Genomic DNA, 136,133 nt, shown 5'->3' with positions numbered 1-136,133 from the left:
GCCTCCCCAAGTGCTGGGATTATAGGCGTGAATTACCATGCCTGGCTGGCCCATTAGTTCTTGTGATCTTCCAGCTGATGGGAAGTGGGGAAAGGGAGACAGGGAAGCAGTCACATAATTAAGAGAACAGGAATCACTTCTGCTTACATCCCACTGGCCACATAGTCACATGACCATGCCTAGCTGCAAGGGAGGCTGGGAAATGTAGTCTTTAGCTGGGAACCCATGTTTCCATCTAAAAGTCTATTATTATGGAAGAAGGGAAGAAGGGATAGTGGAGAATGACCTGTAGGCTCTGCCACTGCAAGGTTATAAAGCCTGGTGAGATCAGAGAGTCTGTGTGTCTGCTGCAGCTGCTGGTAGTATCCTAGGTGAGGTCAGTGCTGAGGCTCTCCTGGCCTCATACACAGTCTGTTTATGCCATCAGCCACTCAGCAAGCCTAGTCCATGCTCCAGTGAAACCTGAAATTGCAAAAGGAGGAAAAGAAAAAGCCAGTTTTCAAATAATAATCACATGAACAAGAGCAGAAAATCCACAGCCATTTGTGAGGTGCCTTCTACTTAGAAGGCTCACTGACTTCAGTGCTACCAAAAAAAATGTGGCTCCATACTGGTCTAGGAAGTATTTGTCACCAGTTGCCCATAAGAAAGTAAAGAGACTGAGAATGAGCATTTAGAAATGTTTATAGCTATTTGACAGAATGATTTTATATTAGTTGAATATAATAATAAAATATTGGAGCTGGTATTTTGCATATCTTTTTAAATTTTCTAGTAATTCATTTTTATTATATTTTACACAAGTACTGGTCTATGACAGATAAGAAAAACAAACAAAACTGTTTCTTCTTCACAGATATTAATAGTTTGAGAAGTGCTGGTCTAAGCCTTGGGAACTCTGTTAACTGTCACATTATTTCATGTAGCCTTGAGGGAGGCATTATTAACCCCATTTTGTCAATGAGAAAATGGCAGTTGAGAGCTTCAATGATGAGCCCCAGAGGTAGAGATAGCAGAGCTGGTCTGTGCAGTCCTGTCAGCTGAAGGCCAGAGTCCTCCCAGGGCTCACGATGATTGAGGGACCCAAGCTGCCTGTGCAGTTGCAGCCAAACTCAGTACTTTCCAGAACACAGCCCGAGAGCACAGAGACAGGGCCAGGCAGAGAGATACATTCCCATGTATAATAAAAGGCTACCCATCATGCATGGCAGAGCCCCTTAGAGAAGTGAATTCCGGTTAGAAACAGGACAGTGTCCTGCAGGAGCTCAGCTGAGGACCAGAGGAGCAGGAGCCTGTGGCTCAGGGAAGGGAGACACAGAACCCTACTTCGCCTCTGGCCTTGGCTTCTGGAACGGAGGAAAGTGCAGTTTAGGACCACTAGGGAGGACTGGGAAGCAGGTCACCGTGCATACCTCCAATGGCCACTGCCCTCTTTCTGGCAGCCACTGTGATTTTGCTCCAGGGGAATTCACCCCGCCTCCTCCCGCACTGTGCTTTGTTGGGGCATGTGGCTAAGGCCTGGCCAGCCAAAGGACATCATTTCCCTGGAGGCAGGATTTGCTCAGAGAGGAGTAAATGACCCAACCAGAGCCAAGGAGACACCATGAGGGTCATGCTGAGGCTACTGAGAGAAGCACGCTCTTTGGATTCAAACACGGGAGGGTGTGAGGCTGGAGCTGGCGTGGCCAACTTGTCCCCCAACAGAAGAGCCATCTGAGACTGGCATGAAGCCAGAGAAGTGGAGCTAAGAGCTGGGAAAAAGGGATCCTAGGCTCTAACGCTATCATTTGAGAGCCTAGGTCTAGGGTGAAGTGAAGCGAGTGCATGAATGAAGTGAGATGGGGCAGATGAGTCTTTTTGTGTCTGTGATTTTCCAGCAGCTCACAAGTGTTGTCTCTGTGATGTTCCAGAAGTTCACCAGTGGTCCCCCTCCCCTGCCAGTTCATGCCCTACACAAGCCAGTCTCACCAAGGCACATCTCTTTTGAAAATCTTTCAGTGGCTCCTCCATGGCCCTCAAGATGAAGTCCAAATGTTGTAATCCCACTGCTTACAACTTGTGTGTTTTTGTCATTCTGGAACCTTTTTATTTACCCAAGCTGCATGGAACCACTTTTAGTTTCCCAAATGTGTCTTGCTTTCTGCCACCTACAGCTGGACATGAACATGCCATTCCTCCTGCTGGCTTCTTTCCCCAGGATCCCCCTTTCTCTTGAGCCTTCCAGATTGGATTTGCTGCCCCCCTTGGGTGCTCCCTTGGGTCCCTTATCCAAACAGCCTCTGGAACTCCAGCCTCTTGTGTTTACCTTCCCCAGTGGATTGTCTCCACTTGGAGGCCCCACAGGCACCTGAAACCCAAGTTCCAAATGGGATCTTCACACCCTTTTGCTCAAGCCTGCTTCCCTCTGGGATCCCTGCTAGTAGCCTTACCATCCATTTGCCCAGGAGCCCAAGCCAGGAACCTGGGAGTCGTTACTTTTCTCTCCCTCAGCTCCTCTCCACCACCCAGTACCCCCTACAATCTCTATTGCCATCGCCTTGGTCCCAGCCACCACCGCCTGGCACCTGCACTCCTGCAGCAGCTCCTGGCTGTCCCTCCTGCTTGTGCAGCCTCATCCTCCCCTCCATTCTTCACTCTGCAGCTAGATGTTGCTTCTAAAATGTTGATTCAATGACGTTTCCTTTGTAGAACACCCCAGTGGTTCCCCACTGATTTGCTCTCCAGTGTCCTCTCTTATTGGCCTGTATCGTGAATTCCTTGCAGGTCTTTTTTTTTTTTTTTTTTGAGACGGAGTCTCGCTCTGTCACCCAAGCTGGAGTGCAGTGGCACGATCTTGGCTCACTGCAACCTCTGCCTCCTGGGTTCATGCCATTCTCCTGCCTCAGCCTCCCGAGTAGCTGGGACTACAGGCTCCCACCACCACACCCGGCTAATTTTTTTTTTTTTTTTTTTGAGACGGAGTCTCACTGTCGCCCAGGCTGGAGTGCAGTGGCGTGATCTCTGCTCACTGCAGGCTCCGCCCCCTCGGGTTCATGCCATTCTCCTGCCTCAGCCTCTAGAGCAGCTGGAACTACAGGCGCCCCCCACCTCGCCTGGCTAATTTTTTGTATTTTTAGTAGAGACGGGGTTTCACTGTGTTAACCAGGATGGTCTCAATCTCCTGACCTTGTGGTCTACCCACCTCGGCCTCCCAAAGTGCTGGGATTACAGGTGTGAGCCACCGCGCCCGGCCTCCTTGCAGGTCTTTAAAGCAACGCCAGGCTGTCTCTAGCATCCTCCTTGCTGCACTCTGTGCTTTACCCCTAGGTACTGCCCATGTTTGCCTGCTGAAGCTCTAGGATTGAGCTCTCTGATGCTGCCTTCAGGAAGCCCTCTCTGGGCACCCATAAGTGGGCAGATCCCCTTCCTATGTACTCCTCCTGAACTCTCTGCTCCTGTGAATGTGGGGAACACATGAATTGCATGTTCCTGTGTCTGTCTCTTAACTTAAACAGGGAGCTCCTTAGGGCCTAAGGCTGGGTCTTGTTAGCTGTTGTGTTTAGGGTTTAATGCTCAGAGGAAGTGCTTCACAAATGGTTTGTTGAATTAATTAATTAATGACTACCTTAACGCCTGGCTTCCCAAACTGTGCAGCCACCTGAGGGTGCTGTGGAATGAGGTTTGGGGATCTCTACTGTAACCCTTTACTGCTCCTCTTCACAGCCCGGGCCAGCCTTACATTAGGATTGGGTTTCACCTTGGTGGCGGCAGGACCTCCAGAGTCCTTGGTCAGGAGGGTAGGGGGCAGGTGCAGACCCAGGCAGCAGGAAAGGTGCGGCTCATGGAGCGGGCAGCAGGTAAAGAGCAGCCCTGGGAGTGCTGGGTGGAGGGAAACTGAGGTACTTGGGCTGGGTTGGAGGAGCAGGCAAGCTCAGCTCAGACTCCCTTTGGGGCTCACAAAGCAGGGGCATCATTTCTCAAACACGGGACAAGGCAGAGCCTTGGCAGCAAGGAAGATGTCCTGGAGAGCAGGCACAAGGCCAGCGCAGGCTTCTCCACGAGGCTGATGGGGTCCTTGTAGTTCTTTGTCCGGGAGCCATCTGGGTTCCCAAGCCTGATTGGAGCAGACTCTGCCCTGGAGGTAAGGGCCTTGGTCACCAGCACTGTAGATCAGCACGTCAGGGAGCCAGCAGCGCATTCCGAGTGGATCTGAAATCCACTTGCCTGCCTTCCCCCTGAGCCTTAGCCCATCTCTCAGGACTCAGCTGCCACACCACTTCCTGCTCTTCTTCACGCAGAGCTCCAGGATAGCAATTAGGCAGGCCATGAAGCAGGCACTGTGCAAGCACTCACCTTGGCTTCCCTCTGTCATACAGAGTATGTATGATCTCATTTCATCAAGATGTGGCAGGCAATGTCACAGGAACTGTGACTCTGCTCTGAGTGGGAGGCAATGTGGCCCATCTGCACTGCACATCTGGGCTATAGTTGGTCACACATCTGGACTGTGTTAGGTCTGTCTGGCCCACAGTGCACGCTGTTCCCACTGCCCAGTGCTGCCTTCTCTAGCTCTAACCTTTCCCTGAAATTAGAGACTCTCAATTAAATCTGGGGCTGTCCCTTTCCTTTCCTCCGACTCTTGGAGCTCCACAACCCCCCATCTTTGGCTTTTGCCAGGACAGAGCTCTTGTCCATCCTGTCCCGTGTCTGTCTAAGCACTGGGCATGGGGAGCTGCACCCAGCATTGGAAACCTCACCCCATTTTCCTCTTCTTGCGGCCCCTCAGAAAAGGGTAAGGATGGACAGACTAGCCAGCCCCAGTCAAAGCCTTGGCTGAGGCCACTGGCTCTGGCTCTGTCATCATCCTATCGCTCATCATAACCGTGGTCCTGGCCCTGCTACACCAGAAGAGAGAGGTTTCCCTGGAGATTCCAGCCTTGCCCTTTTCTGCAAAGGCTACACATTTACCCAGAGCAGCAGGAGCCCTCTGCTGTGAGAACTCCCTAAAGCGAGAGCTGGGCTTCTTCTTTCCCAGGGAAGATAGAGGAAGCTGATGCTTAGCCCCAGGCCTCGTTATTAAGAGGCTTCTACTTTTCTTTTTTTTTCTTTTTTTTTTTTTTTTTTGAGACAGGATCTTGCTTTGTTGCCCAGGCTGGAGTGCAGTAGTGCGATCTTGGCTCACTGAAACCCCCGCCTCCTGGGCTGAAGTGATCCTCCCATCTCAGCCTCCCAAGCAGCTGGGACTACAGCCACACACAACCACACCCAGTTAATTTTTGCATTTTTTGTAGAGACGGGGTTTTGCTGTGTTGCTCAGGTTGGTCTTGAACTCCTGAGCTCAAGTGATCCTCGTGCCTCAGCCTCCCAAAGTGCTGGGATTGCAGGCGTGCACCTCTGCACCTGGCCAGGTTTCAACTCTTGTTAGCTCACTGGCTGTGTGACCTTGGGCAGGTGACTCAATCTCTCTGAGTCTGAGTTTGTATAGTTCTAAAGACGGTAGAACTTAAGTCATGGGGCTGTGTGAGGGTTCGAAGAGGCTATCTATAGGAAGCACGTGTATAGTCCTGGCAGTTAGTGGATGTTCAGTCCACGGCAGCTCTCGTGGTTAGAATTGTTACTGACTTCACTCCCCACTCTACTTCTTGAGATTTCCATGTTCCTGGCACAGGCCGAGTCAGCTCCCCCCTTGGCATCTCTCTCCTTTCCCTTTTTAAGGGCATTTCTGCTGCTCCCGGCTGCACAGTCAACTCCAGTTCAGACCCTCTTGGAGTCTTGAGGTGCTGCCAGCAATCACAGCCTCAACCAACCCGAGGCCTGCAGTAACATTCCTGCTCACTGGAGTCAGGGATCTGCCCCGCCATGCGGTGCGTCTGGGCTGGGGAGTGAGGGGGCGGAGGGAGGGGAGCCACAGCTGCTCCTTTGTCAACCAGTCACGATGAGGGTGAGGCCAGGGCACAGGCCCGTCCAGGCCAAGAACAGGAACCAGGTGGACTTTGCTGAGGCCCAGACAGGGTGGGGCATCGGGGAGGCCCACGTCTGCACGTTAGGAGGTGCGTGGTGGAATGAAAAAGGGGGATGATCGGGCAGACTCACTTCTGATTTCCCAGGCTGCTGAGTCCAGAGGCCCTTAGCTGGGTTTCAGGTTGCTTTGAGGCCAGGCAATCAACAGACTCATACAATGACACATTAACAATTGCTCAGTCACCATCGGGCTCTCTGTTAGGGTGCAGGATACGCTGCTATAACAAAAAGACCCCAAAGACAATAGTGTGAAAAAGGCAGGACCTTCATTCTCCCTCACATAACACCCTGGCTGCTCCAGGCCAGCAGGGTGGCTCTGCCTCATGCGGTTTTGGGGAATGCAGTTTTCCTCCACCCTGTGGTTCTGCCATCCCCAAAGGCAGATGTCCTCAACAGACCTGGCCAGGATTCAGGAGCTCTCTGACCCTTCATGGGGAAAAAATTACATCTTGATTTCCACCAAGTTCTACCTTAAAATTAGCATTTTCTTTCATTATGACTGCAGGCCAGAAACACAGGAGTATTGGTGGTACCTGTGATCTTATTTCTTGTTTCCAACAGAAATCACAGATACTTTATTATCACATTCAGTTGGTAAAGATATTGTGAGATATCCTTTATGCTTTGAAAAGGACTTTGACTTTACCTTTGACTATACCAAGACTTTGAAAGCAGAGTGTTTATTAGATCCATTGCTAGATGGTTCTTTAATGCATTAATAAGGAAGTATATATTTTATTAGACTGTAATTCTTTACTATTTTGATATTTCAATATATTTGTTTTTCTTTGTAATCTTATTATTTTATTCCACGAATTTAAGAACAGTCTTCTGAGAAGCATCCATGGTCTTCATCAGACAGCCAGGTGGTCCAAGGCACAAAAATGGCAAGGAGCCCTGCCCCGTGCGTTGCTTCATCGGTTGAACCTGGGCCACCGCGTGTCACCCTTCATGCAAGAGGGAAAGGTGCAGGTGTGGGACTAACAAATTCCTTGCAGGCCAGGGATGTGGAACCTGTACATTTCACTTCTGTCCCCTTCCACTGCCAGAACTCAGCCACAAGGCTATACTCAGTTGCAAGGGAAGCTGGGAAGTATGGTCTTCACCTGGGCAGGAATGTGCTCAGCAAGACCCTATTATGGGGCCGGGCGAGCTGGCTTACAGCTGTAATCCCAGCACTTTGGGAGGCCGAGGTGGGCAGATCAGCTGAGGTCAGGAGTTTAAGACCAGCCTGGCCAACACGGCGAAACCCTTTCTCTACTAAAAATACAAAAATTAGCTGGGTGTGGCGGTGGGCACCTGTAACCCCAGCTACTCAGGAGGCTGGGAAGGGAGAGTCATTTGAACCCAGGAGGCAGAGGTTGCAGTGAGCCGAGATTACACCACTGCACTCCAGCTTGGGAGACAGAGTGAGACTCTGTCTCAAAAAAGAAAAAAAAAAAAAAAGACCCTATTGTTACGGATGAAGGGGAGAAAGGATATTGGGGTCCAACTAGCAGTGTGGCTACAATCTCCAACACTTCCACTTCCCCACCAGGACCAAGGATCCTTCGAGCCCACCCTCTTTTTCCTGTCCTTCCCCCACCTCATGGCTTCCCGTCTCACCCAGCTTAGCCCTGGTGTAAGAAACCTTCTCTTGGCCTTCCACCCATGCCACTCCATGGAAGTTCTACTGACAAGCTCACCAAAGCTCTTCTTGTGGTCCATCCAAATATCACTTCTCCCATCAGCAACACCGGACCCAGGTGAACACCTCTTCCTCCTTGAAGCACTGGCTTTTCCTGGCTTCCAGGACACCAGGTGCTCCTAGTTGCTCCTTCTCAGCTTCATCTCCCTGATCTCTAAGCACTGACAAGCCCCAGAGGTCAGATCTGGGACCTCTTCTCTGTGCACAGTGCCTTGGTGGTGATCTCATTCAGTCTCAGGCCTCGAATTCCTATGTGAATGAGTTCCCATTTTATTTCTCTAGCCTGGGCCTCTCTCCTGAAGTCCAGCCTAATGTATCCAGTTGCATGTTTGACTACAAGAAACATCTCAAGCTTAACATATCCAAACTCAAAATCCTGATCTCACTCCAAGGATCTCCTCCTCCCGTAGGCATTCCCATCGTTCCAGCTGCTTAGGCCAGGAACCTCTGAGCCATCCTTACTCCATTCTTTCACATCTAACATCCCACCATCTTGGGCTTCAAAGCCATCCAGGAATGAACTGCTTCTCCGTAGCCACCAGACTTGTCTATGTGGCAATGATCTCCCACCTGGATTCTTGAAATACTCCCTAACTGGTCTCCCTGACTCCTTCTTTGTTCTCTACTTGGCAGATGGAGGGTTCCTTTCAACCATCCTCCTGTGGCTTGGCTCCCGTCTCTCAGAGGAAGGTGCAGATTCTCCACAGTGGCCTTCAGAGCCTGTGTGGCCTGTCCCCTGTCACTTGGCTGACCCTGGCCTCACTCACAATAGGCCTTCTTGCTGCTCCTCCCACTCATCAGGCATGGTCCCACCTCCTGCCTGGAAGGATCTTCCCCAGATGGCCACACGGCTCCCTCCACTTCCTTCAGATCTCATATTCCCCATGAGGCTCTCCCACACACCCCACTTCACCCAGCAGACCCGGTCCTCCTTTTCTGCTTTGTTTTCCCCACAGTACTGCCACCATCTGTCAGGCTGCTATCTTATTATTTATTGTGTTTTGGTCTGTTTCCCCTCAGTAGTGTGCAGGCTGCTTAGGGGCAGGGATATTTGTCTGTTTTGTTCATTTCTGGTTCCTAGTACTTAGAATGGTACCCAAGAAACATTTGTTGAATGTATGAATTGACGATTTTGTTCTGCAGTCTTATTCAGGTCTCATAGGAAGGCTTCTTTTTCTCTTTCCCCTCTGCACCCTGGAAACTTTCTCCAAAATATTAGGCCAAGGCTGGGAGCTCATCAGCAGGCGCATGAAACAGGTGGAGACCAAGGGTACAAAAAGGTGAAGGTGGAGTGTGTACGTTCATCCAATAGGCATTTATTGAGCACCTTCTCTGGGCCACCCAGATGCAAAGATAAAGGCCTGTCCCAGGGCCTGAGAGAAACCGACATGCAGTAGAGTGGCATGGGCAAGCAAATAACTGCAGTGCCATGCTTTCACATGAGAAGTCCTGCAATGGAGGCACTAGCCAGGTAACAGGCGCTGCCTGTCAGGGTCAGCGGGGAACACCAGGTAGTGCCGAGGTGAAGAGCACAATTTGGGCTGGTGCAGTGGCTCATGCCTCTCATCCTAGCACTTTGGGAGTCCAAGGCAAGCAAATTGCTTTAGCCCAGGAGTTTAAGACCAGCCTGGGCAATATGGTGAAACACCGTCTCTACTAAAAATACACAAAATTAGCCAGGTGTGGTGGTGTGTGCCTGTAGTCTCAGCTACTCAGGAGGCTAAGATGGGAGAATCACCCGAGCCCAGGAGTTTGAGGCTGCAGTGAGCTGTGATCATGCCACTGCACTCCAGACTGGGTGACGGGAGTGAGACCTTGTCTCAGAATAACAAAAAAGCACAATTTGGGGCAAGTTACTTCTTATGTCTGAGTCTCACTCTTCACATCTATAAAATGGGGCAATAGTTACCAACTTCACTGGGCCATGTTGGAGACTGCTTGAGACCAGAGATGGATTTACCACAAAGCTGATGAAGCTTAAGTGTCAAGGCCCATCACTTGCTCAGGTGCCTTCCAAGGCCCTAGCTATGTGCTCACAAGGTCATTTTTTTTCGAGACAGGATCTTGCTCTGTTGCCCAGGCTGGAGTGCAGTGATGTGATCATAGCTCACTGTAACCTCCAACTTCTGGACTCAAGCAGACCTCTGGCCTCAGCCTCCTGAATAACTGGAACTACAGGTTCAGCCACCATGCCCAGCTAAAGGAGGTCATTTTTGTTTTAGAAACCTGAGAAATACAATCAGATGTCGTGTGTGTGTGTGTGTGTGTGTGTGTGTGTGTGTGTGTATGTATGTTTTAAGAAGGCCTCCTAAATTGTATAAGTTTCAGGCCTCACAAAACCTGAATCTGTCCCTGCATGGACATATGTGAAGTGCTCAGTACAGATCCTGACATAAAGAAATCATTTAATAGTTCAGTGGCATGAAAAACGGGCTTCACAGAGGAGGTGTCATTTGAGCTGGGTCTTTTTGGACAAGTAGAAGTTCACCAGATTCCAAATGGAGTACTAGGAACATAAATATCTCCCTGATTTCACAGGAATGTTTCAATGAGCTTCATTACAGACTGCAAGGGATGAAAGGATGTTTCTGGTAGGGTAATTCTACCATTTGTCCAGCACTTGTGATGTGCTGCTCTAAACGCTTCTCCTGTAATAATTTATTAGATCTAAGTATCAGCTGAAGGTCTCACAGCTACACAAGGGCATAGCAGGGATCTGCCTCTTGTGTGTGGCTTTGGAAGTTTCATCTGTGAACAATGGCTCTTGCTTTTCCTCCATGCACCCAGGATGGATAGTTCCCTGGTGGCCCCACTTTTCCAGGGCCCTAATTCATTGTCATGCACCAGCCGGGGAGACTGGGCTCCCTAGCCCGACACAGCCTGACCCAACCCGACCTGAGTCCCAGGCACGGCTGATCCGCACACAGGGAAGGAGCCAGCACCGCCTTCACCCACGGAGCCACAGGGTGTTCTTTTTTTAAATAAAGGCTCTGATGTGACAGCATGGTGGCAGGATTCTTCTCTGGTCTCATTTCCCAGCTCCCATAACCACCCAGCCCCCAGAGAACCTGGCCTTGAGCAGCTCAGAGCACCAGTCTGCAACATCTGAAAATGAGAATGAAATGCCCAGGGGCTGAGCTGAGCACAGCATGTGCAAAATGAAAGCAGCAGTGTCCCCCAGGCCTGTGGCTTCTCCCACTGCCCCTCCTAAATCTGCAGGACACCCAGATCTCAGTGCTGCCAGAACAACCTGAGTAACTGTCCAAACCTCCTTCCAAAGTGGTAATTGTTTGAATAAGTCACAATTGCTTTGGGTTTTATTTAACAGATGTTGTCCATTATGCTACACATTGGGACAAACATGTTTTCCCTCATTTCCTACACCCTAACCCCATAGGGACCCAGCTGAGTGAAGCAGAAAACAAAAAGAAACTCAAAATAACCAGAACTCCTTGCATTTGGACAGCATCCTAGAATGTACCATGGACCCATTAAGCCTATTTTGTAGATGAGACCTTGCAGGGGTTTAGAGAGATTCGTGACTTCTCAAGCCCAGTGAACTGATAAGTGGCAGAGCTAAGACTGAAACTCCGCTTCTGGCCTGGATCCAGCTCTCTCCTGTGGAGCTGTGCACGTGGAGACAGTCTCAGAGAAGGAAGGCAGGGCCCATGAGGTGGCACAGTCAGACAATTGCTAGGTTTCATGTGGCAATTTGCTGTAAACTGGGGCTATTGCCTAGTCCATTTTTAGACTGGAGCCGTGCATTCCGTATGATCCAACAGGCCTCTCATGGGAGACTGTGGGCCCGGAGGGGATGCCTGGGCCCCATAAAGGGTCCCATTCAGCAGGGATCCAGAGCCTGATGTCTCACGGCTGCAGCTGTGTTATATCTGCCTCTACCTCCAAATGCCCTTTAAAACGTGAATATTTTTGCTAACATTTAAAACTTAGTAGGATTTACATAAGAATGGGTATTTCTGGCATCTCTTAACAATGTGAGGATTGGCTGGTACCAGGCTTGCCGTCCCTGGAGCTGAGCAGTGCTGTTCCCTCTAGAAGGAGCGTTTGCTGTCCAGGGCACTGAGCCTGTGGCCATGCCCTCATCTGACCTCTGTGATGTCACCCATCTGGCCCCTATAGGCATTGGGGCTTTTGACTGTTGCTACAGAACAGAAGTTCTTTACATTTTGAAGGTCGGGGGTCCAAGAACTTGGATGGGTAAAAATTACATCTTTATTTTCACTGACCTCTACCTAAAACTGAGCATTTCCTTCCATTATGAGTGTAGGCAGCAACCACGGTCGTAATGGGATCTGTGACTGTCACCAGAAGAAATCACCAACAGTTTCGTATCACGTGAGAGTTTTGCAGGTACCTCCAAATGCCATCCATGCTCATCAACACTGTGACATCAGCTGCGGTTCTTTAATGCATGTGATAAAGAAGCACATATATTAGAAGTTTGGGTTTTAAAATGTATTTTGAGAAGTGTTTTTCCATGCATTTGGCTCCTTTGGTAATCCTAGGTATTTTATTTTATGGCTTTATTCTAAGAAAAGGCCCATAGCTTCATGAGCCTGTCAGAGGGATCCAAGCACAGCACTGGACTCTTCAAAATACAGTTGTCAGCATCCTTGGGGAAGGGGAGGCAGTTCTAGAACCTTTGGGAGAAGCGAGGCAGGAGACGAGCTGCACCCCTCCATCCAGACCCTCCACGGTGGCTTCACACTGGACTCCAGACCCAGGGCTTGGGGTCCTCTGAGGTCTCCTAGAAAGGGGGCTTTCTAGGAAAGGGGTGCAGGGCGAAAGCTGTGCTGTGGATCTGCATTCAGAGCCTGAGTCCCCGCCTCCAGCCTCCACGGTCATTCTCCCTTCTCCAAACCAACCCCAGCGTGAATATGGAGGGAGAAAGTTTAGCTCTCAGCCCGAGCCACGGTGCCGGTGCCGCCTCCCCATCTCTCACTGACTGAAGCGCTGAGCGCTGACTCATCATCGGACTCTCCTGCCCAGCCTGGTGCACGCCCACGACGTGCCCTCCTTCTTGCTTCTCCACTGTTTCCTCCCCGGCTCTTCCCGGGCGCCTGCAAACCCACGCGCGTCTCCCCATGTCCTGGCTGCCCCCTCCCAGCAACCATCCTCTTCTTTCCCTGCCAAATCCGGAAATGTGTGGTCTCGTTGCGTTTCCTCCTGAATCCTTGAAGCACCCACTCAGCCTCGCTTCGTCCTCCACCTCCCATTGCAGTTTACTGAAACCGCCCTGCTGAGGGTCAGCAGGGTTGATCTTCCCAGCAGGACAGGTGGCCCTGGGCCCCCCACCTCCCCCTCCCGCTCCCGACCCACAGCCCTGGTGCTCCCACAGCCCAGCCACCTCTTCCTGGATGGAGGGATGGATGGACCGACCTACTCCCTCCCCTGGTTTCCATGACACTGCACTTTCCCACATCTCCAGGTTTGTGACAGCTCATTTCCTCCTCACTGGCATCGCCTTCTCCCAGCTTCTCACCGTGGGTGTGCCCAAGGCACTGCCCTTCGCGTTCTTTTCCTGTGTGTGTGCCCACCACCTCCCCTGGAGGGCTTATCCTCCTGGCGGCCTCATATCACCTCCCACCACTGCTGCCTCTCCAGCCTCTGACACCCACTATCCCAGTCCCACATTGCCAGGGTTTCCAGAACCTCCCTCCCAAACCCCCACCTCATGAAATGTGTCTTAAATCACAGGTTTTTAGACTGTTGGGCCCTGGAGGTATTAAAGGGTAGGTCGGCCAGGCAACCCTAAACCTGGTGGGATCCTGCAGGGGAGACTTAAATATGTGCCCCCCCCGAGCCTGAGCTGCTGCAGATCTGTGAGAGGCAGTCTAGTGTATGGCTAAGAGGAGAGGACTCTGCAAGCTCACTGCCCACGTTCAAATCCTGCCTCTGCTACCTGCTGCTGTGACCTTAGGCAAGTTCATTGATTTGTTTGTCCATTTATCTAGCTAATGTTAATTGAGCCCCTACTCTGCCAGACTCTACCCTACACTGAAAATACAAATGGAAAAACCAAGTGGCTTGGGGAGTTTAATTAGTCATGGCATTACCCAAACAAATGTTAAATTGTGACTATGAAAGCAATGAGAGGTAGAAGATGCTGTGAGAGCCCATCACGAGACAGCCTTATCAGGGAGGTCAGGGACAGGTTTCTTGAGGACATGGCCTTTAAGCTCAAAACTGAAGAATGGGAGGAGTCACCATGTGTGACAGGCTGAATCATGTCTCTCAAAGATGTCTGCATCCTAATTCCCAGAATCTATGAATGTGCTACCTTGCAAAGAAGATGTGATGAAGTTAAAGATCTTGAGATGGGAGATTATCTTGGATTAGCTGGGTGGACCCAATGTACCACAAGGGTCCTTGTGAGAAGGAGTTAGAAGGGTCAGAGTAGAAAGAGATGGAAGCTGAAGCTGGAGTGGTGTCATTGCTGGAAGGGGGCCATAACCAAGGAAGCCTCTAGTAGCTAGAAAAGGCAAAGAAATGGATTCTCCCCTAGACCTTCCAGAAACAACACAGCCCTGCTGACCCATTTTGGCCTTTTGTCCTCCAGAACAGTAAGATAGTAAATTTGTGTTGCTTTAAGCCACTGAGTTTGCAGTAACTTGTTACAGCAGCGATAGGGAATTAGCACACTGGGAGAAGAATGGAGAAGCATGTGAGGCAGGTGACAAGGCTGGGGTGACAGATGGGCATTGGAGATCGTGTGTGTGTGTGTGTGTGTGTGTGTGTGTTTGTGAAGAGGGGAGTGATGAGGCTGGACAGGTGGGCACGGGCCAGACCATGGGGAGCAACTTTATTTCTAATTTATCCACAGTGGTAAATCTGTTACCAAAATGCCAGGGGTTCAATCTAGGTTCTGCAGCTTGCCACACAGAAAGCCAATCACTGAGACAATGGGTAGTTCCAGGGAAGAAGGCTTTAATCGGGTGTTGCAGCTGAGCAGATGGGAGATCAGCCTCAAACCCATCTCCCTGACCAACTAAAATTAGGGGTTTATATAGCAGGGAAGATATGTGACCATGTGTGGGGAAATAGGAATTAGGGAGGGGTAAGGAAGAGGAGTTGGTCAACAGGAAGCAGGTGGTGGGTTAGGGAATCATGAGGGGTGAGGGGTCTGGCATATCATTGTCCAGATGAGGTGATCTGGTGAATTTCAGCTCTTTGGTACTGTCTGGGAGGCCTGATGGTTGGTTTCCTGAGAAAAGAACTCAGATAAGACAAATGTAACTTTCTCAAGCGTCAAGACTGGATCAATTTCTATACCTATTCAAAGAAACTAGAAATATTAGTTCTGTGAGACAATTGGGCCCATTTCAAAACAATCAACAAGTTTTAAGCAGTTATTTATTTACATTATTAATCCCTCTAAGCCTCAGATTCTTCATTGATAAAATGATGACTTTGTAAAGTTGTTGGGAAGATTAAATGGGATAACGTAACGACTGTAGCTCTTAGTTAGTGCTCATTTATTACCATTATTATGATCCAGTGGCTTTCCAGCTGGACTCCACATAGCCCTAGAAATTCTGAGTCTCTGGGCTGCTATGAAGTGGAGGGAGACGGGGAACAGTGGGGCAGTTCTCTCCTCAATCAGAGCAGCTGAGTGTGTACTTTTTGGCACATTGGACTTGACATTTGCTTAAGATCATGTTTGTTTGTCTGTTCTCAAGACAAAGTCTTGCTCTGTTGCCCAGGCTGGAGTGCAGTTGCATGGGCATAGCTCAATGCAGACTTGAACTCCTGGGCTCAAGTGATCCTCCTGCCTCAGCCTCCCTAATAGCTATGACTGCCAGTGCATGCCATCATGACTGGCTAATTTGATTTCTTTAGAGGTGTGTTTCCAGGGCTGGTCACGAACTCCTGGGCTCAAGCAATCCTCCTTCCTTGGCCTCACAAAGCACTGGGATTACAGGAGTGAGCCACTATGCCTGGCCTTTAAGATCATGTTTGAATAAAAGATTCCTCAGCTACAATGTAGTTAGAAAACCAAATCTCTTGCCTACCCCTGCTTTTTCCTGTAAGAAAACCCTGGCCTAGAGGTGCCACCATGACATTGGAACCAGCCTGGAGAACTCAGGCTCCAAACCAACAGTGCCTCCCTCCTTTATGGCCCAGTGGCCTAGGCCTGGGGTCAGAGTGGGGGCTTCATGGCAAGGAGTCCATTTTCCTTCTTGTCACTCTGTATGATTTGTGTGATATTTTTTCTTCCATTTCTGTTTCGTGTCAGTCTCCCTTGTGGGACACTCTAAGGTCCACAGGGGCAGGAATCACATATGTTTTCTTATCCACAGTGTCTCCAGGGCCTGCCACTGTGGCTGGTACACGATAATAACAGGAAACACTTGGAAGATGCTCACTGTGTCCCAGGCTCTGTTCCACATCCTGCACACACATTCACACATTTAATATGGAACCCTAACTCAACATGTGTGCAGAATTAAAGGCTTCACGTCACTTCTGCATCTGGGTTTCTTCATCTCTTTGAACCACAGCGTCGTCATCTGTAAAATGGGGAATAGCAACACCTGCAGTGGTGATGGTGAGGGTGAAATGACATGATGACGTCTGCAAGCCTCCTGGCTTGGGGTCTGGTCACAGCAGGCGTTCAGGAAAGGACAGCCATTGTTATTATTTCATTGCACTGGCTGCCAGATCACTCTGATTCCAGTGCCCAGTCTTGATGGGGTCACTGCCATAATCCCTGGACTGGGACGAATTCCTTCCCTCCATCAGCCAAGTCACTTCCTGCGAGCTTTCTTTCTTCCACTCACTCCTCCTCCTCCTCTTCTTTCTCCCTTGGGCCTAGACCAGCCCCCCTGCCCCTCTGGGCTCCAGCTGCCTTCATTCTAATCAACCATGCAGGCCACTGCCTGTGCTTCCACCTGCACCCACTTCCATTGCCTCCTTCCCTCCCAGGGCCCCAGGGAAACTCCTACAGCCTCTATCATCAAATGTGATCACTGAGGGGATCCTGAGCACCAGTGTAAATCCACTCCCTGCTCAACTACTCCCAGGCTGCCACTGACACCCCCAGCACCTGGCCCAAAATTTTAAAAATAAGCATTTATCACTTTAACCAAAAAAAAAAAAATGCTTTTAGTTGTGGTAGATGTTGTTAAAGTACAAAATTAACAACACAAGCTATAGAAGTGAGAAAAAGAAAAGATGAACTCTAGGGTGTCTAGGGCAAACTAGAAAAGCTTTCAACAAGAATAATGCTATAATTTTTGGTTCCTGAAAAAATTCATCATAGAAATAGCCAAGAAGATATTCTAAAACCAATGCCATAGTAACTAGAAATTTCCACAATTATTCACAAGAGTAAAATTATTTTCTAGGCCCTAGAAAATATACATATCACATTGATTACATAAGGGCCTGCAGTGAACTTTTAAGTATATGTATTGCATATTAAAACACAATTTTATAACACACCAAAGCATAGTCAATACTACAAGGTTGGCTACAATAAACAATACACATCCACGCTGGGCGCGGTGGCTCATGCCTGTAACCCTAGCACTTTGGGAGGCCCAGGTGGGTGGATTGCTAGAGTCCAGGAGTTCAAGATCAGCCTGGGGAGCATGGCAAAACCCCGCCTCTACAAAAAATATGGAAATTAGCCAGGTGTGGCAGGTACTTGTAGTCCCAGCTACCAGGGAGGCCGAGGCAGAAGAATCGCTTGGCTCCAGGAGGTTGAGGCTGCAGTGAGCTGTGGCGGCGCCGCTGCATTCCAGCCTGGGTGAAAGTGAGACCCTGTTTCAAACAACAACAAACAAAACACATGTAATTGACAATTGTTTTGTTCTTCTTCCACTTTAGAAGTGGCGGAATGCTTGATGTAATACCTCCCTTTTCTGTGAGCAAGGGGGGATGTCTGAAGTCACTCCTTGGAACTCAGTGCTGAGCTAATCGAGGACGAGTACGATTTAAATGTCTGGGTGCTGATGCTAACGATGCCCTTCTTTTAACTGAAAATTGTTTTATTAGGTTGGTGCAAAAGTAATTGTGGGTTTTGCCATTATTTTCAATGGCAAATACCGCAATTACTTTTGCACCAGTGTAATAAGTATCCGGAAGGGCTGGCCTAGCATTCTCCTTCCTCCATACCTGTGTGCATGCAGAGCTCAGGGGCCAGGTTAACACGGGTTCTAGGAGGGCTTCTGCAGTCTCTGAAGACAGCCCTCCCACCGTTCCCTCCCTGTGGACCACCAGGCACTGTTACTGACAGCCATCAGAGCTCAGAACCATGCTGCTGCTCCTACTGCTGCTGCTGCTTGGCTGTTTTCCTCTGGGCCGGTGGAATGTAAGGGAGAGATGGCAATTGAGGTGCAAAAGCTCATCAAACACGATCTGTGGAGGCACAGAATTAAAGTATGTCGAGAGTGGAAAGGATCTTTGCTATGAGCTGCTCCAACCTCTAAGAGCCGCCACCACCACCACCACCACTGACAAGACAGAGCACACGCTCTGTGCCTGGAATTATGACAGAGATGGTTTAATTTCATGTAATTGTCAGAACTGTGTGAGGTAAGTAAAATCATCCCCATTTTACAGATGAGAAGGCAGAGGCTCAGTGAGTCTAAGAACTTAACAAGTATATTAGTTTGCTAGACTGCCATAAGGAAGTGCCACAGACTGGGTGGCTTAGAACATCAGAAATGTTCTGGAGGCTGGAAGTCCAAGACTGAGGTGTCAGCAGGGTTGGTTCTTGGGGTCGTGAGACAGAATCTGTCCCATGCCTCTCCCCTAGCTTCTGGCGGTTTGCTGCAATCTTTAGCCCGTCTTAGCATGTAGACGTATCACACCATCCTCCCCTCATCTTCATATGGTGTTCTCCTGGAGTGTATGTCTCCATGTGCACACTTCCCCTTTTTATAAGGACATCAGTCATATTGGATTAGGGGCCATTTGCACCTTTATTCTTTTCTCCTTTTTTTTTTTTTTTTTTTGAGACAGAGTGTCACTCTGTCACCAGGCTGGAGTACAGTGGCGTGATCTCAGCTCACTGCAACCCCCGCCTCTGGGGTTCAAGCGATTCTCCTGCCTCAGCCTCTGTAGTAGCTGGGACTACAGGCACACACCACCACGCCCAGCTAATTTTTGTATTTTTAGTAGAGACGGGGTTTCACCATGTTGGCCCAGGATGGTCTTGATCTCTTGACCTCGTGATCCTCCTGCCTCGGCCTCCCAAAGTGCTGGGACTACAGGCATGAGCCACCACACCTGGCCTACTTTTTTAAATTCAGAAAGCACTGTTGCTACTTGTCTAAATTAGGTTTTGTCTTGGTTCCCTTCCAGGAGCTGGTCAGCTCTGACCTGGAGTGGGTCTACCCTGACTGTGTGACACCGGGATCAAGACCCTCTCCTGGGGTCTTGAGGACGCCACATGTGGGTGAGGCAGCCATTGAGCAAGGCAGACCCTGCTGAGGGTCTTGTGGTGGGCATGGCCGTGTGCCACTCAGATCCCCCTTCAAGGCGGGCCTGGATGCCGCAGCTGTGGGGAGTGCCTCACCTGCAAGGGCCTCACCCCACCCCAGACCAGGCCAACCTTCACAGACTGATTGAGGCTGGTACATAAAGGCCTGGGGTTTCAGCCTATGTGGGACAATTCTGAGGGGCTGTTTTAGCCCTAGAGGTCACCGCGGAGTTGGCCGAGGTTGTCCTTGGGCCTAAATCCCAGCTTGACTTCTCAGTCCACCCCTGCCTCCTTCTCCTCCCTTCCTCAGGCGTTGCTCTAAGGAGCGCTTGCTCCTAAGCCTCCTGCACATGGAACTCCACCATGGAATCTGCTTCCCAGGAACTCACCCTGGGACTAGCCCCTCTGAGACTCAAGTCAACATTTGGTCCTAGGGCTGCAAAGAGGAGGTGCTAAGAGGCCAAAGGCTACTTCCACCTGGAGAACGGGCCCCGCCTGCCAGCTCCCCCAAGGCCTGGCCAGGATGCTCTGCTCGGAGGCCTGTCCTGACTTCCTCTGCTCATCGCCACCTGAAATTACCTAACCAACACCTTTCTTCCTCCCACCCTTCCACAAATACTTATTGAGCATCTGCTAGGTGCCAGTTACTGTTCTGCACAATGGCAATACAGCCATGAAAGAAATAAAACAGAAACATTCCTGTTCTCATGAAGCTTCCATTCTAGCAGGGGAGCAGACAAATATCAAATCAATAATCAAAATAATGTCACTTGGTGATAGTACTGTGGGGAGGAAAAAGCAGGGAGTGGAGAGGGTTAGGGAGCAGGATGGAGGAGACACAGTGAACAGGAAAGGGCTCACTGAAAAGGTGACTTTCGAGAAAAACCTGAAGGAGGTGAGGGACTGGGTCACAAAGCTATTTTGGGAAAAAGCCTCAAACAGCAGGACCAGCAAATGCAAAGACCCTGAGGCCAGAGCTTGCTGTGTGTGTTCAAGGAAGAGCAAGGCTGCTCCAGTTGCAGTCGAGGGAGTAAGCAGTAAGAAGTGACCTCAGGGACCGTGGGAGGGATCATGGGACTGCAGGTTGCGCAGGCCTCCTAGGCCACTGTAGGGACTTTGGCTTGGACTCAGAATGCGATGAGTCACCAGAGGGCTCTGAGCACAGGAGAAATGAATATTTTAAAGAATCACTATAGGCTGGGAGTGGAGGCTCATGCCTGTAATCCCAGCACTTTGGGAGGCGGAGGTGGGAGGATCACTTAAGTCCAGGAGTTCAAGACCAGCCTGGGCAATGTGGTGAAACCCTGTCTCTACCGAAACACAGAAACACAGACACACACACACACACAGACACAGACACAGACACACACACACACACACACAGACACAGACACACACACACACACACACACACACACACAAATTAGCTGGGCATGGTGGTGCACGTCTGTGGTCCCAGCTACTCAAGAGGCTAAGGTGGGAGGATGGCTTGAGCCCAGGGGACAGAGGCTGCAGTAAGCGAAGATCACACCACTGCACTCCAGCCTAGGTGACAAAGCGAGATCCTGTCTCAATAATAATAATAATAATAATAATAATAATAATAATAATAAATAATCACTATGGCTGCTATGTGGAGAATGACCGAAGGGGTAAGGGCAGGAACGGGAGGCCCCTTAGACTGTTCCAGTGAGTCCAGGTGGGAGGTGGTTGTGGCTTGGGTGAGGGTTGGGGTCAGATTCTGGGGATATTTTGAAGGTGGAGCTAATGGGATTTGCTGTTGATCCTTCCAGGGGAGACAGCTGTGTAGCCGGCAGCGTTGTGCACATGCGTGCAGCCGGCAGCATTTATCAATGAGGCAAACACCGTGCAGTGGCCTTGGAGCCACACACACCTGGAGCCACGCACACCTGGGTCTGGATCTCAACTCCACGCATCCTAGTTGCTCATCTCCAGCAGGCTACGTCTAACTCTCCCAGCCTCCATTTCTTATAAACTGGGGATAACGATTTTTATGTTATGAGATTACTGCGAAAATTAAGTGAGATAATGTAAAAGAAGGTCTGGCACAAAGTTAATTATGATGAGTTTAAATAATGTGGTTTCCTGTGAGTCCTGGATATAGAGCAGAGATCAGTGGGGGGAGGGACGAATGAGCGAAGGGTCCCTGCAGGGGAGGCTGGGATCCTGCAGGAGGCACTTGCCAGAGCTGGGGGCAGTCAAGACGACCCAGGAGGGCAGTGGTGGGGAGACGGTGAGAGTCCAGGGCCCACTTGCCTTCCCAAGTGAGGATGGGGAATTCCAAAGCCCAGGAAGATGGGGGTGGGGCGACCTTTAGAGAAAAGACAGTCAGAAGGGAATTCCTTGGATAAAGGCGGAGATGTGGAAAATGGGAACGCCACCAAAATCTAGAGAGGATGAGGTCATCCCAGCTGAAGCCAATCAAAACTCTCCCTGGAGCAGGCAAAAAATAAATAAATAAATAAATGGAAGGGTTTTAGTAGGCCAGAAACTGGAGATTTCTAGCAGCTGCCAAGAAAGGAAGCAAGCCCTGGGCCCAGAGCCCATAAGCCCTGGGAGGCCCCACCCTGGCTAGAAAAAGAGACTGGTGGGTGCTGGGGCGCAGCCCAGAAGACAAAAGGGGAGGGGAAGCCATCTGAGTCGTCTGGGGGTGGTGATGGGGCGCGCTCCTGGAAAAGCCATTAGATCCTCGTCGGAGGCGGCCAGCAGAGCTCTGTGTCTCACTGCTCTGTAGGCGTTTTTCCTTAAGAAAGACAAGAAACAAGATTAGTATTCCTTCAATCAGAACTGTTCTACTCATTTATACTTAGGATGCTTTCCCAATAAACCAGGGCCTAGCCAGGAGTTTAAACCGAGGGTCTGCCCTTCTTACCTAATTAGAGAGAGTGCTGGGATTGAATAAATGTGGGTTCAAATCCCGCTTGATTGTGGGCAGGGGGCTTGACCCCGGAGTGCTATGACATGGAGATCACACTTGATTGTGGGCAGGGGGCTTGACCCCAGAGTGCTGTGACATGGGGATCACACTTGATTGTGGGCAGGGGGTTTGACCCCTGAATGCTGTGACATGGAGATCGCACTTGATTGTGGGCAGGGGGCTTGACCCCTGAATGCTGTGACATGGAGATCGCACTTGATTGTGGGCAGGGGGCTTGACCTCGGAGTGCTGTGACATGGAGATCGCACTCACTCGCATGTGTTTGGGGGTGGCTGGCTTCTCCCCTCCACCCCCAGGGTGTTAGAGAATTGAAGGAGACATAACGACCGTGAGAGTGGACACTTGGGCACACTGACCATTCTTTCCCGTGTCAGGAAAGTCACAGGCGCTGGCTTCCAGGAGTAGGAGTGGAGGGTCTGGAATAGTGCCCCTGGTCCCAAGGCAGGGGTGTGACCCTTCTTCAGTGTCCTGCAGTTCAGACTCCCTCCCCCTGTGGTTCCACCATCTGTTCCCACTTCTCCAAGGCCCCAAATAAATGGCATAGAGCCCTCAGGAGGGGAGGCATCCTTTTCCCAGACTCCCAGACCCCATGTGGTCCAGGGTGCCGACGTCGGCCAGAAGCAGCCGCGGCGGAGCTTTTCTGGTAACCTCTTCCTAGAAGCATCCACCTCCGGGAAGGACAACAGCGGGACTGGGGCCAAGTCCAGCAGCTGCTCCACGCCTGCCTGGCCTGGGAGGTTTCCTGTGTGTCTACTCAGCCTGTCCAGATCCAGGGCAGTCGGGGCAGGCGATGGCTGGCTTGCCACTCCCCTCCCCTCCTTGTCACCACCCTCTCCAGGAAGCCAAACCACTTTAACTGCTGACCCCCAGCACCACGGATGCCCTGAGCCTGCTTCTCCAGGCAAGAAGGGAATGGGAGTGCCTCCCCTCCCCGCCCCACTCACCTGCTCTAACAGTGCTTCCTCTATGTATCACAGGCTTCAAAGCCATCTGAGTCTTGTTTCTAAGTAATTTAGCAGAGGACAGACGCTCCCTCCCCTGGTCCCCTCTCAGAGTTTTTGAGGCCAACGTGTCATAGAATTTTAGAGCAGACACAGGGATCTTCCAACCCAGCCTAGCACCTCTTAATGAGTGGTTTTGGGGGCCAGGAACTGTGCTCAGTGCTTCACAGGCATTAATTCCAACAACTGCATGGGGAGACAGTATTATTTAGCTTTATTTTCCAGATGTGACATGGACATAAGCAACTCACCTAAAGTCACACAGCTACTAGGAGCAGAGCCTGTGCAGGAAGTCAGGTCTTGTGACTTCAGAACCCACCTCTTGGCCACCATCTTCCACTTCTCAAAGCACATTCCATGGGTCATTCATTCCTCAAGGTCTGTAGCAATGAAACAGACCTGTGGTCAAGCACGCTCGGGAAGAACTCTGTCTTCAGTCTCACCCTTGAAGAGTCTTGGAGCATACCGACAGTTTAAAAACTCTGCGAAGTCCTGCAGTGAGTCAATGTTTCATTTTCTTTAACCCAGTGTTTCCTGACTTGTGTTTCCTGAACTTATTTTCACTTGGACCCCCTGCCCCCAACCCATCCTTTTAAAATAATATACTGTGAATATCCCAGAATGTGCTTTGGGAAACACCACGCAAGATTGCATTACTGTCTTGTTCGGCTGGTGTCTGACACATATTAGAACTCGATAAACATTGGTTCCATAAAACTAACAACATCGTCTGCATTTTAGGTGATCCTAACCCATTCCCCAGTGTTCCTTTTCTTAAGGAGTTCTTTAGTGGTGGAAGATACCCCAGATCCTGCAGATAACCCAACCCTGATGTCACCTCCCCACTGGAGGGAGTCTTCTTTTCTATGCTGGTCACATGGGAAGAAAATTCCATCTAAACACTTCCTCAGGGCACCCCTATTTCAGACTCCCAGAGGTTTCTATTCCAAGGACAAAGGGAAGTTTCCAAGACAATTCCGTTCAGTATGGCTGCAGGAATATGGGTGTGGAAGAGGCTGTGAAAACCTCCGTACCTGTTCACCTTCTCCCAACCTGCCAAGCCTTCCCAGCAGGACAGCGCCAGACCCCTGAGCATCCCTCACCTCTGCCAGCACTCACCCCTACTTTTACCTTCCTTGGAGCCCTGCCCTATCATCCCTTCACTGTCCTCCTTTGATTTTGTATAACCCATCTAGCAGCCCCTCTTACTCCCGACCTCCCAGCGTGACTTGAACTCCATGCTAGTTGGATTCAGAGCTCCTCCACCCTGGCCTCCACCTCAGGGTCATCACGGGGACTGTGAGCACAGAGCAGAGCCAGGCCCCTGGAGACTCAGGTTCCACTGTTGTGGAGTGGGGCTCAGCCCTCCTGTGCTTTCAAATGCAACTTGGGTTAAGAAGCACTGATGCTCCCCATCACCCACTGCCCTGGTTCCCAGCTGTGCAGGCTCCAGCAGGCCTCTCCTCCCCACTCCTGGCTCCTGAGCACCACTGGAGAGGTCCTCGCACCTCACAGGACCAGCACCACTGTGAATCCAGTCTTCCCTCTCAGCATCACTGTGGCTGCCAGCGCGTGTACCACACTTGGTCTCATCGCCTCTGCCACTCACTGCTCTGGGCCTTCCTCTCTCTCCCCACACTCCCTTCCTACCCGGGCCTAATGCTTGGCACCTAGTCTCCTACTTCTTGAAAAAAAAAAACATCAAGGCCATTGGGATCACATGATCTCCATCAAATTCCTGCTCCCTGCTGATTCTCCTCTCCCGACCCTCCCCCAACCCCTACTGCTTTCCTGTTAATTTTAGAAGCAGGCCAAAATCCAGGCCAAATCCCCCCAGCCGATGGAGTCAGGCTGCCAGGGTTCAAATCCCATTTCTATCACTTTCTGGCTATGTGATCTTGGGCAGATCTCTCTGGTTTTTGGTTTGTTTTTGTTTTTCTGAGACAGAATTTTGCCCTTGTCACCCAGGCTGGAGTGCAATGGTGAGATCTTGGCTCACTGCAACCTCCGCCTTCTGGATTCAAGCGATTCTCCTGCCTCAGCCTCCCAAGTAGCTGGGATTACAGGTGCCTGCCACCATGCCCAGCTGATTTTTGTATTTTTAGTAGAGACGGAGTTTCACCTTGTTGGCCAGGCTAGTCTTGAACTCCTGATCTCAGGTGACACACCCGCCTTGGCCTCCCAAAGTGCTGGGATTACAGACATGAGCCACTGTGCCCAGCCAGATCTCTGTTTCTCTCAGTTTCCTCATCAGTGAAATGGGATAATGCTTGCCTTTATCACATGTTGCTGATGGAAGGATTAAATGGAGTAGCCATGTGGAGAGTTTGGCATAAACCTGAAACACAGCAAATGCCAACAAGGTTTGTTACTGCTGTGCCTGGTTCTGTCATGATGAAACCTCTCCTCATGTGGAATGTGCTTCTGGCCCATTCCTCCAGCCAATAAAAACACACAGTCCCTCCTGTCCTCATAACCTCTTGAATCTACAATCCCAATTTCTCTTGTTCCTTCTCCTCCAAACTTCTCAAAAGTGTCTTTTATCTGAGAGCTCCTTTATCTCCCTGTCTCTCCTCAGTTCACTGAGATCTGGCTTCCGGCCCTACCATAGTTCAGCTTTGTCATGGTCACCAAGGTCCTTGCCAAGATCAAGAGGTGGACGTGGACCCTTCTCTGTTCCTGGCTTTCTGCCTGCTGCCTTTGTTGATCTTTTCCTCCTTTTTGAAATGGCGATGGCTTGGCTTCAATGTTCCGCATCATTTGCCTGGCTTTCCTTGTGCTCCCCCCACCTTTCCTTCTCTGTCTCCTGACAGGGCTTCCCCAGGACTGCCACTGCTTCCCTGAGGTTGTCCTTAGCTCACGGGTCTCCACTGCCCTCACTCTTTTTCACGTGGTCTTAGCAGGTCTCATGGTTTCCACTTGAGGATTGATACCTGTTATGGACTGAACTGCACCCCTCCCAAATTCATATGTTGAAGCTCTAACCCCCAATGTGATTGTATTTGGAGACAGGGCCTTTAAGGAGGTAATTAAGGTTAAATGAAGTCACAAGATAGGGCCCTAATCCAATAAGTCTGGTATTCTTATAAGAAGACAAAGAGACACCAGAGATCTGTCTCTCTCTGTGTGCACACAGAGAAATGGTCATGTGAGGACACAGAGAGAATGAGGCTGTCTGCAAGCCAGGAAGAAAGGCCTCACCAGAATCAAACTTGATGGCATTTTGATCTTGGACTTCTAGTCTATGGAACTGTGAGAAAATAAATTTATGTTGTTTAAGCCACTCAGTGTGTGGTATCCTGTTACGGCAGCTCATGCTCATGAATACACTACCCGAGTATATTAGTTAGCTTTTGCTGTATTATAAAAACCATTCTAAAATTTAGTGGCTGAAAAGAACAACAATTTGGTCAGCCACTATGGCTCACCATCTGTAATCCCAACACCGAGAGACGGAGGCAGGAGGATCACTTGAGCCCAGGAGTTCAAGACCAGCCTAGGCATCATGGAGAGACCCCATCTCTACAAAAAATGAAGAAATTATCTGGGTATGGTGGTGCACACTTGTAGTCCCAGCTACTCAAGAGGCTGAGGTAGGAGGATCACTCAAGCCTGGGAGGTCGAGGCTGTAGTGAGCCATGATTATGCCACTGCACTCCAGCCTGGACAACAGAGCAAGACCCCATTTCAAAAAAAAAGGAAGGAAGACAGAAAGAAAGAAAGAAAGAAAAGAAAGAGAGAGATAGGGAGAAAGAGAGAGAAAGCAAGCAAGCAAGTAAGAAAAAAAGAAAGAAAGAAAGAAAAAATAACAACCATTTATTTATTTAATTTTTTTTTAAGAGATGAAGTCTCACTTTGTCACCAAGGCTGGATTGAAGTTGCAGGATCACTACCACCTTGAATTCCTGAGTTTGAGCTATCCTCCCACCTCTGCCTCCCCAAGCAGCTGAGACTATAGGCCTATGCCATCATGCTAGCTAATTTTTAAATTCTTGTGTAGAGATAAGGTCTTGCCATCTTGTTCAGGCTAGTATTGAACTTCTAGGCTTAACAATTCTCCCACCTCTGCCTCCTCAAGCAGCTGAGACTATAGGCATGTGCTATCATGCTAGCTAATTTTTAAATTTTTGTGTAGAGATAAGGTCTTGCTATCTTGTTCAGGCTGGTCTTGAACTTCTAGGCTCAAGCAATTCTCCCGTCTCAGCCTCCCAAAGTGTTGGGATTACAGGTGTGAGCCACTGTGCCTGATCCAACCATTTATTTAGCTCACCTTTGTGCAGATTAGCAATTTGGGCTAGGCTCAGCTGGGTGGTTCTTCTGGCCTTGGCCAGGCTTACTTATGTGTCTGTGGTCAGCTGCTAGGTTGTCTGGACACTGATACTGGTTGGTCATAGTGGCCTCAGCTGGGATGGCTCACTTCTGCTTCCTATAGTCTCTCATTCTCCCAAGGGCAGGCTGGGGCTTGTTTTCATGGCTGGGGAGGAAGGTTCTAAAACATCAAGCAGAATGGGGATTTAAAAAGAAAAGCCTCAAACTAAAGGCAGAGACCTAGTCCTTTCCATTCACATCTGGGATTCTGGTAGTTGACTTGTCAATATTAAGACACCTTGGAAAATGAACTAGGAATATATAATAATAATTAAATAAGTAAACTCTGAGAAGGCACCTACTGTTTTAAGGCATAGTGGACAGGACTTGATGGATATAGAAGGAAGAATAAGGGAAATAGGCCTCCTTCTGGGTATCTGGTTTGGTAGACCGGGTGGAGAGTGGAAATAATTTGCTGAGCAAATTATTTGCTCAAGCCTGGGCTCCCCAAGCTTGACCAGATTTGGATACCCTTCCAAGTCACTTCCCCAGGCATAGGGTCTTATATGCTTGATACTGTTCAAGGAACTTTGCACACACAGAACACTGAGATGCTTAAGAGGATGCCACTGGAGCCAGACTTCCTGAATTTGAACTCTGATTCCGCCACTAACACAGAGAATGTCAGTGCATTCTGCATCTCAGGGTTGCTCACCTGTAAAAGAGGAAGAATAATGGCCCTTACTCCAGTGGGTTGTTGTGAAGATTAAACGAAATAATACATGAAAGCCACATAGAAGTGCTTGGCTCAGAAAGTGCCCTATAAATATCTGCTATTGTCATTATTGTCTCATTAATTCTCACAACCCACCCATGAGGTAGGCACTTCTATCTCCATTTTCCAGTTGAGGAAACTGAGGCTTGGAAGGGTTAAATAATTACTATGCATGGCTAGTAGGTGGATAAGCTGGACTTTGGACCCTGGCAATCATAACTCCAGAACCTATCATCTTACCTGACACTTCCTCCATATTCCCTCATTTGCCAGTCTCCAAAAGGAAGAGAGCACAGTTGGGGTTGAAAAGAATGAGTCAGGTTTTAGGAGTAGATTTGAACTTGCCTCTAGGACATCCAAGTAGAGACTTCTGGGCAGCAGTTGCACTTGTTCTTGGAGTATAGAAATCAAGACATTGTACTCATAGTATAGGCAGGGAGTCCTCAGCAGACAGAGGGAGATTTAATCTATGGATGGATAAGATCACTCGGGGAGGCCAGGCGCGATGGCTCATGCCTGTAATCTCAGTACTTTGGGAGGCCAAGGTGGGCAGATTGCTTGAGGTCAGGAGTTCGAGACCAGCCTGACCAACATGGAGAAACCCCATCTCTACTAAAAATACAGAATTAGCCGGGCGTGGTGGCGCATGCCTGTAATCCCAGCTACTCGGGAGGCTGAGACAGGAGAATTGCTTGAACCTGGGAGGCGGAGGTCGTGGTGAGCTGAGATCACGCCATTGCACTCCAGCCTGGGCAACAAGAGCAAAACTCCGTCTCAAAAAAAAAGATCACTCAGGGAGATGGTGTAGCATGAGAGAAGGGGAGAGCCCAGGGCACTTTTAAGGAGTGGACAGTGGATGGAGGAAGGAGGAAAGGGATCCCATGAAGGAGTATGAGGAGGCTGAGCAGCCCAGGGAAGGGAAAGCAGGTTTTGCAGGGAGGGTGACCACACGTCTGAGTGTGCCTGGGAGTCTTGGCTTATGACAGTGAGCCTGGCATAATTATTCATTAGTGCCCCCTTTCACTTTAAACAGTGACCCAGTTTGGGAGATTAATCATATATTCCCTACTTAGAGGGTCAAGGAGGGGAAAGCTTCAGGGAGGAGGAAATATAAGCATAAAATCCCACTGAGAAAACAAGCAAGGTAAGAATGGAAACTGGTCCATTAGAATTAGATTTGGCAAACTGATGACCTTGAAGAGAGAAGTTTCAGTAGAAAAAGGTGGAAAACAGATTGGATCAAGCTGAAGTCTGACTAAGAGATAAGTAGAGATAACAAATGTTCATAAATCTTTTCAGAAGCCAGGCTGGGAGAAGAGAGGCAAGTGGACAGCTGCAGGGAAAGAAAGCCACTTCCCAGACGCCACCCAATGTGGAAGGGATTTTTGAGCATGTCCAGACCTGACAGGGAGGAAGCTACTGTATAGAGAAATTGACAGGCATTAAGCAGGGAATACTGACAGCTGAAAGTTCCTGGAGAGCCAGAAAGTACAGCCCAATTAGACGGAGAAGAGCTTTGAAGAAATAAAGTTGGAAATTTAAGAAATGTTGGGAAAAATCATCCCAAGAAGGTCAGTTTCTGGTCATGGAGGTGGCATCATCTTACAAATAGTTCCACCCAGGCCGGGATAGAACTTGGTCAACAATGCCTGGTCTTCCTCGTTTACCTCAGTGAGACTACTTACCCCTGAAAAATGCACATACCTACGTATGCATGATTTCCACACACTTGTAGGAGGTTCACAACTCCCTGAAGTCCAGAAAGCAGTCTCAAGCACAGTGAGGAAGCCCTGCCCTTTGGAGCACTTTTCTGCTCCTTGAGTGTCCCCACCCCAAAATCCATTCTCTCCAGCTCCTCAAGCTGATTGGTAACTCTTACAGTAGCCATTAAGGTGGCCCTGTCTTCGTTAAAAAAATTTTTTTTAATCTTATTTTTTTAAGCCATCTCCTACCAAAAAGACCCTTCTTCATTTTAAAAGACTTTCATAACTTGCTACAAATTCCACATTTGCAGATTACATTTTACCAATTGCATTCAAAATCAGCTTCTTCCAGATCCTTCAAGGGAGAGTTGAATACGATTAATTTGGTTTCTTAGTCCCGTTAGTGTGATTTCTCAAAGGTTCTTCCTGGGGTGGGGTGGGGTCCTGCTGGGGGTTTCCAGGAACCCCACAAGCTCCTGCTTGGGGTCTGGGCTCCCCAAGCTTGACTAGAAATGGACTCCCTTTCAAGCCACTGGCCTGGGCATAGGGCCTTACACACTTGGGGCTCTGAGCTGCTTGATGAGGGCCTGTTTTTAGGATGCTCCTTTCACCTCCCAGCTGTGTAGAGATTATCTGGTAAGAATTCTTTTCACTCTTTTTTTTTTTTTTTTTTGAGACAGAGTCTTGCTCTGTCACCCAGGCTGAAGTGCAGTGGCACGATCTCAGCTCATTGCAACCTCCGCCTCCCTAGTTTGAGCCATTCTCCTGCTTCAGCCTCCTGAATTGCTGAAACTACAGGTGCCCGCCACCATGCCTGGCTAATTTTTGTGTTTTTATTAGAGATGGGATTTTGCCACATTGGCCAGTCTGGTCTCGAACTCCTGGGCTCAAGCGATCCACCCACCTCAGCCTCCCAAAGTGCCGGGATTACAGGCGTGAGCCGTTGCAACCGGCTTCTCTTCACTTCTTACACTTTATCACTTAATGCATATTAATGAGATAGAACATGGCCTTCATTTATTTATTCAACAAATGTTTGTCAAGCCCAGGTACAGGGCCGGATACTGGAAAGGGAGAGGGGCTGACGCCTGCTCCCTGAGCTCAAGGCGTCTCTCAGAGGCAAAGCCCATCAGCAAAACAGATGGAAAAAAAAAAAAAAAAAAAAACCCTCACCTAAATAATTTTGAGGAGTTGATGACATTTAGAAGCATTATCATTGGAATCTCCACAGAATTTTGGATTAAGACAGTGAAAAGCCTTTACAGCCTCCAAACAGTAGCTTCATTTCTGTAGCAATGGAGGCCTGTGTGAAGGCAGTGTGAGCGGGGGAGGGGGAGGTCTTCTGAGGCCTGTTCCACAGATGAGGAATCACAGACAGAGACAGAGGCTGAGAGCCACCTTGAAGGCCAGCTCAGATCCTCTGCCTTCCAAACTGGAGGATGAAGAATCCAGGAGGAGATAGGAGAGTACAGGGAGAGAAAAAATAGCCTGGAGAAGAGTTGGAGAAATGGGGAAATAGTAGATGAAGTGACGTGGGTGGAATAGGCACCAGGCAGAGATGGAGCAGAATATTTGAATGAATGAAGACAGCCAGAGTGCCACTGACAAGATGAGAGAGAGTTCCCAGCTCTCGTAATTCTCAGTGCATGGGTGCCATGGCCCACAGGCAGATTCGAGGCCCTTGCCTGAAGGGCAGCCCCCGACAGCCCCACCAAGATCCCATCCTGACTCCTTTCCTTGACATCCCCCCACTTTCAGCACGTGTTTCAGTGAATCCTCCCACTCACCCAGGACTCATAGCCCTGACCTCTCTATGACCTGCATTCCCAGGGGACACCTCCGCCAGGGCTCCCAGCCACCTTATTCATTTATTCAAAAATGTTCTTTCAACATCTATTACGTACTAGTAACTGCTGTGCCAGTCCCAGAGAGGACAATCAACAGCAAATGACATGGTCCCTGCCCTAGTGGGGTGGGAGACAACTAAAATAACTTGATCACAGTAAGGTATGAGGATGTCTTCCACTCTATGCCTGGGATAATAGCACCATCATCAATTGCAGTAGACCCAGCCAGAGTCCTGGGTCCCCTTGACCCCTCCTCTCCTACGTGACCACATGTCCAGGTGCTAAGAGTGCCTTGGATGTGTCCCCCTGCTTCTTTCTCCATGACCTCTGCCTGGACTCCTGGTCTGCACTCCCAAGCCCTCCTCCACATTACTGCCTGAGTTTCCTTCTAAAATGCAAACATAATCATGGTATTCTCAAGATTAAGAACTTCCCCAGGTCAGGCACAGTGGCTCACGTCTGTAACCCTAGCACTTTGGGAGGCTGAGTTAGGCAGATTGCTTGAGCCCAGGAGTTTGAGACCAGCCTGGGCAACATGGTGAAACCCCATCTCTAGTGAAAATACAAAAATTAGCCAGGCGTGGTGGTGTGCACCTGTGATCCCAGCTACTCGGGAGACTGAGGCAGAAGAATTGCTTGAGCCCAGGAGGTGGAGGTTGCAGTGAGCCGAGATGACCATCACAGCTCACTGCACCCTGGACCTTCTAGGCTCAAGCAATCTTCCTGCCTCAGCCTTCTGAGTAGCTGGAACCATAGGCATACACCATCATGCCTGGCTAATTTTTTAATTTTTTGTAGAGACGGGGTTTCACTGTGTTGCCCAAGCTCGTCCCGAACTCCTGGGCCCAAACTATCCTGCATAAGTGCTGGGATTACAGGCTTGTGCCACCACACCTGGCCTGACCTATTTTACTAAAGAAGTTGAAGCCACACAGTGACTTGATCCAGCTTCCTCCTCAAAACAGACTCTCCCAGCTCCCTTGTATTTCTTCTTCCTGTCTATGTGGACTCAGAGATTTATCCTCCCCTTGTACTCTCTTTTGTTTTGTTTGTGTCTGTTTGCTTGTTTTGAGACAGAGTCTCACTCTGTTGCCCAGGCTGGAGTACAGTGGCATGATCATAGCTCACTGCAGCCTTTATCTCCTGGGCTCAAGTGATCCTCCCACCTTAGCCTCCTGAGTATCTGGGACCATAGGTGTGCACCACAATGCCCGGCTAATTTTTTAAAAAAATTTTATAGAGATGGGGCTCTCACCATGTTGCCCAGGCTGGTCTTGAATTCCTGGGCTCAAGCGATCCTCCTGCCTCAGCCTCCCAAAGTGCTGGGGTTATAGCCGTGAGCCACTGTGCCTGGCCCCCCATGTACTCTGAATGCTGTCTATTTCCTTGCTCCATTCATCTCCTTATTCATTTCTTTCTCTTTCCTCACATGTCATTCCTACTTATCTTAGTTTGGATTCCTCTAGGAGCAGACTCTGAGCCAAGGCCTTTATTGGGAGATAGGTGTAAGGGACAGAATGGTGTGCAGGGGGAGAGTGGGAAGGGAGTGATACAAGGAAGGAAAAGTCACTGAGAACAGGTACAGTTAGATGCCAGGCACTATGGTGAGCTACTGGAGCTGAATCCTGCAGAGCAAACTGGAAAACAACACCAAGCACATTCCCAGAAGTGTTCCCATGAAGGGTGAGGAGCCAGGGTATTCCTCTGTATTAGTCCGTGTTCCTCAGAGAAACAGACCAAAAGGAGATATGAGAGAGAGAGAGGGAATTGTTAGAGGAATTGGCTTATGTGATTATGGGGGCTGAGAAGTCCCACCATCTGCCATTTGCAAGCTGGAGAGCCAGGGGAGCTAGAGACATAATTCAGTCTGAGTCCAAAGGCCTGAGAATCAAGAGTGCCAACATCTGAGGGCAGGAGAAGATGGAGGTCCCAGCTTCAGAAGAGTGAGCTAATTTGCCCTTCCTCTGCCTATTTGTTCTATTGGGGGCCTCAGTGGATTGGATGGTGCCTGCCCACACTGGTGAGGGTGGAGCTTCTTCACCCAGTTTGCAGATTCAAATGTTAATCTCTTCCACAACCCCCTCACAGACACACCTAGAAATCATGTTTCACCAGCTATCTGGGCACCCCTTAGTCCAATCAAGTTGACATATATAATTAATCATTACATCCTCCTCCACACCCTCCAGGCATCGGAGAAGGGCTGCAGGGGACGGGGGGGTGTTAATTCCCAGCCACTCCCAGTCCTCCAGCTGCTTGCCAAAGTGGCTTCCATACCCTTAAACCAGTAGTTCTCGACTGGGGGTGATTTTGCTGTCCAGGGGACACTTGGCAATGTCTGGAGACATTTTTGTTGTCATAACTCAGTGTGTGTGGAGGCTGCTACTAGCATCTAGTGGGTAGAAGCCAGGGATGCTGCTAAACATCTTACAATGCATAAGACAGACTCCACCCCCACCTTTGGCCCAAGAATTATCTTTTTTTTCCCCCTTATCTTACTGCTCCATTCCAGTTGTAACCAAGAATTATCCTGTCCCAAATGTCAATAAAGCCAAGGTTGAGAAACCCCACCTTCAACAACATTGCAGGTGCTGGCAGCTGGCAGTCACTGACATGCCAGAAACCATAAGGGGATCCAGGAGAGTAAGGACAGCATCCGCTAGGGTGCTCAAGATTCTGGCCTAAAACCAGCGACAAAATTCTCTCCACCTCACTACCCCTCGAGCCCTCTCTTTCCTTCTACTCTCACATGACTAAAGAGCCCCCAACCCTCTGCCTCCATGTCTTAGCCACTCAATCCTAGCCACTGCAATCTGGCCTCCCTCATTGTGCCTCTGAACCCCACCCTTCCCCTGCCAAGATCACTAGTGAAGTCATCACTGCTAAATTGAATAAACACTTCTCAGAACCTGTTTTGCTTCACCACTAGTCTTTGAAACTCACCTTGCTGGCTTTGGGACACCCCACGGTGATTGCTCCGATAAGTGAAGACTAGCCACTGGCACCAGGGCCAGGGGAACTGGCAAGCATTTGGAAACTGTGGAACCTGAGCCCATGTAAATGCAGGGAATTAAGGCAGCCTCCATAAGTCAGAAGCTGACAAGCAATTCTAGAAAACATGTCCTGGAGGCAAAGCCAGGAGGCATTCCAGGGGCAAGCAGCAGCCTGGTGATGCCCCCAGGAGTGTGAGGTGTGCTACACCAGAGCTGAACCTGCCCAGTGCTACAGGCGTCTGGGACCTGACCAACAGGAGAGCTGCCCGGCTGAGGAAGTAGAACTGGTGCTGGTTCCAGAGTGTTCATGATGTGCTAGACACCGGTGCTGCAGAGATGAGCCTCACGGAGTGACAGTTGAGTAGAGAAAGCATTGAAGAAGGCAAGTGATGCGATTGTGTGAATGGGATGACAAAAGCATGTGGCACTAGGGCGGCAGAGGGAAGTCAAATAAAGCTTCCTGGAGTCGGTCACATAGGGACTGGGTTTTTTGGTTTTTATTTTTTTTTTTAAGACAGAGACTCGCTCTGTCGACCAGGCTGGAGAGCAGTGACGTGAGCTCAGCTCACTACAACCTCTGCCTCCTGGGTTCAAGCGATTCTCCTGTATCAGCTTCCTGAGTAGCTGGGACTACAGATGTGCACCACCACGCCCATTTAATTTTTTTGTATTCTGTTTTTTTTTTCTTTTTTGTTGAGACAGAGTCTCGCTCTGTCACCCAGGCAGGAGTGCAGTGGTACGATCATGGCTCACTGCAATCTCTGCCTCCCAGATTGAAGCGATTCTCGTGCCTCAGCCTCCCGAGCAGCTGAGATTACAGATGTGCGCCACCATGCTTGGCTAATTTTTTGTATTTTTAGTAGAGATGGGGTTTCACCATGTTGGCCAGGCTGGTCTTGAACTCCTGGCCTCAAGCAATCCACCCACCTCAGCCTCCCAAAGTGCTGGGATTACAGGCGTGAACCACCGTGCCTGGCAATTTTTTTTTGTATTCTTAGTAGAGACGGGGTTTCACCATGTTGGCCAGGCTGGTCTCGAACTCCTGACCTCAGGTGATCCACCCTCTTCAGCCTCCCAAACTGCTGGGATTATAGGCGTGAGCCACTGTGTGCAGCCAGGAACTGGGTTTTGAATGAAGAAACAGACCCCAAGCTGAAAGAAGAGCAAGCCATCAGAAGAGAGGACACCAGGTGCAAAGACTCAGCGCAAAGGCCATGGGAGAGTCCTTAGGTGTGACCAGAGGGATAGCTTGAGGAAGCATCTGGGGTGGGCTGGGTAGCACCACAGGGGCAGGTCACCGAGGGCCTGGGATGCCCAGGCAAGGAGCCAGGAAGAGCTTGTGGAAACTGGTCATGATTTTTAAGCCCAGTGTGATCAGATGTGACCGGAGGCAGGTAAAAGGTAGCTTTGTCTGAACAGGTGAAGAAAATAAAGGCAGTCATGAAAGTATCAATCGTTTCTTCAGTAGATTTGTATTAAATGCTTACTCTGTGCTAGTCTGATTTAGACACTAGCAATACAGAGGTGGTAAACTAGATGAGGCTCTCTGCCCTCATGGAGCTTGTTGTGTGTGTGTGTGTGTGTGTGTGTGTGTGTGTGTGAATAAGATGAGAACAAATCTATAAAAAAATAAACAGGAAGATACCAGATGTTATGAAGGACTAGGGGAAGAACAAACAGAGTGACACGGTGGAGTCACCGGGGCTTCTGGAGGGCCAGTAGGGAGGGAAGCCCTCTTGTAGGCAGTGGTAGCTGAGCTGAGAACTCTGAAGAGAGTGAGCCACTCGTGAGGCTTGAGGGACAGAACCTTCCAGAGAGGAGGAAGAGTTCATGCAAAGGCCCTGGAAGGAGCTTGAGGAGGAGAAAGAAAGCCATGGAGGGTTGCCGTGGAAATCAAAGAGGGTGCTCTTGAGAGCAATTAGGAGTTCATTGACAGCCTTCGGTGACTGACTGGATATGAGGTGGAGGGACTTCCCATGTCCACTTCGGGAATGTGGGTGCCCCCACCCAGACAAGAGACAGCAGGATGAGCCCATCTGGGTAGAAGGGAATGGACTACGCAGTGGGCTGAACAGCAGTTTGTCCAGTTGGATAGGAGAAGACAAGTCCAAGACCTAACCTTCAGAAACTTGTGAATGTGACGTTATGTGGGAAAAGGGTCTTTGCAGATCTAATTAGCTTAAGGACCTTGAGATGAGGTCATCTTGGATTTAGGGTGGGCCCTAAATCCAATGACAGGTGTTCTTATGAGAGAAAGGCAGAGAGGGAGACTGGAGACACAGAGACACACAGGGGAGCCGACTGTGTGAAGATGGAGGCAGAGATGGGAGTTGTGCTGCCACAAGCCAAGGACAACTGCAATACCAGAGGCTGGGAAAGGCAAGGAGACATTCACCCCAAGAGCCTTCGGAGGCAGTGCAGCCCTGCTGACATCTTGATTTCAGCCTTAGGAGAATAAATTACTGTTGTTTTAAGTCACCAAGTTTGTGTTGATTTGTTACGGCAGCCACAGGATGCTAAAACAGACCACTCCATGATGAGTCTAGAGAGCCAGAAAAAGGAGTTAACTAGGCAAGTGGATGCATAGAAGTCCTCTTGGGAGAGCAGCCAGGGCAGGAGACAAAGTTCAGAAGCCATTTGAGCTTGCAGGTGGCCGTCTAAACCAGGGTCATTTTTGAGGGAGCACGATGCTAGTCAGAAAACCACCCTAGAAGCTCTCTCTCAGAAGCACAAAACAGAAAGCTTTCCAGATTCTTCTTTTAACAGATTTCACTCACTTATAGAACCAAACACCCACACTATCTAATCAATAAGATACAATGTTCATATCAGAGAATATGCTTATTTACATTTTAACGCCTCCTGATAAATTATATCTTGTCAGATTCTTTTCTTTTCTTTCTTTCTTTTTTTTTTTTTCAGGCAGTCTTGCTCTGTTCCCCAGGCTAGAGTACAGTGGTGTGATCTCGGCTGACTACAACCTCTGCCTCCTGGGTTCAAGTGATTCTCCTGTCTCAGCCTCCCAGATAGCTGGGATTTACAGACACACGCCACCACACCTGGCTAATTTTTGTATTTTTAGTAGAAATGGGGTTTCACCATGTTGGCCAGGCTGGTCTCGAATTCCTGACCTTAGGTGATCCACCAATCTTGGCCTCACAAAGTGCTGGGATTACAGGCGTGAGCCATCAGGCCTGGCTTCCCCTTCTCTTTTGAAGATTATTTTCTTAAGTCAGTAGTGATTGCACCTCCTTGCAACTCCGGCCTTATGTAAGGCCAGCCCATTTTATATCCAGCACAACTGAGAACGCGTAAAGAGAAAGGCTGGAGGAGAGGAAGTGCCAGAAACGATCTTTATTAGTTGACGGCATTGTGCGTTGTAAGTTTCTCCTGATGCCTCAGAGTGGGCTGAGGAAATGCTTCTGTTGCTCAGGCTGTATTTGCACCTCCTCTTTACAACTACTTTCAAAATGTGTCCACTCACAGATAGTGCGAGAGTGCCACCCACTCTTTGCACCTGGCCTGCCCTTAACATTTGCAGGACCCAGGGCAAGAGTACAAGTGGAGGCTCATGTTTCCTATGCCTAAGTGTTTACAAAGTATTAAACCACAACATGTTAAGTAGAATATATTTTATCTACCTACCTTGACAATGACTTCCCAGTGCTTTAGAAGGCCAGGATCAACCTCAGAACTCTCAGGTTTCTTGGAATTAGGCACCAGAATGTAGAATGCAGCCAACTGGGATGGAAGGAAGAGAGGAAGATTTATTTTTCCTCTTTACCCTCTAGCTATTTGAGATTTTAAAAATCAATAGTGTTGTAGTGGAAGGTGTTGAGTTCCTGTCTACCACCTCTTCCCCACCTCTCCTTCCTTCTTTCAGATATCCATCAACCTCTGCATAGCCCACCACCTACTAGGGGGAAGCTGATTCTTATGCACCGACTTGGCTGTCAGAGGGAGTGTGGGTCCTGATTAGTTAAGCCATTCTCTGCATGTATGTTATCATTGTGCGCCCTGACTGGGGCATAAGACCCAAGCTGACCCAATCAAGCGTCTTCTCTTTCCTCATAGATGTGGACAAGATAATGCCAACTGTCTCTGGTAGCCATCTTGCAACCACAAAGGGCCCTAGTGGGGATGGTGGTGGGGGGGCAGACAAAGCTCTTACTGAGGATGGCAGAGCTGAGAGACAAGAAGAATTTGGGCCCTTGATGCTGTCACAGGGTTCATTAAGAAGCCTACCCTGTGTCTGCATGGCCAGTTCACTCATTCCTTCATTCTACAAGTATTTATTGAATACCTACTATGTGCCAGGCCCTGTTTTACATGCTGGAATATAGCAGTAAATATAAACAGACAAAAATCCCCATCTTGTGGAACTTATGTTTTTGTGTGGAAAGAAAAAAGTGACAGACCATAAACATAACTAAAATAAGCAAGAATAATATGTCAGAAAGTTATACATGCTATGGAAAAATAAAAGCAGTTTGCTAGAATGGATTATCAAATACTAAATTCCTGTACGTATTGAGCATTCTTTTCAGTAATAAATCAAAACATCCCTTTTGGAAGTTGATAGTCCTTTAGTTTGCAATGTATAAGAACGCTTAATTTTGCACTGGTGCTAGGCTTCTACTCAGAAGCCTGTAATCCCAGCACTTTGGGCGGCCAAGGAGGGCGGATCACAAGGTCAGGAGTTTGAGACCAGCCTGACCAACATGGTGAAACCCCATCTCTACTAAAAAAATACAAAAATTAGCTGGGTGTGGTGGCGCACGCCTGTAATCCCAGCTACTCGGGAGGCTGAGGCAGGAGAATCGCTTAAACTGGGGAAGCGGAGGTTGCAGTGAGCTGAGATCACGCCACTGCCCTCCAGCCTGGGCGACAGAGACTCCATCTCAAAAAAAAAAAAAAAAAAATTATGATGGAAATGGGAGGATTCCTAGGGATTGTGACTTAAAAAGGCATTTGTTTTTGGACAAGTGTGATAATCAAATTAATGAATCTTATGAACTGCCTACTAGTGTTGCAAAGGTATCAGATCCAAACAAAATAACAAAACAGCACACACACATACATACACACGCAGTGGTAGTCTTTGAAATCTGGATAACCAATGAGCTGGTGGTGAAAGTGAAACTATGCCATCACATGACACACATTTTAGAGATGCTCCTAAATTCTGGGATAAATTTGTCCAACTTCAGGCATCAGTTGGAAATGTACACAGAATTCCACATAAAAGCTATCAAAATAATTTCATGTTAGGACAAGAACACAGTGCATTAGGAGATAAAAATGCAAAATCTGTGGAAGCCAAATGTATATGATCATATTTAATTGTAAGGCCTGGAACTGCTAAGTTTATTGACAAATTGTGAGTCCTGATGCCAATGAAATGTGGTGAGGGATGATCACAGCAAAGTAAGCTAAATGATTGACAGGGCATCTCTGTTTTGTAACGTACTTCATCATTGAATTACAGAAATTGAATTTATTTACTTTGCTGTTGATATAAAGCACAATGAAGTGAAATGAGTCACTGCAAACTAGAAAATCTGGTGATACTATGAATTCTTGCATTCTTTTACTGTTGTCAGCCATGAGCCGGGTAAAGTCAATGAAGATATTTTACACTGCCAACCTTTGCAACTTGCACAGACAACTCGCTAATCACTCATGACATAGACTAGAAGTGAAGATTTGGGATAGGCATGGATGGACTGAGGCTCTGGATGGTAAATGTCTCCACAGTCAAGCTGTTACACCAGAGCTGTGTCCCCTCAATGCCACTGCATGCAGGGAAACTGTCACTCACCAGAATAGGTATGAAGATTTCAGACAAGTACTAAAGCTCATAAAATCGACAGTCATGTCACAAGCAGGCAACTAAATACCTGACCTTTTTTCTTGGCTGTGTGAAGAGATGGGCAATGTCTACAAAGGACTGCTGCTTCAAATAGAAGCTCAATGCCTTTTGACTAGAAAAGCTTTCATTCATTTAGTTCAGTTATAACAGAACTTCCTTTTTTCTTTTTCTTTTTTTTTTTTTGAGATGGAGTTTTGCTCTGTCGCCCAGGCTGGAGTGCAGTGGTGTGATCTTGGCTCACTGCAACCTCCGCCTCCCGGGTTCAAGCGATTCTCCTGCCTCAGCCTCCGGAGTAGCTGGGGCTGCAGGCACATGCCACCACACCCGGTTAATTTTTTATATTTTTAGCAGAAACGGGGTTTCACCATGTTAGCCAGGACAGTCTCGATCTCCTGACCTCGTGATCCGCCTGCCTTGGCCTCCCAAAGCGCTGGGATTACAGGCGTGAGCCCCTGTGCCCGGCCTACTTCCTTTTTCTTAGACAACTTTCCCTTTGTGAGGCCAGGTGCAGTGGCTTATGTCTGTAATTGCAGCACTTTGGGAGGCCGAGGTGAGCAGATCACCTGAGGTCAGGAGTTCAAGACCAGCTGGGCCAACATGGTGAAACCCCGTCTCTACTAAAAATACAAAAATTAGCCGGGTGTGGGGCATGTGCCTGCAGTCCCAGCTACCTGGGAGGCTGAGGCAGGAGAATCGCTTGAACTCAGCAGGTGGAGGTTGCAGTGAGCCAAAATCATGCTACTGCACTCCAGCCTGGGCAACAGAACGAGACTCTGTCTCCAAAAAAAAAAAAAAAAAAAAAAGAGAGAGAAAACTTTTCCTTTGTGAGGTATTATGACTGAATGGGTCTGGCTTTGTAAATCAATCTACTTGCTCATCTAAACCCCTAGCTATACGGTTATGAGAAAGTGCAGGAGTACTCCCCACTCAAGACTAAGGGACCAAAAAGTGGGGCAAATCTGGTGCCACAGACTTTGAGTCAAGATTTTTTTTTTTCCATTGCCTGAAAGGCTTGGCTATTAACTCATCTGAAGATGTGTTGAAAACGACACTTAAGGCTGGGCGCGGTGGCTCACACCTGTAATCCCAGCATTTTGGGAGGCCAAGGCGGGCATATCACCTGACGTTAGGAGTTCGAGACCAGCCTGGCCAACATGGTGAAACCCCATCTCTACTAAAAATACAAAAATTAGCTGGGCGTGGTGGCATGCGCCTGTAATCCCAGCTACTCGGGAGGCTGAAGCAGGAGAATCACTTGTACCCAGGAGGCGGAGGTTGCGTTGAGCCTAGATCACGCCACTGTACTCCAGCCTGGGGGACAAGAGCGAGACTTCATCTCAAAAAAAAAAAAAGAAAGAAAGCAAAGGAAAAGACACTTAAAGGCTTAATAAAAAGGCTTCTATAAGTATTTTCCTTAAACTGGCAGCGGTTAAATATACAAGGAAACTTTTATTCCACCACTTTAGGACATCACCAAATAACTCTAGACCTTCAGAACAGATTCTGAAGATACCTGCAGATGGTTTCTTAAAACACTTTTTTTGTTTCTTTTCTGTTTTGTTTTTGAATACAGTAATTTACATTAGTTTATTCCACTTATATCATTTTAAATGGGAATTATTTCTCAGCAACTGAACCTATCAAAGAAGATGGTTAAACCTAGTAGCAGTCAACATTTATTAACACTTCCTTTGTGCACATATTGTGTTGGAAACACACATATTAACTCATTTAACCATCAATAACACTTTGATGCAGATATTACCTGCTAAATAAATAAATGTTAGTATTTCATTTTATAGATGATAAAACTTAGACACAAAAGGTTAAGCAACTTGCCCAAGTTGCACAGTTAGGAAAGCCAGGATTAAAACCCAGATAATTCTGGCATCCAAGTCCAAGCTTTTAACTATTATGCTATATATTTTAAATATGTAAATGTATGTAGGTATATGTGTGTGTATTTAAAATAAGTGCTACCTTAATACTGCTGCAAAAAATTACCACAAACTTAGTGGCTTAAAACAATACCACTTTAGGCACATATACACCATGGAATACTATGCAGCCATAAAAAAGCGTGAGTTCATGTCCTTTGCAGGGACATGGATGAAGCTAGAAACCACTATTCTCAGCGAACTATCACAAGGACAGAAAATCAAACACTGAATGTTCTCACTCATAGGTGGGAATTGAACAATGAGAACATCACACACCGGGGCCTATTGGGGGGTGGGGGGCTGGCGGGGGGGTAGCATTAGGAGAAATACCTAACGTAAATGACAAGTTGATGGGTGCAGCAAACCAACATGGCACGTGTATACCTATGTAACAAACCTGCATGTTGTGCACATGTATCCCAGAACGTAAAGTATAATAACTTAAAAAAAAACCCACCATTTTATTGTGTTAGATTTCTGGAGGTCAGAAGTCTGAAATAGGTCTCACTGAGCTAAAATCAAGGTGTAGTCAAGGCTGTGTTCTCTCCGAAAGCTCTAGGGGAGAATCCGTTTCCTTGCCTTTTCCAGCTTCTAGAGATTGCCTGCATTTCTTGGCTGTTGGCCCCTTCCTCCATCTTCAAAGCCAGAAGGGTAGCATCTTCAGTTCTTTCTGACTCTGACTCTGACACTGACACTGTCTCTCCTGCCTCCATCTTTCATCTGTAAGACACTTGTGAGTACACTGGGGTCACCCAGAATAATCTCTTTATTTTAAGGTCAGTTGATTAGCAACCCTAATTCCATCTGCAACCTTAATTCCTCCCTGCCACGTGGCATAACATATTCACATGTTCCAAGGATTAAGGCATGGACATCTTTGTAGGGTCATTATTCCGCTTTCTACGATTTCCTCAGTTCAAAATTTAAAAATTACAAAACAGCCAGGCGCGGTGGCTCACACTTGTAATCCCAGCACTTTGGGAAGCCGAAGTGGGTGGATCACTTGAGCCCAAGAATTCAAGACCAGCCTGGGCAACATGGTAAAACCCCATCTCTACAAAAAATACAAAAATTAGCCAGGCGTGGTGGTGCACGCCTGTAGTGCCAGCTACTCAGGAGGCTGAGGTGAGAGAATCAATTGAGCTTGGGAGGTTGAGGCTACAGTGAGCCATGATCATGCCATTGCACTCCAGAGCCTGGGTGACAGGGTGAGACCCAATAAATAATTACAAAACAAAAAGGTATGGAGTGAAAAAATCTTCCTTCCATGTCTACCTCCAAGTCACATAGTCTCTTTCCCCAGAAGCAGCTGATGTCATCTGCTGTGTCCTTCTAGATTTAAGAGTAAATATGTATAATTGTTTTATTTTATTTCCATTTGTACCTATACTATACACACAGCTCCACATCTTGCTGTTTCATTTAACAAACATGTCCTGGAGATCACTGGGTTGATACACAAAGATCTGTGTCATTGGGCCTCCTTTAAATCATATCTTTTTTAATATAAAGAAATATATTTAAATGGAATTTTATAGTACTTTATAAGTGGAAAGCCAGTGTCACTCACCATAAATAGGAAGCTTAAAAATTACAATAAAAATAAGGCCAGGCATGGTGGCTTACAACTGTAATTTCAGCAGTTTGGGAGGCTGAGGTGGGCAGATCACGAGGTCAGGCATACAAGACCAGCCTGGCCAACATGGTGAAAACCCATCTCTACTAAAAATACAAAAATTAGCCGGGGGTGATGGCGCACACCTATAATCCCAACTACTAGGGAGGCTGAGGCACGAACATCAATTGAACCTGGGAGGCAGAGTTTGCAGTGAGCCAAGATGGTGCCACTGCTCTCTAGCCTGGGCGACAGAGTGAGACTCCGTCTCAAAAAAAAAAAAAAAAGACTAACATTTGTCTCAACCAGCATTATCCAACGGTGGTCTACAGAAAATAATTTGGTAGGACTTCAATGAGTAGTACTTGAAAAGGGGGTTCCATAATTAAGTGTTTGGGACACTTTGACTTAAATAGTTTTGTTTGCCACCAGCCCGCCCAGAGCATTTACTGTGCTCTTTGGCTAGAGCAATACACATGCAGATCATCTCAAGAATTTCATGGACCAGGCTTTCATGGCACCAGCCCAGATGAAACCTAATTAGGAAAGTGAAACTTTGCCTAAATCAGAAAATGCAGCTTTAGTCCATTTGGGTTGCTATAACAAAACACCATAGATTGGGTGGCTTAGAAACAATGGAAACTTGTTTCTCACAGTTCTCGGAGTCTGAGAAGCCCAAGATCAGGGCTCTGGCAGATTTGGTGTCTGGTGAGGGCCCACTTCCTAGACAGTTGCCTTTCACTGTAACCTCACACAGTGGAAGGGGCTAACTAGCTCTCTGGAGTATCTTTTACTAAGAGCACTAATTCTAATTACCAATCACCATGATCAAATCACCTCCCAAAAGCCCTGCCTCCTAATACCATCACCTTGGGGACTAGGATTTTAACATATGAATTTGGGCACAAACACTCAGACCATGGTGATGCAGTCCCAAAGCTAAATTCAGGGATAATTGAGATTATCTGCTTTTAAAAAATTGTTCATATGATGATAGCTTCCAGTTACCCAGCACCTATTTTGTGCTAGCATCTCATTGAATCTTATAACAACCCTGAAAACATCTTTTAAAAATCTCCATTAAAAAAATAATAATAAACCAATTAACAGCCAGGCGCGGTGGCTCACACCTATAATCCCAGCACTTTGGGAAGCCAAGGTGTCACCTGAGATCAGGAGCTCAAGATCAGCTTGGCCAACATGGTGAAACCCCATCTCTACTAAAAATACAAAAATTAGCCAGGCATGGTGATGCACGCCTATAGTCCCAGTGACTCAGGAGGCTGAGGCAAGAGAATAACTCAAACCCGGGAGGCGGAGGTTGCAGTGAGCCGAGATCACGCCACTGCACTCCAGGCTGGGCGACAGAGCGAGACTCTGTCTCAATAAATAAATAAATAAATAAATAAATAAATAAATAAATAAATACAAATTAAGGATCAGAACAACTGAGTTCATTCATTCAACACATTTTTATTATTAAGAGCTTAAGTGCTGTGCGCCTGTCTGACTCCTCACTGTCTCTGCAGCCCTTATGACCTCTGAATTAGGTTCCTGTAACCAAGAGTACACATTCCTGGAAAACAGGCAAACACAGCTCTACAGAGCCCCTAGCATAGCCTGGGAAACAGCGACATGGTGGCTAAGAGCTTGGGCTCTAGAGTCTGAATCTCTCAGAATCTCAGTTTTTCTACTGGAAAAACAGGGCTAGTGAGAATACCCTACATCACAAGGATGCTGTGGTGATCAAGCAAGAACATACAGAGAACATGCTTTGCACAGAGCCAAGCATACGGATGTACTCAACAAATGTCAACTTGAACTGCGGGTCAAGACATGAGAAACCCAAATATTCAGACTTTCTGTGAAAATACTCTTTGTCTCATCAATCTAAAACCACAGAGGGAGGAATGGAAGGAAAAAGGGAAATCAAACAATCAAAAAATCTGATTTTCTAACAAAATCAACTTGGGATTGCTAGTGGTGCTATGGAGTTAGCTTTGATGTAACGCAAGACTCCCCAGATGGAGGTTCCAGCTCACCAGCCCCAGGGAAGGAGAGAAGTCAGAGTTGCTCTCCCAAGGGGGAACGTTTCTGAACAGGAGCAAGGGCATTTAAAATGGCATACAGAATTTATAAAGCAAAAGAACCCTGATGCTAGAAATGAACTATCACAACTAATAGGAACTTAAGTTTATTCTCCTTTAAAGGTAAAAGTAAGTCTGGTTGACTTATTAGAACCAGACTGGGCAAACCCTAATAAAGGAATGGATGCAAGCAATGATGGTGACTTCAGCATGGATGGATCAAGCTGATATCATCTGAAGCCCCTGATCAATCTGAATTTCAAAGACTGAGTCTACCAGACACCATGTGCCTTCTGAGGTGACATGATGGAGACAACCCAGAACTGCCTATGGAGAATTCTTGCAAATAAATAAATAACCAAACCTGACTCAATTGAGTCTCTTCATTTTATGGTAAACACATGGGGAAATGGAACATGTTAACTATCATAAAGATGCATTTAGCCAAACCTAGAGTGAGGGAAACTATAGGACAAATGCCTTTGCTTTTCAACAAATACATGGCATGAAAACAGAGGTGGGTTGGGGAGGGGAAGCTGTTACAGATTTAACAAACATTTAAGAAATGCAAAAAAAAAAGCAAGAAAGAAAAAGAAATGAAAGAAAGAAGGGAGGAAAGAAGGAAAGAAAGAAAGAAAGAGAAAGAAAGAAAGATGCAATGTGTGGAGCTTGTTTGGATTCTATTCAAATAAACCAACTGTTAAAAGGCATTTTTTGAGACAACTGGGGAAGATTGAACTCAGACAGGATGTTAGATGATGTTAAGGAGTTCTGGGTAGTTCTAGGTGTGATAAATACTTAAAAAAAAAAAAGTACAGAGACAAGATCTTGCTATGTTGCTCAGGGTGGTCTCAAACTCCTGGCCTCAAGTGATTGTTACCAAAATGCCAGGGGTTTGGTCTAGGTCCTGCCACTTGCTGCACAGAAAGCCAATCACTGAGACAATGAGTACTGCCAGGGAAGAAGGCTTTAATCAGGTGCTGCCACCAAGGACACGGGAGGCCAGTCTCAAACCCATCTCCCTGACTAAAATTAGGGGTTGATATAGCAGGAAAGAAATTTAACCATGTGTGGGAAAACAGGAATTAGGGAGGGGTAAGGAAGATAAGGTGTTTAACAGGAAGCAGGTGGTCAGTTAGGTAATCATGACGGGTGAAGGGTCTGATGTCTTATTGTCAGGATGCAGTGATCTGGTAAATTTCAGCTCCTTGGTACCATCTGGGAGGCTTGATGGTTGGTTTTTTGAGAAATAAACTCAGATAAGACAAATGTAACTTTCTCAAGTTTTAAGACTGGGAGGGGCCAGCCAGGCGTGGTGGCTCAGGCCTGTAATCTCAGCACTGTGGGAGGCTGAGGCAGGTGGATTGCTTGAACGCAGGAGTTTGAGACCAGCCTGGGCAACACGGTGAAACCCTGTGTCCACAAAAAATTACAAAAAGTAGCTGGGCATGGTGGTGAGTGCCTGCAGTCCCAGCTACTTGGGAGGCTGAGGTGGGAGGATCCCTTGAGCCTGGGAGATCAAGGCTGCAGTGAGCCACATTTGTGCCACTGCACTCCAGCCTGGATGACAGAAAGAAACCCTGTCTCCAAAAAAAAAAAAAAAAAAAAAAAAAAAAGACTGGGAGGATTAATTTCTGTGTTTATTTAAAGAAACCATAAACATCAGTTCTATGGGACCATTGAGCTGGTTTCATGATCCTCCCACCTTGGCCTCCTAAAGTGCTGGGATTACAGGCATGAGCCACCACACCTGGCATGTTATGTTTTTATTAAAGGATTTGTTGGTTAGAGATCAATCCTGAAGTATTTACGGATGATATGATATGTCTTCAGGAATTCACTTTAAAATACTCCAGCAAAAACCAACAAGCAATTAAATAGAATTGTTTTGGGGGGCAGGGAAGGCCAGAGGAAACAAAAAACAGTGGGAAAAAAATGTGGACAACGATTGAAGCTGGATGTTGGAGTCCATGGGGCTTCATGACCCTTCTCTCTACATTTGTGTATGTTTAAAATGTTCTAAAAACAGTCAAATGAATAAAACTAATTTTTAAAATTTGAGAGCTGAACTGCAGAGTTTTCCCAGTTCAGATCAGATGGAAAACAGGTACCTGGTGAGATGCTAAGAGGGTTTCTGGTGCAGCCCTGGGGAGCCCTGATCAGCACTGCAGCCTCTGTAGACAGCTCGGGATGTCTGGTATTCACAAACACGGATCATGAAGGCGCCCGCACGGCGATTGTAAAACTGTCTATTTGACATGCTGCATTGGCTTTGATAACATCTAACTATCTATGGAGCTAATTAAATTATTAGGCTCAAAGCTGTGAGATGGCCCAATTTACACGTGAAGAGTCCCTCTTCCAAAGCTGCAGCAACTCAGCGAATTCCCCTTGAAGTCATAATTACTCATCTGGAGTTGTTCCCAATCAAGTTGTGCCTCTGATAGTGATTTCCCAATTTACTCCTAACACTTCCCGAGTGGTGAGATTGTTTATTTGGTTTCAGCACAAACAGATAAAGCTGGGGGCAGATCAGCAACGAGCCACCCAGTGTCAAACAGGCCTGGAAGGGCCTGTTTGAATTAAGGTGCCCAGTTAGAGGGGCCTCTATTGACTAACAGGACTGAGTTCACTCCTCTGGAAAGGCTCAGATGAGGCCTATTGACTGTGGCCCAGAAACACCAGTCTCTGAGATGGGGAAACTGTTCCCTTGACCCTCTGTGCCAGCACCCAGCAAGGTCAGAGAAGGAGGCTCAATGCCCAAGTCGGGGACGGATTCAACTCCCTTGAAGTGAAGTGACAAAGATCAACAGCATGGTGGGTGGAGAAGCTACTATGCAGAACCAAAGACCTGGGTTCCAGGCAAGGCCCAAACTCAGCCGGTCTCAGCATCCTCATCCGTGATATGGGGGCTGAATAAAGTGGTTTCAAAGACTGTAGCTAGAAAATGAACTCATTTCTGGTTTAAGTGGCGTGAGCTCTTCTGGCAAAAGGAACAAAAACTCAAAATGAAATGTTTGCAATATCCATCCCCACCAGAGAGGCAGTATAGCTTAGCGGTCAAGAAAGGATTCTGAAGCCAGATTGCTTGGGTTCAAGCTCTGCTCTGGCACTCCCCAGCACGGTGGCCTAAAGCATGTCATGTATCCTCTTGAGCCTCAGTTTCCCCCTCTATAAAATGAGGATAACAGCTGTACCTTCCTCATCGGTTTTCATGAAGACTAAGGAAACTAATACAAGTGAAATATGCAGAACTGAAATGATAAGTACTGTACAAGTGTTGCTATTATTTTTATCCAGAAAAGTAACACTTTACATACCTTTACAGTTCTAGGAATCAAGCATGATGCTGTTGAGGTTTTGTAGATTAATAAGACCACTCTCCATTAATTTTAGAGTTTAGAAGATAGACATTTCTATTGAAACCTGGCCTCAACAATGGTAACTATTATGGGTAGCATTTAGTACACACTTCATTTTCTGACCTTGTTTTTAAGTCAGAAGGTTGGAAGGACATAGGGCTGGAAACGGCCCCTAGGATTTTCCAGCTGGAGCCTCAATCACAAGTTCAAGTCCCATCCCTGCCGAGTGACCTTCCATTTTCTGTTTGAATTCCTCCAGAGACGGGGGACCCACTTCCCTCCAACAGAGCTGCTGTTTGAAACCTTCCCCAGCAGAAAATGTCAAAAGAAGTGGAGACTTTTAAACTAGAAAAAAGAGTTTCATGGCAACATCAGTGACATAAAATATTTGCAGAACTGTGATTATAATTATTGTTAACCTTAATTAGATTAACATTAGGCATCGTCTCTATTTTTTTGTTATTATGGTGATCGTGCATTGATCTCACACTATAAGATTTTACAGTTGAGGAAACTGGAAAACAGTTATGTAAAACTCTGCCCAAGGATAGAGAGCTAATGAGGGGAAGAAATAGGATTCAAACCTAGATTGGTCTGACTTTGGAAGGTAGAATTAGAACAGCTTTGTGGAAGTTATCAGGACTCCAAAACACAGACTGTCTGGGAAGTGGGTTTTGGGTCAACATAATGAGAACTTTCAAATGAGGCTGGACTAATTTCAGGCAATGGGGTGTTGACAGGGCTTTTAACACACACACACACACACACACACACACACACACACTGCCCAGCCTGGTACACTTTCTTGAAGGGGCAGTGGGTAGATAGGCAGGGGCTGGGCCCTGGGAGGCTGGGGAGGAGGAGCCTGGCTGGTAGAATGGGGCATCCATGGTAGTCTCATTGCTGAAGAAAACCCCCAGGCAAGATACCAGAGCTGCCAGCAACATATGGTTTCCAGTAACAACTGCTTGCTTAGTCCTGTAGACTCTGCCCCAATTCCCTGGGCAATTCACCCTTTCCCTGGCCCAGTCCCTTCAGTGAGTGAGCACACTTCCTACTTCACAGAGAAAGGAGAGCTTACCAGGCATGAATTACCTCAACTGTCATCCTCTGTGCCGATGCACAAAGCTGCACCGTGGGCTCTGCATTCCATCCCATTCCATATGGCCTGCTCCGGAGTCTTTGCTCCACTCTCTTTCCTGCACCCTTCTCCCCTGGCCTGTCCTGGCTTCTTTCCATCAGCCTGTATCCATGCTAAGACTGGGTTATTAAAAAAAAAAAAAAAAACAAGACAAGGAAAAATAACTCTTTGATCCTGCATCCAACTCCCGGTAAGTGTTGTAGGTTTCCTTTTCCAAGCTGACCTTCTCAAAGAGCAGTTGGCACTAGCTCTCAATCCTTCCTTCTCCTGGCATTTCCCTTCATATCCCCACCTGGTTTCCAACCACATCATTGCAGGGAAACAGCTCCCACCACAGACGCCACTGACCATACCGTTACTGACATCTGAAAAGACCCTGTAGGTCTTTTCTTACATGATCTGACCTGTTATTCACTCTCTGTTTATGAAACTCCCATTTCTCTTGGTTGCTGTATAACACTCTTTCCCAGGTTTTTCCCTTTCAGCTTTCCAGCTCTTTCTGGATCCCCTTTCACTTGGGGCCTCTTATTTGTTTACCAGGGGCTATCTGAGGCTCTGTTCTCAGTCCGGACCCAACCAGAACCATCCACCCACACAGGGCCTGCCCCAACACCTCCATGCTGACCACTCTCCCAATCTAGAAGTCCAGCTCCTCTCATGATCCAGGCTTCTGCATACACCTGCCGCTTGGGTGGTGCTTTGGTTTGAATATGTCACCTCCACAACTCAGATTTTGAAACTTAATGGCCAATGTGATGGTATTAAGAAGGTGGGGTCTTTAAGAGGTGATTAGGTCATGCGGGCTCCACTCCTCATGAACGGGATGAAGGCCCTTATAAAAGAGGCTTCACGCTGCACAGCATTCAGCCCGCTTTGCTTGCCCTTCCTCCTTCGGCAAGGACACTGCTTTCCTCCCCTCCAGAGGGTGTAGCAACAAGGGACCATCTCAGAAGCAGAGAGCGGCCCTTACCAGAGAGGAAAATGCTGCTCCTTTGACCTTGGACTTCCCAGCCTCCAGAATTGTGAGAAGTAAATTTCTGTTCTTCATAAAATACCCAGTCTTGGGTATTTTGTTACAGCAGCACAAATGGACTAACACGGGTGGTTCTGTACCCTCATCCTAGAAAAACCACAAATTGCCAATACACACAAATCTTCCAACAACTTTTGGGAATTCCTGAAAGATGCTATAATGCTCCCCAAACATCCTATATGATCTGTAGTTTTACAGCTTAGGTGGCCCCAGGCTAATGCAAAACTTCCAGGATCCTCTGGCCAGGCTCCCTCAGTGCTTCCTCCTCATCTCAGGAGCATGTTCCAAGGCCTGCTGGTTTCGACTTCGCCTCATTCCACCAAGGCTGAATTGCAGACACTTTGTCTTTCTTCCACTGTTTGCTTCACTTTGGTCCCTTCTCTCAACCCCCGATTTTCACACTTTTTCAATAGCTACGTTCCCACACATTGTTTTTTTATTATAACCCTCTCCCTTTTCTTCTTCTACACTATTTATAGAACCCAAACCAATTATTGCATATCCGTTATCTTTCCAGCTCACTTAAAGTTCTGGGGAGAATAGAAATGGCTCACAAAAAGACAACGAAATGTGATAGATCAAAGCCATGAATGAAGATGACACATGGGTGCTCCTCTGCCCTCCTCCAGGGGCGGCAGTGGGCCCCAAAGCACAGGCCAGCTGAAGAAGAAAGAAGTGGTCTTTCCCAGCCAGGACTCCAGGGGATCCAAAGCACCCAGGAACTCATAAAAACAGCACGGAGCCTCATGACAATACTGAGGGTGGATGAGACGAGGAGCGAAAGGAGGAACATGCCGGCTTGGAAGGGCTGTGAATATTCTGCTATGAGTCAGCTTTCCAAAGGCAAAAACAGGCTTAATCCCCAAGCCCCCACTTCTGCACCCCCGTGCTCTTTGGCTGCGTCTTCCTTCTCCAGGACCAGTGTTTGCCCTGCGTCAGGAGCAGCTCTTACCCTGTGGATCTCCTTTCTCCTCTTTCTTCTTTGGAGGCCAGAATTCCTGCATGCCCCACCCTACCCTCTCCATCCTTGCCTGTTCAATGCACCCATTTCAGCCTCCAGCAACGGCCCCTGCACCAGGCTTTCCTGGGTGTGCCCTTTCCTTCTACTGGGACTCAGGACTGTGCCTCCCCCAGGAAGCCCAGGATGCTTTTTACAAGGGATGTTCAATGCCCCTCATGGGTTCTCAGACACACAAGAACAAGCTGTAGAACATAAAGTGATTGCAAACCTTCAGGCTACACTGAGCCCTCCTCCTGCTTTTTGATAACCAGACACTTAGCTCAGGATGGGGATAAAAGATCTCTTTACACTGCACTGAAGATTCTAATTGAGTCTGTGGACAATAATTTTGTCTAGATACCTGGCAATCTTTACCTTAGCTTGGCCCACTCTTAAATTCTCAGTAGATACAAAATAGTCAATGAAGAATGTTAAAAACAAACAAACAAACAAACGAAAACCCAGGAATTCTTTTTTTTTTTTTTTTTTTTTTGAGACAGAGTTTTGCTCTTTTTGCCCAGGCTGGAGTGCAATGGCGTAATCTTGGCTCACTGCAACCTCTGCCTCCCAGGTTCAAGTGATTCTCCTGCCTCAGCCTCCCAAGTAGCTGGGACTACAGGCACCCGCCACCAAGCCTGGCTAATTTTTTGTATTTTTAGTAGATACAGGGTTTCATCATGTTGACCAGGATGGTCTCGATCTCTTGACCTCGTGATCTGCCTGCCTCGGCCTCCCAAAGTGCTGGGATTACAGGCGTGAGCCACTGTGCCAGACCAAAATCCAGGAATTCTTAATTGAGAATGCACAATAAGTTATTTAAAAGAAAGATCACCAGAAAAATATATTAGATATTTCAGTTAGACGACTCACACCCAAAAAGTTCATACTATAAAATTTATGTAGGTCAGATATCTGTTCTACATTGCCTAGCTCTCAAAAGCCCAGATCACAAAAATCAGTTAAAACCTATTTTTCCTGAAATAAGAATTTACCAAATGCAACTGCAATTTAGAGGCTAGGGAAGTGATAAACTCTGTGAACCTGAGCTTTGTCACAATAATCCCCCCTGCCACCGTTTATGGCACACTCACTCCCCACCAGGCAGTGTGCTGGGTGCTTCACACTCATGACCTCATTTGGTCCCTGCAGTGGCACTAGGAAGCAGGCATTATCATCCCATTTTGCAGGCCTTAGAAAGCTTACTCAGTGGTCCAGGATTTCAACTATTAAATTATTTCAAACTCCAAAGTCTTTATGTTTAACCTCTGCATTATTTTGCCTCGTGCTATATTTCAAGTCCCTTGCAAACCTATTATAATTCATTCTCATCATCCTTAGCAAAAAAATAAAAAATAAAAATCAGAATTCTTCCCAAATGAAGCAAGGGCAGAAAACAAAACTTAGGGTGTGCTCATCCATTAACATGTTATTATTTATTTATTTTTGAGACAAAGTCTCGCTCTGTCATCCAGGCTGGAGTGCAGTGGCGAGATCTCAGCTCACTGCAACCTCCACCTTTCAGGTTCAAAAGATTCTCGTGCCTCAGCCTCCGGAGTAGCTGGGATTACAGGCACCCACCACCATGCCTGGCTAATTTTTTTGTGTTTTTGGTACAGATGGGCTCTCAACATGTTGCCCAGGCTGGTCTTGAACTCCTGGCCTCCAGTGATCCAACTGCCTCGGCCTCCCAAAGAGCTGGAATTACAGGCATGAGCCACTGCGCCTGGCTCCATTAGCATTTTACTTTATTTTAATTAATTAATTTATTTATTTGGAGACTCAGTCTCCCTCTGTCGCCCAGGCTGGAGTGCAGTGGTGCAATCTCGGCTCACTGCAACCTCCGCCTCCCAGGTTCAAGCAATTCTCCTGCCTCAGCCTCCCAAGTAGCTGGGATTACAAGTGCGTGCCACCACACCCAGCTAATTTTTGTATATTTAGTAGAGACTGGGTTTTACCATGTTGGCCGGGCTGGTCTCGAACTCCTGACCTCAGGTGATCTGGCTGCCTAGGCCTCTCAAAGTGCTGGGATTACACATGTGAGCCACCGCACCCGGCCGCCATTAACATTTTAAATGAAATTCCATTCCAGTCTAGATCAGGGTGTCTCAATCTTGACACTACTGATGTTTTGGATGGGATAATTCTTGGTTGTGGGGGTGTCCTGTGCACTGTAGGAAGTTTAGCAGCATCCCTGGCCTTTGCCCGCTAGATGCCAGCAACACCCCTCTCCCACCCCAAGTTGTAATAACCATAAATATCTCCTGACATTGCCAAATGTTCACTCAGTGGGGGGGTGCCTCTAGTGGAGAACCGATCTAGACATCCAGACAATTTGCAGGGACTCTATCTCATTCCAGCTTTACCTTCTATGCCTTGCACACTCCCACCTTGAAGCAACAGATCTGGACACAGATCACAGTAGGACAGGCAGGAAGCACATGGCCATGAAGAATTCAGGAACAGGTGATAACTTAAAAATCAGGTCGGTTGGCAGATGGCATCAGGTTTAGGACTTTTCATTCACGTTAGTGTTTTCTTGACAAAAATGTCAACTTTGCCCTCCCCATGCCAAGTCTGCTCATTTTATACAAAGTGCATTCGTGTTGTGTTGCTATTAAAGGTCATGGTTGTGAAGACTATGAGCAGCATACAAATGCTCATGCCAACGGGAAAAAAGCAGGTTAAACAATTACACAAACACTGTGATGGCAACTGAAGTGACAAGAATGATGGAATTATGGCTGACATTTTTCTCCTCTTTCTAAATTCCTGTCATGTGACTTCCATAATGCCTTCATAATTCAGAAAGTACATTTTCAGATTATGTCCCCAGACACTGCGCCACTGTCCCCCAACCTCCAGGTAGTGTCACCAGAGCAGTACCCTCATACATTACCACCTGTACTCTCCAGATAATCCCCTAGACCCATAGGTGAACCCTCAACAATGTCATCTGGGTGGTCTGTGTTTTATCCAATGGCACTTAATAAATTTATATAATGAAACTCACTAAAACTCAAAAGTGATTGAATTTATTTTTAATAGAAAATTAAGAGTTATTCTCTTATTGCCTAGTCCCATTCTGGAATCTTGCAGAAACCCACTGTGTCTCAGACTGCTCTGGGGATGTCGCACAGGTCCAGCAATTCCCATCTTCTGGAAGCAGCTCCAAGGCACGCGGTGCCTAGCAGCCATGTTGGTCCTTTAGGTCCTGTCCCTCGACACAGCTGGGCCCATCAGTTTCTCTCCATCATTTCTATTCCTTCTGAAATTTGGTGGATCTACTCTTCCTGGGATCCTCCCCCATATATTATTATTATTATTTTCTTTTTTTTTTCTTTTTTCTTAAGCTGGCTCCAATTAATTTTTGCTTCTTGCAACCAACAGAATCTTAACTCATAGGGGTCATATCTGAGATCTCCTTGTTATTCACATAAATATTAGGCTGTATTTATTATTCCAGTCAATTCCAACTTCTGGCTCTGCCTCTTTGCCTGAGTTTCCTTATGTAGAAGAGAAGACACTTAGCCAGGTTTAAATGAGGGGCATACACAGGGCATGGCGCACAGGATGTTTCTGCACATACCACCCCCTTCCCCTTACATTCTCCCTCAAGCCAGGGGAGATCTGCTTGCTCTTCCTCATTAACTCATGGTCCAAAAAATCAAATCTCAGTTTGCAATAAAGTCTACATTTCTCTCCAAGCACTTCTCACAACTCCTTTCTCTCCCCTAATCCCAGTGCTTGACTTGAAGCCTGTCCTGAAGGCCTGCAGTTTCCTGTCCAGGCTTTCCTGGGCCCTGGAGATGCTTGTCAGGTTTCTTCTGACGTAGCCTTTGGTCCTCACACAAGTGCCTGAATATAAGTAGTAGTTAATGGGCTGGAGGCAACCAGGAATAATAACAATTACTGACTGTTTACGATGAGCTCTACTCGAGTTATCTCATTTAATCCTCATGCAGCTCCAGAAGGGGGAAGTATCATCATTACTCTTGTTTTACAAAAGTGGAAACTAAGTCTCAGAGTGGTTAAGTAGCCTGCCCAGTGTCACAGAAGTAGTAACTGGTAGAGCTGAGTCGAGAGTCTGTGTGCCTAATAGCTAAACATGCTAAATTTACCAGCTTTAATCACCCATGAATAACCTCCTGGCCTGTCCCCAGTGCGTGATGAGCCAAACACCATGAGACAGCCCTTTATCCTGGCCCCTGGACCAAGGGTCCTTCTTTACAGCATCTGGGAGCACAATACGCAGCTCCTCCCCTAGCAAGTCCCACTTTGTGCTGCCTAGCTCAAAGCGTTATGTAGAGTCACTGCTTCTTCTTCTCTCTGTTTCATTCACCTACATACCATCTACATCCTCAGCTTCTTGAACTTCTGTTTATTGAGCACTTACTTTGTGCTGCATAAGTGTTCAGAATATCCTTCACAATAAACACTAGCTCTTGTTTTCATCATTGAGTCACACACACACACACACACACACACACACACACACACACATACACACACACTGGCCCACATGGCCCTGTGTGGTCTAGCCCTGCCCACTCCCTCACAGGTCCAGCCACAATGGTCTCCTTGCTGTCCCTGGAACACTGTCAAGCATGCTGCCTTGGTCTTGGAGACTTTGCACTCACCATTCCTTCTGCCCGGCTTGCTCACACACTTCCTTCAGTTCTCTACTCAAATACTTAAAAATTGTCCTAGGAGGCCAGGCGTGGTGGCTCACGCCTGTAATCCCAGCACTTTGGGAGGCCGGGGCGGGTGGATAACTTGAGGCCAGGAGTTCAAGACCAGCCTGGCCAACATAGTGAAACCCTGTTTCTACTAAAGAGACAAAAATTAGTGGGGCGTGGTGGCTCACACCTGTAATCCCAGCTACTCGGGAGGCTGAGGCACAAGAATTGCTTGAACCAGTGAGGCGGAGGTTGCAGCCAAGATTGAGCCAAGATTGAGCACTCCAGCATGGGTGACATAGTGAGACTCTGTCTCAAAAAAACTAAAACATTGTCCTAGGCCCTTTGTTTTCCTCTCTCAGTCTCTATTCAGAGATAGGATATCTCTATGTTACTCAGGCTGACCTTGAATTCCTGGGCTCAAACAATCCTCCCACTTCAGCCTCCTGAGTAGCTGAGACTACAGATGCATGCCACCACTCCTGGCCTGCTATGTCCTTTTTAATAAATGATCTTTCATTCTCAGCAACCGTAGGAGGTAGGTACCAACTTATCAGGTTGTGCCCATATGAAGTTGAAAATATTTCACAATAATTTGAAAATAATTACATAAAAGCCATTTCCTATGGTTCAACCTCATAGTATTGCTAGTTTACAGATGGAAGAATTGAGGCTTAAATAATTTGGCAAAGATCACACCATTTTAAAGTGGCAGAGCCAGGATTTAGTCTTAGATCTCTTTTATCCTAAAAAGAGATTCTTAATGTCTACACTGCACCATTTTGCTTCTCAGATCTTCACTGTTTCCTTCTTGGATTTTTGTCCGTCCACTTTGTCCACACTCTCTATTAAGCTAGGGTGCAGAGATACTGAAACACGGATACTCCCCAGTCCTCTGAAGGAGCCCTTCAGTCAACAAGGTGCTGTCTACCTGGATATCCTGCATCTCTGCCTCCGTGCAGCTCCAAAGCCCCGGTGAGGGAGCTCTGCCAGCAGAAGGCTGTGCCCTAAGACTGGATTTGAAAAGTCTAGTCACTTCCTGAAAAGTGAAGAGGAATTACAAGCTATGAAGTGTTGGGCAACTTGCCTAACAACAGAGAAATGACTCAGAAACCATGGAAGGGAAAAGAAAGCCAGGGAATTAAAAAACATTTAGAAGGTAAAGACTCTGTAATTCTCTCTAATGTACCTCTCTCACCTGTTTAGAAGAAATCTCCTTAAGTGGTAGGCATAGAGCCAAGGGTTTAGGGAAATCTCTGAGAGTCAGTATCAAGAGTGCAATGGTAATAAACACAAACTTCAAGTTTAGGGAACACCAACCATCAACCACATTTTCCCCTTAACCTATTTTCAGTCTAAAGGCCAGATTGGTCTAGGCTTGACTTTGTTGATGTCATTTTGAATATCACTCCTGGACAATACTGTGCATTACAGAGTTCACCAGTTATGGCAAATCTCCTCAGCAAAAAAAGTGGCTCCTATCCTCGGTTTACCTTTCTGGCTTCCCAGTTTTACTTGGATTTGAACCTATCAGACAACTCTTTATTATCCTGCCAAGTCATTGATACCTTAAAGATTCTGAGTATGTATCGTACAATGGAGGGTTCGTCTGAAGCCTATCCCACCATATTATTGAAAATGGAAGTCCATTAAATGTTTGAAAGCAGAGAAGTCACACAGCATCAGACCTTTTGTTTTGTTTTGTCTAAAAGATGACTGACAGTTGCTTGGAGAATGGGCTGATTAAAGGACAAAATTTAAAAAAGGAAGATCATTTAAGAGGTCATTCCAGTACTTCTCATGTGGATGGGTGTTTGCTTGGCCTGGCCTGGAGAGGTGGCAGTGAGAGAGACAGAAAATAACCAATTCAATGTGAATTATTGAGTCATCTGTACAGATGACTATTGGCAACCTGCCTCTGTGTAGTGCAGGTGCTGCTCTTAGCGAAACACCAGGGGGTTGGTCTAGGTCCTGCTGCTCACTGCACGGAAGCCAATCACAGAGACAATGATTATTGCCAAGGAAGGTTTTAATCGGGTGCTACAAGTGAGGAGATGGGAGATCAGTCTCAAATCCATCTCCTTGATCCACTGAAACTGGGGTTTTATACAGCAGGAAAGAAATGTAACCAGATATGGGAAAACAGGTACTCAGTGGGGTAAGGAAGCAATCATGATGAATGAAGGGCCTGGCGCCTCATTGACAATCTTGTGAGTTTCAGTTCTGTGACATTTTTTGAGAGGCCTAGGGGTCCTTTGCTGAGTGAAGGAACTCAGATGAAACCAATGTAAGCAGCAAGCTTTAAGACCAGAGGGTTAATTTCTATGTTTATTTAAAAACAAAAAACAAAAAACAACAAAAAAAATACTGTCTATGGGACCACTGGGTCAGTTTCATTGCAAGAAGCCCATTCTATTGCCTCCGCCCTGTAACCAGTTGGACCAAATGACCTCTAAAATGCTTCCCAACATGGTTCTCAGATTTAATATGGAATAGCAATTTAATAGTTATGACACATTTCCACCTACATGGTGTTGTTAGATCCTCATCACAACTCCGGGAGATAATATTATTTTCTCTGTTTTATAAATTGAGAAACATAGACTCAGGGAGTTTGAATGATTAATTCAAATACTAATTCAAATTAGAACCTAATTCAAATCCAGGTCTTCTAACTCCACAACCCATCTGTTTCCTCTGTGATGAGAACTGATCACTTCTAAGCAACAGAGCCAAGGGGACCATAAAGATGAGGTAGGTGCATAAAATCAATGTTGTTATTTTTAAATAAATAAACATTCCATATTATTAAATTGATACAAGTAGAATTGTAACAGCCCCTATATGAGTGCTTACTTATTATGTACGAGAAACTGATTAAAGCACCAAGTATATGATCACATTTCATCTTCATGGGAACCCAGAAAGGTAGGTACTATTGTCATCTCCATTTTACATATGGAGACCTACAGTACAGAGGCTAAGTATATTGCCTATGTTCACACAGCTAGTCAGCCATGGAGCTGGGATCAACACCAGGGCATCACCAGGGCATTCTGACACCTAAGTCCACATTTTAATCTTTGGAGCTACATGGCCTCCCAAGAGAGAACATATACACATATGCTATTACAGCCACAGAAACTCTGGAAACTCCCTTTAGCGAGGAAGACTAGAAGCCAGAGTTGGGGGAGGGATGCCAGCTCTCTGTCCAATCTGTCATATCACTTGAATTTTTACACTGTGGGGACCACAACTGCCAGTTAACCACCAATATCCACTCTCTCTTTTTTCCTTTAACTATAGAAATCCTGGGTTTTAGCTGGGCCTGGGGGAGTCAGACTAAAGATTATGCTTCCCAGCTTCCCTTGTACTAGGCCACGTAACTAGGTTCTAGACAGTAGAATGAGAGCAGAAAAGGTATGTGTAATCTCTGGGCCATGCCTTTAAAAGGAATGGATAAAGTTTGCGCTTGTCATTTTCCCCTTCTGGATCACTGGGATACAGACATGATGGTGGGAGCTAGAGCAGCCACCTTAGACCCACAGACAGAAGGAATATATTGAAGAAAATCGAGTTGCCTTCATGATGCTGGGAAGTCTAACTTGGGACCTTTACCTGGGAGAAAAAGAAACTTCTATTTTATTTAAACCACTATATTTTTAGGTCTCTTTTAAACAAAAGTTTCTACTGTACTCTATCCAACACACACGTATATATATGGCTTTTTCTATTTAAAAACTAGTTATTTTTTATTTTGATTTTTTAATTTTTTTGAGATAGAGTCTTACTCTGTCACCCAGGCTGGAGGGCAGTGGCGTGATCTCAGCTCACTGAAACCTCCACCTCCCAGATTCAAGCAATTCTCCTGCCTCAGCTTCCAAGTAGCTGGGATTACAGGCGTGTGCCACCATGTCTGGCTAATTTTTGTAATTTTTAGTAGAGACAGGGTTTCACCATGTTGGCCAGGCTGGTCTCAAACTCCTGACCTCAAGTGATCTGCCCACCTTGGCCTCCCAAAGTGCCGGGATTACAGGCAGGAACCACCACGCCCAGCCACTAGTTAGTTTTCTTTTTCTTTTTTTTTTTTTTTTGAGACAGAGTCTCACTCTGCTGCCCAGGTTGGAGTGCAGTGGTGCTATCTCAGCTCACTGCAAGCTCCACCTCCCAGGTTCATGCCATTCTCCTGCCTCAGCCTCCTGAGTAGCTGAGACTACAGGTGCCCGCCACCATGCCCGGCTAATTTTTTTTTGTATTTTTAGTAGAGACGGGGTTTCACCATGTTAGCCAGGATGGTCTTGATCTCCTGACCTCGTGATCCGCCTGCCTCAGCCTCCCAAAGTGCTGGGATTACAGGCATGAGCCACTGAGCCCGGCAGCCACTAGTTAGTTTTTAAAAACATATCATGACGTAGGGTACATAACCTACTATTATATGATATTTGAGACAATTGTTTGGTGGACTGGCAGCAAATGTTTAAAAAACAGCATCTCCAGGAAAAAAAAAAAATCCTGATTTGTGGCGTTTGCCAATTTCCCTAGTGTAAATACTCCACCAGGGCTGATTTCAAACTATCAACACCTGGTCTCTGAGCACAGACTTGGGAAGACAGGCACATGTTGACTCTGGGGAGTTGGTATGAACCTCCTCCAGGAAGCTGCTGCAAAGATCCCTGTGACCTTTGGAGAAAAAGCTTTAAATATTAATTGCAACAAACTACGGGCTTGATCATATAGGAGTCCCAGTAGCCTCTAGTATAGATGAATTAGATTTTTTTTAAGTGTTTCTCAGAGAGCTTGCGGACCTTCAGATTGGATCACCACGACCCCTCCCCTCTCCAGCAGCCGCTGTCCCAGGCAACCTCTGCTTGCTGGGCCTGCTCTGCCAGGGCGTCTGAGGCCATGGTCAGTCCTAATACGTGGATGAGCCCCCTGAGCCGCCCACATTCCTCTGCTCATGGGCCTAAAGCAGCTGTGTTGCCTCGGGTGCTCTACTAGAAGCTGGATGCTGACCAGTATCAGAATGATTCAGAATTAGAATAAGAAAGGAGAGAAACTACTCCTGGATGGACATAACAACAATGTGCAAAGATAAACTATCAAATTGTGAAGAAAAGATTAAGATGTTTTATGAGTGGTATTTGCACTTGGATGATGAGTTCTGCTACATTTGTTTTCTTTTTCTTCCCCCCCACCGCCCCTGCCTTTTTTTTTTCTTTTTGGAGATAAGGCCTCACTATGTTGCTCAGGCTGGTCTCTAACTCCTGGCCTCAAGGGATCACCTTAGCCTCCCAGGTAGCTGGGATTACAAGGTGAGCCGAGCCACCACGCCTCCTGCAGCAGGTACTTTGATGTGAGAGATAAAAGAGTACAAATGGATGGGGATCTTTCTGGAGTAAGGAGACATCATAACTCTCCCCACAGGAATTTATCACTTCCTGCTGGAGGAAAAGATCTAGATGAAGGCCATGCAGCTGTTTGTGGGAGACCCAGTGTGGACTGTCTACAACCGGCCAGGTGACCTTTTTGATGCCTGGGGACAATACAGGAAATTTCTGGCACAAACAGCATAGCAGTGTTCCCTGGGAATTAACATGTGTCCTGTAAAAGTCCTAAACATGACAACTGGGCAGAAAATCAATCATTGTCTCTTTGCTTTTATATGATAGACTTGAGGCTAGGTTATCTTCCCTTTGTAAGATTATTTTACCAGAATATTGTCTAACAAAAGGAGCTATAAAACTGAGTTTTACAATGGAAGCAACTTGGAAATATAAACATGTTACCTTCATTCTCTCTAACTCAGTCAAGACTAGTGGTTCAGTAGCCCTATGTGAGTCCATGCATTCATCTCAAACCAGAATGGAAGTTTCATCTCCCAATGAGCAGTTAGATGCTCATTCTAGAGATGATGTGGTGCTTACTTTATAAGAAGGTGCGCTGGGTGCGGTGGCTCATGCCTGTAATCCCAGTACTTTGGAAGGCCAAAGCAGGTGGATCACCTGAGGTCAGGAGTTCGAGACCAGCCCGGCCAACATGGTGAAGCCTCGTCTCTACTAAAAATACAAAAATGAGCAGGGTGTGGTGGCAGGTGCCTGTAATCCCAGCTACTTGGGAGGCTGAGGCAGGAGAATTGCTTAAACCCTGGAGGCAGAGGTTGCAGTGAGCCAAGATCACACCATTGCACTCCAGCCTGGGTGACAAGAGCGAGACTTCATCTCAACAAATAAAAAAAAAGAAGGTGCAACAGTAGATAACCAACCAGAAAGAAGACACCTCTTTCTCCCAAAATTATACTCTGGGATGGGGAGGGGTATGGGGGAACAGCTCCTATGTTAGGGGCACACTCTGAATTGCTTATGCCACTTCCTGTTCAAAATAAAGTAATTGCCTTAATTTTGTGTTGTTTCTTTACCTGGGAGACATTGCTCAGCCTGGAAAACCTTACAAAAAAAGAAGGATATTTAATTTCACTTATCAAACTATGGGTTTAGACTCTTTATAACTTATATAATTATTGTTATGATAGTAGTAACATATGATGAAGGCTAGAAATGATGCTGGAAAACTCAGTCATTCAACAAACATCATAGTCTCTAGAATCTCTTGAAACATTGGTGGCTTTAACATACAGTATCTGGAAATGAAGCTCCACTTATGAGCTGGTAAGATTTATGATGGTTATACCATAAAATATTTCTTTCCCTCCAAAAATACAAATTAAACAAAGTCTTCCTTATTAGTGATTTAATGCAATTTTACATAAATCAAACCCCCTGATAACAAACAATGCCAAACTCTGCCAAGAGCGTGCTCCACAGGACAAACTGGAAGGTGGATACCTTTGGGAAGGGCTGACCACAGAAAAAAATTACAGAGTTACAGCGTTTTAAAATCGGAAGGTTAGTGAGATTATAATAACACATGCTGGAAATCCACATGGTTTCATGAGTTCAGTAACCTTGAGTAACTTTTTCCCTGGGGAAATGGTGGAAGCCGTATTGCCTCGCCAAGTCTTATAGATAGGTCCCAAAGAATCTGAGCGCACAAACATCAGCTGCTCAGATTTCCACAAACCTTTTCCCAGTGGACCCACAGTAAAGCAAAAAACTATATCTATGCAAAACACCTAAAGGAATGCTATGTTCGTGGTCTGAAATTTCTTTTACTTATAATAATCCTCAAAAAGGCCAGGCACTGTGGCTCACGCCTGTAATCCCAGCACTTTGGGAGGCTGAGGCGGGTGGATCACTTGAAGCCAGGAGTTGGAGACCAGCCTGGCCAACATGGTGAAACCCCGCCTCTGCTAATAATACAAAAATTAGCAGGTATGGTGGCGTGCACCTGTAATCCCAGCTACTCAGGAGGCTGAGGCAGGAGAATTGCTTGAACCTGGGAGGTGGAGGTTGCAGTAAGCTGAGATCACACCATTACATTCCAGCCCGGGCAACAGAGCAAGACTCCATCTCAAAAAAAAAAAAAAAAAAAAAAGTCTTTAACACCGAGAGCTTGCTTTATTTAGGCCAGAATTGAGTATTTTAGTCCATGGCTCTGACAGCAATGTCCAGGTAGGACAACTTCCCAACACCAACTGTGAACCATGTGAACAAATGTCCTTAATGTCATTGCTGCATTTGGAAGGACGGGAGCTAGCTCCACTCTAGGAGTCCTGTAGAAAGGAAAAGAGAAGCATACTGGATTGCAGGCTTTCTTGCTACTGGTGTCCGGTGTCATGGCAAGGGTCACCAGTGGCCTGGAGCGAGTCCAGCTGGCAGATGGTTTGATAGCCTGCAGGGCTCCCCTAGGCTTATCTCCTCCTTGGCTGCAAGCCCCTGGCTCTAGCTCCTGCCCAGGCTTGCATCAGGAACCGTGGGGCGGTGTCCGAGCTGCCGGATTCCACCCACAAGCAGAGGCTGTATGCCACTGGTAACATCCAGCCAGTCAGCAGTGAGCTTCTGGGCAATTCTTTCAAGAGACTAGATTGACACCTGGAGCCAGACTTTATCGGACTTACCAAAGTTTGACCCTAATAAACAGTTCAGTTTTCCAGAGTTTTCTGGCTGCATGTAGTTGAAAGCAGGACTCTGCCAAGTTCTGAGTCCAGCTCTGAGCTGTTTGTCTTCCACCACCTGCTGCAGAACACGAGGTGAGTAAGTGGCCAAGGCTCATGGCCAGGTGTGCATGGGGCTGCCTGACACCACCAGGGGCAGCTGACCTCCCAGATGGCCACCAGCTATGCCCTGGACCTTTAGCTCCTGACACTTTCCATGATGGCTCCCCTGACAGGCTGTGGCTTTGGGTGGTATTAGGGGACTGTGTTTTCTTGTACCTGTTGCTACTAGGAAAACACTACAAATTTTGTGCCTGTATAACACTGTTCTTCAGTTTCTGGGGGTAAAAGTGCACTCACAATAATAAAAACCAACTTGCAATACCGATAGTTACCTGAACCCTAGTCAAGAAAAATTTACTAAGGCCTTATAAATGCAAGACACTCTCCCAAGAAGTGTGATGTCAGGGAAGAAAATACATGGTCTTTGCATTTAGGGAAGGACCATGCAGTGGGGAAGGCAAGACTGGAAACATTTCTTGTGTCTCCTCTGTGAAGTCTGATCGTCGCCCTCAAGCCAGTCCAAAGCATGTAGGTTAAACCACATTTTGGGGTGAACCATACAAAATTGCTGTTTTTCCAGTTAAAAAGGTAGCATGTCAGCAACTTACTTTGGTTCAACCTAATAATCAGGTCTCCCAGAGCACTCTGCCTATCCTGTTAGGGCCCTGTTTCAACCTGTCTTGTGAATAATTGGGTGTTGACAAGAACTTTTCCTCCATTTGATTGCCAAGCTTCCTGAGAGCAGGAACCTTAGTTTTGTGCATGTCCAGTTAAGTACTACACTTTACACGGAATAGAGGAATGAATGAATGAAAAAAACAACACAGGCTGGCACGGTGGCTCATGTCGGTAATCTCAGCATATTGGGAGGCCCAGGTGGGTGGATCACTTGAGGCCAGGAGTTCCAGACCAGTCTACGCAACATGGTAAGACCCAATCTCTACAAAAAATTTTAAAAATTGGCCGGGCACAGTGGCGCTTGCCTGAAGACCCAGCTACTCAGAAAGACTGAGGTGGGAAGATTGCTTGAACCAGGGATGTCAAGGCTGCAGTGAGCCCCGTGATCATGCCACTGCACTCCAGCTTGGGTGACAGAGCGAGACCTTGTCTCAAAAAAAAAAAAAAAGGCCAGGTCCGGTGGCTGAAGGCTGTAATCCCAGCATTTTCAGAAGCTGAGGCAGGCAGATTGCTTGAGTCCAGGAGTTTGAGACCAGCCTGGGTAACATGACAAAAACCTGTCTCTACAAAAAATACAGAAATTAGCCAGGTGTGGTGGTGCATGCCTGTGTAGTCCCAGCTACCCAGGAGGCTGAAGACAGAAGGATCATATGAGCCTGGGAGGTGGAGGTTGTGGTGAGCTGTGATCACAACATTGCACACCAGCCTGGGTGATAGAGTAAGATTCTGTCTCAAAAAAAAAAAAAAAAACCTACCCAATATAGATACACATCGTTTATATATACATATTTATATGGTGTGTGTGTGTGTGTGTGTGTCTGTGTGTGTGGTTACAAGCAGTATACTGGGTGCTGGGGACAAAAGGCTGAATCAACCTTGGGTCTTCCCAGGTTGATATGGGTCCTTACTGAGATACAAAGAGAGAATTTCATACCATTAAGCAGGGCTTCTCAACAGTAGCACTAATGACATTTTGGATCAGACAGTTTGTTGTGGGGGTGGCTGTGCTGTGCTCTGCAGGATGTTTAGCAGCATCCCTGGCCTCTACCCACTAGATGCCAGCGGTACACATTCCATCCCCACCCCCAGTCATGACAATCAAAATTGTCTCCAGACATTGCCAAATGTCCTCAGTGAAACAAAGTCACCCACCCCCAATTGAGACCCACTGCCGTAGATGTGCTAAGGTGGCATGATGCTTTTTAATCCCGTGAGGTGGTTCAGAGACACTTCCTGGAAAGGATGACACCTGGGGTAGGTCTTGAAGGATGAGTAAGACTTAGCAAGGAGAAGCGAGGCAGAGGCCACTGCACAAGCAAAGAACCATGGCTTACCTGAACTCCATGCTGACTCGGCACAGGAGGGACCACACATGTGAAAGGCAGTGAATTCAAGCCAAAAGATGAGCGTACATGTTCCCTTTTAAAAAGCAGATCTTGGTTTCTGGTATAACCTTCTTTCCATGAATTCTTCCACCTTTCAGCAACGCTTGGCCCGAACACAGAACCTTTGTGAATTAAGTGAAATCACTTAGAACTGTTTTAATGGCAGAGCAAAAGCTGTACTAGCACTAATAATAGCTTCCTTTGGGAAGGTACTTCACGGGTTTGTTCTGTCTACTTGTTTGTTTGTTCATTAATTTTTAAAAAATGCTTTCATTAGATGTTGAATACATACAAAAAACATCAACATACAAACACAGAGAGGAACTAGAAAGCATGTAGCATGTAGCCCCCGTCAGCCTCACACATACAATATCTCCTCCACCTGTGAGGTCCCCTGTGTGCACCTTCCTGACCTCACTTCCCTCTCCACTCCCAGGGGAGCAAGATTTTTGTGTTCACATTTGTTCATTCAACAAACCTTTTACTGAACACCCCACTATACTATGGGCCAGGCTGTGTGCTATAAAGTAGCAAACAAAACAAAAACTTTCCCCTTTCTTACTTAGAGCAATTTCACATTAGCCTTTTCAGTATTATATGATATTATCAATATCCCAACGAGATACATACATACAGGCAACTAATAACCACTCCCTCAACTTCCTTTAACAGGTGAGGAAGTGGAGGCTCCCAAATGTTGACTTGTCACAGGTGACATGGTTTGTAAGTGGCAGAACTGGGGCGAGAAGCCAAGTGGTTGCCTCCTGTCCCCTCCTTCCATTGTACCACAGCGCTGGCCTCTCCTCTCCTCACCTGACACTCCATGGGTTCAAGTCATTGCTACCGGATGCCAAACTCTGCAGGTAAAGCAGGGCAACTGCAGCGCAGGGAGACGGGTGGGATTTGGAGACTCCTACCAGACCTGCATGTGGGCTGTGGAGTGGGGAGAGGAGGTTTCTCTGCAGTAAAGGAGTCCCCACTGGGGGCAGTCTTGTCCCCAGACATTTGGGTCCACACCAAACTCCCATTTTAAAGTGGCATTGACTGGGTGCATTGCCTTGTGCCTGTAATCCCAGTGCTTTGGGAGGCAGGGCCAGGAGGATCGCTTCAGACCAGGAGTTTGAGACCAGCCTGGGCAATATAGCAAGACCCCATCTCTACAAAAAAAAAAAAGAAATTAGGTGCACATCCTATAGTCCTAGCTATGCAGGAGGCTGAAGCGGAGGATCACTTGAGCCAAAGAGTTCAAAGCTACAGTGAATTATGATTGTGCCAATGCACTCTACCTTGGGCAACAGAGCAAGAGCCTGTCTCTAAAAACAAATAAATAAATAAATAAAAGTGGCATCACAGCATACAAACAAAGCCATCTTTTTGCCTTTTCCATTTGACTGGGAGAAAAATGTTTTTCTCCCAGTCAAGTGGTTGGTTTATTGGTTGCTTGAGTTGGATAAACTTGGTATCATTTATTTACAACTCAATTTCTACTTCACTTGTTGATATTTTGGCTTGGTATTCATGCCTCCCCATAAACAAAAATAGTGATGCCTCGGATGGCGGGGATGACAGTGAGACAGATCTCAGAGGCTGTCCAAGGGTGAAGAACGGCTTCCATTTATAGCTGCCACTCTGATCACTGGTAGCAGCTGCCTAGGTGTTGTTTTGAGAAGGCTCAAGGGCCATAATAGATTAGGAAGCGTGGGCTCTGGAGAATGGAGCGGGGGGCTCTTGTGCCACATGATTATCAACCCTGACGTAGGCTGTGATCAGCCAAGATTGGCCAGGCACCACAGGAGGCCTCACACCAGTGAGGTCTCTGGTGGCCAGTAGCTGGCCCTTCTATAGCTCCATCTCCTGGTATGTGGGCCTCACACTCTAAAGGGGGCACAGATCTGGTCCCTGGTTCCAGGCCCCTTCAAATGAGGATAAAGCCTGATAGGAAAGTCTCAGCCTCAAATCAGATGTGACCTCCACATGGCTCATCATTCATTCCACAAATGTTTACTGCATGCTTCTCTGTGCAGGTGCTGTGCTGGACACCGGGAAGCCAAGTGACTGGATGAGAGACACTGTCCTAAGAGTACTTGCCATCTAGTGCATGACACAGACATCCAGTGAATAATAGCAGCACAGTATCATGAAGGCTATGGTAGGGACAATCCAGGATCCTACCAGAGCTTATTCACATGGGTGGTCAGAAAAGAACGGCTGCCCATGGCATTGGGGCAGAGAAAAAATTGTACAACAAGCCAAAGAATGCCTATCCTTTCATGAAGCATTTTGGTGGGGCCATTCTGTGACCTGTCTATGCTTAATGATTCTAGGAATGGATTCAGTTACAGGCTGGACTCAGGGCTTCTTTGCAGTAAGTGACAGGCTACCACATACATACCACATATGCACACTGTGGTCTGAACAAGAACACTCGCTTAAAAGGAAAGTCAGGAGGAAAAGGAAAGGGTGACTTTTACTGCTTTGGCCGAAGGTACTGTATTTGCCAGTAGAGAACTTGGGGAAATCAAATATTTCAATTACCCTATAATCATGGAAGGTAAGACTGACGGGTGAGCTTTTAGCTGTCTTCATGGTGTTTACACATCTTTACATCCCATGGACATCCCTTTGGATCTAAATGGAAGTCCTAATTCCGAGGTCTTGATTTATTTTAGACATGGGAAGTACTTCTTAACTGAACAGTCAGGGTTAAGTCAGGGAAGGGAACCCCTTGGAGTTATGGGATAAAGGACACACTTATTATAGGAATTGGACATTACACAACTTTGGGAGGAACTGTAGAGGTGAAGGCCCCGGAGGAATGGGAGGATCAGAGAAGGAGCCGCCAAGCAGTCCCTTGGACAAGCTAAGCACATCCTGCTGCTGTGGAGGGGCTGAAAAGAGAAGCCTGTGGCCCCTCCTCCGTGGAAATGCCATCCGAGGGAGGGGCTGGGGCTGCTGTCGGTCCTGGAGTCAGCAGTCAGGAAGAGGACTGGATGTGGAGTGCAGGACAGCAAGGACAAGCTGGAACCCGCTGGCCTCTCTGTGTCTGTCACCACATCTAACCCTGATGACTTTCTGAGAGTGATGGCCGCTGCTTCACATTTTCCAAACCTGGTACAAGTTCTTCTTCTGGCCAAATGTAACTCAGAACTGTACAGGGAAAGGGATCTCGAAAAGATAGTTCCATCTTAGCCAAGTGAACAGAGCACAAACCATCACATTTGAAGAAAAGGCTGAAGGTAGAGAGAGACTACTCTGCCTTAATTAAGAAACAAATACTTGGCCAGGTGCGACGGCTCATGCCTGTAATCCCAGCTCTTTGGGAGGCTGAGGCCGGTGGATTGTTTGGGCTCACAAACAAGTTTGAAACCAGCCTGGGCAACATGGCAAAACCCCGTCTCTACAAAAAAATACAAAAATTAGCCGGGTGTGGTGGCATGTGCCTGTAGCATCACCTACTCTGGAGGCCGAAGTAGGAGGATGGCTGGAGCCTGGGAGACAGAAGTTGCAGAGAGTTGACATCACGCCACTGTACCCCAGCCTGGGCAACAGAGTCAGATCTTGTCTCAAGAAAAAAAAAAAAAAAAAAGAAAGAAATAAAAAAAACACTGCAGAACTTCCTAGTTCAAAGAACCAGAGGTAAACTCGTGGTGTGCGTGTGTGTGTGTGTGTGTGAAGTGCTTGGGGAGTTTTGTTGAAAGGATAAATTTCCAGGCCTCATCTCTTAAGAGTCTGGGGTGGGGCACCTGTTTTAACAAGCTTAGTAGGTGATACTGATACACACAAAAGCTTGAAAACCACTGTACTCAACCTTACAAGCAAATAATAGGTTATTAATTAAAGTTGAATGACCTGCTATTGGAAGCCCTACATCAATAATTTGCCATTTAGGGACACTTGGATGGTTACCCAGATGCCAACAGTGTCCCAAATTGCCTCCTGAGCTGGACTTTATGTCCTCCATCTCCCTGCCTGAATACTTTTAAGAACAAGCTAAAATGCAGATTCGAGACTCACACCTGAACTCTTCTGTGAGGGAGCTGGGTGTGGTTGGACAGCAAGAGGAATCTCATGGTGATACCGCCAAGGGGCTAATGGATTGGGAAAGCCAAAGGTGTGCTCCACCCTGCAAACTGGGTTTACTGGTAACTCACACAAGTGATTTCTCTCATCCAGATAATTACCATTAAACAATATGTATCTGTCACCCCAAAGTGTGTGGGCATTGATGCAGCGTACCATGTGAAGCATGTAAAAATGATAGCTACCTGCCTTAGAAGTTGGAGGTGAACTTACAGACCTCCCCACGTGCCTTGTTTGCCCTGCCACACTCATACCCACCCCCCAGCCAGCCATAAACCCACCTGCCCCTACCCTGCACCAGAGAAACTTCTGACACAGCTGCCAAAGCAGCTGACAGTGTCAGCCTCTAGCTCCTTGGGCAGGAAATATGGGCAACTCAAGAACAGTCAAAGGGCCAGCATGGTGGCTCATGTCTGTAATCCCAACACTTTGGGAGGCCGAGGCAGGTGGATCACCTGAGGTCAGGAGTACCAGACCAGTCTGGCCGACATGGTGAAACCTCGTCTCTGCTAAAAATACAAAATATTAGCAAGGGGTGGTGGCACATGCCTGTAGTCCCAGCTACTTGGAAGGCTGAGAATTGGTTGAACCTGGGAGCCAGAGGTTGCAGTGAGCCGAGATCATGCCACTACACTCCAGCCTAGGTGACAGAGTGAGACACTGTCTCAAAAAAAAAAAAAAAAAGAAAGAAAGAAAGAAAGAAAGAAAAAAGGAAAAAAAAAAGAAGAGTCAGAGGAAGATGGGGCAGGGCCCAGAGTGGCCCAGCTAAAGTGCAAGGGTGAGCTGATCTAGATCTTCCTGCAGAGCATACGGGGCAGAGTCCAGGCCAGCATGTACACCTCTAGACTGCCTTCTTCCCTTGCCTTCCTTTTCTGTCTCTGTAAACAGAATCCAAAGGCACTGATGCATATTAAATGCCCCTGTTCCCCTGTCTTCTCCCTGTGTTCTTCTTCTAGTATTGTTCAGCATTAATCCTACTGACTGAACAAACCAGTGAGCCAGGGGTCCTCAATTGTGCCTCAGCCACTCAGGGAGCTTGTCAGTGATGCATATTCCTCAGTGTCACCTTCAAAGAACCTGACTCAATAGGTGGGACTTGGAAAACTGAATTTTATCTTATTTTTTTTTATTTTTTATTTTTGAGACAGAGTTTCACTCTTGTTGCCTAGGCTGGAGTGCAATGGCATGATCTTGACTCACTGCAACCTCCATCTCCCAGGTTCAAGCAATTCTCCTGCCTCAGACTACCGATTAGCTGGTATTACAGGTGCATGCCATCATGCCTGGCTAGTGTTTTTTTTTTTTTTTTTTTTTTTTTTTGTATTTTTAGTAGAGATGGGTTTTCACCATGTTGGCCAGGCTAGTCTCAAACTGCTAATGTCAAGTGATCCACCAGCCTCAGCCTCCCAAAGTGCTGGGATTACAGGTGTAAGCCACCATGCCTGGCCTGGAAAATTGAATTTTAAACAAGTGCTACCAAGGATTCCCAGGCAGATGATCAGGGACAACATTCTAGAAAACACCGTATGAGGCAGGAGGTGGTGCAGGAAGAGGAGAAAGAGACAGACCAGAATAAGGCCTCACAATCTGGTTGAAAAGGCAGATCACACACAAATGAAAAAGACTTAGGACAGGCAATATGCATATCCCTGCAAAGAGCCAGGGCACCTAGGGCACAACATTTAAGGAGGTCCTCAGGCTCAGGTGCACTTGCATGATCCTAGATTAAGTGTCTCCTTAAATTGTGCACCCTAAGTACCTTTCTTGCTTCAATCTCATCATTGTCCTGGTACCAACAATTATGTCTGGCACATCGTAAGCACTCTAAATATTTGATGAATGAATAAATGCATTTATTTAACAAACATTTACTGAGTGCAAACTATTATACTAGGTATAGGTAACTGGGTGTAGGGGTGAGTCCGGGAGAAAATGACAGTCTAGAAATGAATTGGACACAGACTCCACTTTGAAAGAAGTTTATGGGCCAGGTGCAGTAGCTCAGGCCTGTAATCCCAATACTTTGGGAGGCTAAGGCAGGAGGATCACTTGAGCCCAGGAAGCCAAGGCTGCAGTGAGCTATGATTGCACAACTGCACTCTAGCCTGGGCAACAGAGTGAAATCCTGTCTCAAAAAAATTTTTTTTAATAAAAATGTTTATGAACTCATAAGGTCTGAAGACCAGGAAAAAAAAAGATGCAAGGTGGTGAAGGTGGTGGAAAGGAAGGTGCTGGAGTGGAAGCGAAGGGGTTTTGTATATCTCTGCTAGACTACATGCTCCATGAGAGCAGTAGCCCTGCCTCTTCTGGTATATCCCCATTCCTGAAACAGCACAGGTACAAGATGGGTATTTCATGTACATTGGTCAAGTGACTAAATGGCCAGAGCCAGACTTAAAGTTCCAGAGATATACACTAGTGTGTTTTGCAGCCTTATAATTGAGTCTAAGTACAGGAAAGCAGGTGCCTGGAATTACATGAGGTTTTTTTTTTTTTTTTTTTTGAGACACAGTCTTGCTCTGTTGCCGGGCTAGAGTGCAGTGGCGCGATCTCGGCTCACTGCAAGCTCTGCCTCCCGGGTTCACGCCATTCTCCTGCCTCAGCCTCCCGAGTAGCTGGGACTACAGGTGCTTGCCACCACGCCCAGCTAATTTTTGTATTTTTAGTAGAGACGGGGTTTCACCACGTTACCCAGGATGGTCTCGATCTCCTGACCTCGTGATCTGCCCGCCTCGGCCTCCCAAAGTGCTGTGATTACAGGCGTGAGCCACTGCGCCTGGCCTAGGTGAGGTTAATTACAAAGGCCCCACTAATGATCTAACCCAGTGGTTCCTGCACTTGGTTGATTATCAAAACCACTTGAGGAGGGCTTGGAAAATACTGACTCCCAGGCCCTACACTAGAGGTATGAAGTCAGGGAAGCGACTCAGGAATCTGTATTTGGATTTCCTAATGAGCAGCTCATGATCACCCTGGCTTGGGAACTGTTACTGTAACCAGGAGTAAGGACTCCAGGTTTTAGAGAGCACTTGGCGGGCCCAGCCTGGCAGAGTGGCCGTGGTCCCCAGGCACATACCACACCAGGACGGGGAAGCAATGAGCAGCCTGCCTGGGCTCCTGTCCACCCACCAACAATGTGACTTGTTTTTAGACTTCTCTCTCTGCATCTCTGTTCCTTCCTCTGTGGAGGAGGGCACATAGGCAGCTTGTGGTAAGGCCAAGGGAGATAACTTCACAGAGATGTAGCCAGCGCCCAGTGCAGTCGTGTTTGGTCCTTATCACACTCATCTTTCTAGCAACACACCCAGCTTCTCAATTTCCTTTTCTGGACTCTACCAAAGTCAGACCTGGCATCAAAGGATTGGATGGCTACGGTAGAAGCTTTACACATGCTCAGAAGACTTTGGGGGAGTGGTAAAGCCCAGAGAGGAAGCTTCCATCAGGGACCCAACAGTTGGGTTGAAACCGTGATTTTAGGGTTTAGTGCCAATCTTAGTGCTATTTTCTCTCAAAGACAGCCATGACTCCTGCCCTCTCTTCTCTTCTCTAGATCTTTCCCGAATCCTCTTCCAGCACCCTCACTGTTCCTGCCCTTACCCCTAGCTGGGGTGCCAGCTGGGCCACCAGATGGACAGGCATGTGCCTGTGGGGAGGACTGATACTGTAGGCCACAGAGGAACCCTCAGCAGATCTCGAGTCCCCTCACAAGGACAGGAGAGTGCTATCCTTCACGTTGCTCCTTTAGGCCAATTCTCTCCCCAGGTAAATGATGAGGAGACAGCTGAACAAAGAAAAGCCCCTGAACTCCCAAACCCAGAAACATTCTTCAGCACAGGAAAGGAGAAAGCAGGCCAGGAGCAGTGGCTCACAGCTGTAATCCCAGCACTTTTGGAAGCCGAGGTGGGTAGGTCACTTGAAGTCAGGAGTTTGAGATCAGCCTGGCCAACATGGCGAAACCCTGTCTCTAGTAAGAATACAAAAATTAGCTGGGTGTGGCAGTGGGTACCTGTAGTCCCAGCTACTCAGGAGGCTGAGGCAGGAAAATCTCTTGAACTCCGGGGACATAGGTTGCAGTGAGCCGAGATCACACCACTGCACTCCAGCCTGGGTGACAGAGCGAGACTCCGTCTCAAAAAGCATAAGAAAAGGAGGAAACTAAAAATGGCCTCCTCGCTTCTGTACACAGTCCACCTGCCTTCCTCATCTGAGCCCAGCGAAATAGAACTGCGAGGCTGCTTCTTCTCCTGCACCAAGCTTGTCATCCTTCTGAAAGGGAAGAGTCAGCCAGATGGTGGCCACTGAGACTCCAGGGCCATCTCTGAGAGAACCTCTGCTTCAGAAAGAGGTCAGCTGTCAAAACAAACTGATGCAGAGGCACTTCCCCAGGGGAATCTCAAACTGTAGGCAGCCAGGCCCGGGAAGTGGGTTATTAACCTCGTGACCCTTTATCACTTTCTCCTTAATAGCTTTAGGCACCTTCTACGTGGTGTCTGGGGGAAAAACCCACCCTTTGTTTTGGAGGATGACGCAAACATTTTACAAGTAATGTATTGGCCTGTGTTTAACCTTTATTCAATGGGTCCTAATTTATTTCACTAATTGACTGCTCAATTCCAGTAAAATCTCTGGTTCTAGGTTTACAGCCTGCTGAACAAGTGATTCAGAGGTGTATACCCACAGCACAGAGCATCTCGCCACAGTTCAGGTGACAGTGCCTTCCGCTCCATGAAGAATATCCCCATGGAAAAGGAATTCCGGGCCAGACGCAGTGGCTCATGCCAGTAATCCCAACGCTTTGGGAGGCAGGGATGGGAGGATCTCTTGAGGCCAGGAGTTCGAAACCAGCCTGGGCCACATAATGAGATCTCTTCTTTACAAAAGTAAAAAAAATTAGCCAGGTGTGATGGTGTGCACTTGCAGTCCTAGCTACTCAGGAGGATCCCTTAAGCCCAAGAGTTTGAGGTTGCTGTGAGCTGTGCTTGAGCCACTAGGCTCCAGCCTGGGCAACAGAGTAAGCCCTTGTCTATAAAAAGAAAGAAGAAAGAAAAGGAATTCTATTTGTTTGGGGTAGTAATTCCCCAATAGCAGAACTGGGATTGGTGGGGTGGGTGGAAAAAATCTTGGCACAAGGAAAAACTTTTAAACAATTATACTTGTTTAAAAAGAAAAAGGAAAAGAAAACAAGGTGCCTAGGGAGGTGGTGGGCATCCGAGCACTGGGGTGTAGGAGTGGGGCTAAGGGGCTGTGCTGGGAGGGGTCTGAGCTGCTGCCGGAGGAGTCCAACGCAGCTCAGGGTTCTGAGATGAATGCTCAGGTCAGAAAGCTATATATACAGAGCTATCTTCTTGTCCAGGGCCAGGGAAATGCTTTTTCAGGCTGGACTAAGGAGGGAGGCTTTCTACAGGTGAAGACCAGTTGCAGAACGCTTCCAGTTATTTCAAGAGGCATTAGCAACATAGAGCATCCACGTGAACTTATTTACAACCTGGAGATAGCATTATTCATATTGGTCAGAGAGCTGCTGTAAATACGGTAATGGGCTTGGAGCAGAGCCTTAGCTCAATAAGTGTTAGAGATTATTATGATTACTATATAGAAAAACTAGTAGTCACTTCCTTTCTGAAGACACACTGATTAAAACTCAGTTAACATGCCCACTTCTTCAGGTACAGGAAATAGTAACATTGTCTGAAACGCCACATTTAAGTACAAGGTACAATAATCTGTGTTAACTAGTATATACTTTACAGTGCACATTTACCTCTTTCATGTATATATGGGGTCAATATGCAATAAGCATATGTCTATTTATCATTACTCAGGTGTTCATTATCCAATTCCTTAAAGTTAGGAAGTTCAGTAGTGAAAATATTCACTAATACATATATTAGTGACTATATAGTGAATATATTATATTCACAATACATATATTAGTGAATATATTATATTCACGATACATATATTGGTGAATATAATATATTCACGATACATATATTGGTGAATATATTATATTCACGATACATATATTGGTGAATATATTATATTCACGATACATATATTGGTGAATATATTATATTCACGATACATATATTGGTGAATATATTATATTCATGATACATATATTGGTGAATATATTATATTCACGATACATATATTGGTGAATATATTATATTCACGATACATATATTGGTGAATATATTAGTCACTTATAAAACTGGTCCCTATTAAAAAACATCACTTCAGCTAACACTATACCCCAATGACTAGGTTAAAACATCACTTCGGTTAACACCTACTGCCCCACTGATTAGGTCTCTGTGGGTCAGTCTCTTGCCATTGTAAAAATTCAGCAAATGTAACATAAATATTATGCAAATTGCCTTCAGATTGAAGCTGCAAAACTTGCAAAAGATACAGGATTTAATGAAGGTGACAAAAGTAATATTGGCAAATTGCTTGAACTTCAAGCAAAGACATTGACAAATAAAGATTTGGCATGTTTAAACCAGTTCACAATTGAAGAGCAGAGTGCTGAGAAAGATGGTGCCACATAGGCCCTTCAAAATAAAATAATTTAAATATCAAAGGATAAAAAGAGGCTTTTAGGAAAACTAATAAACTCTTTTTTTTTTTCTTTTCTTTGGGGCAGGGTCTTGCTCTGTTGCCCAGGCTGGAGTGCAGTGGCGTGATCTCGGCTCACCGCAACCTCTGCCTCCTGGGCTCAAGCGATCCTCTAACCTCAGCCTCCCAAGTAGCTGGGATCACAGGCACGTGCCACCATGCCCAGCTAATTGTTGTTGTACTTTTTTGTACAGATGGGGTTTTGCCATGTTGCCCACGCTGATAAACTCTTATTTTGCAAAACAAACAAAACCAAAAAACTCCACCTCTTCTATGACAGGGTTTAAAAGTCCAAGTGAAAGATGTTATCATATAAAAGTTTGTTAGGAAATGAATATTGAGAAAAGTAACTAACATATAATTCATTTTGTAACAATTAATGCATAGTTGCAATTATAACCTAGATTTGTTAAACTAAGAAAATATATTTTAATCTTTTAATTTCATTTCTCAGTAGGAAGTTCCAATCAAACATTTTTCACACTGATTACAAAATCATGATTCTCTTTTTAAGTGGATTCATATTAAATGTCCTTGCCTGATAGCAATTATCGTCAGATGTGGGAAGACAGAGAGTGTGCACAAGCACCAGTGATCGTTCTGACAATTGCCTAATTCTTTAGCTAACTAGCAGGAAGAAACAGAAACAGAGAGCCACCATCCTTTCCTTAATGTCTTGCCTGAATCTGGAGCAATGGTTCTCGACCTTGGCTGTACGTTGGAATCACTTTGGAGCACTCTAAAAACTACACACGTCTGAGTCTCACCCCCAGAGACACCCACTTCATTGGTCTTGGATGTGGCTGAAGTGGGGATTTTTTTTTTGAGATGGAGTCTCACTCTGTCACCAAGGCTGGAGTACAGTGGTGCGATGTTGGCTCACTGCAACCTCCACCTTCCAGGTTCAAGGGGTTCTCCTGCCTCGTCCTCCCGAGTAGCTAGGATTGCAGGTGTGTGCCATCACCCCCAGCTAATTTTTGTATTTTTAGTAGAGACAAGGTTTGGCCATGTTGGCCAGGCTAGCCTCGAACTCCTGACCTCAAGTGATCCACCTGCTTCAGCCTCCCAAAGTGCTAGGATTATGGGCGTGAGCCACTGCGCCTGGCCTGAAGTGGTGATTTTTAAGACCTCAAGTGATTCTAACACGCAGCCAAGGTTGAGATACACTAATCTTTCCTAATTTTTGCTCTTGCAAAAGGACCTATATCACATTCCACTACAGCCCTTTTCCTCATCCTTCCACTTTTTCCTCCCAGTTAATCCTATTCCTTTTCTAGTGTTGCTATATCTCAAGAACTGTTAAAGCCCACTGCCCCAAAAGGTGAAGGGAGTCTTGTGAACTCAGGCCACAGGCAGTGGGTGGAGGAAGGTGGGAGGGCTGGGGACTGGGTGGGGACGGGGTTGGGGTGGGGTGGGAGGGAACCTGGAGACCCAGGAAAGCAGGAGGAGGATCAGAGGGGAGGGAAGGCCAGGGACAGAGAAGGGAGTGGAGGAGGGTGGAGGGACTGGGGACCCAGGAGTGGGAGAGGAGGAGAAGTGGGCTGGGGACCTGGGATTGATGGAGGAAGGGAGGAGAGGGAGGGTTGGGGACCCAGGAGTGGGGAACAGGGGAGGTAGACAACCTCCAAGCAGCACGTTCCTAGTCCTTCCAGCCTGCTTACAGCTGGACAGACGGCAGCCTTCAAAGCTGAATGCACCAGGGAACAAACACTGTTCCCGCAGCAGCCGTATAACCCAAATTTAAGTTGAAATGTTCTGCATTATGCTTGGAGTTTGGATTCTATCCTGGAGCAGCAGGCAGCAGAAGCCAGCCACCCGGAGTCCCAGCAGACCACAAATGACTTTTGGAACTGAACACCGCTGCTGCTGTGCTGATGGGACCTTAGAGCCAGGCCCTAGATGAACCCGTTTCACCACCTACTTGCTCTCCCCTGGGCTGTGAGGGTCTTTTCATTCCACTTAGTTGGGTGTGAAACAATGTCCTGTCCTTTAAAATGTGCTTTTTCACCACTGCCTTTCACCTTGTCCAAGAAAGGCAGTCATGAAAAAGCACATTTTAAAATTAACATTTCCTTTTGAGAAAGTGATCAGTACAAGAAAAGCCAGTTCCAGAGACCCAAGGCCTTGTACTGAGCACTGCATCCACATTGGTTATGACAACCTGCAACCTCTACCCACAGGCATGACAGCCTGCTCCTCACCACTCCCAGGCCATACTCCCTCCAGATTTCAAAGGGGTCTGACCACCTCCTGGATAATGTGCCAATCAGGATGGGCGCACCTGTAGTCCAAGCTAGGCCGGAGATTCCCAGGATGCTGAGTCACGTGCTGTACAGTTTGGCTGGAGGTGGATGTGGCCGCTGCTGAGTGTATCTATTACTCCAATGGTGGAAAAAATGTAGATTTTCCCAAAACCAGCCAACCAGGCACATATCCAACCCTGCTGGTAATGGGCACACCAGATCTGACTGCACAGAAGGCAGGTTTGATTTTTCTGAAAGAGGCAAGGTGCCAGTGATGTATACCCGCTGCTTTCCTGCACGGGCACTTACCTACAGTTTCACCGAGTTCTGCTTCCCATCCCAAACCGTGGGAATCCAATAGTCAAACATTTTAATGGCATCCAGACTCTCTTTTTGTTTCATCCAGTCATTCCGGGAGCACACATACATTGTCTCAGCGTCTTGAAGGAAAGGGAGATATGGACACGGTACTTTATGCATCAGGACATCAGAACTAGGGCAACGCTCTCCTTGTTATTGCATATTTATTTTGTGGCATATTCTAGGACCATTACACAAGCACTTTGAAACTACAACCAATTAAAGCTTTGAATTAGATGTGTAAGTTAGTTAGAGGCCAAATTGTTCCACCATCCGGTTTAGGGGACTGAGGAATCCATTCACTTCTCAAACATTATTAGAGACAGGCTTCTTATGTAATTAGTTCTGGGCAGTGGACATCGGTAACTAAGGTTCTGAACCTCCGTGAACTTACAGTCTAATGGAGAACAGAGATACCTGCATTATAGATGACCATGCTGTGTGGAATGTGCTACAGGGGAGACAAGCACAATGAAGGGACTTCCTAAGGTTCTATGTCAAATCAATGGTGTCACCAAACCCAGGGAAGACAAATCCCTGATCTAACACATCCTTTTTTTTTTTTTTTTCCAGAGAGGGTCTCGCTGTGTCACCCAGACTGGAATGCAGTGAGATGACCTTGGCTCACTACAACTTCTGCCTCCCGGGCTCAAGTAATCCTCCCACTTCAGCCTTCTGGGACTACAGGCGCATGCCACCACACCTGGATAATTTTTGTGGTTTTTGTAGAGATGGAGTTTCACCATGTTTCCCAGGCTGGTCTTGAACTCCTGGACTGAAGCAATCCCCCTGCCTTGGCCTCCCAAAGTGCTGGGATCACAGGCATGAGCCATCGCACCTGGCCCTAACACATCTTTGTGTGAAGTTGTCCACATCACACTGGGACTCAGCCCTGTCTGCTAGGGACATATTGTAGTTGGATGTAGCAAGAAGCTAAGATGAAAAGAAGTTGACTCTAGCCAAAAAATGTCAAAGAGGAAGAGTTCAAGACCTGTTGTGAGGTAATGGTGAGGAAGATGGCACCCGAGATGGAGAACTAGCTTTGTTTTAGGTCATGCAGGGCTGGACTGTGAAGACCCTTACACATTGTGGTAGAAGAGGGTTGTGGGGTGAGGGGTGATTTTGCTCTAAGGTTCTTCTACTGCAGGTGAAGAAATCTGAATTAAAAGCTCAGTTTTTAAGTACTTCATCATTAATCCAAACAAAGTTCTTCCCTTATTTTACTTTGTATTTTTCCTTTATACCCCTAAACCCTAATTGTATTCCCTTCACCCCACAGCACCTACTTTAATATATCTTTATATATGCATGGATGCTGTCTTACAAAAGTTATATTATTTTAGGTGAGATGTCTTTACAAAAATGATAATGTACTATATATCCTTTCCTATTTCCTATGTTTTTCCCTTACCCCTCAGTGTTTTTTTGTTTTTTGAGACAGGGTCTCACTCTGTCACCCAGGTTGGAGTGCAGTGATATGATCTTGGCTCACTACAGCCTCAGTCTCCAAGCTCAAGTGATCCTCCCACCTCAGCCTCCCATGTATATGGGACTACAGGCATCGGCAACCACACCCAGCTATTTTTTTTGTTTTTTAGTTTTTGTAGAGACAGGGTCTCACTGTGTTGCCTAGGCTGGTCTCAAAACTCCTGGGCTCATGCAATCCTCCCATCCAAGCCTCTCAAGGTGCTGGAATTACAGGCATGGGCCACTGTTCCCAGCTACCCCTGGATTTTAAAGATCTATAGTGCTGCAGTATACTTCCAGTTGGTTATTTCTTACTGTTACTTAGTATTCAACAGTCCACATCTGCCATATTTTATTAATCCCTTTCTCTAGTGATAAGCACCTAAGCTGCCTCCAACATCCAGCTACGCCAATCAATTTCATGATGAGCATCCTTATGAACTTGTGGGAGAACTTCCTCGGAAAAAATATATATTCCAGAGTTATTCACAGGTCATAGGATATGTGCATGCTTCATCTCAACAAAGCCAGATTGCTTTCCTAAGTGGTGGTACTGGTTCTGGTTGACACTCCCTCCAACAGTGCCCAAGAGTTCTATAATATCTTCCACATTCTCAGCTGCACTGACCTTTCTGCTCCTGGTCATTCTTAGACAGAAGCTTAGAGTAAATGTAACCAACAGGAGCTATCAAAGGCTCTTCACCTCATGAGAACCATGAGAAAAGGGATGCTTTTGAAGAATTGTGCAGGAATGATTGATCTTACTTGAAAAACCAGAAGATGAAACATATGTTGTATTCTCTGGGAATTTTGTGAGATATTCGGCATTACAAATGCAAAATATTTTCTGCATATATTTATTTTTTTGCACAAATATCCCATTCAGTCTTTGCCTCCACCCCCCCATGTTTGGCTAGTTTCTACTGACTTGGTTTGAAGCATTCTTTGAGTTGGCTGTGGCCAGTCTTCATCATGACCTGGTGGTGGTAGGCAGCAAAGGGGAGGTGGAGTTGCAAGACCAGAGTGTCCTGCTGAGCAGAAGACTGGCCTCATGAGATGAGCTGGGCCTTCCTCCCTATCTTCAGCTGTCATTCTCCTTGGGTCAGAGGGTAGAATATTAAGATGACAATAATAGGCCCATGCGTGGTGGCTCAAGTCTGTAATCCCAGCACTTTGGGAGGCCGAGGCAGGCGGATCACCTGAGCTCGGGAGTTTGAGACCAGCCTGGCCAATGTGGCAAAACCCTGTCTCTACTAAAAATACAAAAATTACCTGGGTGTGACACATGCCTGTAATCCCAGCTACTCGGGAGGCTGAAGCAGGAGAATCACTTGAACCTGGGAGGTGGAGGTTGCCCTGAGCCGAGACCGTGCCACTGCACTCCAGCCTGGGCAACAGAGTGAAATTCATCTAAAAAAAAAAAAAAGAGGGCAATAATAATAAGGCACATTTATAGAGTAGTTTGGACCCTGCTACTCAAAGTACGGTCCTCAGAGTAGCATCTTAGGTATCACCTGGGATGCTGCTTGGTAGAAATGCAGAATGTTGGGGCCCAACCCAGAATCACTGAATCAGAACCTGCTTTGAGCAAGATCCCCAAGGGATTCTATGCACATTACAATTTGAATAGCACTCCTTCAGTCTTTGCCAAACATGTTCACATTGATTATCTCACTTAAACTCTTCTCAACACCCCTGATTTCCTCAGGTATAGTTATGTAAATCTTACGTTGCAGTTGAGGAAACAGAAGCTAAGCAGGTTAAAATAACTGGCCCAAGAATATCCAGAAGAGCCCCATGAAAACAGATTTTTTAATCCCCAATGTCATACTTTGTTTCTATCCCTTTCACCCCATGCCTCATTTTTCCTCACTCCAGCTGCCTACTGGAGGTGAGGCCGGCAAGTCTTGCAGCCCTCAGGATCTTTCTCTGTTGGGCTCCAGACCTGAAATATGGCAAATTTGGCTTGAGACCAAAAATGCTCACTGCTTTTCGGCCTCAATCCTTCTCTACCTTCACTGCAAGTCTCAGGAGTTCAGAGGACGCTATGGTCTGAATGTTTGTGTCCTCCAAAATTTATGATTCAAATCCTAGTTCCCAAGATGATGGTACTTGGACCTGGGGCCTTTTGGGAGGTGATTAGGTCATGCGGGCTCTGGGATTAGTGCCCTTAGGAAATAGGCCCAAGGGAAACTGTTTGTCCCTTCTACTGTCTGAGGGCACAGTGAGAAAGCTCCATCTATGAGAAAGAGTGCCCTGATAAAACAGTGAATCTGCTGGCACCTTGATCTTGAACATTCTAGCCTCCAGAACTGTGAGAAATAAATTTCTGTTGTTTATAAGTCACCCACTTATAGCATTTTATTACAGCAGCCCGAAAAGATGAAGAGAGAGGGACAGCCAGACCTTCACTCGGTGTGAGGTGTGTGGAGTTATTAGTGGGTCTCTCCTTTGAGTGAAGTTTATCAAGTTCCATTTTTTTCTTCTTAAAAGCAGGTTAAGCAGGGGTGCTGAATCTGGGGTTCCTCAGACTCCCAAGGCATCTGTGGATATAATTCAAGGAGTCTGTGATCTTGGATGAGACAAATATTTAACATTTTTATTTGCACTAATCTCTTACCACACCTAGCATTTTCTTTACTGTAACTACAGGAAACAAACCACACTAGGCTCAGCAGGACCTATGACCTGTGACTTTGTCACTAAGAGAAATCACAGATATTTCCATATTGCATAACTACTGCAGACCTTGAAATCTCATTTATGCTCATGATAACTTCAATATTACCTCAGTTGTTAGTCCCATACTAGATCTTGTTATTAAATGTGTTAATAGGTGGAGTGCAGTGTGGCTCACGGCTGTAATCCCAGCACTTTGGGAGGCCGAGAGTGGCGGATCACCTGAGGTCAGGAGTTTGAGACCCGTGTGGCCAACATGGTGAAACCCCGTCTCTACTAAAAATACAAATATTAGCCAGGCGTGGTGGCATGCGCCTGTAGTCCCAGCTACTCAGGAGGCTGAGGCAGGAGAATCACTTGAACACGGGAGGCGGAGGTTGCAGTGAGCCAAGATTGCGCCACGGCACTCCAGCCTGGGTGACAAAGCGAGACTGTGTCTCAAAAATAATAATAATAATAATAATAATAATAATAAACAAATGTGTTAAAGCAGCACTATAATGCCAAAATACCATTATATATGTATGTGAATATGTGTGTGTGTGTGTGTGTATATATATATGTAATCATTTTTATTTTTTAGAGACAAAGTCTCTCTTGTCACCCACACTGGAGTGTAGTGGCACCATCATGGCTCACTGCAGCCTTGACCTTCCGGGCTCAAGCAATCCTCCCAACTCAGCCTCCTGAGCAGCTGGGACTACAGGCATGTGCCACTATGCCTGGCTAATTTTTTTTTATTATTTGTAGAGACGGAGTCTTCCTATGTTGCCCAGACTGGTCTCAAACTCCTGGGCTCAAGTGAGCCTTCTGCCTCAGTCTTCCAAAGTGCTGGGATTACAAACGTGCACCACCTCATCCAGCCTATTTTTTTTATATTTGGATAAATGTGTTATTAATATAATGGCTTCATTTGTAATCTTATGAACTTCATTTTATGAGCTCAAAAGCATTATCCTGAGAAGGAGTTCATAGGTTTCATTAACCTGTAAAAGGACCATTTCAGATTCTAGAACCTTCATCACATCCTCCAGTCTGTTTTTGATTGTTGTTTTGGGTTGGTTCATGTCACGCTCGGATTTATTTTACTTTTTTTATCAGTAGCAACATAGCACTTAAAACCAAAAGGGGCCTATATGCTTGTCTTCAGGAGTGAAACAAAGACTCTCCTGAGAAGACGGCACTCCACTGCATAGCCAGGCTTGGTGGCAGTGGGGGCTAAGAACCCCAAGGAAGAACATGCATGACCCTTGCCCTCCTTCTGGAAGATCGTCTCAACATTCAGAAAATTTCAATAAAAAAATGCCACGTGCTAAATAGAGAGACCATCAGCCATAGCTTTTGCTGACTGCTTACCCTTCTACAGCTTTATATCATAATCTTGATTATAACCCACAAAGAAGCTGAAAGATGTTTGGCCTTTGAAAAACAACACCCCTCCTCTCACCCATGATGCCAGGCAAGATTACCAGAATTCTGACACTGGAACAGGTAAAAGTCACTGGGTCTATCCAGAGAAAATGAAAGGTCCTACTTTTAAGAAGCTGTAAGAACACTACCTTTACAATTATTGATGTGCAAAGAGATGTTCCTGATAGGTTAAGTAAAATAAGAAAAAGCAAGTTACAAGATAGCATGTTTTATAACATATATACAGAGGGGAGTGAGAAGACAGGGTAAAGAGCCTGAAAATATATGTATCAAAATGTTAGTAGAGGTTAATTCTGGAAGTGGGATTACAAGGGATTTTCATCTTTTTATTCCTTTTTGTATTTTTTTAATGATCAGTATGTTTTACCTTTGTTAAGAAAAAAATAAGGGAACGCAGCTGCGTTCATTTGGTAAAAATCACAATGTTAAGTAACTATATTTTACTGCTACTTGGAACCTTGCAGAGCCACTTAACCACTTAACTGGCTTCTCACTTCTTGAGGAGATAAAAAGAGCAAATGGAGAGTGGAGGAATTTCATTTTTTTTTTTTTACAAAAATAAATCCCTATAGTGTTATATCATGGACTTTATACAGTGGGCCACATTAGGACCTCCAGATTCTTACTGCACCAAGTAATAACCGGTGCATAGCAGGTGCTCCATCAAGGTGAACTCCCTTTCTTCCTATTACACATTTATTTCCATCTCAAAGCACTCAAGGGAGTGCTTGCTGGTGGTGTGGAATATTTTTCTTCCAGATCTCCATTTCTCTCTTTTTTCTTTTCTTTGAGACAGAGTCTCGCTCTGTTGCCCAGGCTGGAGTGCAGTGGCACGATCTCGGCTCACTGCAGCCTCCGCCTCCCAGGTTCAAGCAATTCTCCTGTCTCAGCCTCCTGAGTAGCTGGGACTACAGGTGCCCGCCACCACGCCTGGCTAAGTTTTGTATTTTTTTAGTAGAGACAGAGTTTCACCATATTGGTCAGGCTGGTCTCGAACTCCTGACCTCAGGTGATCTGCTCGCCTCGGCCTTCCAAAGTGCTGGGATTACAGGTATGAGCCACCATACCTGTGGAGATGGAGCCACTCCATCTCAAAAAAAAAAAAAAAAAAAAATCAGCCAAGTGTGGCAGCACACACCTGTAGTCTCAACTACTCAGCCACTTCCCATTTCTCTAAGGTAAAAATAAAGTATTTCTTCCTTGCTCTGATTTTTTTTCCTTTTCTACTTTACTAGTTTTTCTAGTTCTCCTTCCTGGGGCTTTCTCCAAGGTATTTTAGATTCTTTTTTTTTAAAAAAAGAAAAAAAAAGTACTCTTATAAAATGAGTATTTTGAAAACTGTAGCTGTCCCTCCAGAACTGAAAGAAACACACATGGACTATTTCAGTTATCTCTTGCAGTATAGCAAACCACCCCAAAACCCAATGACACTCCTGTGGACAGAAGGGGGACCGTGGAGTGGAGGGGAGGCAGGAAGTGATGCCTGGGCTGCTCTTTTATTTATTGTTCATGATTCTGTGGGTCAGAGCTTGGTGGGGATGGCTCATCTCTGCTCCATGTGGTGTCAGCTGGGCCTGCGTGACTGGGGCTGGCGGGTCCCAGGTGGCCCTGGTCACGTGGCTGGAGTGTTGGTACTGGCTGTTCGTTGGGGTGCCTTAGTTTTCTCCATGTGGCCGTTCTCCTTTCACATGTTCTCTCATTATTCAGTAGTTTAGCCTGGGCTCCTCTGCCTTGTGGCTAGTTTCCAAGAGGATAAACACAGACACTTCAAAGTCTTCTTAAGATCTAGGCATGGAAGTCCCACAGCACTGCCCCACATTCTCCCGGTCAAAGCAAGTCACAGGGCAGGGCCGGCCCAGAATCAAGGGGTAGGAAAAAAGACTTTACCTCTTGACGCAGAAATGGCAAAGTCACAGCAGAAAAGGTTACATGGGACAGGAAGGGTTGTGGTGGGCATCTTTAGAAACAATTTACCCCATAAATAGAGTTTAAGATTAAAAAAAAGTTTTTAACGAGCTTTAAAACCATAGTAATTAGTGTAATGAAAATAACTAATGATATTCACCAGAGGAGATTTTTTTTTCTACTCTATCTGGCACTTTCACTTTCTAAATCAGCCCCAGTTTGCCTCTCATCCCCACTCTGCACCCCATGAGGCCAGGACATCCTGAGCACGCACACAGGAAAGAAGTCCTTGCCACGCCCTCTGCCAGCATTTCACCACGGGCCTGCCCCCTTCAGCCTGCTTCTTCCTCAGAGGCCCACCCTCAGTTCTCTTCTTTTTTCTCGTTATTTTCTTTTCCTGCGGGATTTTATCTATTCCCTTGGCTTCAATTGCCACCTAGACTCTGATGACACCTACATTTTGTTTTTTATTTCTGTTTATTGATTTATTTTTGAGACAGGGTATTGCTGTGTTGTACAGTGCTCGGAGTACAGTGCTCAGAGTACAGTGCTCAGCTCACTGCAGCCTTGACCTCCTGGGCTCAAGCAATGCCTCAGCATCCCAAGTAACTGGGACTACAGGCACGCACCACCACACCTGGTTAATTTTCTGATATTTTGTAGAGACAGAGGTCTCCCTATGTTGCCCAGGCTGGTCTCAAACTTTTGAGTTTGAGCAATCCTCCTGCCTCAGCCTCCCAAAATGCTTGGATTACAGGCATAAGCCATTGCACCTGGCTAAAATTTTAATCTCCAGGCTAGATCTTTCTCTGTTGGGCTCCAGACTTGAAATATGGCATTTTCTTCCTTTCCTCCAAAGCCCACTACCTCTCTGTGGCCCTCTTCTATTTCATACAGTGAATCAAGCCAGAAACCTGGCAGTTCTCGATACTACCCTCTTCCTCATGTCTACATCCAATCGATTACCGAATCCTGCTTGCTCTTGGCATCTCTATTCCATCCTCTCCAGACCTGCCACCATTTCTTAGTTTAGCCCAGCATCATCTTTGCTGCCTGCAAAAGCCTTCTCAATGGCGACAGACCCTCACTCCTCTGGTCCATTCTCCATGCTGGGCCAGAATGAGCTTCCTATACCATCATCCTTGTTAAAACCTGTCAGCAGGTCCCCCTTGTCCTTAGGATAAAAGTTCCACTTCCACATTCCTTAGCACGGCACACAAAGGCACTTCATGTTCTGGGCTGCTTTCCTTAATAGCCTAAGTTCCTCATCCTGCCTCTCAGATCTGTGATCCAGACAATTCAGAGCATCCTAAATCCCCAAGGCTCTCTCTAGTCTCCACTTCTATCCCTTTACTTCCTCAGCTTACAGATCAAATGGGAGAAGGCTTCCCTGACCCTTCCCTAGGCACCTGCAGGTACCTATCTTAGCATTTGTCAGATTCTATAGTGACGGCTGGCTCTCCTATTTACTTCTCCCACTATACTGGAAGCTCCTTCAACACTGGAACGGTGTCATTTTTATGGTTTTTCCTCAGTGTTCAGCTAATACCTGGCATATGGTGGGGCAATGAATGGATGAATGGTGATGAGACCCACTGACTGCAAGGGGCAAAGAGAAGATGTCTCGTGGGTACAATGTGTTCTAACATTCATAACTGACCTGAGAAATCTTTACAGTCAGCTCCCCTCTCACTTCCTTCATTATTCTGATCTAAGGAGAAACCAGTACCATCAGCAGGAAGGGTCAGCATCTATCTGAGGTACCACTTACTACTGCCCAAGGGCTTTCTTTTACTCATGCTACATTAGTCTGTTCTCACACTGATATAAAGAACTACCCGAGACTGGGTAATTTGTAAAGGAAAGAGGTTTAATTGACTCATAGTCCTGCATGGCTGGGGAGGCCTCATGAAACTTACAATCATGGTGGAAGGGGAAGAGGCACAGAGCACAAGCAAAAGCAGGGAAAACCACCTTATAAAACCATCAGATCTCATGAGAACTTACTCACTATCACGTGAACAGCATGGGGGAAACTGCCCCGATGATCCAGTCGCCTCCCACCTGATCCCCAACTCGACAAGTGGGGATTATGGGGATTACAATTCAAGGTGAGATTTGGGTGGGGACAGAGCCAAGTCACATCCAAACCATATACACGCCCAAGATGACAGTTTTCCATGTCTGACCCTGCAATGACACAAGCTAAGGGAAAGGCATAGAAGGACCCACACTTCCACCTAGGCGTTTGCACATATCCTGTCTGTAACTCCAGTGGGTCTTCAGAGACAATCTACAATTACTTTCTCCAATAAAAAAAAAAAATCTTGAGTGCTTCGTATAGAACAGATACTAGATCAAAAAGATGATTATAGGCTGGGTGTGGTGGCTCATGCCTGTAATCTAAGCACTTTGGGAGGCCAAGACAGGAGAATTGCTTGAGCCTGGGAGTTCAAGACCAGCTTGGTCAACATAGTGAGACCTAAGCTCTACAAATAGTAAAAAAAAAAAAAAGAAAAAAAGAAAAAAAAAATTCAGCCAAGGCTGGGTGCAGCGGCTCACGCCTGTAATCCCAGCACTTTGGGAGGCCAAGGCAGGTGGATCACTTGAGGTCAGGAGTTCAAGACCAGCCTGACCAACATGTGAAACCCTGTCTCTACTAAAAATACAAAAATTAGCTAGGTGTGGTGGCAGGTGCCTGTAATCCTAGCTACTCGGAGGCTGAGGCAGGAGAATCACTTGAACCCAGGAGGCGGAGGTTGCAGTGAGCTGAGATTGTGCCACTGCACTCCAGCCTGGGCAACAGAGTGAGACTCCATCTCAAAAAAAAAAAAAAAAATCAGCCAAGTGTGGCAGCACACACCTGTAGTCTCAACTACTCAGAAGGCTGAGGTGGGAGGATCATTTGAGCAGAGGAGGCTAAGGGTTCAGTGAACTGTGATCACTCCACTGCACTCCAGCCTGGGTGACAGTGCAAGACCTTGGCTCAAAAATATAGATGATTATACATGATCACCATCTCAGGAGTTCAGATCTGGATGGAGCATGGGCAGGACTCAGTATCGTAAAAAATGTTCCTTGCAAAATGACTAATCCACTCCCAGCATGAAGGTGTGGACAATGTACGCTGAGAGCAAAGAAGAACCATCAATTCATCCCGGCGTTATGAAGGAAGCCTTCAACAAAGTGACAGTGGTACAAAGCCCTTGAAAGCCAAGAAGGCAAAGGGGGCCTTCAGGGATGCAAATGTACATTTTTTTGTTTTGTTTTTGTTTTTGAGACGGAGTCTCGCTCTGTTGCCCAGGCTGGAGTGCAGTGGCACGATCTCGGCTCACTGCAAGCTCCGCCTCCCGGGTTCACACCATTCTCCTGCCTCAGCCTCCCGAGTAGCTGGGACTCCAGGTGCCCGCCACTGTGCCCGGCTAATTTTTTTGGTATTTTTTAGTAGAAACGGGGTTTCACCGTGGTCTCAATCTCCTGACCTCGTGATCCACCCGCCTCAGCCTCCCAAAGTGCTGGGATTACAGGCGTGAGCCACCGCGCCCGGCTGCAAATGTACATTTCTTGTACATGGCGTCCCCTAGCACTTTAAAGAAAAATCCCCATTTCGGCCGGGCACGGTGGCTCATGCCTGTAATCCCATCACTTTGGGAGGCCGAGGCAGGCAGATCACGAGGTCAAGAGACTGAAACCATCCTGGCCAACATGGTGTAACCCCGTCTGTACTAAAAATACAAAAATTAGCTGGGCGTGGTGGCGCACGCCTGTAGTCCCAGCTACTCAGGAAGCTGAGGCAGGAGAATTGATTGAACCTGGGAGGTGGAGGTTTCAGTGAGCCAAGTTCACACCACTGCACTCCAGCCTGGTGAAAGAGCGAGACTCCGTCAGAAAAAAAAAAAGAAAAGAAAAAGAAAATCCCCATTTCAAACCATGACCTATAACTTCCTCAGTAGTCTAGCTCCTCCCGCTTTACTTTCCAACCTCATCCCCTCCCACTCTCCCTGACACCCTCTGCACCTCCAGCCACATTGCATCCCATGGGGCCAGGTCCTTCCTGCTGTAAGACTGCCTTAGCTGCTCCCTCTACTTAGGTGCACTTGCCCGGGATCCTCCTACCCTCTCATGAGGTTTTCAGCTTAAACATCTCCTTGGAGCAAGCTTCTCCTATATCTCATACCAAACCAGTTGCCCAGTCACAATCTTACCACCCTGTTACAATTTGGTGCACTGTAGTGAACTTACCTACCTTAATGGTGCTTTTGTGTGTGTGTGTGTGTGTGTATTCGACGTGTACTTATCTTTGCCTCCCCTGGCCTGTCTTGTTCACTGCTACTGTCCCTGGAACAGTGCCTAGAACACATAGTAGATGCTCAACAAATAGTTGTCGAATGGAGTGGATACACGAACAAAGGCATGTGCAACATAGTGTTTCCTGAATGAGGATGTGGCTCGGAGACATGAAAATGCACCATATGTTTGAGGAACAGCAAGCGGTTTGCTGTGGCTGTGGGCAAGGGTAAGTCTGGGTGGAAGACGAGGTGGGGAGGGTTGGGAGAGTCCTATAGTTGGAGGCTGACTGGATAGCTCAGAACTGAATGGCCTTTCATATCCTGGCAACAGGAGCCATGGATCATTTTTAAGGAGAGAATGTTATGATTGGATCATGACTTTTAAAAAGCCATTCCAGTCACAGTATGGAGCTTGGGCAATGGAAAATAAGCTGGAGTGTGGGTGGAGGTTGGGTGGGGGGATTGCAGATTGTTTAATCAGAGCAAGACTTGATGACAGATTGATCTAGTGCAACATTTGGAGGGTAGAAATGGAAAGTGAGAACAGAGACATTTCTGAGGCAAAACTGCTGGGTCCTGGGGAACAATCAGATCCAGGGCTTTGAGAGAGAAGGTGAAGGCTGGAAGGAGACAAGGCACGCATCCGGGAAGGAGTAGAATCAGCAATTCTAGTTTTGGATATGTTGTCTGAGGAGCCCGGGAAACATCTTTCTCTGAATCTCTAGGAATTGTGCCACCACCACACTGTTCCTCCTACCCCTTTTCTCTTTTCTTTCCTGTTTTGAATCACTCTCACAAGTCAAGACCGCTCCCTGCTTCTCAGCCCGCTGGGGAGCCAGGCCAGCAGGCCCCACATTCCTGAGGAAGGGACAGGGTTCTGGCCTGGAGGGTCTAGCAGAAGCCACCCCAGGGGAGGGCCCGACAGGAAGGAAGGTAGGCCTGCCGGAGGGGCATACAGGAGCTTCCTCTCCCGCCACAGTGTCCAGGGCCAACTGCTCCAGCCCTCAGGCTGGGTCAACAGGATGGGACAGCCCAGGCGGAAGGAAGCCTGTGGGGAGGGACACCCCGCAGACAGAAGCAGGGACATAGGGTGGGGAGAGGCAGGAAGAGCTGCCGGGCTGCTGAGCTGGCGCCTCTCCAGCAGACTCAGGAGGGGCGGTGACAGGAGGCCATTCCCTCCTCATCCCCGCAGCCCTGGGCCTCTCTGGTCCTGGCCAACAGTATTACTATCATTATTATTGCTGTTGTTCGCTAGCCTGGGCCTTAGATACATTAGAAAAAAAACCATCGGAAGATAGGCATAGCATTGGCAGTTTCTAAAACAATTAATTCCCTTCCTGTGTTCATTCTGTGATTACTGGGATAGAAATGCTATTTGCATTACCAGCCTTTCATTCAGTTACAGAGACGTGAGTGCTCGAAGGAGAGACAGTGATTTTTGCCTTAAATTCAGCCGTCCAAATCGGATAAGATCTCCGATTTGCTTTAAGCCCCGTTATCACTGCCTTCCTCTCCAACAACAGCTGCTGTGATCGCGCACAAACGGCCAAACGGGGGCAAATCCGTGCCAAAGCAGGGCCATGGGCTTTCCTGATCAGAAGGCCCAGCCCCAGCCCCCAGGCACAGCACACGGGCGGCTTCCTTTCAGAAACCCAGCCTGCCTCCCACCAGCTGGAGTGGGTGGGTGGGGCGGTAGTGGTGCCAGTTTCAGGGAACGGCCGGCAAACCCACCTCCAGGCGTGCTCCAGCGGGAGCCTGGAGACCCTAGGAGAGCCCTCCCCACAAGCGGCTTCCAGGCAGGACGCTTCCAGAGGTCTTGGTCCAGGGGTGGGGGTGAGGTGGGGTCTACCTTTGAAACAGCTACAATGTAAACTTCAGCTACACCGAGCTCAAACTCGATTCCGCAGCCGAGTGTCGGCGCCAGAGAAGGATAAAAACTCGGGTCTACGGCTCCCCACCACGCCCCTGGTCCGGTCCTCTGGGCTTCCAGGAGTCCTCACGCCATCCTCTGGGTTGCCCAGGAGGAAGGATGGGCGGGGCGGGCAGGCGCTGCGGGCGCTGCAGATGGGGAGGGCGAGCCCGCGGCACGGCGTGAGCGGGGGAGAGGCGCGCGAGCAGGTGTCGGCTCCGTGACAGGGTCCCCCATCCCGCGCCCCAGTGCTCCCCGAGGCTTAGCGAGGCAAAACCCAGCAAATGCTTCAGAAATGCAGCTCAGTCGGTCACCGGGTTCTGCTTCCTCATCAGACGCGCAAGAGGATGGCGCTTCCAATGCAAATCTCTTGGCTCCGGCCCCTTGGCTGGCAGCCGCCGCGTCCCCCGCCTGCCTGGCGTCCCGCCCACTCCGTGGCGGGCTGAGACGAGGCCCGGCGCGGAGGGGACGGGGCGGAGCGGGCATCCCTCCCCACCCCCCACGTGGGGCTGGCCCTCCGCAGTGCCTGGGCGCGCTGCAGTCGCCGCGCCTCCCCGGCCGCGGCACCGCCTCTCTAGGCAGGGGCGGGGGACGAGGGGCAAGGAGTGGGCGAGGGGTGGGCGAGGGGCGGGGGGCGTCACTCAATCAGGTGGCCTCTGGAGTTCCCCGGGGCAGGGCCGAGGGAACACGCTGCCGGGGATTGTGTACACGCTCCACTGACACCAGCTTCACGCTGCCGGGCAGTCGCCGATCACGCGTGGCCCCGCGAGCCCATTGGCCGGCGCCTCACACACCTTTGCCGTTGATTGGCCGGCCTCAGGCTCCGCCCCCACCCCCGCCCGCGGCGCGGGGCAGGCTGAGCGGCTACCTGAATGGGGAGGGGGCAGACGGCGCTGAGCGCGGCGGCGGCGGGAGCGGCGTCGAGTGTCTCCGTGCGCCCGTCTGTGGCCAAGCAGCCAGCAGCCTAGCAGCCAGTCAGCTTGCCGCCGGCGGCCAAGCAGCCAACCATGCTCAACTTCGGTGCCTCTCTCCAGCAGACTGCGGTAAGTCATTTGGGGATGCCCCTGTGCTTCCTCGCCTGGTCTTGTCTGGGGGGCCAAAGGGGGCGCGAACCCCGAGCCCCTGACATCAGCCATGCCTGAGAATTGGGGCTGCAGCGGAGTCGTGGGGAAGGAAAGGGTTTCCTGCCTGCAGACTATGGGCATTAGTGAGGGCGTGTGTGTTGGGGAGGGGGTAGAACCAGGGGGCTGGGATCTTCAGACAGGGACAGGGGTCTTACTCTAGATGTACTGAGGGGAAGGGACAACTCCGCATGGAGACCCCGAGAGGGCTGGTGAGGAGGAGGATGACGAGCGGGGGAGGAGTGGGGAGGGGGCCGTTGCCCTGCAGCGAGGTTGGGGTACAGTGTGGAACGGGAGTCGCGGGAGGGACAAGGGGGCTACCCTCACCTGGTACCGAGGAGAGATGCCCGGTCTGGCTCAGGAACGCGAGCCAGGGGAGGAGGGGGCTGCTCGCAAGCACTCGGGAGGCGGGGTGTCCACAGGAGAGGCGAGTGGGCTACCCATCCTGGGGGTCTGAACCCACGCTTGGAAGACGGGGGCTGCTCAGCAGATAGCTCGGGGCTGGGGGAAGGGGCGCCTGTCGTCGGCGCGGGGGGATGACACGAGGGCCCGCCGACAGCCCTGGGGGACGAGTTGCTCCCCCAGACGTCTGGAGGGGGACTCTTACCCCAGGGGCAGGTGGCCGCCTTCTGACGACTCCTTGGAAGAGGCGGGGAGCCGCCTCTGGGGCAGGAGGGTGGGAAGCGGGACCCAGCAGCTGGGGCGGGAAGGTGGGCGGGGGGAGCTGGGCCGCGAGACGCGGGGGCCGCGCGTCTGGAGCCGGGGCCTGTGGGGGCTGCACGTCTGGGAACCCGTGGAGACGCGCGGCGGGAGGGGCCTGGAGCTGCCGGAAGCCACGGGGAGGGGGTGCCGCGTCTACAGGGAGAGACGGGGTGGTCTGAGGTCCCGTGGGCCGCGTGGGCGGGAAGTGCCGAGGGCTCGGCCGGGTTACCGGGGGCTGCCGGCGGGAGGAGGGCGGCGGCCGGGTTTCCGCGGGGACCTGGCTCCTCCTCCCGCATCTGAGGCGGAGGCCGGGGGTGGGCCGGGAGCGGGTGCGCCCGGGGAGCTTCTCGTCCCCGAGTGACCCAGCCCCGGCCTCCGCCAGGGGCGGGAGCGAGGCCCGGCCCCGCTGTCGGTTCCTAAGGGAACGGCGGCTCGCGGGGAGCTGGAAGGGGCGGGCGCCTCCCGGAGCCTGGCGCCCGCAGCCCCGCCCCTCCCCGCGGGCCCGGCGCGCACGGCCGGGCGGTTGGCGGCGGCGCCCGCGGCCCCTCCCCCGGGTCGGGCGCGGGCGGGGGCCCGCAAGCTCAGGAAGTAGGGGAAAGGTGACGGCGCGGCAATTCCCAGTTCACGTTTCCTGCGCCTCCCGAAGCAGCCGCTGATCACGCTTTGTTCACATGCCTCGCCCCCTCCTCGCCCACGCCCCCGCCCCGGGCCGCACAGCCAATCCGGGCTCGGGCCGCCGAGCCGGCCGGCCAATGGCGGGGGCAGGGGCGCGGGGACGTGCGAGCGGCGAGGAATGTTCCCAGTGACTCACCCGCGAGCCTCCTTGAGGTTAGGGCGGCCCCATCCGTCGGTCCCCGCCAGCTAGGATCTCCCCCGCCGTCCGCCCCCGCCCCTCGTCTGCCTCCCCCGCCCGCGCCTCCGCCCGCGCCTCCGCCCGCGCTTCCCTTTCCTGCCTCGCGCCCCACTCCCTTTCCTCCCCTCCCTGTTTCCCTTCCTGTCTTTCCCAGCTCACGCTCTCTTTCCCTGCCGCCTGCCTTTCTTTTTTCCTTTTTTTGCATTGGCGTCTTGGGGCTGTTACACACACGCGCGCTGTCCATTGCAGCTTACATAAAGGCGGGCGCGATTATGCAATGGTATTGTTAGCGATATTTCAAGAGCAATGGCTCGTTTTCTTAGGATTTCAACACGAAGGCATCATGCATTTTTGCAAAACTAGTATTGAGAATAATACCTTGCAACGTAAAGAATGTTTTTTGGTATTTTTACACAATCTCTACTTTGACCAAACGAGTCTGGACAGTTTTCTTTTAATGGAAAATAGGAGAAATGGTGAGTAGTACCATTTTTTTTTTTTTTAGCGTAGTTCAAAGAACTTTACTATAAAACATTAGGTAGGAGTTCTACAAATAAGTGCAAAACCTGTGCTGTTATTTTGTCATCAAGCAGTTCTTTAAGGAATTAAAATAGATTCTACTTTGATTATGCTGACTTTTTAAAGTCGGTTTTTGCAAATTCCAAGTAGAATATTAAATTTTTTGATTATCCAGTTTTTAGTAATATTGCATTAGCTATGTTGTAGTTATGTATGGCAAACCGTTGTGTCAAATAGATTCAGTAAAAGGGAGCACAAATATGAAGAGGTTGAAAGTTAATTAAAATAAACATTAGAATTTTTTTCTGTGTATATCACTTGATTTTTCTTTACCATAATCAAGTGATCAAATTTTAGATCTTAAATAATGCAATTTTAACTTGAAAGATACCCTGAGGATCCCTTATCTTTTGATTTTTATCCCAAAGTGCAAAGTGACTTTCCAAAGGTCAGACCCATAACAACAGGCCAGAGCTCTACTACATTTTGTCTTTATTAGAAGGTTTTGGCTATTTTTTTTTCTATCAGCAATTTGTACCTCAAAAGACCTCATACCATACCTGTGATATTTAAGAAGATAAATTTTTTGCCGCACTCTTAGTTTTTTTGTCCGACTCCAGTTGCAGGTAGCTACTCTGTAAAGTCTATATAAAACACTTTTTTTCTTCTTAGCCAAATACTTCTCCTTTTGGATCACAAATACATTGATAATTTTCGTCTTAGTCCCCTTAATGGTAGTAGGTGTGCCTCTCTCCCATGAACGGATATCGCTTTATCAGTGTTAAAGTCTAAATGTTAACAGAAAGAATGAGGAAGATTTTATTGCCACTACTGTGAGGTTTGGGTTACCTACCTAACAAGTGTAGCTGAACTTCCTTAGTATCATAGTAAGTGTGAGAGGAAAATTATTTCTGATTTTAATTTGGAAAGTTGTGTGAGTTGTAAAAAAAAAAAAAATTTTTTTTCTCATTTTTCTGTGTGTCATTTGGATGACAAAAAATATGCTTATAAGCTTTCCTCTTTTGTTTTTATAGGAGGAAAGAATGGAAATGATTTCTGAAAGGCCAAAAGAGAGTATGTATTCCTGGAACAAAACTGCAGAGAAAAGTGATTTTGAAGCTGTAGAAGCACTTATGTCAATGAGCTGCAGTTGGAAGTCTGATTTTAAGAAATACGTTGAAAACAGACCTGTTACACCAGTATCTGATTTGTCAGAGGAAGAGAATCTGCTTCCGGGAACACCTGATTTTCATACAATCCCAGCATTTGTAAGTATTATTGTTTTTAAGATAGACGTAAATTATATAATTTCTTAAAATTTATATAATAAACTGTAGATTTCTCATGCTTATGTATTTCCCTTTTCTTTAGTGTTTGACTCCACCTTACAGTCCTTCTGACTTTGAACCCTCTCAAGTGTCAAATCTGATGGCACCAGCGCCATCTACTGTACACTTCAAGTCACTCTCAGATACTGCCAAACCTCACATTGCCGCACCTTTCAAAGAGGAAGAAAAGAGCCCAGTATCTGCCCCCAAACTCCCCAAAGCTCAGGCAACAAGTGTGATTCGCCATACAGCTGATGCCCAGCTATGTAACCACCAGTCCTGCCCAATGAAAGCAGCCAGCATCCTCAACTATCAGGACAATTCTTTTAGAAGAAGAACCCACCTAAATGTTGAGGCTGCAAGAAAGAACATACCATGTGCCGCTGTGTCACCAAACAGATCCAAATGTGAGAGAAACACAGTGGCAGATGTTGATGAGAAAGCAAGTGCTGCACTTTATGACTTTTCTGTGCCTTCCTCAGAGACGGTCATCTGCAGGTCTCAGCCAGCCCCTGTGTCCCCACAACAGAAGTCAGTGTTGGTCTCTCCACCTGCAGTATCTGCAGGGGGAGTGCCACCTATGCCGGTCATCTGCCAGATGGTTCCCCTTCCTGCCAACAACCCTGTTGTGACAACAGTCGTTCCCAGCACTCCTCCCAGCCAGCCACCAGCCGTTTGCCCCCCTGTTGTGTTCATGGGCACACAAGTCCCCAAAGGCGCTGTCATGTTTGTGGTACCCCAGCCCGTTGTGCAGAGTTCAAAGCCTCCGGTGGTGAGCCCGAATGGCACCAGACTCTCTCCCATTGCCCCTGCTCCTGGGTTTTCCCCTTCAGCAGCAAAGGTCACTCCTCAGATTGATTCATCAAGGATAAGGAGTCACATCTGTAGCCACCCAGGATGTGGCAAGACATACTTTAAAAGTTCCCATCTGAAGGCCCACACGAGGACGCACACAGGTACCAGCCACTTCTTATGTCTTTAGTGTTTAAATGAAGAGGTTTTGGCTGTGATCACACATTTAAACCCAGGAGGATAAGGAATAACTTGCCTTTAGCTAGTTTAGAGGATGGTATTTACCAGTGCAAGGTCCTCCAAAAGGCTGTATTGGAGGCCGCTCACGAGTGCCATAATCCTTGCACTTTAGGAGACCAAGGTGGGAGGATTGTTTGAGCATAGGAGTTCAAAACCAGCCTGTGCAACATACTGAGACCTCATCTCTACAAATAATTTAAAAATAAGTATGTAAATACTTTATTGATGTGCTTTTGTTTCAGTCTCTCAAATGATGATTCTGTAGATGTCTGAGTAGTTACTTTAATAAGGTATCTTTAAAGCCTTTGAATCATAGTTAAAGTCAGGGAGTCTTTTCATTTTTGGCTTTTTTTAAGGATGAAAAAAAACTGCTCTGTTGCCCAAACTGGTCTCAAACTTCTGGGCTCAAGCTATCCTCCTGCCCCAGCCTTCTGAGTAGTTGGGACTACAGGTGCCTACTACTCCACCCGGCTGCCTTATTTCATGTGGGGAAGAGTTTTGTAAATGTGATCGAGTGACAAGTTGAAATTGGAGCAATACATATCTCATATTCATTTGACAGTTTGATTTATTAGCTTTTATTATTTAAAATGTATCTTCTCATATACTTTTAGACAGAATTGAACATATAATTTACGGCAATCTTATGCATAATAATGATTTGTATGTCTTTGTTTTAGGAGAAAAGCCTTTCAGCTGTAGCTGGAAAGGTTGTGAAAGGAGGTTTGCCCGTTCTGATGAACTGTCCAGACACAGGCGAACCCACACGGGTGAGAAGAAATTTGCGTGCCCCATGTGTGACCGGCGGTTCATGAGGAGTGACCATTTGACCAAGCATGCCCGGCGCCATCTATCAGCCAAGAAGCTACCAAACTGGCAGATGGAAGTGAGCAAGCTAAATGACATTGCTCTACCTCCAACCCCTGCTCCCACACAGTGACAGACCGGAAAGTGAAGAGTCAGAACTAACTTTGGTCTCAGCGGGAGCCAGTGGTGATGTAAAAATGCTTCCACTGCAAGTCTGTGGCCCCACAACGTGGGCTTAAAGCAGAAGCCCCACAGCCTGGCACGAAGGCCCCGCCTGGGTTAGGTGACTAAAAGGGCTTCGGCCACAGGCAGGTCACAGAAAGGCAGGTTTCATTTCTTATCACATAAGAGAGATGAGAAGGCTTTTATTCCTTTGAATATTTTTTGAAGGTTTCAGATGAGGTCAACACAGGTAGCACAGATTTTGAATCTGTGTGCATATTTGTTACTTTACTTTTGCTGTTTATACTTGAGACCAACTTTTCAATGTGATTCTTCTAAAGCACTGGTTTCAAGAATATGGAGGCTGGAAGGAAATAAACATTACGGTACAGACATGGAGATGTAAAATGAGTTTGTATTATTACAAATATTGTCATCTTTTTCTAGAGTTATCTTCTTTATTATTCCTAGTCTTTCCAGTCAACATCGTGGATGTAGTGATTAAATATATCTAGAACTATCATTTTTACACTATTGTGAATATTTGGAATTGAACGACTGTATATTGCTAAGAGGGCCCAAAGAATTGGAATCCTCCTTAATTTAATTGCTTTGAAGCATAGCTACAATTTGTTTTTGCATTTTTGTTTTGAAAGTTTAACAAATGACTGTATCTAGGCATTTCATTATGCTTTGAACTTTAGTTTGCCTGCAGTTTCTTGTGTAGATTTGAAAATTGTATACCAATGTGTTTTCTGTAGACTCTAAGATACACTGCACTTTGTTTAGAAAAAAAACTGAAGATGAAATATATATTGTAAAGAAGGGATATTAAGAATCTTAGATAACTTCTTGAAAAAGATGGCTTATGTCATCAGTAAAGTACCTTTATGTTATGAGGATATAATGTGTGCTTTATTGAATTAGAAAATTAGTGACCATTATTCACAGGTGGACAAATGTTGTCCTGTTAATTTATAGGAGTTTTTTGGGGATGTGGAGGTAGTTGGGTAGAAAAATTATTAGAACATTCACTTTTGTTAACAGTATTTCTCTTTTATTCTGTTATATAGTGGATGATATACACAGTGGCAAAACAAAAGTACATTGCTTAAAATATATAGTGAAAAATGTCACTATATCTTCCCATTTAACATTGTTTTTGTATATTGGGTGTAGATTTCTGACATCAAAACTTGGACCCTTGGAAAACAAAAGTTTTAATTAAAAAAAATCCTTGTGACTTACAATTTGCACAATATTTCTTTTGTTGTACTTTATATCTTGTTTACAATAAAGAATTCCCTTTGGTATATGGAATGGTCATTGCATTTCTTAAAAACCAATCTCAACTCTCACCTTGACATTGATCACTTACATTATCCAAGGACTTAGTGTCTGAATTTCTCTAAGGGTCTCATTCAAATTTAGAACTGTAGGAGTATGTCTTTAACATGAATCCATTTAGAGAGTATACAAAGTGAGGCCAAATATCTATTTGGTGAGGTAATATGTGAACCAGCCAGTTCTAAGAAAGCACATTTAATTTTTAAACATTGTTTTTTATTTTTCAAGACACAGTTTCACTCTGTCACCCAGGCTGGAGTGCAGTGGCATGATCTCAGCTCACTACAACCTCCACCTCCCAGATTCAAGTGATTCTCCTACCTCAGCCTCCAGAGTAGCTGGGATTACAGGTGTGCACCACCATGCCTGGCTAATTTTTATATTAGTAGAGACGGGGTTTTGCCGTGTTGGTAAGGCTGGTCTCAAACTCCTGACCTCAAGTGATCCGCCCATCTTGGCCTCCCAAAGTGCTAATTTTTAAACATTCTTGAATATTTTGATATTTAACAATATTTTGATATTAACGAAATCTTGTTAAGTAGTAGTCAAGTTAAAGGGAACACCACAGTGAATAATTACAAGCAATGAAACTGCCGTGGTAAATGAAAAGAAGGCTGACTTATTAAATAGCGAGTAAATTGCTTACCTCTAGAAGTTAGACAATTAAGTGATACCTTAAATGCAATAAACATATTGGTACTTAAGCCTCATGAAAAGTAATCCACCTCTGAAGAGAAACACTTGTTAGTCACTCATCAGTGGAAGGAACTAAGGGCTGTAAATGCTACTTGGTGTATAGAGTATAATTTTGTAGATTACTATTTTAGCTTGCACTGAAATCCCCTTGTGGTCAGGAGAACATCTTCCACAATGCCCAACTTAACCAGTGACCTAGAGTCTGCCTCATTGTTGAATAAACACCATGGTAAGGGACCGTGTACTCACTTGGCAGCAGTTGTAGGACAGGTTTCTCAGGACATCTGTACACCTGTTGCTACTTTTCTTGGAAACTTAATACCACATGAGTATGACATAGCTGCTGGAGAGAGGCTTTGCCATTCTGGCCTCTGGTGTAGCTTTGGTGTTGGGCACCTGGACCGTCCTCTTGCTTTAGAGCTTTTCATGGTGGCAGGTGTCCAGAAGTGGGAATGGAGGAAGATGACTGAAATATTCTCTGCCTCCCCCAATGCTCAGTCCCTTGTAATGATGTGGCCCATGAAACTATGCCACCCGTTGGCCGTATTCTTTGCAGTCCTAGTTGGTATCTGAGATCTTTCCTTAGGAATCTTGTAAATAGAGTTACTGTTTTTGAGTTGAACGTTGAAGCAGGATCTAATTTTTTTTTTTTTAGACAGAGTCTCACTCTGTTGCCCAGGCTGGAGTGCAGTGGCATGATCTCAGCTCTCTGCAAACTCTGCCTCCTGGGTTCAAGTGATTCTCCTGCCTCAGCCTTCCCAAGTAGCTGGGATTACAGGCGCCCAAAATTAATAAGTTAAACTTGGTACAATACTATTAAGTTTTCATAAGGATACTAAAATGGAGAAAAGTTGAAGCAGAAACACCTTTTTACTAGCTTAATTTTTTACTAGCTTTTCTACTTTTTCCTATTACAGGACCTAATCCAGGATCTCAAATTGCATTTAGTTGTCATGTCTCTGCAGCCTCCTCCAGTCTGTAGTAGTTCCTCAGTCCTGTCATTTGAACATTACTTGTCAGTTATTTTGCAGAATGTCCCTTAATGTGGGTTTGTCTGATGTTTATTCATGATTAGATTGAGGCTATGGGGTATGTGGGAAAGATGCCCCAGAGTGATAATGCCCTTCTTCGCACATCTTACCTACGAAAACATGGTGTCCATATGCACTCCTGGTGATGCTAACCTCACTCACTTTGGCTAGGGTGATATCTGTTGGAATTTTCCACTGTAAATTTACCATTTTTCTCCTTATAATTATTAAATATGTAGAGGGACATACTTTAAGATTATGCAAATAACCTGTTTCTGCTTACACTTTTCCCCATTTATTTTAGTATCCTTATGGAAATGTTGCCTGGGGCAATTATTACTGTGATATGCTAATTTCCTCATTATTTATTAAGTTGGAATTCTGTAAGAGTTGTTTCTTCTCCATTTATTCAGTTTTTTTAAATGTCAGCACGGACTTGAATATTTATCTCATTCTTTGAGTTGTAACACTATACTTAATTATTCTGTGACTCACTTGTTCCACCTTTGGCCCTTGTTAGCTCTTTCAGTATTCAACCATTTTTAATAAATGAAGATGAAAATTTTATATGGTTCAACCTATCATTTCTCACTGGAACGAGAGCTGTTTGATATTAGTAACTACTTTTTTAAAGTGTTTTCTACCTGCGTTGCTGCCACCCTGTCTAATCCAGCATCTCTCACTCAAGCCAGTGCAGCCACCCCTAACTGGCCTCCCTGCCTCTGTCCTGTCTTCTTACTATCCAGTCTCCTCACAACAGAGTCTTTTGAAAATGCAAACCTGATAATGTCACTTTTCTGTTCAAAACACTTCAGAAATCTCCCAATGCTCTCAGAGTCAAGTCTAGGTTTTATAACATGGTCTAGAACAGTACTGTCTAATAGAAATATAATGTGAGCCATATGTAATTTGAAATTTTCTAGTAGCCGCATCAAAAAAGCAAAAAAAAAAAGTTTATATTTAAAATTTGTATTTAAAAAACATTTAATTTAATGTTAGTGGTAATCTTTGAAATCTAGTCTAGTCTCAGTAGGGACTAGCCTCATTCCAAGTGCTCTGTAGCCACAGGTGGCTGCTGCAGTGGACCGAGCAGGTCTAGAAGACCGTGCACATTTAGGCTTCTACCAACCTCCCACCACACCACTTTCCATCTTGTACTCTACATTGTGTCCAAGCTCTGAGCCTTCCTATGTGCTATGTCTTCTGCTGGGAATGTTTTCCCTGCCCCCCAACCCTTTTTTCCCCCCCAAGACATAGTCTCACTGTTGCCCAGCCTGGAGTGCAATGGTGTGATCTTGGCTCACTGCAACCTCTGCCTCCCAGGTTCAAGTGATTCTCCCGCCTCAGCCTCCCGAGTAGCTGGGATTACAGGTGCCCACCACCACACCTGGCTTATTTTTGTATTTTTAGTAGAGAGGGGGTTTCATCTCGTTGACCAGGCTGGTCTTGAACTCCTGACCTTAGGCGATCCACCCACCTTGGCCTCCTAAAGTGTTGGGATTACAGGCATGAGCCACGCACCCGGCCTTCCCTGCCCTTTTACCTTGACATTTCCACTGTCATAATAATCATTATTACCCTTTACTTCATGTCTTTTTTCCCCTGACTGTAAAACTTCATGAGGAAAAGCACCCAGTGGGTCTAGCTCACTGCTACATCACCAGCATCTAGCACAGTTTCTGACACGTAGCACAGGCTTAACAATTTTGCCAAACTGAAAGTTGAGCCGTGAAGAGGCCTGTGCAATTTTAGGGAGGGAGAACAGCTAAGAAGTTGTTACATGCAGGATATAGAAAAAGGAGACGAGAAGCTGAAGATTGCCTTTTTCTTGTTCCCATTATTCTTTGCTAGTGCTGGAAGGACCATTTATTCCACCTTCCAAACTCTTAAAGAGTCTCATGGCATTTGAATTCTCTTCATTGCATTTTTAAGGGGGCAGGGAAGAAATCTGATCAAGACACATACACTAGGCTCACTAAGTCCCTTCGTGTGAGTCTAATGCTTCAGCCTGGAAGGGCTGAAAAGTGTTGCCTTGGCTCTTACCCTACCCTTTCTCTTTAGAAGACTTTCAGAATAAGGCAGAGACAGAAATGGAGACTTCCATCAAGGGCACTGGACATCAGCAGAGCCCTGGAACTAGACGAGATCTTCTGGGCAACACCTTAAGGGAATTTTATTCTGATGCCTTAATCCAGTCCTGGCATTTTGCTGACCAACTTAAGCAGAGCTTGAGAAATGATAAAGTTGATTTTCAAAGAGCACTGCCTCTAATTTTTTACACAGGTAACTGTGCCCTGGAGGTGTCAGTATCAGGGAAAGATCAAAAGATCAAAATGATCAAATTAAAAGACCTGGTATATTAAGGTTCTCCCAGAAAAATAGAACCAATGGAACAAACAGAACATGTATACATATGTATTCCTTATATGAAACTGAATAAAAGGAATCAGGTCATGTAATTATGGAGACTGACAAGTCCCAAGATCAGCAGTCAGCCAGCTAGAGACCCAGAAGAACCAACAGTGTAGTTCTAGTCCAAATGCCAGCAGGTTCAAGAACCAGGAAGAGTCTATGTTTCAATCTGAGTACAAAGGCTGGAAAAAAAATAAAGTCCCAGCTCGAAGGCAGTCAGGTATCAAGGGTTCCTCTTACTTAGCCTTTTGCTTCATTCAGGCCTTCAACTGATTGGATGAGGCCAATCCCCACTGGGGAGGGCAATCTGCTGTCCCCAGTCTACCAATCCACACGTTCATGTCCTCCAGAAACACCCTCAAACACACACCCAGAACGTTTGACCACATATATGGGCATCCTGTGGCCCAATCGAGTTGTCACATAAAATTACCTACCATGGGCCAGGTGTGGTGGCTCACACTTGTAATCCTAATGCTTTGGAAGACCAAGGCAGGAGGATTGCTTGAGCCCAAGGAGCTCGAGAACAGCCTGGGCAACATAGGGACATCCCATCTGGACAAAAAAAAAAAAAAAAGAAAGAAAGAAAAAATTAGCCAGGCATTACCATCACATTGGGGATTAAGTAAAAATAAATAAATACATACATAAAAATAATAAATAAAAAATTAGCCAGGCATGGTGGTGCGCACCTGTAGTCCTAGCTGCTTAAGAGCCTGAGGTGGGAGGACCACTTGAGACTGGGAGGCTGCTGAGCTGTGACCACACCATTGCACTCCAGCCTGGGTGACAGAATGAGACCCTGTCTCAAACAAAAACAAACAAAACACCACACCTGGATTCTAGTCCTGGTTACACTGATAACTAGTTTATTCCTTAAGAAACTTGCTTTATCATTCTGGGTCTGGGTCTGCCTTTAAAAATGAGGCTAAATGCACCTGCCCTACTCAGCTTATCAAGCTACTGACAAGTTCAAATAAGATTTTGTACACAAAAGCCCCTGGAAACTATAGTGCATTCGATGTTTGCTGGCACCATTGCAGCACCCGTGTCCAGGAACACACGCATGGCAGTGGATGCTTTAGAATGCCCACTGAGGGTGGCTGCCAATTCTAAAAAAGGGAAGCCACCTAGAACTGGATGATTAGAGAATTTTGATACCCAGAGTGCCCACATTTCTACCTATGTATGGTAATTATTTGGGTAACCCATTTACAGTAAATCTCATTGCAGCGAGGCCAATCTAATGGGAAGGAAAGCACAAAGCATGAAACCATGGCCATTTGCTGAGGAAAGCTAGAGCATGAGTACTCATCATTTAATTAGAAAGCATACATTTGGGTAGAGTTACCATAGAAGCCTCCAATGTATGAACTGAGTTCATCAATTTACTGAAATCCCTTTGTTCTCTTTATAATGATCCCAGCTTGAGGGAATTCTCCAAGTCTGAATTTAGTTCATTCATTCATGATAAAGTGCCCAATCTCAGATGCCCCATCAAGCATGGGCTAAAAATGATATAAAGTTATGCCCAGAGCTCTAGGAATTCAAAATCCCAAGGGAATGAAGATCAGCATGAGTGACAAAAACATCTCTGCCCCAAGGAAATCATCAGGCCACACCTGTGCCAGGTCTGCCCACATAATGCGGCCTCAAATTGACAGACACAGAATTCCAAGGAAGCATAACTCTCTCATCTTTGGCTTATTCTAACGGAAGGAATAAAACTAAATGGAGCCGTCTGTTGTTTTAAGCTTCCCCTGCCAGTTGGCATCCTGATCTTGACAGAGATTAGAAATTCATGGCTCTCTACCATGGATGCCAACAATCCCTGCATGACCTTGATTGACCAGCTTGGCAGCAAGATGCTGAAAGGGAGAAAATGCCCCAAAATATAAAAAGGTGACACCTTATCTTTCTTTCATTTTCTTGGAAGAATTTAATTTTTAATTCTAAATTTTAATTCTAAATTGGAGGCACAGCCTGGGTTTAGAAAAATCTATATAAAATTCTGAGAAGAAAAGTTAAGAAATAACGTGAAGTGAAGAAAGGATGACCCAGGCTGTGGTAGAAGCAGTTTCCTATTTCTCTGATTAAGCTGTGTGAAGCTTGAATATCAGTTTCAAAAAGGCACCCTTTTAGTTTGCACAATCTCATTGAAAAGATAAATACACGCACTGAGTGTTTATTACCACTAGACAAAGTAAAACAGTGTGGCCTTGTGAAAGGAAGCTTCTCCTGGGGTCATGGGGCCATCATGCTGGTGTCACTTCTATGCTGGCTACAAATGTAAGCTAAGTAAGCAATTTAACTATTTCACAGCTTTGTTTCAGTATCTATACAATATGGTTATAACGCTCATTTAACCTGTTTCTCAAGATAGAATTAGGCTTGAAAACTCTGTGTGTGTGTGTGTGTGTTGGGGGGGTGTTGGCAGTGGAGGGAGGGGGTTCAAACATTAAGAGGGCTGCCCAAATATCAATGGTGGGTATTGCACTGTCACAACTCAGATCAATTATTAAGACAGAAAAGGCCCCTATAGGTGGGGCAGCATCCAACGTCAGTATAGAAATTGTCATGTTGTGGTCCCTGTTAGGGAGGAAGGTCAAATTCCAAATGTTCACAAAATTGGGATGAAGCAATGAAGCAGCTCATTTCCAAGATGGCACCCAATAATTTTTGCTCTTGGATATTCATGTCCTCATGTAGTGTCTGCTCATTTTGACTAGAGTTGATCTATATAACCAGTAGGATGGTGTAGAAACGATGGTGTGTAATTTCCAAGACTCCTCATAAAAGATATTATTGTTTCCAGCATGATCCCTCTTGGATCACTCACTCTGAGGGAAGCCAGTTGTCATGTTGTGAGGATGCACAAGCAGGTCTATGGGGAGGTCTACATGCTGAGAACTACACCTTTTGCCAACAGCTAGCACCACGATGCCAACCAAGTGAGAGAGCTACTTGGAAGTAGATCTTCCAGCCTCAATCAAGCCTTCAGATGACGGCAACCCTAGCTGATATCTTGACTGTAACCTCTGACAACCCTGAGCCAGAACAATGTAGCTAAGCCATCCCCGATTCTTGACCTACAGAAACTGTGATAGATAACAAATGTATATAATTATCTTAAGCCACTACATTTTGGGATAATTTGCTAACACAGACTTAGCAATGGATATTAAAGGCAGTGAAGTATTTCTACAGAGTAGGCAGTAAGACCCCAAAGCCCTGAAATAAAGACAATGTTCAGTTTAGTCCAGTTTCCATGCTGACTTTAGCTCTTTAATTGGACAATATATTTTGGGAAGTGGCAAGACAGAGGAACAATGAACATATAGATTCCAGAGATTTCTACTAATTGGGACAATAGTATTGAAACTTCTAAGCTTTGATTACCTTTTTTTAAAATAGAAGAGTGTCTGGTATACTGGTTGTATTAGTTTGCTAGGGCTGCCATAACAAAGAACCACTGACTGGGTAGGTTAAACAACAGAAATTTATTTCCTCACACTTCCAGAGGCTAGAAGGCCAAGATCAAGATGTCAGCAGGATTGGTTTCTCCTGAGGCCTCTCTCCTTGCCTTGTGGGTGGCCATCTTCTCCCTGTGTCTTCACATGATTTTCCTCCTGTGTCTGTGCCCTGATCTCTTCTTTTAACAATACCAGTCATATTGAATTAGAGCCTGTTCCAGTGAACTCATTTACCCTTAGTTAACTCTTTTGAATCCTATTTCTAAATACAGTCGCATTCTGAGGTACTGGGGTTAGGACTTTAACATATGAATTTTGGGAAGGATCATAGCATTGGTCAACATGTCAGTCTATATTATTCCATCATAATACACCAATAGCAGTATTTTTTTCCTTCCTTTCCTTCCTTCCTCCCTCCCTCCTTCCCTTCCTCCCTTCCTCCCTTCCCTCTTTCCTCCCTCCCTCCCTTCTCTCCTTCCTCTTTCCTTCTCTCCCTCCCTCCCTTCCTTCCTCCCTCCTTTCTTTCCTTCCCTCCCCCTTTCCCTCCTTGCTTCCTTCTCCTTCCTTCCTTCATTCCTTCCTTCTTTCCTCCCTTCATTCTTTCCCTCCCTCCTTCCTTCCTTCATTCCTTCTTCCCTCCTTCCCTCCTTCCTCCCTTTCCTTCCCTCTTTCCTTTCTCCCTTTCTTTCCTTCGTTCCTCCCTCCCTCCATTTCTCCTTCCTTCCTTCCTTTTCTTTTTTTTTTTTTTTTTAATTTTTTTGAGACAGGATCTCAATCTATCACCCAGGCCAGAGTGCAGTGGTGCCATCAGGGCTCATTGCAGCCTCAATCTCCACAAGCTCAGGTGATCCTCCCACCTCAACCTCTGGGTAGCTGGGACCCTAGATGCACACCACCAAGCCAGGCTAATTTTTGTATTTTTGGTAGAGATGGGTTTTCACCATGTTGCCCAGGCTGGTCTTGAACTCCTGAGCTCAAACAGTCTGCCCACCTCAGCCTCCTAAAGTGCTGGGATTAAAAGCATGCACCACCACAGCTGCCCACCAAGAACAGTATTTTGTAAACTGGTCTGAAGTTCCTATTTCTAGCGTCTGGTAAATTTCCTAGAGGGCTGAGTGCTCCCACACCCTTAGCCCATGTCACAAAGGGACATTATGCCCAGTGCAAAGTGCAACTCCCAGCCAATAGGAAGTCATATTTTTCAACTATTCACTGAGGTATTTCTTGGTCATGGAATATTCTTTATCCTCAACAAAGTTTTCCTTCATTACATGCTTACAAGCATTATTTGTGACAATCCATTTTTTTCTCTAATTATCCCCAAAGTAAGCTTGTCCTTCTATGGACATAAATCAGATTCAGAATCCTCTCTCTATTCTCAACAATATCATTAATCATGATGGTCTTTTTTTAAATCCATATTTAGATTTGTTCACTTTGATTTTTCTAAGAGATTATATATTTTCTTCCCAAATTTAGTTCAACCAGGAACATTCAATCAAGGCTTTAGTCAGCTTTGCTGGTTGGAGTTATGGCCCTTGCCAAGATGCCTTCTGATTCCATTCATCACATCCATTCTATTCTTTGCCAGTGTAGTTCTAATAACAATGATTTTCAAACAGAAAGGGGGCCTAAGTCCCCATCTCTATAGAGGTCATAAGGCTGAGTTCATCAAATATTTCAGACTCTTTAGCCAGGCGTGGTGATGCATGCCTGTAATCTCAGCTACTTGGGAGGCTGAGGCAGGGAAATTGCTTGAATCTGGGAGGTGGAGGCTGCAGTGAGCTGAGATCGTGCCATTGCATTCCAGCCTGGACGATGACAGTGAAACTCTGTCTCAAACAAACAAACAAACAAAACAAATATATATATATATATATATTTCAGATATATTTGAGACTCTGCTTTTCAGACACATGGTAGCATTGCGCTTCCCCCTTGTGTCTGGGAGGTCTAGCCAATGGGCTGTGAATGGAAATAGTGACTTTCTCTCTACTATGGTGACCAGCAATATTGGGGCTAGTCAGCCTTAGTTCTGGAGCAACTATGACAAGGAATCATGGGTGAGAATTGAACCTTGCTGGCTTAATTGTGATTGTGATTGGAGGGATTATTTGTTACTGCAGCATAACATTGACTTATATCTTATATAATGTATCCTGACTGATACAATCCCTTTTGTCTCATGAGGCTGCCTCTGAGTGAACTTATTCCCTCTTTCCAAGGGCCACGTCTGCATATCAAAATGTATTGAAAGAGGTGACTTTGAAGGACAAAAAAACCTCTAAACTCCTCCTCCCTGACAATAAGTACCTTATATTTGCATAATTAAGAGGGGCAAAATCCAAGCTCACTGGACCTTGAACAAAGAAGCACTGATGCAAGGTGGCTGATAGTGTCTACCTGGTCTATCCAGACACAGGAGCAAGCTACATCTGCCTCCCCCTTCACACGCCACTAGAGCCATGGTTGAGCTGGAGGAGACAAAGTAAACATTATGAACCACTGTTTTAGTCGTTGCAATGACACCATCTAGATAACTCATGAGGCCTTCTGAAATTAAGGCCTTAACTTTGGGATTCACAAATATTTCATGGTGATAATCTACTCCTCTCACCTGAAGCATCTTATGTGTAGGATGGACAACTGGAGGGTGAAGCCCTCTGGGAGGTGCTGCAGGGAGCAGGGAAGCAAGCAGCCCCCACAGTTTTGTCCTTAGCAGCTTTGCAGACTAGAGAAGAAAGAACATACGACTGGCAATTGCTGCCTGGTGCCTAGTTTCAATGGTGAGGATGTTACACATGCTCAAGGAGTAAAATGTAATCTCCTTCCCCTAAGTTTTTTTTTTTTTTTTTTGGAGACGGAGTCTCACTCTTGTCATCCAGGCTGGAGTACAATGGCGCAATCTTGGCTCACTGCAACCTCCGCCTCCCGGGTTCAAGCGATTCTCCTGCCTCAGCCTCCTGAGAAGCTGGGATTACAGGCGAGTACCACCACGCCTGGCTAATTTTTATATTTGTAGTAGAGATGGGGTTTCACCATGTTGGCCAGGTTGGTCTCGAACTCTTGACCTCAGGTGATCTGCCTGCTTCCGCCTCCCAAAATGCTGGGATTACAGTCATGAGCCACCGCGCCTGGCCCTACTTCCCCAAATATTTTAAGAAAGGTAGCATAGTGTGGTGGCTAAAAGCACAAGTTCTGGACTGCTGGTTTTCAAATCCTAATTCCAACAACAACTGGGTAAGTGACTTTGGGCAAGTTAGAATGAAGTACAAGGTTGGAATTAACTAGCACACAGGAAGCATAGGAATGCCTGGCACAGAGCGAATGCCACATCGAAGTGTTTACGAGAATGACGATGTCTGTATTTCAACAGCCACGAGGATCCTGTCTACGTGTAAGATTGACCTATTTGGGACCTTTCCCTTTAGGGGCAAAAAAGGGAGTTCTCATAGAGGACTTCATAGGCATGGTTCTTGGAGTGACACATGTGCTATTTGATAATAAAGATTCCAGAGTTAGGCAAGACAGCTGAGTCCCTGACTGTTGGTAGGAGCTGAAGCTGGAGCTATAAGCTGGCTCCTTCTCCTTGGGCTGTTGCTTGAGTGAAGAGGCTTTCAGCCTTTTTTTCGGAATCTGAACATTTTGGGGGATTGTTTGGTTCTGTTTTCAGGCTTTCTTTAACAGCTGTGTAGAAAATCCTTTTTAATGGGAGTAAATGTGGCTGTGCCCAAACCACCCTGCATCTCTTGGCCAGTGCACAGGCACCCTAGGTGGTCTCTGCAGTGGCCAGCAGCCACTCTAGAAGAGGACTGGAGCAAGAACTTGGCCCTGGCCTTGACTCCTCTGCTCTGGTTTGGCTGGTTTAGCCCTGGACCTGCCCAGTGGCCATGTCTGGGATGGAGGTTAACAGGCAAGAACAACTTCAGGTCAGGCTGATCCTAGGATGCTCAACCCAGCCCCAGGCTAAACCCCCGAGGGAAGATCAGGGTGAGCTTTAAAGCACAAATTCTATTATCCTGTGCTTGGAAAGTTGAAAACAAACCATTGTGATCCTGGGTTCAACCCATGGGCTTCCCCACTTATCTAGTCTTGGACATAACGTTTAACTTTCCCAAGCCATTACTCTCGGGTGTAGATAGAATGGACGTGATATTAAGACTCACCTCCAAATAATTGTTTCAGGGGTGAGCAGACATACTGCATTGGAATTAGCCTGTATATAGAAGGTGCTCGATAAATGTTAGTTAGCACTGTTATCCTAACTCCCACCTCCCATCCCCACTGCAAGAGTATCCTGTCAATGCCTGTTTCTGCTCTTATTACTTCTCTTGTCTAGCAATGTCTTCTTCCTCTCCATGGTACACATACAACTCCTGTTGATGATTAATGCCCATGGCAGGGCAGGCGAGGGAAAGGGCCCATCCTGGAGCCACCTGGAAAGAGTTTGTATCTGTTTGCTCCGGCTGCCATAGCAAAGAACCACGAACTGGCTCCTCAGGCCAGACAAGAGAAGGAAGAGAAGGGAATAAGGGATGGAAAGAAAAACCAAAACTGGATTCCAGGGAAACCTCACTGGCCTGAAATCTTCTCCACATCAGCTGCTAGGCAGAGCTGCCTGCTGGCTGAGTCCTGGCTGCCATCCTTGCTCAAAGGACTGTGCTTACGCTCATGGAGGAAACTGAGGATGCTGGGACATTACTGGGGGACTGAAGTAGCCTTTTTTTTCTTTTTTTCTTTTTTTCTTTTTTCCTTTTTTGAGACAGAGTCTCAGTCTGTCACCCAGGCTGGAGTGCAGTGGCATGATCTTGGCTCACCGCAACCTCCACCTCCTGGACTTAAGTGATTCTCCTGCCTCAGCCTCCTGAGTAGCTGGGACTATAGGCGTGCACTATCATGCCCAGCTAGTTTTCGCATTTTTAGTAGAGACAGGGTTTCGCCGTGTTGCTCAGGCTGGTCTCGAAATCCTGAGCTCAAGCAATCTGCCCACCTCAGCCTCCCAAAAGTGCTAGGATTACAGGCGTGAGCCACCGCACCCTGCTGAAGCAGCCTTTTTTCTGACATCAGACGTGGCACTTCCAACCCTCACCCTCAGGGACCTCTGTCATTGGCCAGCTCTCAGGCAGCAGAGCACTGCACTCGGACTGCAGCCTGGGGAAACCACAGTGTGAACCCAGAAAATCTGAGACAGATCTCAGTTAACTTAGGAAGTTTATTTTGCCAAGGTTGAGGATGTGTCCCTGACCCAGCCTCAGAAATTCCTGATGACATGTGCCCAGGGTGGTCGGGGCACAGCTTAGTTTTAAACATTTTAGGGAGACATAAGACATCAATCAATATATGTAAGAAGTACATTGGTTTGGTCTACAAGGGCAGGACAACTTGAAGCAAAGGCAGGAAGACTTGTAGGGGTGGGGCGGGGCTTCCAAGTCACAGATAGGTGAGAGAAAAATGGTTGCATTCTTCTGAGTTTCTGATTAGCCTTTCAAAGGATGCAATCAGATATGCATCTATGTCATCGAGGAGAGGGGTGACTTTGAATAGAATGGGAGGCAGGTTGGTCCTAAGCAGTTCCCAGCATGAGTTTTCCCTTTAGCTTAGTGACCCCAAGATTTATTTTCCTTTCACAGTGAGAAACCAGCCATTCACAGGATATCCATGCTTTTGGGGTATGTGGTGTGTGTGTGTGTGTGTTTAAGGGATAGAAACTGAAACATGTTATGTGATGAGCATTAATACTGACTTTTGCTTTCAGCTACACAAATGTTTACGGTGGTCTTGCTCTGTACAGGCCATGCTTCCAGAATTAGCAGTCTAAAATACAGATTTTTTTCCCCCTGATTTGTCCCTTTTGTTGTTTTTTACTGGGGCCTGGCTGAACCAAGAGGTCAGAAATTCTGCCGTTCGTCCCCACCACTTGGCGTTCTGGTTTTGGCTGATGGATCGCTTTGAGTTTTTCTTTGCTGATTGTGTTTAGATTAAGCCCCTGGTTAGTGCACACCTTTGGCTGTGCTGTCTTGCCCCAGTTTTGGGTTTGTCCTACACCGTAGTGTGAGCAGCTGCTACAGGGCAAGTACTTCCTCATGTCAGTTGCCTGAGTGCCTCTTCTTGTGCTGAACAATGGGGTATTATAAATTCATATCCTCTCAGGGGTAAAATACAGAATTTAAAGATTCCTCCTGAGAGCCACCCCATTACCCATAGAGTGGGGTCCAAACCTCTCACAGCATTCAGAAGATTTTCATGATCTGACCGTAGCCTCCTAGGCCAGCACATCCACCACCGTTGCCTCCCGTGAACTACAAACGCCAGGGGTATCACATTCCTGCCTTTGAGGAGCTCAGAGCTGGTGTGGAGAGTCCCAGAATGCCTTTACAGATCCAGTAACAACGGCAGGCTCCCCTAAAAGAGCCACTTACGCACTCAGAGACACGTGTGGAGGTGGCAGGAATGCTGGGCAGTGCAGCCCTGCTTGCAGGTCGGATGCTCTAGCTCGACGCCCATCCTTCTTGGCCTTGTTGTCATCTGCTTTCTCTCTGGAAAAGGGCCTGCCCCTCCCCCCTGCCCTCCTAGCCTGCGCCACAGCATGCACAGGTCTTCTTTTGGAGGCAAAGATGTCTCTCAGTGACACACCACACGGTGTTTCCACCTAGCACAGGTCCTCACGTCCCCTGAGCCCACCTATCACACACTCCTGCCCTCCGCAGGCCTCTGCTGGTACAGACTGGCCAGATTTAGGTGGAGTGGGAGAGACAGCCCACGAATGGGGATACCCGCAAGATGCAGGCTGAGTGCGGCAGGGCCCCGACCTCCAGTTTTGTTTTGTATACATTTTGGAGGAGAAGACTCTTATTCTCAGCTTCCCAGTTCTGACCAGAGGACTTTTTCCGTGTATTCACAGAGGGTCCGTCTCTCAGCAACAGACTAAAATTACAAATTCCACAAGACTGCTGTCCAAGCCAGAATGACATTTAAAAAAATTTTTTTAATTTAAACTTAATTTCTTATCTTTTTATTTAATTTTTTGTTCGTAATTTTTCCCCATACTATGCTGATATAGAGAATGACAGTTTATTACTTTCTGCTGGATATTAGTTATGGGGGATATTAGTTAAGGTATTTGGCCACTGTAACAGATGATCCAGAATTTTTTTTTCCTGTTTTTTTCCTGTGTACTGTAGTTAATGTTGCTTTTGCCCTGTGGGCAGGTGTTCCTGCTCCCTCCCAGCAGTGACTCGGGAATCCACGCACATTCCATCTCTGGAACCCCAGCCTCTGCCTGTGGTTTCCAACATCACCCCAGAGACTGTTACCGTGCCAGCCGGCCAGAGGGGAAAGAGCAGGAGAGACGGCAGGGAGAGTTTTATGCCCCCTATCAGTTGCTAGGGCTGCTTTACCAAACTGCCGCTACAGCACTTCGGTGGCTTAAAATAACAATAATGTACTCGCGGCCGGGCGCGGTGGCTCACGCCTGTAATCCTAGCACTTTGGGAGGCCGAGGCGGGCGGATCACGAGGTCAGGAGATCCAGATCATCCTGGCTAACATGGTGAAACCCTGTCTCTACTAAAAATACAAAAAAAATAGCTGGGCGTGGTGGCAGGTGCCTGTAGGCTACTCGGGAGGCTGAGGCAGGAGAATGGCGTGAACCCGGGAGGGAGAGCTTGCAGTGAGCCCAGATCGTGCCACTGCATTCCAGCCTGGGCGACAGAGTGAGACTCCGTCTCAAAAAAAAAAAAATGTACTCGCTCACAGTTCTGAAAGCCAGAAGTCCAAGTTGATTCCTTCTGGAGGCTCTAAGGAGGAGCCCATTCCACGCCTGGGGGCCGCTGGCCGTCCTTGCCATGCCTTGGCTCTTGCCTCTGCCTTGGTCTTAGCGAGGCCCTGTCCCCTGTGTCTCTCTGTGTCTTCTTCTCCTTTGCTGTCTAAGGACACCTGTCATTGGCTTTAGGGCCCACCCGAATCCAGGAAGTCATCTCAAGATCCTTACCTTAATTACACCTACAAAGGCCCTTATTCCAAGTGAGCTCACTTTCTGAGGCTCTGGTGGACATGAATTTTGGAGGGAACACGATTCAACCTGCTGCATGGGGCACATCTGGAGATGGTACAGCTCTTGTGCCTACTTTCCATGGGCCAGAAATGAGTCACATGGCCATACGTAACTCCGGGAGACACTGGAAGATGTCACCCAGCTGTGCCCAGAAGGACGAGGAAGCCAATTTGGGGAAGAGCTGCCTGGCTCTGCTACAGGGGAGGGGGTCCTTGTCCCAGCCAGGAAGCTCAGGCTTCCAGGGGGAGGAGTGATTCTTCCCTAGGCAGAACTGGATGTATACTGACAACATCTGATATCTGTTCCCCTTTGTTGATGGCAAGCGCTGGCTGCTCTGCCTGCAGACATTTTCTATGAGATACAGAACTTGAAGGTCGGTTCCGCATGCTTGATGTGTGCTGACGTAGCCGGTTCCACCACTTGTCCTTTGGGTGAAATTGGGAAGCTTTCCTCACCCCTGCTAGGCAGTCCCCTCCCCAACTTGTTATACCTCATTCCTGATGCTCCCTTCCAGGTGTCAGTAACTCCACGGACTGTAAGTTCCCGGTAAGTTCCCGGTGACCTCTCCTGCCACCTTACTCCCTTGGAATGGGGTGAGACCCTGCCAGGTTGGTGATTTTGTAAGACAGACCACAACTTCTTCCTCTTTGCTCTCCCTTAGGTTCTAGTTTCCAACAAGGAGTGCAAGTTATGTTCTGCTCCTCTAGCAGGGTGGGCAAGCCTGCCTGATTTGGGGGTTCAAAATTAGGAAGCTCATTTACCTGCAAATATAAGTCAGATTTATTTTCCAATATCAATGTAATAAAGGTAATAGTTTTGACCCCAAATGCTGTACTATTTTGTCTTATTGCGCATTTAGTTTAGCTGAGAAGAGATGTGCTATTTGTTGAGAGTTAAAAGTCCCTAACTCCTCTGCTATAGTCCTTTTAACTTCCTCCTACACTTAATTAAATACATACTTATTTTTAAGGGCCTTGCACAGTTCCTGAAACATAGTAAGTGTTTGTGTTTGTTGAATGAATGAATGAAAACTGGGAAAATTATATATATATAAAATTTTGTATATATATGTAATTATATATATGTAATTACACATATAAAAAATTATGTAATTATATATGTAATTATATATAATTATATATGTAATTATATATATAATTATATATATAATTATATATGTAGTTATATATATAATTATATATATAATTATATATGTAGTTATATATATAATTATATATATAATTACATATATAATTATATATGTAATTATATATGTAATTATATATATATTTGTAGAGGTTATACATATAACATCTAGACGTTATGTGTAGAGGTTATACATATAACATCTAGATGTTATGTGTAGAGGTTATACACATAACCTCTACAAAAACCTGCAAAAATATGACACTATAAACTCCTAATTTTCTGGACTATAATTTGGCAATGTTTATCAAGAGCCTGAAAAATGCTTATATTTCAATTCAGGAATTCTACTTCTAGGAATTTATACTAAGTAAATACAATAGATATGTGCAAAGAGTTATGTTCAGGATCTCGGCCACAGTATTATTTAAAATAACAAATGCTGAGACAACCCAAGTATTTCTTATCAATCATATTTCATTGTTACAAACAACAGAAACTAAGTCTGGGTATTTTAAGTTAAAAAGAGAAAGGGAGAATTTTTTACAGGACACTAGATAGCTCACAGAATCTCCAGGAAAGCCAGGAAACTGGTCCTGAAGGCCAGAATCAGCACTCAGGTTCAAACTGCAGCATATCTAATGAATATACCCCTGCTGCTGCCCCAGCAGCAAATACTACAGCTGATTCCACCATCATTACAGCAGCTGAATGGTGGGTTCTGGAACCTGATGGAGCAGCCACCCCTCCCCCATCCTCACAGGACTAGAAATCTTTAGACCTTGTTCTTCACACTATCTTCCCATTCAAATTTGGGTAGAGTCATCGCATTGGTAAATACTAGGCCATGTGATCACATTTTAGCTGCAACGGAGCCAGGAAGTCTTACTGCCATCTTTCTTCATTTCTGTTTCATCGGGTGAGGGAGTCTCCGAACATAGGAAAAGGGTTCAGATACAAAGTGTACAAAGTTGCCTATAAGAATGACAAATATCCACTACAGTATCTAACCCTCAGAAGATTACTAAGTATATGATACAGATGGCACATCCAAATGATACTATACTATGGGAGTCTATAGAATTCATGCTTTAGAAGACATAATGTCCTGAGGAAATAATCATGATATACTAAATTTTTAAAAATCGAATTCTAAAATAGTATGATCCCAGATACATATATTTTCAGATGGAGTCTCACTGTGTCACCCAGGCTGGAGGGCAATGGCTCACTACAACCTCCGCTTCCTGAGTTCAAGCAATTCTCGGACTGCAGCCTCCTGAGTAGCTGGGATTACAGGCGTGTGCCACCATGCCCAGCTAATTTTTGTATTTTTAGTAGAGACAGGGTTTCACCAGTTTGGCCAGGCTGGTCTTGGACTCCTAACCTTAGGTGATCCACCTGCCTCGGCCTCCCAAAGTGCTGGAATTACAGGCATGAGCCACTAAGCCTGGCCCCAGATGTCTTTAAAAATTCTGTGTATATAAAAAATGGAATTATAATAGATGGCAGAATGTTAATAGAAGGACTCTGGGTGGAGGGATCATTAGTGATGTTTTCTATTGTATACTTTTCTAGGATTTCCAGATTTTCTAAATGTACATGTATTTTTATAATTAGAAAGCAAGTATGCAAAGATTTTTAAGAGACTAGAAGTGAGCAAAACAGAAACATTAAGTGAAATGCCTTAATAACAAGCTCTTTGGGAACGCATCTGAACTACACTTGAAGGAGGAAATTGATAGCAGATGACTTTATTAAAACCTCAGACATCTCTCCAGATCTGTGAGAGCTTAGGTGACATGGTCAGAGCCAACTTAGATTTTCCTTCATTTTCCATAACTTGTCTTGTCAACCTCACTTGGGGGGTATCTGACATAGGAATAGGTCTGAGGGACAGGACAGGCTTGGAGGCACCATTCTGCACCTTCTCCACCTCAGGAAGCATGAAGGCAGGGGACACAGTGAATATAAATAGCCTACATGGCCTTGATGGGGTGGGCAGGCAACAGGGCTGGATTTAACGTCAGGGTTTGGCTGTGGAACAGTGAGTGGCACCATCCAAGTGGAATGCAGGTGGAAGTAAACTAATTGGTCCAAGATATTTTTCAACTAGGGAGACTTTGGTGTGAGAAAGAAAAGGTCAAGCCTCCAGGAGCTTAAAAGATAGGGGAAAAAATTGTGAGAACTAAAAGTGTTTTTAAAAAACAGCTAAAGCAAAAATGGGGCAAAACTCAAAATTAGGATAAGAATATGCAGCCAAAGATTATTGGCGTTGAAGAGAAAGATGAAAGAAGAAGATGCTTGTTTTGTTTGTTTGTTTGTTTGTTTTTTTGAGATGCAGTCTCACTCTGTCACCCAGGCTAGATAGAGTGCAGTGGCATGATCTTGGCTCACTGCAAGCTCTGCCTCCCAGGTTCACGCCATTCTCCTGCCTCAGCCTCCCGAGTAGCTGGGACTACAGGCGCCTGCCACCACACCCAGCTAATTTTTTGTATTTTTAGTAGAGACAGGGTTTCACCGTGTTAGCCAGGATGGTCTCGATCTCCTGACCTCGTGATCCGCCCGCCTCGGCCTCCCAAAGTGCTGGGATTACAGGCGTGAGCCACAGTGCCCAGCAGAAGACGCTTGTTGAGAATCACCAACCTGCCAGGCAGTGAGCTTAGGGTTTTAGGGCATATTTATTTCCTTTCAGCAGGTTAATCACTCTGAAGGGGGCCGCAGTGCAGCTGAGGTCTAGGGCCTGAGGGATTCAGGTATAATTTTCCTTTCTAAGGACTTCTCAGCAATAAAATTACTCATTTTTGCAAACCACATAAAGGGGTGAGATCTCCAGGAGTAAGTTAAAATGTTCTCTTCACTTCAATCAGAGGTGCCTATTAAAACGCAGATTCCCAGGCACACTGAATCTACAGAATGCTCTGGTGAGAGTCTGGGGACCTGCTTTATAAAAACGCAGTCCTGGGTGAGTGGTAAACACAATCAAGTTTGAAAGCCATGTAGCCTGCTGCCTTCCCCCAGGTCTGTCCAAGGTCTGAGCAAAGGTGCCAGCTTAGACTTTGGTCCCGAGTTTGGCTCTGCCACTCAGGCATGTGACCTTGAGCCCTGGCTCTGCTTCTTTGTACCATCAGATGGGGTAATAATACCCTGTCCTTTCCTGCAAGGCGGCTGGGAGAAGAAAATGAGATAATAGAGATAACAGAAATGAAGGCGTGTTGAAAGTAAACTGATCTCTGCAAATGTGAGGCAGCGGGGCCACATTGGATAACTTCATCAGCTTGGAAGGCTCTGAAGTCAATGTTCTGGGGGCAGGTCAGGTAAAACTGTGGGAGAAGCAGGAAAGGCCTACAAGTCTGGAAGCCAGGGAGTGTGAGGGTGTAGCCACAGGCTGTCCTTGCTTTGACAAACTACAGCCAGCCCAGGAAGGGCAAACGTTACTCCTGAAAAGGCTGGATGGCAGCTTTGTGTGGTTTAATTGGGGCGAAACTGCCAAGAGTTCCTGTGGCCTGTTTTGGGGCTGGCCCCAGCACCACCCTCCTGGCAAAATGTAGCATAGGTGTCTGCGAGGCTGAGGCTGGTTCCTAATGTGGCGAATTCCAATCCTGAGGGCCAAGCTTGGTTGGTCTGGCAGTTTGTTGGAGAGAAAAGCGTCTGACTTCGGGGTGGCCTTGCTGGGCTTTGGGCCAAAGCTGGGCCTGTGCAGATGTGGCTGAGCCACAGTGCAGGGCAAAGGGAGGTGAAAGGGGCAGACACAGATGCCCAGCCCCAAGCAAGAGCCCCACAGGCCTTGCCCTGACCCAGGCAGGCCACAGCCCTCCAGGAGCCCCTTCCTCTATGAAACCCTCCACCGCCATCCCAAACGATGGCAAAGTAGCTTCTGGTATCCATTAATCTGTTCATTCAGCCATTGCCGACCACTTACCAGTCAGAGAACCCGGGCCACAGAGGACAGCACGCCATTCTTCTTTCCAGAGGAAAGAGGTCTGTTGCTTATAGTTTAGTGGTTCTTGCCCTTGTGTTTGTATGGAAATCCCTGGAGAGCGTGTTTAAAAGGCTGATTCCTGAGCCCTCCTTGTGGAGATTCTGATTCAGCAGGTCTGGAAGGAGGAGGAGGAACCCACACATTGACGAGCATCTCAGATGACTGTGTTATGGGAGGTCTTCCCCTCAGCCTGGGAGAGACACTGCCCTGGCCTCAAACCCTTCGGGGAAGAACTTGGTGAGATGCAGCCTCTGAGAATCTGCATGCTTCACGGTGACCACCTGGGGTGTCAGCTTTGGAGCAGGGAGGAGAGGGTGCCCCCTGGTGAACGAGTGGGGTTGCTGGGAGTGGGAGAAGTGCTTTCTCTGGGTGGGGTTGCCCGCTTTCCTCCAGGACGGCTGTTTTGCCACCAGCCTGCCGCCTTCCTGGATGTGCTGGTTTTCAGCACCCAGCAAGGTGAAATGTTTTGCCTGGCCGGGACAGCTCACTCGAGCTGGAGTTCCCATGTTCTAATTGTCGGCAGCCAGCACTGGCATGTGCCTTTTTGGGATTTTTTCTGGACGTCTTGCACCTTATTTTTCCATCTGGTTTCTGGCAAACTGTGAGTCTAAGTAACTTTGTAATTCCCACCATTCCAGAATCTCATATCTCTTTTCAAATTCAGTGAGCTCTTGGAATTAACCCTACTTACTCTCCAAACAATTTTAACTCAGAATCCGGATTAGGAAGCCTGCTAAAGGGCACAGTGAAATCAGGACTCTATTTTTCCCAGCAAGTGTTTAAATTCCATATTAAAACTAGAACAGCTATTTTAAAGGAAAATAATCAGATTTTTAAAAACTTTAGTCTGGAGGAAAATATATTTATTCTGGAGTCTTGTGTCCAAAATACATTTATTTCTTTACTTATTTTATTTTTTTGAGATGGAGTCTTTCTCTGTCCCCCAGGCTAGAGTGCAGTGGTGCGATCTCAGCTCATTGCAACCTCCGCCTCCCCGGTTCAAGCAATTCTCCTGCCTCAGGCTCCTGAGTAGCTGGGATTACAGGTTCCCACCACCACATCTGGCTGATTTTGTATTTCTAGTAGAGACAGGGTTTCCCCGTGTTGGGCAGGCTGGTCTCAAAATCCTGACCTCAGCTGCTCCTCCCGCCTTGGCCTCCCAAAGTGCTGATCGCATTTAGATAAAAATTTTTGCTGTGCCTTGGGCAAGGGTCTCCAAGGATCTCAGTTTCAATTATTTTTAAGAGTTTTTCTGATACTTTTTAAAAAATGGGCAGTTTCTGAAAAGAAGAAAAAGAACAAAAGAACAAAAGTGAAGCTTTCCAAATTCTAGAAAGTTTCAAATGGTTTGTTGTATCCTTGGAAAAACAGCTCTGGCGTTGATTGCACTGGTTTGGAAAGGCCTGGGGGTGGAGAAAGTCATTCTATGCCTTGGGCTCTGGACTCTGGGCTCTGCCATCGGACTTCCTGGGCTCCCTCCAATGCCACCCATGGTTTCAGGCAAGCTTCCTAATTTCTGGAATACTCAGTCTCCTGACTTGTAAAATGGTGATATGATGACCACTTTGTAGGTTCATTAATGAAGATTAAATGATATAATCTGTGTAAAGAGTTTAGCACAGTGCTTGACACAGAGATGTATCAAATAAACACCCCCAATCATCATCATCATCATCATCATCATCATCATAGTCTTCATCATCTCTCAATGCAATGGAGGAAGAGGAAAGCATATGATGAGGAACAACCAGAGGTCTCTACCACTGCCCTGTTTCCTGCCTCCAGCCACTCTCCTTCAAAGCATTCCTCAGAGGGATTGTCTAAATCACAGCTCTAACGAACGGACCCCTCCTTTGCTGAATACGCGCTGGGTTTTTCTGCCTCCACACCTTTGCTTAGGCAATACCTTTCCCCTAGAATGTCTTCCTCCCCCACCTATGCCTTTCAACCTCCCTACATCTCCTACAGATTCTTCAGGGTCCTGTTTACCTACTGTGTCCTTGATAAAATCTTTTAAAATCCCCCCTACAATATGTTTCATTCACTCATTCGATCATGAATTCGATGATTGCACCAGGTGCAGGCGAGATGCCAGGTACCCAGGGTAAATGAGCACAATCCCTGTCCTCTCCCTCCTCGCAGACTGGCCGTGAAATCTGCATGCCCTCTGTGTCCTCACAGTACTTTTTTTTTTTTTTTTTTTTTGAGATGGAGTCTTGCTCTGTCTCCCAGGCTGGAGTGCAGTGGCACGATCTCGGCTCGCTGCAATGTCTGCCTCCCGGGTTCAAGGGATTCTCCTGCCTCAGCCTCCCAAGTAGCTGGGACGACAGGCATGTGCCACCATGCCTGGTTATCCTCACAGTACTTTCTTGATTCCACTCAGATGCTCATGCCACACTTTGCTGTGTGCAGCTGGTGTTTATATACTGGCTATAGCTCCTTTGGGAGAGAAGGTGCGAGGTCTAAAGCTGAGCATGCACTGCAGACTATCTGTGGAGGTAACATTACATAATTGAAAAAGCAAACCTGATGTACTTCCGGACATTTACCCAAAAGAATTGAAAACAGGGACTCAAACTGTGATTTGTACAAGCCATGTTCATAGCGGCACTATTTACAATGGCCAAAGGTGGAGGCAACCCAACTGACCATGCCTGATGAATAGATAAACAAAATGCCATCTCTGCATACAGTGGAGGCCAGTGTGGTGGCGCACACCTATAATCTCAACACTTTGGGAGGCTGAGGTGGGAGGATGGCTTGAGCTCAGGGGTTCGAGACCAGCCTGAGCAACAAAGTGAGACCTCATATCTACTATATATAGTGCATACAGTGGAATATTATTTAGCTTCAAAAAGGAAGGAAATTCTGACACATGCTACAACATGGATGAACCATGAAAACATTATGCTAAGTGCAATAAACCAGTCACAAAAGGACAAATACTGTGATTCCACTTATATGACATAACTAGAATAGTCAAATTCGTAGAGACAGAAAGTAGAATGGTGGGTGCCAGGGGCTGGGGGAGGGGGAATGAAAAGTTTTTGTTTAATAGATACAGAGTTTCAGTTTGGAAGCTAAAAAAAATCTGGAAATGGATAGTGGTTATGGTTGCATAACAACGCGAATGTATTTAATGCCACTGAATTGTACACTTAAAATGATTAAAATGGAAAATTATGTATATTTTATTCCAAAAAAAGAAAAGCAAAAAAGGAAATAACTTGGGCATTTTTGAAAGTGTCTTCCTATGTTCAGCCCAAACCAGCATCTCATCACAGTAATGCTTGAGGTTTAAATGTCCAGGCCTTGGAGAAACAGATTATTATGGAGGAGAAGAGAATGAAGACAAATGAGAACTCACTTCAGGTACTTCCTGGAGACATGGATGACAGGCTACAATGTCCATTCACAGGAAACAGAAAAAGATGTGAGCTTAAATTGATGCAGATGTATATGTATATACTCACACATATGTAGATATATATTATTTTATTTTATTTTTTGAGACAAGGTCTCACTCTGTCGCTCAGGCTGGAGTATGATGGTGCGTTCAGGGCTCACTGCAGCCTTGACCTCACGGGCTCCTGTGATCCTCCCACCTCGGACTCCCAAATAGCTGGAACCACAGGCGTGAGCTACCATGCTCGGCTAATTTTTATTTTTGCTTGAGACAGGATCTTGCCATTTTACCCAAGCTGGTCTTGAACTCCTGGGCTCAAGCAATCCTCCCACCTCAGCCTCCTAAACTGTTGGGATTACAGGCATGAGCCACCATGCTGAGCCCTGATATATATATATTTCTACCAGTATATACATATATATTTTTTCCTTTAACTACTGGAAAAATCAGTCATTATCAAAGACTCAGGGTGTCTATTGGCATAAAGACCAGAGTGGCAATTCTCTTCGGGGGCATCCTGGCCCTGGTAGCCTTGCTGGACTCCGAGGGCCCTGTCCATCCTCAGTCATCTTGTTGTTCAGCCCACCCCATTCTTTCCGGAGACAGCAGTGAGCTGGAAAGATCCTCCCCTGCTCTTTCACCCACCTCGGTGTCACAGGAAAGACCAAACTTTTGAACCCAACATGGTAGGCGTGGAGGGCACTCACTAGAAAATGTTTTAAGGAAACATAGGCACCATGTCTTGACTTCTTGCTGACCTCTCAGGGAGGGCTTTGGCTGCCAGAGAGTTTTGTGAGCTTTAATAGAGTTTTGATGTGGCTTTGACTTCCACAGTGGCCCAGCTATTTTTAGAAGAGCCCTGTGCTAGATCAGAAAGCTAGTAAATGCTCCTGTTACTCTCCTCTGCCTGTCACAATACCTGGGATTCTTAGTGTCAGAAATCTAGGATCCAGTTTGCTCCATCAGAAGCTTCTTCTGGGTATCACACTCCTACCCTGTGTGCTGGCTGAGCCAGGCCAATGAGTTTTGTTCATCTTCATCCCTCATTATTCCCAGTCTTCCCAGTTCCTAGAACATGAAGTATGTGGAAATTAATGATTTTCTCTAATCATTGGAAATAACCATTAGGGAAGGCATCCAATATTATTTTAAACGAATGGTTACTAATCAAAGATAATATGCCATATGTGGTCCCGTTTAGCTGGAATCAAATACAATATAATCAATCTAAGAAGACACATAAAGAACCTCTGGGGAGGGGGCAGTCTCAGCCTGGAGCCTACGAACCCCTAGAGATGTGTGGATTACATTTTGGAGTCTGTTACTCCTTGAAATTGTGAACAAAATGTGTGTGTTTTGTTTGGGGAAGAAGGGTAGATGGAAATATGAGAAGGAAAGAGCTACAATTTTATTAGATTCTCAGTCCTCTGGCCACAACACCTGTAATCCCAGCACTTTAGGAGGCCAAGGCAGGAAGATCACTTGAGGCCAGGAGTTCAAGACCAGCCTGGCCAACATGGTGAAACTCTGTTTCTACTAAAAATATAAAAATTAGCTAGGCATGATGGCTGGTGCCTGTAATCCCAGCTACTCGGGAGGCTGAGGCAGGAGAATTGCTTGAACCTGGGAGGCAGAGGTTGCAATGAGCAGAGATCATGCCACTGCACTTCAGCCTGGGTGACAAAGCAAGACTCCATCTGAAAAAAAAATTTTACTTATGTGGCCACTGTGGCCCAGAGGCAGGAACTGCTCTCACCAAGGTGAGGAGCTTCTGGATGGCAGCTCTTGGTCTGAAGCTCTTTACACCAGCCAGTGTCCCAGACACGGCAGTCACACAGGACAGGTATTAAAAATTCAGATGCAGCCAGGCTTGGAGGCTCATGCCTGTAATCCTAGCACTTTGGGAGGCCAAGGTGGGAGGATCATTTGAGCCCAGGAGTCTGAGACCAGCCTGGGCAACACAGTGAGACCCGGTCTCTACAAAAAAATAAAAATAAATTAGCCGAGCATGGTGGTATGTGCCCGTAGTTCCAGATACTGGGGTGGCTGAGATGGGAGGATGGTTTGAGCCTGGGAGGTCGAGGCTTCAGTGAGCTGTGATGGCAACACTGCACTCCAGCCCAGGTGACAGAGGGAGACCTTGTCTCAGAAACAAAACAAAAACCTCAGATGCCACAAGGAAGTCCTGTGCCCTCTGTTGTGTGAGTTCTGCAGTGGAGTGGTGTGCTGTGGACGTCAGGTTGGGATGAGGTGGCCTGGAGACCTCTCAGCCCAAGGGCAGGGCCGGAGCCCAGGTAGAGAGCAACTCCCGGGGGCCCTTCCTGGAGCCCAGCACTGCCCACACTGGGGCTGTGAAGCTGGACAAGGAGAAACTGGTGCAAAACCTGAGGGGCCCCAGGACATCGAAGTTCTGCAGACAGACCTCGAGCAATTTGCCAAGCTCCTGAAGCAGAGGAGGATCACCCTGGAATATTCCCAGACCCATTTGGAGGTCCCCGGGGGTTCTCTTTGGGAAAGTGTTCAGCCAAATGACCTCTGCCGCTCTGAGGCTCCGCAGCATAGTTTCAAGAACACATATTAGCTGTGGGCCCTGCTGCAGGAGTGGCAGAAGCTGGCAATGAATATCTTCAGGAGATGTGCAAAACAGAGACCCTCCTGCAGACCACAATAGAAAGCAAATGCTGATTGAGAACAGAGTGGGAGGCAACCTGAAGAACTTGTTCCTGCAGTGCCCTAAACCCTCACTGCCTCAGATTAGCCCCATGGTCGAGCTGCTTGGGCTTGAGAAAGATGTGGACCAGTGTGGTTCTGTAACCAGAGCCAGAAGGACAAACAATCCATGAGTGTTCACAGCAAGGAGATTTTGAAGTTGCTGCATCCCCTTTCTCAGGGGACCAGTGTCTGTTCCTCTGGCTGCAGAACCCCATTTTGGTATCCCAGGCTATGGGGGCCCTCACTTCACTACCTGTCCTCCCTGGTCCCTTTCCTGACGGCAAAGCCGTTCCCTCTGGGCTCTCCCATGTAGTCAGACAGAGGTCCTGCCCTTCCCAGGAATGGAGACAAGAAAGGAGAGAAACCAGGGAAGGAGAACCCTGGAGTTTGTAGCAGGGCTTTTGGGATTAAGTTCCTCATTTACTAAAGAAGGATTTGAGAACACGAAGGATTGAGGCAGGGATTTTGGGGAAACCAGTTGGTGGGAAGGTCATGTTCAATGATGCTCTTGATTTTAATCCTCACATCACACATCACTTTGGTCTTAAATAAAGAAGCCTGGGACAGACAGACACACACACTCTCTCTCTCTCTCTCTCTCTAATGCCCAGGCCCTTCCCCTACGTAGTCTGATCCCATAGGCCTGGGGTAGGGCCTAGGAATCTAGGTATGTAACAAGCTTCCCACATGATTTTTTTGTTTGGGAAACATTGTACAGTGATGTGTCACTTAATGACGGAAATATGTTCTGAGAAATGGGTCGCTAGGTAATTTTGTCACTGGGTAAACATCATAGAATGAACTTACACAAACCTAGGTGGTATAGCTTACTACACCCTAGATACAGCCTACTGCGCCTAGGCTACAAACCCATAGCTACACCATATTGACTGTACTGAATACTGTGGGCAATTGTAACCCCATGATAAGGATTTGTGCACCTAAACATAGCTAAATGTAGAAAAGATACAGTGAAAATACAGTATAAAAGATAAAATGGTACACCAGTATAGGGCACTTACCTTGAAAGAAGCTTGCAGGACTGGAAGATGCTATGTGTGAGTCAGTGAGTGGTGAGTGAATGTGAAGGCCTAGGATATTACTGAACACTACCACAAACTTTATAAACATGTACACTTAGACTAGACTAAATTTATATTAAAATATTTTTCTTTCTTCAATAAAAATTAACCATAGCTTACCATAACTTTTTTACTTTATAAACTGTAATTTTTTTTTTGAGATGGAGTCCCACTCTGTTGCCCAGGCTGGGGTGCAGTGGCACAATCTAGGCTCAATGCAACCTCCGACTCCCAGGTTCAAGCAATTCTCTCGCCTCAGCCTCCCAAGCAGCTGGGATTACAGGCACCCGCCACCATACCTGGTTGATTTTTTTGTACTTTTAGTAGAGTTGGGGTTTCACCATGTTGGGCAGGCTGGTCTTGAACTCCTGACGTCAAGTGATCTGCCTGCCTCAGCCTCCCAAAGTGCTGGGATTACAGGCATGAGCCATGGTGCCCAGCCATTTTTTTTTTTAATACTTTAGGTTCTGGGATACATGTGTGGAACGTGCAGGTTTGTAACATAGGTATACATGTGCCATGGTGGTTTGCTGCACCCACCAACCCGTCATCTACATTAGGTAGTTCTCCTAACGCTATCCCTCCCCTTGCCCCCCCACCTCCCGACAAGGCCCAGTGTGTTATGTTCCCCTCCCTGTGCCCATATGTTCTCATTGTTCAATTCCCACTTATGAGTGAGAACATGCAGTGTTTGGTTTTCTGTTCCTGTGTTAGTTTGCTGAGAATGATGGTTTCCAGCTTCATCCATGTCCCTGCAAAGGACATGAACTCATCCTTTTTTATGGCTACATAGTATTCCATGGTGTATATGTGCCACATTTTATTTATCCAGTCTAACATTGATGGGCATTTGGGTTGGTTCCAAGTCTTTGCTATTGTGAATAGTGCTGCAACAATTTATTTATTTTTTTATGAGACAGAGTCTTGCTCTGTTGCCCAGGCTGGAGTGCAGTGGTGTGTTCTCAGCTCACTGCAACCTCCACCTCCCGTGTTCAAGTGATCCTCCTGCCTCAGCCTCCCAAGTAGCTGGGATTACAGGCACACACCACCACGCCCAGCTAATTTTTGTATTTTTAGTAGAGACACGATTTCACTATGTTAGCCAGGCTGATCTTGAACTCCTGACCTCAGGTGATCTGCCTACCTTAGCATCCCCAAGTGCTGGGATTACAAGCATGAGCCACCATGCCCAGCCTATAAACTGTAATTTAAAAAAAATTTGGGGCTCTTTTAAAATAACAGTTTAAAACACACATTGGATAACTGTACAAAAATATTTTCTTTCTTTATATCCTTATTCTATAAGCTTTTATCTATTTATTTATTTATTTTACTTTTGGAAATTTTTGTTAAAAACTAGCACACAAATATACACATTAGCCTAGGCTTACACGGGGTCAGGATCATCAATATCATGGTCATCCACCTCCAAATTTTGTCCCACTGGAAGGTCTTCATGGGCAACAACATGCATGGAGCTGCCATCTCCTCTGATAACAATGCCTTCTCCTCCTCTGATAACAATCATCTCTGATAACAAAGCCTTCTTCTGGAATCCCTCCTGAAGCACCTGCCTGAAGCTGTTTTACTGTCAACTTTTAACTATACATATGAGTAGAAGAAGGAGTACACTCTAACGATAAAAAGTATAGCATATTAAATACATAAACTGGTAACAGTCATTTTTTATCATTGTCAAGTATTATGTACCGTACATCATTGTATGTTATTCTTGTATGTGACTGGCAGCGAAGTGAGTTTATTTACACCAGCATCACAACAAACACGTAATTGCTGTGGTGATATTACAACAGCTGTGATGACACTAGGAGATAGGAATGTTTTAACTCCATGATAATGCTATGGAACCACCATCACACACATGGTCTATCATTGACCAAGACATCGTCATGCAGCACTTAACTGTACTAAGCTAACACGTTCACTGTTTAAAGCATTAGGCCAAACCTTAGGAGGCGGTGGCTCTCCATCCATCTGGTCCCCTGGATGAGGACATGGGGGTGTAAAGTTACATTATTAACTACATTGTGTTGAAGCCTTTTCCATGTGCTGTTCAAAGTTGGGTCGTGTATGCCTGCTTAAGAAAAGAAATTTTAAAATCACATAGGTACATGCAGAACAGCAGATTGCAACTGAGAGAGGGAGGTAAATAGGAAAGGAGAGAGGAGACGAGGGAAGGAAACGCACAACTATTGAATGTTGAGCATCACATTTATGTCAGATACTGTGCTGGGCAGTATACGTTTTTTTTTTTTGAAACGGAGTCTTGCTCTGTCGCCCAGGCTGGAGTGCCGTGGCGCAATCTTGGCTCACTGCAACCTCCACCTCCCAGGTTCAAGCTATTCTCCTTCCTCAGCCTCCCGAGTAGCTGGGATTACAGGCGCCTGCCGCCACGCCTGGCTAATTTTTGTATTTTTAGTAGAGACAGGGTTTCACCATGTTGGCCAGGCTGGTCTCAAACTCCTGACCTCAGGTGATCTGCCCATCTCGGCCTCCTGAAGTGCTGGTATTACAGGCATGAGCCATCATGCCCAGCCTACAGAGTTTACCTTTTTTAAGCACAGCCAAATTCCATGATTTGCCATGGATGACATACCCCTACTGCTCTTTTTCCCTCTTATATTTCCCAGAAAAGCATAGAAGAGTGTAGGCTACCCCACAGGCTACGGGACAGGCATGGGATTGCTCTCTGAAGGCATATATCAGTGATCACAGGATCCCATGTGCTGCAAGAATAGCCATCCACCTATCAGATAGTGAGTTCTTGGAACAAAAACCTTTACAGTGAGAAGCAGCTTACCCCTGATGTAAGCTGGAGAGATGGGCTGAGTGACCAAGAGTTAAACAATGGTTAGCCTGGGACCCTCGTTCAGGTTCCTGTGGGGGACACAGCATGTTGTTTTCCCTCTTCTTTGGCTACACCTGCCATAAAATGGCTGGTTAAGATTTCACTTCCTCCAGAAGGCAACATTCTTAACTTTCTGGGTGTGAGGATCTGTTGTTTCTGTTCTTTATGATACATACTCAGTGAGGCACACCCTTAGCAGGTCAGGGGGTTTGTTAGGTCTACGTGATCCAGCAAAGCCTTTAAGAGGGTGGTTTTTTTTTTTTTTTTTTTTTTGAGACAGAGTCTCGCTCTTTCGCCCAGGCTGGAGTGCAGTCGCGCGATCTCGGCTCACTGCAAGCTCCACCTCCCGGGTTCACGCCATTCTCCTGCCTCAGCCTCCCGAGTACCCGGGACTACAGGCGCCCCCCACCACGCCCGGCTAATTTTTTGTGTTTTTTTTTAGTAGAGACGGGTTTTCATCGTGTTAGCCAGGATGGTCTCGATCTCCTGACCTCGTGATCCACTCGCCTCGGCCTCCCAAAGTGCTGGGATTACAGGCGTGAGCCACCGCGCCCGGAAGAGAGAGGGGTTTTTTAGCCCATCTGGATATTAGAATCACGTGGAGAGCTCTCAGTAATTCTGACTGCAATTCATGAGAGATCTCAAGCCAGAACCACCCAGCAAGGCACTCCCAAATTCCTGACCCACAGAAACTGGAAGAGATTTTTTTTTTTAATGTATGTTGTTTTAAGCTAAGCTTATGGTCAGCAAATACTGCCTGCAGGCAAATTCTGGCTCACTGCCTGTTTTTGTAAATACAGTTTTACTGGAACACAGCTGTATTCATTTGTTTACATATTGTCTATGGCTGCTTTCATGATCAACAGCAGACGGAGCCTAAAATATTTACTAGCTGGCCCTTTACAGAAAAGGTTTGCCAACCTCTGTTTTAAGTCATTAAGTGTTGGGGTTTTTTATACCACAGTGTATAGCAAACACCACTGCTTTAGGTGGAACATAAAGGAAGATCAGAGAAGGGTGTGGCTGAGGCTGTTTGGGGAATGGATCTCATGAGGATTTCTAAAGCCAGTGGAGATTCCATAGCAGTAACTCTATCCATCTCCTCTTTGAAACAAGGAAGTCTCCCTTTGCAGAAAAAAAATGCTAGGAAGATTATGATTTTGTGCTTAGCAGCCTTACACGTAGGGCTCTGTGCCTATCCAGCAACAGGTGAAGAAATGATAAGAATCTTTTATAGGCTGTTTTGAGATGTAAAAACAGCCGGTCTTTACTGGTCACTTCTGAAAAGTGTCTCGTCTGTCAACATTTAGCACATTAGCTGGAAAGTTTCTAAATCTCCTCTTCCCTGGGTGCTTTGTGATCAAGTTTCATATCAGTTAGGATGCTTTTGATTACAGGCAAGAGAAAATCCAACACAAATTTGTATAAACATGAAGGGCGTTTATAGGCTCACATAAGTAGCCCAAAGCCTGAAGATCAGGCTTCAGACATGATATGATCTGGGACTCCAGTTCAATGTTTCTGCAATACTATTAGCGCTGCCTTCTCCATGTGTTGGATTTGTCCTCAGTCTGGCTTTTCATGTGATAACAAGATTGTTGTGTAAGATCCAGGTATTTCATTTGAATAACACACCATCCAAAGCAAAATAAAATACCTGTTTCCCAGAATTTTCAACAAAAGTCCTGAGAATAATTCTGACTAGACCGATTTATGGCATATGACCACCTCGGACGGGAATTTACTTATGGCCAGGGGATGCAATACTCTGGGCTTACTTCTAACACATCATGGATTCTGCAACTCCTAGAATCACACGAATCCGTGAATTAGGTTGAATAGGTTATGCTTCAGTAACAACCTGAACATCTTAGTAGCTTAGTACAACAAAAGTTTATTTCTCCCTTACAAAAAGTCCACTGTGATTTCAAACGACCTTCCAGGGCATCTGTTCTCCGAGAGTTGGCTCAGCGATCTAGGCTGAATATGTGGCACCTTCACATCAACACAAGTTTCATTGTGGAAGGGGAAGAGAGAGCTTGGAGATGCATGCTCCCGCCCTTAAAAGGCAGGTTACAAAAGTTACAGAAGTGACTTGTGGAAATCACATAAGTTACTTCTGTTTAGATTTCATCAGCTAATGCAAGCCGCAAGATCCAAGCCCAGCCAATCAGAGTATCTTATTTCCCTGGCCATTGTGATTGGTTCAGGAATGGGCACTCGTGAACCAATCAAAATTGGTTCCCGTTAATTTTTTCCCCCTTTAATTGTTGGAAAATAATTGGCTGGGCCAATCAAAACAGTTCCTGTGAGGTTTTTTCCCCCTTTAATTATTTCACTTAGACTTCCAAAGTGGTAAAGCACTAATCTGGGGCTACTGGTGGCCATTTTGCTTCAAATGGAGAGTGTCTGGAGAGAGAGGGAGAAAGATGCTTGGTGACATCGTCAGTCTCTAGGTCTGCACTGTCCAATATGGTGGCCACTAGCCTCATGCAGCTTTTGAGTATTTGAAATGTACCTAGTTTGAATTGAGATGTGCCATAAGTATATAATACACACAGGGTTTCAAAGACTTAGTATTTTTAAAAAAGGAATGAAAATATATCATTGATAATTTTTATATTGGTTACATACTGAAATGATAATATCGTGGATATATTAGATTAAAGAAAATATATTATTAAAATTAACTTTACCTATTCCTTTTTACTTTTCTTAATGTGACTACTAGAAAATTTCAAACTACATATGAGGCTTGCCTTATATTTCTATTAGCCAGCACTGCTGTGGAAC

The 136,133-nt window shown here is 46.5% G+C and overlaps 2 protein-coding genes and 1 long non-coding RNA gene across 4 annotated transcripts; 1 reads left to right on the top strand and 2 right to left on the bottom strand.

Moving 5' to 3' along the window:
* Positions 1–15,044: 15,044 nt before the first annotated feature.
* On the bottom strand, positions 15,045–23,812 carry LOC134730997 (uncharacterized). Its single transcript, XR_010113003.1, has 2 exons — positions 23,348–23,812; positions 15,045–21,900 (listed from the first exon to the last, which is right to left on the bottom strand). It is a non-coding gene; the product is annotated as an uncharacterized LOC134730997 (long non-coding RNA).
* Positions 23,813–25,241: 1,429 nt separating this feature from the next.
* LOC103786634 (uncharacterized) lies at positions 25,242–95,094 on the bottom strand. Its single transcript, XM_063606532.1, has 5 exons — positions 94,923–95,094; positions 94,431–94,694; positions 67,574–67,746; positions 38,368–38,463; positions 25,242–25,434 (listed from the first exon to the last, which is right to left on the bottom strand). Exons 1-5 carry the CDS (start codon positions 95,092–95,094, stop codon positions 25,252–25,254), a joined length of 888 nt encoding a protein of 295 aa, XP_063462602.1. The 3' UTR covers positions 25,242–25,251.
* Positions 95,095–95,132: 38 nt separating this feature from the next.
* Positions 95,133–102,445, top strand: KLF10 (KLF transcription factor 10). Of its 2 annotated transcripts, none has more exons than XM_003821725.7 (4): positions 95,133–95,651; positions 98,838–99,071; positions 99,175–100,087; positions 100,844–102,445. In XM_003821725.7, the coding sequence occupies exons 1-4, from the start codon at positions 95,616–95,618 to the stop codon at positions 101,101–101,103; spliced, it is 1,443 nt and encodes a 480-aa protein (XP_003821773.1). In that variant the 5' UTR covers positions 95,133–95,615; the 3' UTR covers positions 101,104–102,445. The 2 variants fall into 2 exon arrangements, with proteins under 2 accessions (XP_003821773.1, XP_008973448.1); XM_008975200.4 differs by lacking the exon at positions 95,133–95,651 and adding an exon at positions 97,086–97,760.
* The last annotated feature ends 33,688 nt before the right edge of the window (positions 102,446–136,133 follow it).

Source organism: Pan paniscus, chromosome 7 (genome assembly GCF_029289425.2).
Source record: "Pan paniscus chromosome 7, NHGRI_mPanPan1-v2.0_pri, whole genome shotgun sequence".
NCBI lineage: Eukaryota > Metazoa > Chordata > Mammalia > Primates > Hominidae > Pan > Pan paniscus.
Note: the sequence above shows the minus strand (reverse complement) of the source record. Positions and strands in the feature narration are given on the sequence as shown.

Coding starts and splice junctions, on each gene's coding strand:
- LOC103786634 (XM_063606532.1), bottom strand. CDS start 95,094: ATGCCCGCTCCGCCCCGTCCCCTCCGCGCCGGGCCTCGTCTCAGCCCG. Junction 94,695..94,922: donor TGATGAGGAAGCAGAACCCG/GTGACCGACTGA, acceptor GGATGGCGTGAG/GACTCCTGGAAGCCCAGAGG. Junction 38,464..67,573: donor CGAGTCAGCATGGAGTTCAG/GTAAGCCATGGT, acceptor CTTCCATCCCAG/TTGGCTGCATTCTACATTCT.
- KLF10 (XM_003821725.7), top strand. CDS start 95,616: ATGCTCAACTTCGGTGCCTCTCTCCAGCAGACTGCG. Junction 95,652..98,837: donor CCTCTCTCCAGCAGACTGCG/GTAAGTCATTTG, acceptor TTGTTTTTATAG/GAGGAAAGAATGGAAATGAT. Junction 100,088..100,843: donor CCACACGAGGACGCACACAG/GTACCAGCCACT, acceptor TCTTTGTTTTAG/GAGAAAAGCCTTTCAGCTGT.